The sequence below is a fragment of the Microchirus variegatus genome, assembly GCF_963457635.1.
Source record: "Microchirus variegatus genome assembly, chromosome: 9".
Taxonomy (NCBI): Eukaryota; Metazoa; Chordata; class Actinopteri; order Pleuronectiformes; family Soleidae; genus Microchirus; species Microchirus variegatus.
In genome coordinates, this window is record NC_139810.1 from 24,269,787 (window position 1) to 24,413,965 (window position 144,179).

Here is a 144,179-nt window from a genome sequence, read left to right on the forward strand (position 1 = left end):
TAATTGTCACAGATACCTGATTCAAGATTCAAGAAGTTTATTGTCATGTACGCAGTAAAACACACTTCGCTGTTCTCCCAAGTACCAGCAAAAACAAACTGAACTGAACAAGAATCAGACGCCATGCATTCATATATAAATCCTTGAGTTTTAAGTGATCTGTGCTTGTGCAACAGACTAAGAGGGTGAAGAGACTGAAAAGTTGGAGGTCAATGTCACTCAATGTTCCTCAAACCAACCCTAAATAATGCTGCCAATGTCACAGGGCATGCAGTATATTATGTCAGACTAACATCCACTTTGATGCCAGGACTCAAGGACTTCCAAGCAGAGCATGTCTCAGACAACCACACTGTCTCTGTCCGCTTGCCAGAGGGTTGCCATATCCACGCCAAATTTGAAGATTTTTAGCCATAAAACAGACTGTCCAGCACATGCCTTGTAGATGGAGACTGACAGCAAGAAAATAGAGACTCCAATGTTTACAAATGCCAAAAAATGACTGAAGTCTACTTGGACACTGGTTAATTTAGACATGAGACCATCACATTCATCACTGCACCAAACAAGGCATGGAATCACACGTACAACACACAACAATCACTGCTGCATTCCTCTGTTTATCCCTGAGGCTGTTTGGCTTTCTGACACAGCCTCTGCATCACGCACTTATTCAATTATCCAAAGTTCAAATATGTCAAGTTAATCATCTGTGAAATAGCAAGGAATTTCTTTTGAAAATGCACAGGGATGCTCCGTAGGACAGGGAGAGGTCATATTATCGCCCTCACGTCTTTGGTCCAAACCTCAAGCTGACCATTTTTCTACTCATGGTCACAGACTGATAAGGTCGTGGTTAGAATTGAGCACACTTCACATACATATACTGATGAGACGACTGCAGCTGCAAAGTGAGTGTTACGTGTTTAGATTCATTCAGAAAAAAACAGACAGTGGGGCAAACGTTTAACAGGGTCAGCGTAGGTGCTGCACCGAGAGTCAGCGTTCTCGCCAGAGAGTGGAACCCAACAGATGAATGAAGAGCTTAATCGGCAACAGATGAGCATCATGGTGCTGGTTCACAACAGGGTCTGAGTATCTGAGGCTGATGTGAACAGATCAAATCCATGTGCAGAGAATGTTCTTTTCTGCAAATTTGGGCAGAGGTGGATTTCACACACACACACACACACACACACAAACACACACAACCCTCACAGGAAACATCGATAAAGTAACACAAAACAAAAAAAACTTTTCTTAAAAGCAAACAGACAAAACAACTGTGGGACAAACACTTATGTAAGTACAGTGTGTAGGTAAGTTGTACGTATGAGGAACGACACACACACACACACACACACACATTCTTGTACTTGCTGCATACCGAGGACTGGGTTGCTGACAAAGTGAGGACCAGCATTTCCACTTTATAAATCAACACAAAAAATTTTGGTCCAAAATTTGAAAAACAAATTTGGTCCAAAATTTGAAAAACAAATTTGGTCCAAAATTTGAAAAACAAATTTGGTCCAAAATTTGAAAAACAAATTTGGTCCAAAATTTGTAAAAACAAATTTGGTCCAAAATTTGAAAAAAAAAATTGGTCCAAAATTTGAAAAAAAAAATTTGGTCCAAAATTTGAAAAAGAAAATTGGTCCAAAATTTGGAAAAAATTTGGTCCAAAATTTGGAAAAAATTTGGTCCAAAATTTGAAAAAAAAATTTGGTCCAAAATTTGAAAAAAAAAATTGGTCCAAAATTTGAAAAAAAAATGTGGTCCAAAATTCGAAAAAAAAATGATCCAAAAATTTTGGTCCAAAATTTGACAAAAATGTCATACCATACAATGTCATCCAAAATTTGAGGACCTAAGGAAGTGATTTCAATGAAAACAAAGTGAGGACCGGCCAAAATGTCCTCACTCCGTAAAAATGACCTCACTTTGTTGGTTAAAAACCCTCACTGGTCCTCAGTATGCCACAAGTACAAGAACACACACACACACAGAGAGAGAGAGAGAGAGACAGACATTTTATGCCCTTTAACTCACACTTTTTCCCATAATGGGGCCAAGAATCTGAAGCTGATTGGACCTAAAATAAAATCCAAGTGCAGATCCCACCCATCCTTTTCTTCCAATTGGAGCAGAGGTGGAGCTCACACACACACACACACACATACACACGAAGTGGTTTGTACAGCTATTCTTCTTAGGACGCTGCTTTGACTGCCATTCATGTGGACAGCCTAAACCGTGTCATCCCTCACTTTAACCAGTTAATGTCTAATCCTAACATGAACCTGACCACAATCCAAATCTTGACCCTAAACTTTGCCTCAGAAATGATGCTCTGCCTCATTGGGGCCAGGTATTGGTCTCCACGAGGTCCTGACAGCATCATTGTGTGTGTTAGTAAAGGTTATACCATCAGGTTAAACAGGTTCCTGTGTATGTGGTGTTGTGTGTTTGCAAATGTTTATGTAAAAGGGTCAAACGGTCCTGAGTTAATACAAGAGCACCTCACACACACACACAAGTGTTGGATTTGCATACCTTGTGTGGACACTCATAGACATAATATTTACCCTTACCTCAACCGTAACCAACTGTCCCTCACCCTAAAACCACGTTTTAATCCTCAAAAAGCCCATTAGAAATTGCACGGAGCAGACAAAATGTCAAAAAAGATAGTTTTGCTTGACAATTGAGCCACACACACACACACACACACACCGCCTGCATACTGTAGTTACTTCCACACGAGATCTCCGATGTTCTCGTGTCTTCTGACTTAAGTACTTTCATATGGCATCATTTAGCTTACGTAACGTTTGACATCAGCTCCAACTGGGTCAGTACGTTTTCAGCTCACTTTACAGTTTGTACTGTAAAATCTTATTCTCAAAGATGAACACACCATGTTTGGGATACTGTATGTGGAAAAATCTGGATTCAAATTTGTTTAGTTTAGTGTCCAGTTGCTCTACTCCTGGGATTTACGGCCATATTTTCAAGACCTTTTTCTTTTTATTAAAAAAAAAAAACAAAAAACATCAGAATATCCTAGTTTCCTGGTTTTCTGTCATGCAAAACAACTGCATGTGTTAAGAGAGGTCAATTAAAAATGGATTTCTAACATTTTTTATATGGATCTTTTAAATTGGTCTAATATAAAATCCCCTAGAAAATGCTTAATTTTAATCTGCTACATTTTGTTACTTTGGTACTCGTCTGGATTGAAAATGGAGGGTCTGGTTCCTTGTGTTGTTTTTGTCATACCAGAGGCCAGCGAATGAAACTTAACAGCACAGGGGGGGGGGGACATGTGGAAGTGTGTTGGGTGGGGTGAGGGTTAAACAAGCATCAGATGTGTTCTGCAGCAGCACACATACCAGAGTAAGAGGCACATCTGGCCCCACGTCAAACCACACTTTTCCCTATCTTGCTCCCACTATAGGACAAACTGTACTCAAACTGTCAATGCAACAGAAGTTCACTGATATTGTTTGGCATCATGTGTTATAATTTACCTGTCTTGTATTTTATTTCCATTTATCTTGTTTTTTTTTTCCATAAAGGTATTCAAAATCACATTCATTGTTTTCTTATTGCACTCGTTCAAGAGAGTCCAATTCTTGAGTTTCAGCTTATTAAAGGTACAATATGTAGTATTTATGGGTTTATATAACCCAAAATCCACTTTTTTATACATATTATGTGCTCCTGCATTGTCTAGTCACTGTATAATAGTTGTTGTTTCATTATCGTAGTGTTTCAAAAAGTCATGTAAAATAACATGGTGGCGGGCCGCGGTTGCATAGCCACTGTTAGCAGCGAGACGCCATGTTTCTACCGGAGCCTGTAAGGACAAACGCGAGAGAACAAATCAAGCGTCTCTTTACTCTCTCCACTTCGTCTGCTACGGCCGCGGTAGCTCGCCCTCTCCCTCGCCTCACGAACCTCATCTGCTGACACGGAGAAAGACGACGAGGACGACATTTGACCTGCTGAGGATACCGTAGCGCTCAGGGAAGGGATGGGGTGAGCAGATTTTGTAAATTTCAGCCTCTCCTCTGGATGGCACTATAAACTACTTACTTCACCTTTAAACCTGGTCTAAAAATAAACTTTGCACAAAAAAATAAGGAAATCTGTGTTGTTTCTGTAACAATGTTTCTTGGCAATAAATCTTATATCGTTGTCTTCTCCTTTTCCTTTCGGCTGCTCCCTTCAGGGGTCGCCACAGCGTATAAACCCTGTTCTCTGTATCCTCCTCTCTCACACCAACTACAGGAACTTCATGTCCTCTTTCACTACATCCATAAATCGTCTCTTTGGTCTTCCTCTAGACCTCTTCTAAATCTTACAACGTTGTAAAGCTACATTGACTCTTGTTTGTTTGTCATTTATTGGATTAAATGACATGATGACTTATTTAGCAATTTAGCTTTTATTTACAATATTTGTACGATTAACATTTTACTTATTGTCAATATAGTTCATCTTATCCATTAGAATCTAATGTCGACAGCATCAAATGTTCAACTGTTCATTCCTACATAATGAAGCCAATGCTGGACATTTTCACAGAAGACATCTAACTTTGACGCAGGTGTCAGAAATAACAACAGAGACGGCCCCTGCGTGAATTTGTGAAAATATTAGATGTTTTGTGCCTTTGTACACTAGCGTTCAGAAGTTTGGGGTCACCTATACAACTTTTCCATTAAAAGTCACACTTTTAGATCGATAGAATCGAAAATATAGTTGAGACATTGGCAAGAGTAGAAATAATGTTTTTTTTGTTTTTTTTGCCCAGCAAAACTGTTTTTTGAAAGCTGTGCTAACATAATTGCACAAGGGTTTTCTCATCATCCAATAGCCTTCTAACACGATTAGCAAACACAATGTACCATTAGAACACTGGAGAGATGGTTGCTGGAAATGGGCCTCTATACACCTATGTACATGTTACATTAAAAACCAGACGTTTGCAGCTAGAATAGTCGTTTACCACATTAACAATGTATAGAGTGTATTTCTGATTCATTTAATGTTATATTCATTGGAAAAAAAGGAGCTTTTCCTTCAAAAATTTCTAAGTGACCCCAAACCTTTGAACGGTAATGTAAATGGCAAAGTTAGGCATAATGTTGTTGAAATTCCATTTATATTTCTCAAGAAATTCCAGGTTGTTCGTATGTTTTGTAAAAAAAAAGACATTTCATTAAATGTCAAACAAATGGAAAGGTTTTGTTGTTATGCTATTATTTGACTGGCCCCTGCATTTTAATGAGAGTATTCCATTCTTCTTGTGAGAAAAGTGACAAATTACAATACAAAGAGCTGAAATTTGAGTGGAGGTGAAACCATGATTTATTCATTCGTTCAGTCTCGCCTCAGCCACCTCCACCTGCGGCCCCACTGACCTCAGCACTGTTCACTTCACTTGAAATTCTTATAAAAAAAAGTTGAAACAATGAATGTGTGATATTCAAAGTGAACAGATTACTGTAAAAAGACACTTTTGTAAGTAAATTCTGGCTTAGGGACGAGACATTCAGCTCTGCTCACGAGAAGGAGACACGAGACATGTGCTCTCAAGCTCGAGGCACAAGATAACACTTTAACACTATTTTAAGTGTGTCACGAGTGAGACGGGAGCAACATTGAAACAGTTGCAGCACATTAACAAAGATGAAGCTATAGTGAAGGGCCACAAATAAAAAATAATATTTCAACTCCATCTTTATATGCAACGACAAAATAAAGTTTCACATCATGCGCTTTTGTAATAAGCGCTTGGAGTCAATCAGGCCTGTGAACATGTTCCCGAACGTCCTCATGTGTCTGCATCTGTGTGAACCAGACTAAATATAGCTGCTGTTGGACAAGTACTGTACGAGGGAGGTTGCCAGGTATGTGGAAACATGTCACACACACACACACACAACAGACAGACAGACAGACAGACAGACAGACAGACAGACAGACAGACAGACAGACAGACAGATAGATAGATAGATAGATAGATAGATAGATAGATAGATAGATAGATAGATAGATAGATAGATAGATAGATAGATAGATAGATAGATAGATAGATAGATAGATAGATAGATAATGTGTATTGCTATTGTCTGCCATCTAGTGGCAGAATGTAAACATCACACAACAGGCCTCAGGTAAAGACTAGGAGGTGAGAACTGTGAAAGGTCAAATTAATCGTCAAGAAATACACATTTTTCATTTCTTGGCCATTAACAGTAAATAGAACCTGGAGCATTCATCTCACATTGAATATATTTGGAATAAAACGTTTGAGAGCCACTGTTATGCACTATTTACAAGTCCCATTTAATGTTTACATTCTTTTCAAACATTGTGTGTGTGTGTGTACCTTGTATTTTGTAAAGTACAAAAACCCCATAAACACCTATTTTTGAGAGGGTTAAGACCTGGTTTAAGGGTTAGGGGCTAGGCACTTATCTGTGATGGTTAAGGTTTGTAAGGGGCGAGGGAATACATTGTCTATGGTGTGTCCTCACGAAGACATAATAACAAGTGTGTGTGTGTGTGTGTGTGTGTGTGTGTGTGTGTACACTGCCACATATACAGAAGATAAGCAGCAGTACCGTGAGAGAGAGAGGACGAGAGTAGAGGTTACAGACACAAGCTTTTATTTTGAAAAATAGAAGCAATGGGGGGGCCTGTAAACTCTGGAATTTAATAGCCACACTGCCACCTGCTGGACTAATGTATAATTTGTAGGAAAAGGCATGAAGGTCTGAAGAACTCGTGTCAACCCCCTGAACTCTGTGTGTAAACACAGCAGTGTGTCAGAATTAAATATGAACAGGGTTTTCTATGTCCTCCCGAATCGATATCATCTAGAGTTACATCAAAACAACTATTTTTCCCATTTGTACTTCTCCTTTAACACATTTTACAGTGAAAATGTGCACTTTTATTTCACAGCATTTATCTGTACTTACTTATATATATTTTATTTTTATAAAAAAACAAGCAGTGGTGTTCACATGAAAAGACAAAAAGGTAATATATAACAACATAGTTTGACGTTAGTACAGTTTTATTTGTAATTTGGATGGATTGATGGATGGAATTATTTTCACAACTGTACAACAATGTGTGGTGATTCACTCAAATTTACTAAATATTTTAGATTTTAATTGGCTGTCAAATAATAATTCATGTAATTATGTGATTGGCGGAACACTCTGGAACACTATAACGTCCACCTGGAGGAAGGACACGGTGTTAAATTGTTCAATTGCCTCTGAGTCAATGTCCCAGTTGTGGTGAGTCATTACGAAATATCCTCAAAGTACAATTAGACAGACGTGGAGAGAGAGAGAGAGACTTTCTCTGAGGGGAAACGTGTGTGAACAGGATTTAGTTCACTCGTCAGTGTCTTTCAGAAACGAGACGATGAGTCACAGTTCAGCTGAGCTGTATCTCACCGTCTGCGACAGAGAATCATTACGGCATCAGGTCAGATTTGTTCATGTTGTCGTCATTGTGATTGAGCCGGGTGTCGCAACATTGGTCGGTTAGTTTAGAGTTTACGCCTTACCGTAAGGGTGGGAATCGCAAGGTACGATACGCGATACACGGTCCACGATACCGATAACATCGCGATACATCGCGATATCTCTGTAACCGAAGGAAACCAAATGGTAAAAGTTACAAGTGCAGGATTTCTCTATTTATTCACAACTTAGAGAACAAAGCGCATAAAGTCTTTATATTGAGCGTGGATGGCGCAGCTCTTAATGTAGCTTTGTCCACCATTATCCTGCTCTAAACTCCCAAACTTCCACCTAAGTTTCACTCATGAAATAGTGATGCTGGCAGGGACTGTTTACAGTGCCTTAATTTGTTAAAATATCCATACATGCCCTGATGTATCGATTATCATATTGCACAAGGAAGGACACTGATATATGTATATCGCCAAATCGATATTTTACCTATTTTACCTCAAAGAATGGGCCACGACCCACTGGCAGACTTTGTAGGACTCAGATTTGGCTCTACAGAGTATTCTTTTACCTAATTAATTTAAACATATTAATGTTTTTAATTGTTACATTGAAATAATTTTATTTGGTATACCAGAACTTTGAAGTGGTGTTGACACTGTCCTTGGTCCTCTCACCTCTCTAGTTTCTAGGGAAGGTTAAACCTAATTTATATGTTCAGGTTAAGGAAGCTCTGGATCATATAGGAAGTTTTACAAATATAAGAATAAAAAAAATGGGAATAATATAATTTGATGAATTTAGATAATTTTAATAATTATTTATTTTGTAGCTGTTTAATAACGCTCTTAATAATGACACCATTTGAGCTTTGATTGACCATTACTCTGTGTATTCGTCTGTAGATTCTGGTTGTTTGATTATAACAGGACAAACTGAAAAATACAAAATAAATGAATCTGGCAAAAGTTCAGTTTATAATGATATAAATAAACTGGGAAAAGCCATCCATTATCAACATAGATTACACTGTGGACCTGACCTGTCCAGGACAGATTTCTTGAAAGTGAAACTTGATATGGGAAAGTTTTTTTGTCGATGCTGCACACTCCCTTCTGAGTGAAAGAAAAAGTGACTTCATTTAAAGAGTGAAAATGAAAACTATACCTCACTGTGAAAAGCCCAGGAATCCCAGATGTAGTTGCTGGGAATTTCTAAGATGAGATGAGGCCAGTTCCTCTCGGCAGCCGTCATGTGTTTGGGATTAGACCGGCTCAGGGTTGAAAGATGTGACACTGGTGCGTCTGAAAAATCTTTAGTTCCAACACAGAAATTGAATCCAATCATCACAGAAGATCTCGATGTACCAAATCCAACAGATGACAACTTTGATCAATTAACACCCATCCTTACATCATATATCTGGGGGGTGTGTGTGTGTGTGTGTGTGTGTGTGTGTGTGTGTGTGTGTGTGTGTGTATGTGTGTGTGTGTGTGTGTGTGTGTGTGTGTGTGTGTGTGTGTGTGTGTGTGTTTGGTGGTACAGTATGTGGGGCAGCATTTGTGTCCAAGACAATTTCAGGGCAAATAAAGTAATCTTGAATCTTGAACAATTTTGATATTTACATCAAAGTTTTTTTTTTTTTTCCAACACAATGGTTCATTGATCATCAAAAAGTTTGCTCGTTAACCACATCCGTTACTGAGTAAAAAAAATGTGTTGGCCTAAATTAAAAAAAAATAAAAATAATAATAATAATATAAACTCAGGCACCAGAAACGTCAGAAAGTTAAAGCATTTGTGACCTTTGACCTTTAACTTTTTAACTGATACATTATGTGTTTAGTGCCATATTTTATTTTGTCAGCACTTTAATTTGTAAAGGTTTGCCTTTAACTAAAAACAATTTGTGTACAATTTGTGTCCCCCTTGTGATGTTTTCACGACACAAAAAGTAACTTTTAAATATTAAACCAAGTACTTAAAGGTACAATATGTAGTATTTATGGGTTTATATAACCCAAAATCCACTTTTTTATACATATTATGTGCTCCTGCATTGTCTAGTCGCTGTATAATAGTTTTTGTTTCATTTTCGTAGTGTTTCAAAAAGTCATGTTAAATAACATGACCGCTGACCGCGGTTGCATAGCCACTGTTAGCAGCGAGACGCCATGTTTCTACGGGAGCCTGTAAGGACAAACGCGAGAGAACAAAACAAGCGTCTCTTTACCTCCTCTCTCTCCGCTTCGTCTGCTACGGCCGCGGTAGCTCCGCCCTCTCCCTCGCCTCACGAACCTCATCTGCTGACACGGAGAAAGACGACGAGGACGACATTTGACCAGCTGAGGATACCGTAGCGCTCAGGGAAGGGAGGGGGTGAGCAGAGCAGCAGGTCTTTGTTGTAAATTTCAGCCTCTCCTCTAGATGGCACTATAAACTACTTATTTCCCCTTTAAAAAAAAAAAAAACCAAAAAAAAAACTTTAACTTGAGTACATTTTTGGACCAGTGTACTTTGTACTTCAGTAAAATGTTATCAAAAATAGTGGTACTTTTAGTTTTACGTAGAATATTTCAGATTATTTCTTTCCACCTATGGCAACTTCTCGTTTTAAGAAATAAGGATAATGAGTCATTTCTCTGCATTCTTGGCAACAACAACAACAAAAAAAACATAATGAAGCAACACGTCCTCCCCTTCTCATTTTCTCCCTAACCTCCCGTCCTGCCTGTGTAACGATTGTGAGTCACATCCTCCAAACCCTTGACCTTGTGAGAGAAACGGGCAGCCAGGAGCCTGCAGTTCACTCAGCTTCCAGGAATCCAGTGTGGGATTCCCCCCCCCCCCTCCCCCACTGTGCTCCCTCCTCTCTTTGCCGTCTGCTCTGTTGTTTAACAGGAGGCTTTTCCACATGCCTGTACCTTCAGGTCAGTTTCAGTCACATTGAGTCCAGCGGCGCTGCTGATTGGACAGGAAGGGTTAGAGCCTGTACCTGCCAGGTGGAGGTGAATGCTGCTTCATTACTGGCTGAGAGAGGAGTTAAATGGGAGCAGAGTGGCTCCTCCCACTTCCCAGGCCACACAAAAGCACTGGTGGAAGCAGATGGGGAAATAATATACAAGTAGTAGAGTTCTAAAGCAGACAAGAGGCACAGAGTGAAAGAGCTGAGTCAGTTACAGGTAGGTGGTGTTTCTTCACTTGAAGACGATGTTTGAAACATGAAGCTGCTCTGCTTTGTTTCTTTGAGCTTTGAAACAGAGAACCTTTGTGCTCCTTTGATCCTTTAATATCTGAAATGAAGCGTGCAAGAGCTACTGCTCTTTTTTCCTGCCCTCAGGCTGTGTCACAGGTTGTCTGACTGTGATCCCGAATGTCTTTTTTCTTCCTTTGTTGACTCTGATGCCGCTCTGGAAGAGAAAGCTTTGCATGGACTTGAGGAGTTTTACATGCTGCTTTGTTTGGAATCCAAACCTTGTGACTGAGGTGACTGTCTTGTGTGAAACACAGTCACTGTCATCCTTTCATACGCCACCGGAAAAAGTTGGGAAACTAAGAACAGGGAAGATTAATCGTTAATCGAGTACCAAATAAGGCAAAAGGGTGAAATTGTCTTTTCTGTTGCTTGTACATGACAACATGCTGGGAACTGCTGTTTTTTTTTTACTGTAATGCTTTATACCAAAGATGTGACAATTTAAAATGAACATTAGGTGGAACAAATCATTAATTAATTCCATGAGCCAATCCTCAATTAGTTCTTTTAATTAAGTGTTTTAATGTCAGAAAACTTCTAATCTGTGTTAAACTGATCGTAGGTACCATTTTTGTGATGCTTTGTAGTCTCAGCGATGACTTGGTTCACTGGTTCGTCTACGTTGTCTTTGTTTACTAGCAGGTGCTATAGGTCCGTCTGTTGAATCAAATCATAATTTGCCATTGTGTTCCTCGGGTGGTCATTTAAATGTTGTGCTGTGGATGAGGAACACAGGACGAGCAGGAAGTTGTTGTTCCACCACCTGTAGACAGAGGTGGAAAAAGTACTCAAATATTGTACTCAAGTAAAAGTACCAATACTTTGATGAAATATTACTCAAGTAGAAGTAAAGGTAGTCATCTGAAAATGTACTCCAGTAGAAGTAAAAAGTAGTTCATTTGAAATGTACTTTAAAGGGACACTGTGTAGTATTTATGGGTTTATATAACCCCAAAACCACTTTTTTATACATATTATGTGCTCCTGCATTGTCTAGTCGCTGTATAATAGTTTGTGTTTCATTTTCGTAGTGTTTCAAAAAGTCACGTAAAATAACATGGTCGCGGGCCGCTACTGCATTGCCACGACGCCATGTTTCTACGGGAGCCTGTATAGACAAACACGAGAGAACAAATCGAGCGTCGCTTTAAGGCCACATTATACTTCTCCGACTGCGTATGCGTTATCCGTCTGCGTCACCACGGAGACGCCTCGAGCGCAAGGTTGTTCTGCTTCAGGCTACAGTGAGCAATGGCGTCCGAGAAAGAAGGAGAGAGAAAGACTGTTGTTGTTGAAACAGTAGCCGTTTCTCACTTTTCTGTTTGACGGAACGCAGTTTTAAGATAATTTGAGGCGAGAAATTGGCCATTTAGAGTCTAAACATGTGCCTTGTGTGTTAAGATATGACGTATTTATAGTTTGGCAGCGACGTTGTCGGCGGGGATCAGCTCCGCCTCTGTGGACGCTCGGTGCTCCCTGTGAGCCGGCACAGAGCAGCTTAGCTCGGCCTGTCCTGAGGACCAATCGCAGCTCTTGCCGTCTCCGTTGTCCCTTGACGGAGTGACGGAGAGACGACGCAGAGTCTCTGAGTAACTTACGCAGAGCACTTTACGCAGAAGTATAAATTGGGCTTTACTTGTAGCGGGAGTCCCGCCTCCTCTCTCTCCGCTTCATCTGCTACGGCCGCGGTAGCTCGCCCTCTCCCTCGCCTCAGGAACCTCATCTGCTGACACGGAGAAAGACGACGAGGACGACATTTGACCGGCTGCGGATACCGTAGCGCTCAGGGAAGGGAGGGGGTGAGCAGAGGAGCAGTTCTTTGTTGTAAATTCCAGCCTTTCCTCTAGATGTCACTATAAACTACTTACTTCACCTTTAAGTAAAAGTTACTTAGTCACTTTTGCGTGGGGTGTGAGGGTGCGTCTCTGTACTTGTGTGACCTCGTCAGGACCAGCAACCTGGTCCTATGAGGAGAAACTCATTACTGAGGAACTGGTTTTAATTGTAAGATTTGACTTGTGGGTGAGGTTACAGTTGAGGTGTGGCCCCTTAACTGGTCCTAGTGAGGGTCAGGGTTTGTTGAGGCCGTTCAAAATAAATGGAAGTCGATGCAGAGTCCTGAGAAGAAGTGTGTGTGTTGTGAAAGCGTTCAAAGCAGTGTTTTTGCTGGGGAATGAGTCGTCATGTCTGCCGTTTGTCGCCCTCAGGCTCAGTTGGAGCAGAGTCACACAGCGAGCAGATGGTCAATGGCTGCGTGACGAGCTCTATTGACTTTCTGACTCACACACTGGGGCCGCTCTGTGCCGCCGGTGCAACGCGTTGTCTGGTTAAAATTTATTGATTTGCGCACGAGGTTTTCATCCGACATAAAAAGCCGAACTGACACCTTTTTCATCTAAAGCCCGTTTAACTACGCACACAAAGAGCCGAGTGTGACTTTAACTTAGCAGTGGGAGAGGGAGAAAGGGAGGAGGGGGAGGGAGGGGGGGGGGGTGTCATAAACATTTTTAATGCACAGGAAATGTGTGTTAGCTTCAGCCTGAGTTAAAGCTGCAACACTGCAACAGCAGCAGCACATGTTCTAATTTGCCTCATTTTTGTTTTTATTTGAATAAATATCTTCCCTTTTTTTGTGTGTGTGTCCCTCTCAGAGTCACGTTTGTGGGAAGCTGACGGGGCAGATCGATCGCTCGCTCACACACACACACACACGACAAACATGACCTCCATCGCTCCCTTCAGCCGCAGGCAGTGGGCGTCCCAGTCACTGAGGGTCACCGCCAAGGAGCTGTCCATCGTCTCGGCCCGCGGTCGAAACAACGCCATCGCAGAACGCTTCTCCAAGTAAGTCACTCCTCACCTCGTCTCTCTCTCTCTCTCTCTGTCTCTCTATCTATCTGCCTCTGACCAGAGCTTTAATAATTTACCAGCAGCCACTCAGCAGATCAGTCACTGTCTCCCTTTTCCTCATGTGGCACCTCACCCAGTTTTCTCCTCGTCTCCTGATAAGAAATGAGGTCACGGGCCTTGCAACACTGGCTCACCTCCCCAGCTGTAGGTCTCTTCTTTTATGTAAAAAAAAAAGTGTGCTTATCACACCATCAGCCAACCAACCAGTTACTCCACAATCTCTCTGTCACAGAATAAAACCGTGTTCAATTCTAGGTGGAAGCAAACCACCACCACCACCACCCTAACCCTTCCACCTCTAGCCGCTAAACACAGCGTATCAAGTTACTTATTTGTGAGGGTTATTTCATTTCCTCTCTGGACTTACTCCCTCTGACCACTAGGAGCTAATGCAGCTCTGTGTCTGTGGGTGAGTATTTAAAGTACTTTGTATTTTACTTGAATAAACCTGCACTTGTACTTGTTTCGCTAGGCTTTTTAGTGTTTCCTGAACTGATACTTTAAACAAGCGATATACATCTAACGTGACAAATATTCATATTATATACACATCTTTATACGCATTTATGGGAGGCTTTTTGTGGAGACGATAAAATACAATTCTCATATTCACAGCTTTGACTCAGAAAACGCCTTTAGTGAACTTAGTGTAAACTCCAAATCTAAATGCCAGACTTGCATTCCCTGGTCATCTTCATGTGTGACGATAAACGTATAAAAGTAAAGCTTCTGAACGACCGGATAAAATTGATTAACCTCTTAAATCCCCATTTATCGTGTGGTGATTCCTTTGCAGCTATAAAATACTGCAAAACAATGCACCTTGCCTAAAATACATATAAAATACTTATTTTAAGCCTAGGAAAACCAAACGTTTAATTAAACTCATACAAACATACTTGAGGTTAGCCAGATTCTGTCAATAAACCCTCCTAAATATCACATACTGCACCTTTAATCTGCTGTTAGTTGTGTATGTATATATATATATATATGTATGTATGTATGTAATATAAGTACTGGGGTATTTTTAATTTTTTTAAATAAAGAAGTTTTAAAATGGTCCAGATTGTGTATGAGTTTTGAAGCAGAAATGGACAACACATTAAATCCACTGTGTGGGCTGAAGGTTTTCCGTCCAGATTTACTGTAACGCATGAAATCATCTGATGATTTTCCTGTATGTGTGCGTGTGTGTGTGTGTGTGTGTGTGTGTGTGTGTGTGTTTTCATACTCACTGACGTTATTTTCCATCATTTACCATCTGTCCCACGACGTGTCTCTGTCCTCAGGTATCAGATGGCAGCAGAAGAGGGGAATGCAGAGAAGAAGAAAATGGTACGTGTCATGATTTTTTTATTTTTTTTTTTAGTGTGAAATACTATGTGTGACGGCGTGGTTTCAGAGACAAAAAATGTCATCTAAAGTTTTAAAAAATACAATAAAAATACTTCTATATGTGACATTCGGTCAGATGATTATCATGCTTGATTATCAAAGTAGTTGAAAATAAATGCTAATCAGGAATAAAAATTGCTTTCTTTTACAAGACTGCATCGTGTTCCGTTAATGTTTAAAGAGAGAAATCTAGGTTAAAAAGTACATGTAATCAGTAATTCCTCTTGGAAAGTGTGTGTGTGTGTGTGTGTGTGACACTGTCGCACACAAACAGCTGCTAGTTTTCCAGCCACACCTGTTGATTCTACAGGCAGCACTTTCAGGCTGGGTGGGATTATTTAACAAGCAGTGTCTACACACAAGGTGCGGCCTGAGGGTGTAAGACCCTATTCTTTTTTTTCTTTTTTCTTTTTTTTTTTTTAAATGGTTGGATGTTTAATTCTCCACATGGTCTGTAGAGATAAATGCAAAGGTCAGCAGAAGACTTTTCTGAGATTCTCTTTGCAGCCAGGTAGTTTTATTTCTGGATTATTTTATGTTATTATATTGAAAATTGTTGTTATTCTATCTGTTTAGTCTTCACGAACATAAAGGTTAATTTATAAAAGAATTTAAAAAATTTATGTTTTATTTTGCTGTCCGTCATCTGAAAACAGGCTCTGTCAAGCAATACTTGACCTGACTGAAGGGAGTGTTTGTGTGTATACACCAGCAGTGCATGGGCGGGCGGGGACAAGAAGCATTTATCCCATGAAACTGTACAACTAGCAGGTTTATTTTATTTTTTTGGAACAGTAGAATTCACTTCTGAAACATCCCGTGGGCACTTCTTTGTTTTCGTGATTTCATTCACACTGCACGTCTGTTTGCAGACATTTTGCTTTACTAGCGCAATGTTGCAGTTCCCCTCCATCTGTCTTAAAACAAAACACTTCCTGTGTCGCTGCACGATTCAACATCTAAATATACTGAGACGTATAGAGTCGTGTGGAGCTGATAGACTTGATCAGTAAGGCAAGTATATTGATATTAGCATTAGCACATTTGAACAAGGCATTTCAAAGCAATTACAGTATTTAAAGGTGCCATATGTAAGAATATGGCCAAAAATGGTTACTACATTGAAATTCAAAATACAGAGGTCTTTTAGCTTTCGTTTTCTGACGTAACTGGCAACCCGTGGTTGCGCCGCAGCTGAGACTCTACTGACTGCAATGATTGGTAGACGGCGGTAGGTGGCGCCACATGCCAAAACATGATTTCAAAACAAAAACGTGATTTGCAGTCTGCAAAAGATTTTTTTGAATGCAAATATTTTGTCTGTACTGTTGTTGTTGGTGAGTTCAGTTTGTTATATGAACATTATTCCTGAGTCTCTGTGACATATTAGGAGGATGTAATGGCCAGTTGTTTTAGATTTATTACATAATGCACCTTTAAGAGGTATAATAAAACATAATACAAATATTTAAATGTAAAAAAAACTAAATGTTGCCGTCACGGCTGAGGTGCAGCAGTGATAATGGTTTTAGTTCTGGTTTTGGGGACAGGGAGAGTAAACTCTGACCCACATGACCTTAGTGGTCTGGAGGGTTCATAGTGAGCCAATAGGTCAAGAATGTATTTTAGTCCTAAACCATTCAGTGCTTCATAGACTAACGGCATATAGACTAATGGCAGACAGGAAGTCCAAACTGGAGTCATGTGTTCTACCTTTTTGGTCTCATTGTATGAGTTACTGGGTTGAATTTAATGGACGTTTGTTTATATGTCATTGTAATGCAAGTACTTTCAGTTGTGACGTGTGCTTTAGAGACCATTGATTTGTCAAAATTAGGTTAACATAAATGAGTAGCTCTCCATTGTCCTTTTTTATTTTTTTATTTTTTTTTATTTTTAGCAGAACTTAAGAAGGTATTCCTTTGTTCCAGTCCCATAAACGAACATCTGATATCACAGCAGTCATGTCACTTTTATCAGCGGATAAGCGTTTGACCTGCTTCAGTTACTGTGTGCTTCTTTTGTTGCCCTCTCTCTTTCGCTTTCTCTCCCTTTTACCTTTTTTTTTTTTTTTGGACTAATTTCCTGGACTTCTTTTCCCTCTTTTCCCTCACTGACTGTCTCTGTTTCTGATTTTCTCTTCTCCTTCCCCGCCCCTCACCCCCCCCCCCCCCCCCGTTCCCTCCCCTCTTGTTTCCTTCCCTCTCCGTGTTGTAGGGGATGGGCTAGTTGCTTCATGCAGCTCTGATTCCCTTCTCAAGGCTCTCACATCTGGGACAGCTTGTAGCATTTCCAGCCGGCCAACAGACACACTCTGCAACACACGCAAACGCACACACACACACACACACGCGAACGCACAACGCCAACTGGACAGCCGGGTCATCCGCCTCACTCTCCCTCAGGTTTTTAACTCTCTACTTTTGAAAAGAAGTGTCTTCTTCTTTTGGCTTTGTCTTCCGTTTCCAGCAGATGAAGGTTTTTACAGTTGTGCATGCTGAGCAGCTAACAGCTCTTTGTCTTTTTTTTTTTTCTGCAGTTCTTGTCTTTTCTTCCTGTTGCATGGCTGGAGGGTGTTGTGACTTTGTTTAGAATAAAAAGGGAACTTTTTTTTTTAGTTGAAGTAGTGTGCCGCTGGAGCTGGATAGATTCTTTTGTGTGTGTGTGTTTTTTCTTTAAAGGTGTATCAGGTGGCACACGTCCAACTTTAACAGAACTCTCAGAGGAATGTGAAAGGCTCCATGTATGAGTCACTGCTCCATTAAGTCTAACAGTCATAGTTTTATTAAACTGAGATGATGACGACGTGAGATCATGGTTCATTTCTTCTGTGTGAGAAGACGTGTGACCACAACTGATCTGGTTTGATTCCCTGAACTAATAAAAAAAAAAAAAACTATTCATCATCTACTTTACTCTAATTTAAGTGGTGGTTGATTATGTTCAGATTTACACTGACGATCAGACTGAATGAGCAAATTACAGAGCTCACCCAAGTTCTGATGATTCAACTTTTGGGCTTACTTTTACATCTGTTCGAGAGTGTAGATCTTACATACAGTCATTGCAGTTATGTCTTTACAAATGCCTCAATGTGTCTCGATATTGATCAGAATAATTACAGGGATTTTTTTTTCTTTGTGAGCCGACAACTTGCTGAAACTTCTATTATATAACTTATATTCTTTTAATCGGAAGTTTAAGTTAATCCGTTCACCAGGAAGCAGCTTGACAAATCTGGAACTTTGCTACTTGTCATTATATTTGAACATAATTTCATCAGACACTGGTCCAGATTGGCGGTATTTCTGCAAATGGGACAGTTGGAATTTTTTTTTAACAATAACTACAATGCAGAATAATGCCAGGATCTAAGCCTGTCAGTCAGGAGTGGAGGACATTTTGAGTCTCTGTAATATTAATTAATCTCAAAATGAAATTGCAGCTTGAAATGATGCAAGCAGCATCTTTTGATTGCACTATGATCCTTACAGTAGTAGGAGAAATCTAAAAGTACATGTAATTCCACTTAAAGAACTTGTACTTCACACTATAAAAATGGTCGTCCAATGTCATCAGGCAATGCTCCGTGTTTTAAATCTCTGATGCAGGAAATCTTTAAAATGGAGCCTAACTTAACAAAATGTATGCTGCATTATATGTCAGAAATATCTCAGTGGTTCAGCCCCAGTTAATTCGATCTTTGTTTCCTTTAATCTGCAGGCTGCAGAACCTTTGCCTTCAACTCTGCGTACTGGAAATCTAAGTGTTTTAAAGAAACGCTGGGAACAACAACAACAACAACAACAACAGCAGCAGCAGCTGTCGTCCAGCCATACAGCTCAAACTCAGGAGACCATACCCACCCACCCTCAGACCCACTTCAGGCAAATCTCGGGCCTCAAACCCAGACCCAGGTCACTGATCAAGACCCAGAGTGAGTCGCTGGAATTCACCACTCTCTTGCGGGAGCAGGGCAGCAATCGAGAGACACAGGTTCACTCTGAGATCAGTGGATCCACCTCCAGTCAGCTCCAGGCAGCTCAGCCAGAGGACCGGACCAACATGGAGGCCAGCAGAGAACCAGAGGAGCTGGAGGGAGGAGCAGCAGCAGCAGCAGCAGCAGCTGAAGTGCCTGAATGCGAGAAACCAAGCGTTCCACTCAACAGCCTCAAGATGATGTTTGAGAAGGGAGAGAACCTGACCAACCAGGCAAGTCTTCTTCTTCTTTTTTTAGCCCCAAGTGTTAGTGTGTTTGTCTTCACTTTTCAAAGTTTGTAGTTGTGAAGAAAAGTTAATTGCACTTCTGAGGTATTTTTTATTTGATTATATTCATATTTGGTTTATTCCACAGTCATTTGATAGTTAGAGTAACTAATTATCTGATAACGCTTAACATCACAGTATGGCAATTATTTTTTTAATAGGGAAGTATTATTATGGTAATAGCATCTTATTTCTAATACAATTCCAGCTTGGTAGTAGAGTAGTAACAATATCAATAGTGTGGTAATAAGGAAGTGCTATAACATAAACGCTTCCTAAGTAATATCCATGTAATTAGAATGACTGCCACATTTTCCATTGCTATTAGCAAGCTATTACTTTGTAATTACCTTAGAAATGAGATGTATTGCCACATTATTTCATTCCTATTACAAATTACCCAATTGTTACTGTACGTTAAGTGTTACAGACGAAGATTTGACACTGAAAAAACTGCATCACAAATCAATCAAAAGTTTACATTAATTTGTAAAACTAAAAGACTGTAGGAGGATGCAAGTACAGTTTCCTGATAATAATTTCACTCATCACTTGCAAAATTGGCTTTCGTCACCCGTAACGATAACGGTTTGCGACTCTGCCATGTGCTGTACTTTGTCATCTACTTTCCTCTAAATTGTAACGTGATTTACAAAATTTGACGAGACCTGGAGCTTGTGATCGAGAGTGGCCATTCGATACATTCCTGTCTCGTGGTTGTCTTCAGAGTAGCCTGTAGCTTTAGTTCAACAGAGTCTGCCGTGTTTCTCGGTCGTGTTTCGACAGCAGCTGATAAACCAGCCTGAACATGTGTTTCATGTTGTGAAGAAGGAACTTCTTACAAAAAACAAGAATGATATCCTCCCTGTTCTAACATGGTCCGCTGAGGTTTGTTGCAATCTGCATTCCCACCATTAGATGTCACTAATTTTTACACAGTGGACCTTTAAAGGTGCATTATGCAATAAATCTAAAGCAACTGGCCATAAAATCCTCCTAATATGTCACAGAGACTCCGGAATAATGTTTATATAACAAACTGAACTCACCAACAACAACAGTACAGCCAAAATATTTGCATTAAAAAAATCTTTTGCAAACCGCAAATCATGTTTTGGCATGTGGCGCCACCTACTGCCGTCTACCAATCATTGCAGTCAGAGTCTCAGCTGCCGAGCAACCACGGGTTGCCAGTTACGTCAGAAAACGAAACCTAAAAGACCTCGGTATTTTGAATTTGAATGTACTTAACCGTTTTTTGGCCACATTCTTACATATGGCACCTTTAAGTAAAATCTTGAATCTTAGTCGTTTCAACGAAATGTTCATTTTAGAACATTATAGAAGGCAGATTAACTGCAGGACTGTTGTATTAAACGGCATCAGTTCTTCCTAACAAAGGTCAAAAATAAGAATTGAACAGATCATCCTTTATTTTGGGTGCATTTTGCCTGGATTCTGTAAGGACCCAACTGTCGTACAATGAGCCAAGATTAACGGTCCGGAGAATCGTTGGTTCCACAATTAGATTTATTTTAAGAGGAGATGTATAAAAAGAAAAGGGAGGAAAAAAGAAGACGACTCCTTGTTCTCAAAGTGGTCGGGAACTGTCATGCTGCAGTCACATGATGCAGCCTCACTTCACAATCCTTTATCTCATCACACACACACACACACACACACACACACACACACACACACACACACACACACACACACACACACAGAGTGTGAGCGCTCGCTCTCAGCTGACTTGCATCTCCCCTCAGAGAGCACCAATGACTGGAGGCCTCTGCTTCACGCTCCTCGGGGCAGCTAATTGTTTGTGGACCGTAAAGGTGGAGACGTTGAGCGTCCGGTCATGTATTTCCCCCTGAGGCGTGTGAAATGTAAAGTGCTCGTACTCGAGGTGTGACACGCTAACAACGACCACGCTGTGCTTCCTCCGCACAGAGCGCCCATTTATAACAGACGGGGAACATTACGAGCCATTATGAGGCTTTGAGGAGCATATTACATACTGATGTCACCCAGTTCTGTTGAGTCACAATGGGCTGGACGTGAGCTATTGTAGCCTTTGAAATCAATTCACTTCAGATGTTTGTATTTACTGTTGCTCTTGTATAATGAAGCTGTTGTCTAGTTTAGCATCGTTTAGCTCATTCGCTCACCTCACAGAGTGGGAGTGAAGTGTTGTTTTTGGTGGCTCTGTGTCCGTTTTTGTTTGTGCTTCTGCACTTGCCAATATGACCAACAGAGGCCGCCAGAGGCTTGTTTTGCGTGAATGGCGTAAAGTCTGCCATCTCTGATTGCCTTATTGTTTTGTTTTTTCTGCAGCAGCCGCTGTTTTAAATTACACGTCCAAAACAGCACAAGTACACAGGGTTAATAATACTAATACTAATATTTCCTAAAGAGACCAAAAATTGAGCCAAAACAGGAAATATTAGAGTTAAAGATATAATATGTAACATTTCTGCATGAAATTATCATAAAACGGCAAGTAGTGTAGTGTGCGTACATTACCTGATATCTTCTTCGTCCCTAGAACTTCCAGGACCTCTATGAGTGAGAAAGGAAGAAATCAACTTAGGCAGCTCTAGACTACGTGTGTTTTCTTCATTTTATTGCATGGATTTGTCACTAAAACCTGGCCCACACTACAGGATAATTTGCCAGATTTCAGGCCCCGATCTGGAACTTCTGACAATCACGGACGCATTTTTATGATCAGTCTTCACGATTTCAAATTGTAAGAAATAAACACATTTGATATTTATGACTGAACAGCGATTGGAGGGCGTGAGCAGAACCCTGAAATAACCAATGAGAGCGAGTTGACCACTTTTGTTTACAATCGTAACTTGTACAAGCCGAGTTGATTCCGTCTTCTCATCCGTGACTTCATCCACAGTTTTTTGTGTTTTTTCAGCACATGACACCTATTAACTGACGATGCGGACGAGTCCGCCTCCAAGTCATGTTAAATTAAAACGCAAGTTTCTGTGAGATCCCAGACCTAAAGTAGTTTGATTAATGCCAGGTGTGTGATCCTGCGTCTTGACTCCATCATCTAATCTGTGCTTTCTCCGGATTAAAAACGTGGATCTAACATTGACAGTCAATCTGTGGTCTCCCACATTTTTTTGTAAAATGATATGGCAGCGTTCTGTTCGTTTCTACGTCCACCGTTAGGCCAAAACGGGCAAATGATTGCATCTTGCAGGAGTAAATGCAGAAACAAACCTTGATTTTTAGTTTGTGTTTTTGGAATTTGTGAACTCACTCTTTGTTTTCCAGTCCACTAGTTCCTTAGTTAAACAGCCACTCCTGAAATGTTCCACTCGTCCATTACCATAAACGTTTCTTCTGATGAACAGGAATGTGCTGTCTTTTCTTTTCTGTGAAGTCTTCCAGACAAACAGGCTCAGACATTACCCACTGCCGCCAATCCTGCACTGATGGTGTTCACTATTTTCATAATAGTCAGTCAGAAAAATCCTATGAGAAAGCCTGGGCTATGTTTACTGTTTTTTTTTCAACCTCGGATAGTTTATGTTGAGATTTCAGGAGATCCAGTACAAACAAAGGATTGATTCCTCGCAAGAAAGAAACGTCATGTGGATCCAAAACACGATAATGTGCTGTTCTTGCACTTGTAAGCTCAGCTCTGGCCTCCTGTGTGGGTTTAGTTTTCTAAAAAGTCAGTGATTGCAGGAGTTTAGTGGGATTCGGGGTCATTGAGTGGAGTTTTCTTACCATAAGGAGGAGTTGTTTGAGGGAACCTTTGAGCGGTAATAAAATATCTATGACAGTTCTGCAGACTCTGTTTTTCAGGGACTTGCACAAAAGCCTCCACTGTCGAGCTGAGGCTGAGCCGTCTGCTTGTCTTTGTTGAGCCTCTTTCGATCCTCACAGGGCAGATGATGTAATGGTGGAGAACGGCTGGCTCATGACTGCAGACAGCTGATCTGACCGTCTCCCCTCAGGCTACGATGCTCTGTGTGGACGTATTGAATTAAAAAAAGGACATTAACGTAACTCCTTTGGGATCAATATTCTTAATCCGGCAGGTTATCGAGATCCAAGCTTTGTATCATCATTTGTAGCATTTTTACCATAAGGGTTAGGGTTAGGGTTACCTTTGTCCGTCTTGAATGAATAAATCTCAGTCAAAATTGCCAGAGGATATTCATTTTTGGGAACATTTTTATATTTTCACAGCACTTTTTGGTAAGGTGACATTTTCTGCTGCTAGGAACAAATTAATCAATTCTTTCTTTTTACATAATTAGGAGATTATTGTAACTTTTATTGTAATTTTGTTACTCGGGTTAACTTTTTATAATTGTAGTACATAAACACAGTGGAGTTGTGTTAACATACTGGCCATTAATGGGTTAAAATCTCTAAAATATAATTAAGATTTGATATGGATATTTCAGGCTGAAGTAGTTTTAAAAGACTGACTCATTTAAAGTGAGGTGAAAGGAGAAAAAACAACTTTTTTTACAGCAGTTTTTGGAAAGTTTACATTTTCTGCCTCTAGGAACAAATTAGTCGGGATATTAAAGGAACTTTTAAGGGTTAAAATGTATTTTACAGCAAACCACAATTAATACGGAGACCTGAAATATCTCTAAATGAATGGAAATCAAATCTGTCAATCAGAAGCAGCCCTAATATTAGTGTTCATTTATTATCTGATCTTAGGTGCAACTTTAAATGGTGTGAAATGTTTTCTATTTATTTCCATATAAATGACAATTTACTGGTTTCTTCAAATTTCCCTAAATGGATCAGTCATTAATTATTTAATTAACCCTTTAAGGTATGCGCCAAGAAAAAGCAAAAGAAATACAATTTCTTTGCATTTTTTATTATTTTATTTAATTTACTTATAACAATAACGACAATCAATATTATTTTTTTTTTTAATTAGACCCTACAGTATTTCAGATATAGGCTTCTACCAAACGGTTGAGACGTCTGTTCATAATAAATGATAATGAAGATAAACATTCAGAACAGGTCACATTAAGTGTTAGTGAGTTCCGCTTGTGTGGTCGACCAAATGGTTGAGTAGTACCTTAAAGGGTTGAAGACTGGAATTATTGATAATGACCGATATGCATGATACGTTTGGCCATATACTGTATATCCAGTATATTGTGCCCATTTTGGCTTCCCTGCACTCACACCCAAATGTCTACCATTGTCTAACAAAGACACAAGCCCCCCCCCCCCTCCCTCCATCCTTATCTAAATAATGGGCTTAACCATCCACTTCTCCTCCCTGTGATGGGGAAAACATGAGGCCGACTGAAATTAATGGATACTCTCCCCCCCAGACAACCCACTGCTCCCTCCCTAAACATAATCACACAGCCCAGCCCCACCTTTCCTCCTCCTCCTCCTTCCTGCACCAGCTGCTCCTCCACTATCCTCTACAGGCCCAAAAGACTCCACCCCACATACGCCTGCCGCTTTATTGTGAAGCTGGGGCACCGTGATACAAACACAAAACAAGAAGAGAAAAAAAAAAAAAAGCTCATAAACCACCCCACCCTTCTCTTTTTACCCGTCTGCAACGCCACGGCACACTTTGCTTCCCCTCTTCTCTTGTCATCATCCTCAACTTCATCCGGCCACACCTCCCTTTGAACAGCCCCCCCCCCCCCCGGGAACACCTGCTCCCTGTCGCCTCTTCCCCCTCCCCAAAATAAGAAAAAAAAAAAAAAGAACTCCCCCTCTGGAGACCCTTCCCTGCTCCTCTCCTCTGCTCAGTCTGCTCCTCTCTCTCTAAACTCCTGTTGTCTCCACTGGCCTTCACGTCCGTTTCTTTGGCTCGTCTGCGACTTATTTTTCTTCCTTTCCCACCAGGACGAGGTAACTATGATGTTTTCATTGACACAACCATGCGGTGCTTTTGCTGTGTTGGCCTGTGAACAGGCTCCTGCCTTGACTCGCTCTGTCTCAGTTGGTGTTCACCGTAGCTGAAAGAGGCCTTTTAGGACGACACAGCTGCAAAGGATCTGTAATGAAAACAGCTTCTCAGAGTCCATGGACTAACTTTTATCAGTGGCTCCTTTTTCTTTTCTTTTTCTTTTTTTTTCAGCCCTCAAATGTGTGGATTAACTGCTACAGTTAAACTTAGACATTTCCTGATTACAGTAAACTAAATATCTTTTATCGTTTGTGGACAGGGTGTCATCTTCTGGAGGTTTTGGGTAACACTAAATGATTAATGGAAAAAAAGAAAGTGAGTGAGTGATGGATAATAACCATTATTTGCTGCCCTACTTAGTATTCGACTGTTTTAAAAGAATTCATGCTCAGGATGTAGGCGCCTTCCTCCTCTGTCTTTGTTTTCAGTACTGTCTTGGTGACGTGTGTGTGTGTGTGTGTGTGTGTGTTTGTGGGTGGGGTCATGAGGGGAGGGGGGACTGTGAGTCAATCTGTCAGTCTGAACCGGAGCTTTAATGGTATCAGGACTCGTGGCAGATTCTTTGTCTCAGCCACTGAGCCACAGTCTGGCCTCGTATTCCTTGCTTTCTTGTTTACATCCAACTGACCCCCCCCCCCCACACACACACACCTCCCCCTCCCTGGTCTAATCCACCCTCAGGGATTGATAGATCCCTCATTATGATAATGAAGATGTTTGCTTTTTTTCGTTGTGACTTGTCTGTTATCACCCGGTACTTGGAGTATGAGCGTTCACTCATCACTCACTCATGTTATCGTGTGTGTGTGTGTATTATTTATTTATGATTGCATGATGTTATGTTTAACTCACTCCTGACTCCAGACCTGCCCCTCACGTGAGTTCATCCGTTCAACCCTGGCTCAAAATGATTCAACCAATAATAAAAGGTACAAAGTTAAGTTCAGGGCTGAAACAGTTGTATTTTAAAGTAGATATGTTTTAAGTAAAGCACAAACTGTTAAGAGTAAATCAATCAAACTTGGTAATAATGCATTTTTTTATTTTTTATTATTATTTATTGGGATTTAAATGGGATTTAAGGCCTTGATGTGGCACCTGTGGTGTACAAAACACTTTGGTCTGAACCTGTTACAGCTACATCTTTATCTCAAGTAACCGTTAATGCTGAGATTGACATCTACAGTCTCTGTGTTTGGAGTGATAATGGATGTTTGCAACTGGTTCGAGTCCAAAATGTGATGTTTCTGTTCTACTTATGAGGTACTTTTAGTTCTTTTTGTGGCACAGACCTGAAACCAGGCGATGCAGACCTGCTCAGGTGACCTACACCCTGTTGTAAGATGATGTTCCATCAAAAAATAATCTTGGAGACGTTATTTGAAGGCGGAAATCCTATATTGTCACTATAAAAAAGCATTGCTCTTAAGCCATTTAAAAATAATAATAATAATAAAAAATACTTTCAAGTACATTTTTTACTTTTACAACTGTAAAATTCTGATTTGGTGTAGTTTTACTTTATGTATTATTTATACTCATTTAATGAGAATCCGTCGATGATCTTAAAATTCTACCACTTTGATTTAAATTGCTTTAATGTACATTTTCCTCTTTTCAAAGTAAAGAAGAGAACACGGCAGATGTGGTTTAAAAGGCACCAGAGTATTGTTTTGCCATTCAAAACCATGTTTCCTAATGATAACACATGATTCACTGATGAGCATCGACTTGTCTGTCACTTGTGTAACACCTGCACTCCTTCAGTTGTGAAATCTTCCCCAGCTCTACCTGCTGAGGCCTGCAGACTCTGTTGATGCTCGGCAAGAAAACAACACAAGTCTAAAACAAATAGACACACGTGTCGTAATTGAATTGCCAAATCAGATCTACTGAACGGGCGAGTGACTCGCGGCTCTGGCAGAGTAAAGGCTGGACGGGTACAAGTGTCGGTTGCGTTGTCTGTACATGAATCTGTGACTTCACAACAGATACTAAAGATATGAGATGATACAATTCCTCTTTACAGCTGCTTTCCTCTTAATCACAAACCAACAGATGATCACATCGGCTTATTGTGCATTTAAAAATGTTGCCGTGACTTGTCCGGGCACGGCAGCAAATGCACTTTCCGCATCTTAAACCAACTTCATTTTGTGTGATTGTTTGTTCTTTTAGTTGTTGTTCTTCAGAGATTTAAAATATATATATATATGTACACTTTTTAAGTACATGGACAGAGGGTCTACAAAAAAACAACATGACGGTAAAATGATCAGTTTGTTTTCTGGCCAATGATTGTGGACAGACGGATGCTCGTCTGTCTCAGACTCTGTCTCTCTGAGCACATAAGGGGATTAAAGTTGTTTGGACTGGACACACACACACACACACACATACATACAACCCTTACTTTGTACATCCCTCTATGCTTTGATCATCGTGGTGAACACCAGTGCTTCCTCTCTGTTTGCTCCACTGTCTCAAACATGTGACAACCGTCTGTGTGTGTGTGTGTGTTCTTATGTGCATTTAATGTCTGTTTTGTTGCCTTGTTTGTGCTTATTTTCTCCACCAATAACAGTCAGTGTCTGTTATTTTTGTGTGCAGGTGTCCAGAGAGCAGACGAGCAGAGGAAACGCTGCTAACGCCGCCAGCATGGACCAGCTCCTCGGAGGTACGGCATGTTTTTACTCGACGTATCGGACACGTGTCTCGAGCAGTTCAAACTTTGCTCTGAAGGCACTTTATGTATAGTTAGAGTGGACCTGCTGTCTAACGTGGACCAGATTAAATTATACGAGAGACGTAATGCAATATCAGTCGATACTTTTTCTTCAAAGCTTCTCCTGTCAGCATGATCAATACGTGTATATAAAGTGGAAGGAGGTGCTGACTGTGATGTATCCAGTTTTCATGGCTTCTTTCTCGCGATCAAAAAAAAGCTTGTGATAAACACACAGAGTTCTCCTGATGCTTTCAAACTAATTCATTAATGAACTCAAGTATTTAGCAGCTTAAGAGGCAGAGCTCAACGACTGAATGCTGGATGTAGATTAATGTTAATGCTAATGTTGTTGCTGTTTGACCGCCGGTTGTTGGGCAGATTCACCAACTTTAAAATGTGATTATGTAAATCATCTTCTATATTTATAACACTTAATTTAAAGCAGGGACACATGCTTGATTCTTGCAAGAATAACTTGAGACTTATAGTACTTGAGACCTGAAGGCTAAGACTTGAGACTTGTGACTTGAAGGTGAAGACTTGACTTCCTTGAGACTTGAAGGTGAAGACTAGACTTGAAGGTTAAGACTTGAGACTTGATTGAGACTTGAAGGTGAAGACTTGACTTCCTTGAGACTTGAAGGTGAAGACGAGACTTGAAGGTTAAGACTTGAGACTTGATTGAGACTTGAAGGTGAAGACGAGACTTGAAGGTTAAGACTTGAGACTTGAAGGTTAAGACGAGACTTGAAGGTTAAGACTTGAGACTTGCTTGAGACCTGAAGGTGAAGACTTGACTTCCTTGAGACTTGAAGGTGAAGACGAGACTTGAAGGTGAATACTTGAGACTTGATTGAGACTTGAAGGTGAAGACTTGACTTCCTTGAGACTTGAAGGTGAAGACGAGACTTGAAGGTTAAGACTTGAGACTTGATTGAGACTTGAAGGTGAAGACTTGACTTCCTTGAGACTTGAAGGTGAAGACGAGACTTGAAGGTGAATACTTGAGACTTCCTTGAGACTTGAAGGTGAAGACTAGACTTGAAGGTTAAGACTTGAGACTTGATTGAGACCTGAAGGTGAAGACTTGAGACTTGAAGGTGAAGACGAGACTTGAAGGTTAAGACTTGAGACTTGATTGAGACTTGAAGGTGAAGACGAGACTTGAAGGTTAAGACTTGAGACTTGAAGGTTAAGACGAGACTTGAAGGTTAAGACTTGAGACTTGCTTGAGACTTGAAGGTGAAGTCGAGACTTGAAGGTTAAGACTTGAGACTTGATTGAGACCTGAAGGTGAAGACTTGAGACTTGAAGGTGAAGACGAGACTTGAAGGTTAAGACTTGAGACTTGATTGAGACTTGAAGGTTAAGACTTGAGACTTGATTGAGACTTGAAGGTGAAGACGAGACTTGAAGGTTAAGACTTGAGACTTGAAGGTTAAGACGAGACTTGAAGGTTAAGACTTGAGACTTGCTTGAGACTTGAAGGTGAAGTCGAGACTTGAAGGTTAAGACTTGAGACTTGATTGAGACCTGAAGGTGAAGACTTGAGACTTGAAGGTGAAGACGAGACTTGAAGGTTAAGACTTGAGACTTGAAGGTTAAGACTTGAGACTTGGTTGAGACTTGAAGGTGAAGACAAGACCTGAAGGTGAAGACTTGAGACTTGATTGAGACTTGAAGGTGAAGGCGAGACTTGAAGGTTAAGACTTGAGACTTGATTGAGACTTGAAGGTGAAGACTTGAGACTTGCTTGAGACACGAAGGCTAAGAGATTGAGACTTTGAGTCATGTGATTATTATAAGTCCAGTTTTTGGTCTCCACCATCAATGAAGAGAAATATGTGGCTCCTTAAATGCACCACAGTGTTTAATAGCTGTTTTTGGATACAGTGGAGTCACAAAAATCCAAACAATAAGCTGAGAGACACTAAAAACGGCCTGTGGAGATAAAGTGACTTGAAGAGGAATCTGACGATGAACAACACCCTCTACATACAGCACAGGTTCACTCCTTTCATCCATTTAAACTGCTAAAATATTCATTAGAGCTTCTTTAAGAACAACCATCATCACTTGTATCTACGGGTGTATTAGGAAATGCTGTATTTGTCAAATGATGAGCTCAGATTCATTAATCCTCGACTACGTAAACACGTCTGCACGTCCGGCATTGTTCTCTCATCCCAGACAATGTCCTCCAAAACAAAATGTCCAGCTTTCCTCTGGATGGATTACATCCTTCCCAGGAAAATGAACAGGCTCAGAAGTGACGACACGGGCCGCAGTGAATCCATCATGATAAGCAGACGGAGGAAGCGCAGGAAGAGACAAACTGCTGTTTCCCTTCACTCTGCACACGACTCCTGACCTCATGTTCCCGTCCACAGCCCGCATGACTAACCAGCGACTGCCTGCACTCCGTCTGAACTGGAGTGGGTGGTAGAAAAATTAATAAATCCTGAACAGGAATGGTGTCGTCTTGTGACAAAGAATTTACCAGATGTTCCCGTCAATGAACGCAATAAATATAAACGCTGTAAAAGTGAATTAGTGTTGAAGGGTTACAATGGACAGCTGAGAAAAGGGTATATGTAAAAATACTGCATCAGAGTGTACTTGACAAAATTTGATTGGACTCATTTTAAAATTTTGTGTATCTGTGTGTTTTTATATCAGATGGAAGTCTCGCAGACTCCACTCCTCTCCGGGACCGGATGGCCCTCTACCAAGCAGCAATCTCCAAACAGGATGTCAGCGTAAGCATTCTTAATTATTTAAATGCACAGTATGTAGTTTTTGCTGCTAGGGGCCTCTCTTTCAATCAAAACAATAGTTTGACGTTTGCTGTCCGCCGGGGGGGGGGGTTGTGGATTACAGAATCACATGGATTTAAAGTGTTGGAAACACTTAGGCTGCTGTAAGTGCACTACTCTGAACATTGCTGCAATGCTGCACAAATGTAACATACTATATCTTTAAATGTCTTCATTGTACATCTGACCGTGGAGAGACAACAGGAAATGAAGGGTGAATGAAATGCACTCGCTGAACACGGACGGGAAGTGTGTGAGGCAACTTGCCCCCTAGTTTTTACTGGAGAGCGGACGGTGATTTTGATCAATACAGAGATTATGATTATTTGTTCGGAACTGGGACAAAACGGTTCATTCTTGTCAAAGGAGCGGTAACTAAGAAATGTATTGTATTAAGTCATAAAAATTTTCCACCATACAGTTCTGGCACTACTCGGCATGGCTTGACTATTTGGTTTCATTTGCTTTTCAATAAGTGACAGTACCTTCCAAACAAGCTGAGCCGATACTAAAATATGACGTCGACAGACTGCCGGCCACTGATTGGTCAGATAGTTTTGTCACTGGAGGAGTCATGAGCGCGACGTTCGACACAGGAACCAAACCGAACAACTGTTGATCAGTTAAAAAGACTTACAAATCCTAAAAAACATGCGCTAATCTCCAAGATTTAGCAAATATTTCTAAAATCTCAATATTTTTAGAAAGGAGGAGTATTTAGAGACAGCACTGCTGAAAGTATTTCAACTCAGCGACTCGAGGGGTAAAGTGGGAGGAGGGAGGACAACGCTTTGCAATATTTCTCCTTTGGATGGATTGCAGTACCCTTTTTAAACTCTAGTTGCACGTCTTGCATACAGCCCCTTTAATGTGTTAACCTGGGCATTGACCTCAGGGTGTCAAACCTCTCTGCTATAGTTTTATAAAAAAAAAACTATTTAGAAGACACGTGTCGCGAAGGAAAACACACGAGCTGTGACCATGGAAACAAACTCTTCACAAGTTCTTCAGCTGTGAGAATCGCTGCACATCTTCTGTGGCCCTGGAAGGGTTTTAAAGATAAAAAGGCTTCAAATAATGTCATCACATTGCATTATGGGATTTCTAGGATCCAGATTTGTTTGCATCTTTGATCCATTCAGGGGAATAAACGTCAGGAGGACGCTTCAGTTTGGGCTGTTGTTGTTTAATGACGTTTTTGCCTCCTGGAGTCCTGTTTTATCTTAGGATACAACGCTTTGTCCACATTCAACCTGCTACCTGAGGACGGATTTCCTCATTACATCACATCTGTCTTGCACTAAAGCGTTCAAGGTGACTGCTCTGTGCTTTAGAGTCAGTTTGGTTGATTGGATTTAACCAAGAGTGAGGGCGGCCAAGACGCGGCTCATCAGCCTGATCTAAGCAGAGGGAGACGTCAAAGACGGCTCACGCAGTCATTTTAAAGGCTGGACGTTTTGTCCTGTAAGACGAGGACGGACACTGTTGGCGAAGGTGTTTTTTTTTAAATTATATTTTGTCCCGTAACATCACGTCTCTGTGTTTTCTCTGTCTCTCCAGAATGATCAGCTGGACAGTTTCAGTGGGAAACAGAAGGAGAACGTCCCGCCGTTCGATCTGGACATGGTGAGGAGTCAGACGTCACCTAAACTGTTCTTAAATACGTTTCACAGCCTGACGCCACAATACGTTCAGAGATTTAATTAATGACTCTAATATCTAATCTCTGTTTTCATGTTGCAGAGTCCTGAGTCGGACCCAAACGGCAGGAAAGGTTTTACAACAGAGAGTAACGGTAACTTACTGTCATTATCTTCTTATGATTCCATGATGGGAGTTCTCTCCTGAAATGAGAATGTATCATTAGTGTGCATGTTTAGTTGGAAAAACCTAATTTGTGGTTAAATCCAAGTACCAAGGTTTAAGTTTATAAGCAAACTTTTTTGTTACTTTGTTATTACAGAATGCTAATGACATGGTAATTGTGTGGTAATAACTCTGTTAAAGGGAAGTATTATTATGGTAATACCATCTTATTTTGTTAATCACCAAATATTAGCTTGGAAATTACAATGGAATAGGCAGAGGTGGAAAGTAACGAAATACATTTACTCAAGTTACTGTATTGAATACTTTCCTTGTGTATTTTGTATTTTTTAAGTATAATTTAAAATCAGGATGTTGTGTTTTACTTGAGTACGTATTGACTCAAGTATTGTACTTAGTTACTTTAAAAATCCTATCCGTTACTGAGTAAAAATACAAATTCAGCACAATAAAGACCTTCAGGGGGAAAATATACACCAGAACCAGACGAATGATGATGTGATTAGCACCAGATGACTACTTTTACTTCTACTTGAGTAATATTTCATCAAAGTATTGGTACTTTTACCACCTCTGGGAATAGGTATATGATGTTTGAGGATGAATTTCAACTTCTGATTCCTAAAAAAAATGAATGTGAATGTATTACACTGATTGTAACCTATAGTAATTCTTATTACCAAACTATTTCCTGGATATTATTTTGGAAATAACATAATACTGTAATATTATCGCCTTACCATTAGCACACTCCAGCCATTGTATTACCAAACAAATAAGATGGTATTACCATAAAAGTACCTAGAGAAGGAATCATATTTATTTCTAAACTTCATCCAGGGATAAAAAGTACTCTTGAAAGTTTCTATCCTCGTACATAAGCATATATAACATGAGTGCAGCTCCCTCTAGTGTTCAGAGCATGTCACTGCTGCTTCTAATCCTGGTCACTGTGTGTTATCTGACAGGCTCTGGTCCTGGCACGCCAGCGTACTCTAATCAGAAAGACTCACCTCAGGCTAAGACTCCTAAAGTAAGTCTGCACATGATCCCTTTACTTCACTCACACGTTAATGTTAATGTTTCACACAATTAACCTGTTTTCTTTTCTTGCTTGAAGGGCTTCCGGCCGCCTGCGAGGGAGACCTGCGTGTCCTGTCTGAAGACCGTTTATCCCCTGGAGAGGCTGGTGGCCAACCAGCACGTTTACCACAGCACCTGCTTCCGCTGCTCACACTGCAACACCAAACTCAGGTGAGAGGAGGACGCGAATCTTATCGTCAGGAAAAATGTTGTGGTTTGTATCTTGTACTTTCTTAACCTTGTTTTTGTCTGATTTTTGTCTTGTTTAAAATGCGCACCATGAATAAACTTGACTCGACAGTGGGCAGCTAAGTCTAAATTAAACTTAGTTTAACAAATCGGGTAAATAATTTACGAGAGACTCCTTTGTTGCCTGAGGAGATTCTTCTCCGATCAAATCAGGTTTCAAAAACCATTTCACCCTCTGGGACAAAGGCAGTCGCCATAAGAAACAAATCTCTCTTTCGTCGGCTCAAGCCAGGAGCAGGAATTAATAAATTAACGTCCAATTAACCCTGTTTTTTTTGTTTTTTTTAGGAAGCATACAAGCAAAACCTTAATTGACAAATTCCAATTTTCCAGCTCTCAGATGGTGTTTCTCTGCTGCTACGTATCATAGCAGCTTATCCTTATGTCTTGTTTAAAACATATAACATTTACGCTGCGGTGCACAGTCTGGAAAAGTTAGCAGTAAAAAACAAAAAGAGCAACCGATACATACCACAACATGTAAGTGGAGAAAGGGCAGCCTTGTTGACATCGACTGCATACGTCTGAATCACCTGTGAGGAAATACTATAGTCGTGTTAGTTGGCAACAGGTAAACCAGCAGAGTATTCCAGTCCAAATTAAATGTCTGGCAATATTTCACAGTATTGCACAGGCTACAGACTCTGGCTTTTCTCCAGACGACTTGTTTTATTTAGCGCCTCGTCATATCCTGACAGCCATCGACAAATTAAGTGTTTCAGAAACAAATTATGGACTCCGGCTTTATTGGAATAGATTAAAGTCTTAATGACAACTGTAACAGATGTTATGTAGTGTTCTACATCTGAAAAATAACGCCGTGCGTGTTCAGTGGTCTAAAATGTCTCCTTATTTTCTATCCCTCGCCCAGTTTGGCAAACTACGCCTCCCTGCACAACAACGTCTACTGCAAGCCACACTTCTGCCAGCTCTTCAAAGCCAAGGGCAACTACGACGAGGGTTTCGGCCACCGGCCCCACAAGGAGCTGTGGGAGAGCAAAGGCGAATGCGGCGAGACCTCGCCACAGTCCAACGCTCAGACCCAGAGCCCCGCTCCGGCCTCGGACCTGGAAAGCTCCAGTGTGGAAGACTCTCCACTGGCTAAAGTCAACGTACTGATGGCCACAATGGAGGCTCTAGGACAGGAATCGGAGAAAGCCGAGAGACCCACTGAAACCCGCCGACTGAAGATCTCCTGGCCCCCACGCACAGAGTCGGAGGACGGTGGCAGTGGAGCCACGACGACCACGGATGGGATCTCTCCTGGTAAACCCATCAAAGCCAAGTGGCCTCCGGAGGAAGACTCCCCCTCTCCATCCAACGACGACCACGACAAAGAAATGTCCTGCCTGCGCCGGACCTCCTCCCTGAAGGAGCGCAGCATGCCCTTCACTCTGGCAGCGCAAACCAGAGACGACCCAGCTCACGAGGCCAGGAAACGGAGTCCAACTCCTCCTGTGGACGAACAGCAACTCAGCCCTGAGCCGCCCGGCATGGAGCTGCAGCACAGCGACAGCCAAACTCCCACTGAGGACAGCTGTGTGGACGTCCACACCAGCTCGGGAGAGGAAGAACAGGAGGGAGAGGCGAAGAGCGAAGACATGACGGATCTCCGTGTCCCGCGGGAGGACGAAGACGTTCTGGGAGGAAAAACTGAGCAGGAGGAGGAGGAGGAGGAGGAGATGGAGGAAGAAGATGGAGGCGTGTTGGAGGAGATGCCAACAGAGCCCACAGCCATTTCATCTCCTGAGCCCGAGGTGGAAGCCTGCCACTCGTCCCAGGATGTGGGATTCTGGGACAGTGAGGAAGTGGATGACAAAGAGGAGCAGGAGCAGCAGCAAGAGGAGCAGCAGCAGCAGCAGCAGCAGGAGGAGGAGGAGGATGTGCTGACGGTGGAGGAGATGATTAAACGAAACCGATGCTACGAGGAGGAAGAGGAGGAAGAGGATGTGTAAAGTGAATGATCTGCTCTTGGCCAACAAAGCTGACAGCCATGAACACTTTTTTGCCATTCCTTCATGTTTAGAACATTTTCTACTTCTCTTCTTGAAAGTTGCTGCAGTGTCTAGTGTGAACTCTGAGCTCTTTCTTGTGCCTCTGTGAGTAGTTTTCCCGAGCATTTGAAACCATTCCTACTACAGTTTTTTCAAAACGGACAAATTGTTCCACTCTGATATCATTTGTTTAAAAAAAAAAAAAAGTAGAATATTTAAAATTCTGCCCTGTGTGATGAATATTTTTCCAACAGAAATGTCCGAACCTGTTCTAAACACCAGCGACACGGTCTTATTTCGCCAAGATGTGACAAACTCTCGTCATTAAAAAATAACGGATTTGCATTTGAAAGAAATGCTTAACACTACTCCACTCTGTTACTATTTTTTATCAGTACTGGGTTTGATGGGATACGATTTCTGTAGATAACAAATCTGTCACTGCATTTTCAGTTGCCATGGGGGAAAAAAAACAAAACTGTTTGCATTTTGACAACTTGTAACTGGATCTGAAAAATGTTTTTAAAACCAGGGACCAAATATCTTAAACTGCTACTGTTTAAATAAATTGTTATATACTAAATATGTTGTCAGTGTTATGACTTTATTAGAAATGTGTCTTTGGCTTCACAGGCTAATTTTAGTATCCATCCATGTAAATCATGTTTACATTAAAGGTCCCATATTATGCTTAATCAACTTTTTTAATCATTTAAATCCTTATATTTGGGACTCTGGAGGCTCTATTAGTTGACAAAAGGGTGAAAATGATGATTCACTTATGTTTTTGTGGTCCTCCTCAGTCTTAGTACAGGAGATAAAACACAGGATGTTGACTTTCGCTCTCACTGGGACGTCACAACGCGCTAAATTCATGGAATTGTTGTCTCGTGGAGCTCCGCTTTGTACCTAAAACACGGGAGAGTGCTGGCGAGGGCAACGGCATCTGAAAACCTGAAGTCCGCAAAAAGTTATATTCTTGGCTCCACAGCGCAGCACAGAGTTCTACACAAACTTGCAGCCTCGGAGGATTCATTTGTCCAGTGGATACATGTTATATATGATGGCAATGTGCCTGCTAGAGCCTGCAAATGATCACTTTTCCAAATGCGAACTACTGTAAGCTCCCAGTACCTCTGTGGCTGATGTCATTTCACTTTTTTTTTAAGGTGGACCTAAAGAGATACTACTAAACGGAGCGTTCTGAACAGGGCTGTTGTGGCCGTCGTGCTTCATTCTTATGGTATTTTGACCCTACAGCACCTTCCTGAGGGCAATTTAATTATTGCTCCTGTGCTCGATATATAAACGTCCCGGCTGATTCTGCCGTCTACCAGTGATTTTACTGGCCACATTCACATTTCAGTTTTTCGTTTCGTTTCGCATACCATGTGCACATAATGAAAATTCAACACTTTCAACAAGGCCACAACTGGCATTCAGGTATTCTGTCTTAAATTAAATGAAGCTTATGTCATGAAATAAAAAACAATTCTTTGTTGACTGTGAAACCTTGAGAACAATTAAACCATTGGTTCCCAAAGTGCGGCCCGGGGGCCAATGGCGGCCCACAGAAACATTTCTGGCGGCCCGCAATGAATTACAGTTGATAGTTTTAATCCAGGAGGTACTAAGCTTGTGAAATGTTTATTGGACATTACTGGATACAGACCAATAAGTGTAAACTGTACAACTGCAATCTGAAAATTATTATAAATGGGATTTCTTTCTGTTTTTTTTTCCTTTGGCGGCCCTCAGTCCAAAGTTGGGTCCCTAAATTGGCCCTCAGATATCAAAACTTTGAGAACCCCTGAATTAAACATTCCTAAATATGTCAAATCCTGAACCACTTCAATGAAAAAGCCACAATTCTCACATTAACAACACAAGCATTCACTTCAAGATGGCTTTGATTGACAGTCCTGCGAGGATTAAAATACTGCTGTGAGGATAAAAAATTCAGCTGATTTAAACCTTTGGCTCATCTGGGGCAGTCGTATTTGTTTCATTCCACAAGTCAAACTAAGTATTTCACTTTTAGAACTTTTTTTTTCAGAACATTTGAGTTCAGCCGTCATTAACACCACTTGAAAGTCGACATAAATGCCTGAAACCACACACCATGCTCAGATCTGTGTGAACTTTTGTACATTTGAAAAATCAAACCATATTTCACAACAATCACAACCAACTGATACGACTTTCAGACCAAATTTGCGTCGACAAAATCAAAACGCCGCACACACCTTTTGTTACATTTCTGAAACATTTATTGGTGATCAAACATACTAAAGGAGGCTTTCATAGTGCAACATCAACAAGGCGAGGGATCATTATTACTAGTTACTACAGGACTGAGTAAGTTTAGAGATGCTACAAAGATTTTAAACTGATTTTGCTCAATTTGGTTGAAAGGTGGAAAACTTCTGTAAACTGAGATTCATAGTAAACTTAAATATAAGTGACTTAAATACCCTGAACTTAGATGTGGCTTAAATATCCACATCAGTGTCACATTATTATCTTTGCACAGTCTAGCTTAATTTTTTTTTTTTACAGTTTCAGGCTTGAGCAGCCTTGAATGCAAGTCTCTTATGCAGCCCTGCAGGAGAACAACAACAACAGACGGATGTACACATCTTCACATGCCCATCGATGGCTCTGAAACGAACGCACAACAAAACGGCTACGAACGAAAACATACGTACAACCTCCAGCAGATATGTGATTTAATATAGTTAAACCCTGTGTCGTAACTTTACAGCGTGTTATGTCTCTAGCGTGTAGAAATGGTGCGGTTTGTCTGTCAACATGCCAGAAACGATACAAAAACCTGCCGTTTGCACCTCACTGGTAGGTACAGAGGAATGTGCATTCAAGTTATACACAGCTGCTGCGTCTGATGATGATGATAATGATGTAAAGGACAGAGGGGGTGAAAAAAGTGATTTGGTTAAAGTTTTGGTTAACAGATACATTATAATATTGGTGATATCATTCCCTTTAACACAAGAAAAGAGAAAATCATTTATCAGAATTATTTGGGTGGAAACCAGCTCCCACGAACACAACAAACCTGACAGTATTTTGTCATTCCCCTACTGTACACACAGAGTGCTTTCCGCCCCGAGGCCTGTGTCATGAAGGAGAATCAACTGAAGTCCGACCTATTTAACCACACCCACCACCTGTAACCGTTGTTTACCCATCCAGTAGACTTTAGAGTCGGTTTAACCGCACCAAACACCTGTGATCCTGGGTAACCGTCATTAACCGACCCAGTAACGTTTATTAAAGACTACAACCAAATCTCCACATGAATAACTGGCCACTGATTTGCATTATGGGTAATGTAGGCACCAGGATTTGACAAAAAGAACTAAAGGTTATGGCTGTACAGCAAGAATATTTTTGCATTATCATAATTAAATCTTTTTTCTTTCTTTCTTTTTTTACACAAGTTTACACGAGAAAATCGAGGCGGTCAGCTATTCACATTCATCCTCATATACATGTAAATAAATAATGTAGATTATATTCATACATATACACATGTATACATAAAATGTATGAAGAATTACTTTTTTATATACATATATACTTTTTGAAAACTAAATTTCAGGGCTGGAGAGAAGCAGACATGGTGCATTCATGATTTCTAAATCAGGACCAAAACTGCTCAAAATTCTCAGGACTTTTGCATTATGTTTTCAGAAAAAGAAATCAAATACAAGAAAATTCAGCAAATGCCACACAGATTTGATTTGTTCTTATATTTGCTTGGAACACGAGTTTAAAAACCGTAGTGAGCGCAGAAGTGGAGCGAGAGGAGCACCGATTATGATGTGAGATTACGGCTAAGAGGTGAGTGAGATGTGATTCTCAGAAGCTAGAAAAAGGGGCGCAGACTCATTCTATTAATATGTACAGGAATATTCTAGAGCTGCACATCACTTTTTTTTGTTCCTGTTCACACAAACACACAGTGAGTGATGAGTGAACACTGGGAACAGCTGATGTCAAGTGTCTTTCTCATCGACACTGACAGAAAAAAAAAAAAAAAAAAAACAGAGACTGAACCACGACCTTGTGACAACGTCCTGAGGTAGAATGAACAGATATGAAAGCAGAAATGTTGTACTCATGACTCATCAGTCTGTGGGTGATAATCAATTTCTCCTGTGTGTTAAAACACATGTGGAAATTAACGATTTGACAGAAACTGAACAAAAATTGACTCAAATATTGATAAATGGTCCATTGTTTCAGTCATTTTTCAACATAAATCATTCCTCAATTGAACTTAAATAATGAATAATGCTCCTACAATAACACCAAAACGTCCCCGTGTGTTGTTTGTAACGACTGTAACGTCCATGTTTGGATTGTGAAGGAGTGATGAGTGTGTTTCCCACGGATTTGATTTGCCAGTAATCAGACTGCTTTGACCTGGTTTTGCTCCATTTATCATCGGTGAGACGTTTGATTGACCGTGATTAAAAGTGAGCCAGCTTTGTGATTCTATAAAACCTGAGTTAAACTGAAAGATATCTGGACAACCTCACTGTTCTCTCTTTATGAAACAGGCCTTTGCTGCTGCTGTGTATGCTGGATAAAACGCAAACAGTGCAGAGCACTGGTGGACACACATTCACATTTTCTTTTTTTTGCAAAACCTCAGCAAATAATTATCATTGTCTTTATATAAATCAAACAAAAAAAAAACATCCAGCAGTTAATTCTATGTGACATACGGTAGCACAAAGAGGAGATTTTTCTCTGACTGTAAGAGCAACACATTATTTTATAACTTAATGAAAAATAGAACATTTAAATGGAAAGTAATCCTTCACGTAGAGGAGAAACATGCACCTGCACAGATCGAGAAGGAAGTGTCAAAATAAAAGCATAGCACATCACAGTATGATGCAATCCAATTCAAATGGCCCTGACAGCTGCGTGTGAGGTTTGCAAAGGTACATTTTACTTTCAGAGTTTATTAAACACAATGGTTTTTTTTTATGTCTCTAATTTGTTCATTTACAATGGATTGTATTATACTGGACTGTGTGCAAGCCTTCCTTCTCAAGTCTGCCGGGGGCCTCTACTCCGTGTTGACAATTTGCAAATACTTTGATGTGGAGGATTACGTAAAATGTGAATAATTCTGCTTTTGTGTTTTGAATCGAAGGAAACGAAACCTGCTCATTTAACCTGGAACCAACGTAAAACTAAGGCTTCGTTCAGATTACCTAACCACACTGTTCAAATCTGATTGAAGTGGTTCATATGTGCACAAATACCTCTTTGTAACAGAACATGTAATGTGACCACTCAGTTTTGAAGCGGGAGATATGATAAGACATATTTGTATTTATCCTCTTGGGGAAATTCAGGAATGGAAGCTATTGCAGCAAATTTAAGGATGAGATTTAGCTCTCGAGGTCACTCTCCTACAGTGTCCTATGTGCTGGTCAAAGACAACAATGCTCCGCATGTGCATATAGGCAAAACAAAAATGCACTGATTCTGTTATAACTGTTCTCACTCATGTCATATCAAGATATTCATCTATCTAGGATAACATACTGAAGTGACATGAGCTTATTTGATCGGAATTGACGATCAAATTTCAGTGTCCAGGTCTGAAAAGTTCAGATCTTGAATCACATCAAAAAAAAAATAATCTAATATGAGTCACTCCAGCCTGGTAATGTGAATGTAGCCTATTAAAATACTCACAAAACTATTATCCACTCTGAGGAGTTGTCTGGTCTGATGCTGCTCAGGAACAGAATTTAAAGTCTGTTGTGATTACCAAATTTCTAGTAATCCTCTGCAACAGTCAGAGCCAAGATGAACCGACTAAAAACGATCCGCTGTTCACTTCCAGCCGGCTCGAGGAGAGCAGCGAGCGAGGCGGGGCAACAGCAGGTCCCTGATTACTCACAGGAGGGCAGCCTCACCCCAAGAGAGCACCCAGGGAGAGAGACGGAGGGAGAGAAAGAGCGAGAAAGAGAGGGCGGGAGGATCTAATGCCAACAAGCTCTGACTCGGCACAGCTGTTGGCCTCACTCTGCTTTGCTTGGGGTCGTGACAAACAAAATAAAAGAAGCGTGCCAGACCTCATGAGGAGGATTTAACAGCTCAGTGTGTCAGAGACGTGCTGAACGCAGGAAGAGGTTAGATGAGAGGACGATTGCAGTGCAGATTGCATAGAGTTAAGTTAAATATCTCCCAGGAGACATCTACTCCCTGTACTTTGCACAGTGCACACCACGCAGGATCCCTTACTGCTACTTTACAACCAGGAGGTGGATTTGGTTGTGTTTCTGTTTGTGATTGTGAAATGTACAAGTCTTATAAATAAAAGCTGGGGCAGTGGAGACGGCGGCGATGTGCATGTGTGAGTGCTGCTGAACTGAGTGTGTTCTGGCGAGTGTTAGCAGCATGCTAGGCTACCGTGGGTGAGCTCTACAGCGCAGCCAGCTGGTCATCATCACAGGTCTGGTCCAGAATCTTAGGTCATCCGCTGAGGGGATGCAAATCCACCTTCACCTTCTCACCACTGCTCAGCATCCCAATAGTAGGGTAGAGGCCACCGGGAGGTACAGTCATCTCCCTCCGACCCATCAGCTTCCCATTCCTTGTGAAGAACACCTGCAGGGCCACAGGAGGGAGACAGTGGGTTAGAACGACATGAGCACAACCTCTTCAGTGACGATAAATCTCTCGATGGAGAGCAAACGACAAAGAGTCATAAAAAAAAAAGTATTTCATAATAGCTGATACTTATACAAACTTCATTTCAGAGAACACGGTGTACCTCAGTGAGAAAATGTTGTGAAACAAATAGGTGACAGTGTAACGTCTGTCTTCTTGTGAGAAAAAAAAAAAAGTTAATGTTTACAGAACATGTCTCTACTAAATCAGAGAGTGATCAAACATTATCCAGCTGTTCTCAAAAGAACATGAACAAGCATTTCAATGCCAATACCGAGGGCTTCTTTCCAAGCCTGAAAACAAATACCAACACACAAAAAACAAGCTCGTGAAGTACTGTGAAGTGTGTGTCTTCGATAAATCAGACTGAGTCACAGATCAAACATTTACTGTGTACCACCCACTCTAAAAAGAAAGGCTTAACGGCTATTCAATTACAGATGAAGGAGTGAGTGAAACTGCAACTGGCATCATGAGTTCGAACAGCACAGGCGGTGTGGCGCGCGCACACACGCACGCACACAGGGCAACCCCGAACGCCCTCAGACACGTGCAGTTGTGTCCACAAAGGCGTCTGTAATGTTGAGGAGCAGTGCACTGAGGGTAATGTGTCCTGCTGAATAAATATTGACAAATCCCTGGATTATAATTCTGACTATTCTATTCTCAACCGCTTGGGTTTGAGTACTGTGTGCGCACACACCCGCCAACTGAACCAGTTGGCCACTGCTTGCAAAACTGCAGAGATTGACAAATTTACCCAGCATCCATAAGTTAAGTTAAAGTCAAAATCACAACATTAACTGTAGAGTTGGGTAACAGTGTAGAATTTATGCTAAAAATGGATAAAGTACAGCACAGTGATCTGCAACAAATGCGGTGATGGTAGTCTTGAGATGTAAACATCACCTTACGTGCAAGTGTGGACTAAAACCTGTGGATGGCAGTAGAGGTCAATTGATATGATACAGTGCATATCTCAAACATGTACATTAGCCTTAAAGGTTAATCATTTTGTGGAGGACATGATCACGATTCAAAATAACCGTGTATCTATCGTTTTGTAGGCTCTGTATCATTAGAAATACCCAGTCCTGGGTCTTACGGACACTGACTGTAAGGTAAATTTGGGACCAATCAGAATCCTCCTAGAGTTTATTATGAGAGGAAAAACATTCTACACCTTACAGCAAGTTGTGGTGTCGATTGGGTGTGTGTGAGGCATATATATACCAGAGTATATAATGCCTCCCGCAAGAGCCATTTTACAGAAGAATATGAAAGTATTCATTATGAAACAGGTCTTGGAGGTTTCTGCTCGTATAAGTCATGTGAAATAATTGCAGTAATCCTGCTGTGTACCGCCCAAAAAGGGAAGTTTTAATATGCGTTAACTGTGCCCAGTGGAGTTTTTGAATGCAAGTAAGGCATAATGTTTTTACAGGTGGATCTCTGTTTGGTTGTTCTTGTGCAACAACAACACACACATACACACACATATGAAAAGAGGCACTTTTCCAGTGATCGACAGATGGCGGAAATGTGCCAAGACACATAGAAAATTAGTAAAGGAGAAGAGGTCGCAGGTACACATGGGAAAAAGAAAAAATGTGTGCATTGACGTTAGCAGCACTTTAACTGTGGCTCAGCCTTAATAATCAATATGCAGAAAATCCATCATATTATTTTGTTACAGTGTCTTGTAAGCGTCTGCTGAATTTATGAATATATCAAGCTCAGGAGTTTGACACTTCTGTTGTTTCCAGATACGTGTGTATTATGTTACAGTACAGTATAATATATGTGGGTAAAAGAAATCTAAAATGTTTCAATAAGATTGTTATCGACTACCAACTTTGTGGTACGGAACTCTTCGTGTGACACTCTCCACTTGAATGAGTGTTTAATAGTTTGAGATTAAAGCGACAAAGACATTAGAGTCAGCAAGATATTCACTCTTAAAAACATTGTCACACTAAAAGCGTGCATTTGATAAGATGACAGATGAGCACAGGTGTTTTATTTTGCCACTGTTGATAATAAATCCCCTTGGAAATCAAAAATAACCTGAGCTATGTGAACAAGTATCATTTCATAATACTTATACTAGTCAATATGGTCCTGTTCACTGCTGCAACTCTATTTGTCTTCAAAATCAAACACTAAAACCTTTCTTTCAGACTTTTGGTTGCATATTTGTATTATTAAAAAGGGAGAGGGGGTATATATATGTGTATGTGCAAGATTCTGTTTTATTTTCATGTTTCTTTTTAGATTGTACTGTAAAGCACAGTGAGTTGACCGGTGCGTGTGTGAACAGTGCTGTATGAAGACAGCTGACCTGACTTGACTTTAAGATGCAGTGTAAAAGCAGGATGGAAGAATGTGTCCATATGTGGCTTAAAGGCTCACACTTAGAATGATGCAATGTTTTCCGATGAAGAATTCCTTCACAAAAAAAGCCAAAGACTAACTGGTGGAGACCAAATCTTAATTATGGTATGCGAACATAAAATATATACAGTAATGTTGCACTATGTCGGTCTGCCCAAAGTGGTCATGCATGCTATAACATTTACATTTATGTGCAGGAACAATCAACAGAGGGTGAGTATTCCTCACCGTGACCCTCCTTCCCTCCTGTCCTTGCTCTACTTCTTCCCCATCTTCCTCCTCCTCCTCTTCGTCATCCTCCTCTTCTTCTTCTTTAAGGTACAGAATGTTCTGGACGCTTGCTTGACCTTGACGGACCTGCAGCCTATCCCAGTCGTCCATGTCACCTGAGGACAAAAAACAGAGCGCAGGGTGTTTGAGAAAAGGCGTTCAAGAGAGCATGGCCCAGAAGTGATAATAAAATTCCAGGCCAGGTCATACAGAGCAGAGTCAACGCAGTAAAACATGTTCATTAAAGCCACAAAATGGGATGTGTTGTGCTGTTAGAGGGCCCTAATACGGTACTATTACGTCAGTTACCGTCATGTGCTGTCTGTGAATTTAAACTGAACAATGCTTATGAACTGTTATGAGATGTTTGCTAAATTAGAAACTGATGTACTGGAACCACGCAAGAGCAGGAAAGTTTATATTTGTCTCTCATGGAAAGGAAGGGGGTTAAGAATTTAATCTTAAAGTGACTGCTCAGTTTACTGTGCGGGGGACTTTGGTCGATATCCAGTTTCTTTCCAAAACAATGAACCTCTGCAAAGACCCAATGAAACCACAACAACATGACGAACATGTCCACCACTTGATGACAATGAGTGACAACGTTATTCTTCCACCTGAGCACTCTCCGTCCAAGATGTAGTCCCGTGGGAACATGATGCCGCAGCCCATGATGTCCCCTTTGAAACAGCGGGGACCAAATGCATCGCCAACTCCGCTGCCATGAAAGATCTTCCCATCATCTGTGTGAGAGGAGTGAGACATAAGTGCAGTGATTTATTAATATCACTTCAGTGTGCAATTGAGCATGTTCATCTGTGAGTCGAGAGCAATTAAATACCTGTTTGCCAATCACATCAGCCAAAGTATGATGAAGAACCAGTAGGGATGACATGGCCCAAGTCCAGCATAATTTAGAAAATCCTCCCTTTTCACCTTTAATCTAGACTCCTCCAGTCTTCACCCCCACGGCACCTATCTAATCTCCTGCCCTGCTACACGACCTTGAAACTACAGTCTTCATACACAGTTCTGCCAAACCATCATCCACATCAGCCAGTACAGGTCAAGTGACAAGGCTTTCAACATGGCCTTATGAAACACTCTCACTAGCTAGGGCTGGGGAATAATTCAATAACATATATTGCGAAACTATTTTCTTCAATATCAATATAACAAACACACTTGTGTGCAAACACTCTTTGAGACACAAGACCTTATTGTTTCCTCAGATTTTTAATTACTATCTGTTACGATCTACAGTCAAAGGTGCTTCATTCATCCAAGTTAATGTTACTAGTAATTATTGTTATTAACATCTTTCTCAAAACCTCAAAAATATTTTCTAATGACATAATGAATTTGATTAATGTGACCTGGACTAGGTGGTGTCATAAAATGATTCATTTATTATCATTATTCATGACTAATTCCTTCACTGCCTATTTGCTGCAGGACCGATGCCAATTTCACAAAATCTGCAACATGCAAGCTGCGACTTGCAAAGCAACGAGTCTGAGTTTGACATGTTCAGCTAATTAAAAGAAAAAAGAAAAAAAAAATTCAGTACCCATGAGAGGATTGGAGAGGACTCCCACTTAAACCTGTCGGCAAGTGAGGTTCATTTGTTTAAAAGCACGTTGGCACTAATTGCGACCTGAATGCCAGAAATTCTCGCAAATGACTTTTGAGAAACAGATCAGTGAAAGGGCTGATTTAAAGTGCACATAAAAGGACTGAGCAGCCTTCTGTAGCTTGATCTACTGTCACAACAATCTCACTTTCGGATGAAAGTGGAGCTGTTTAACACTTTTTTTCAGGAGACTGTGGTGTAAATGATGTCCTGTTATTTCTCTCATTGAAATCAAGCAGCAAGACAACTGATTTGTTTACCACATTGTCCAACATGTGTACATGCAGTGTCGCACTAACATACAGGACATCCTGACATTCCAGTCAGATGATGATGATGATGATGATGATGATGATATGTAAAGGTGTAAGCAGCCTTTGTGAAAACATTTCTCAACCTAAGAAAGACATCTACAGTATCCAAAGGAAATCATCAAAACAACACATATTACAGTCACATGAGACAACAATGGAAAAAGAAAAACATCGCAGAGGTAGCCTGCAGATGAGCTCCCTTCAAGCAAAGCGGCGTGGCTGCTACTGGTAAATATTTATGGAGTTGTCATGGGACCCGTCCCTGGCTCAGGATACTGTTTAAACAATCTCTATCTGAGAACCGGGAGAGAGATGGAGACACTGTATCATTACGGCTCCCATGCGGGCCCTTGTCGCAACACCACACACTGGGCAAACAGTGGAGCCACGCCACCACAGGCGCAGCATGGCTAAAAATAGCAAAGCCAGGTCTCTGGACAGTGACATGGTCAGACGCTGGAGGTGGGCTGGACTGTGGAAGCACAGGTTTGAGCCTATACGGATGGAGCCGGTTGACCAAGACATGAAAAGTAAAGGCTGGGGGTTGGAGAGATGTTCACTAGAGCAACAAGCCACTGAAGCAGTTTTAATATTTACTCACAACTCACAATTAACTGACTCTCTTAAAAGAGTAAGCTTTTAATTAAGCTTGAAACATGCCTTTCACTGTGACTTTTAATTGCAAGTTGTCTCTAAACATACCTTAACTTACTGTCAAATAAGAATATATTAGTGTCCTGTATATTTAATACATAATTATAATTAAATTGTATACATTTTAAACAAAAATATGTGGTTTTGTTTCTGCTCTGATTTTATATTTCACAGTAATTTAAGTATCTCTCTCAAACCTAAAGAAAACATTGTGGGTTTAAAAATACATTCTTGTAATTTACTATTGGATTTCCATACATTTAGAAACTCACAAGACTACATTTAACAAGAAATGGATGCAACAGGTTCAGGTTCAGTAAACAGCACATGGTAGTTGGTTATATTACAAGTTAATTCACTCCATGAAGGAACATCCTGCTCGAGTTTATCTCCAATTTCCATAGCACAGAGTGAGTATTTGTCCTCCCCCACACCTCCCTTGATGCCAAGTGGTAACCAGAAAGGCTATAGGCATTTTTTACCATTATTGGTGACAAGGTCAAGGATGGAACTGCTGACCTCCCACTCCAGAGGTGACCACTCTAACCACGAGACAATCTGGGTGGCAGATGCCTACATAACTGGACTTCACTGGTATTGGTCAAATTGTGTGCCTTGAACCCACTTCCTCGTGAATGCTGGTTTGTTCTTTTTTATAAGGCTCCCCAAAGAGACCCAGAAGGCTTTAAACTGTTTAAACAACATTATCCTATGTTATCTGAATTTAGCTATGGTGTCCAATATGACAAACTCTTCAACCCAATGTGCACATTTTACACAGCAATATTACGGGAGTTTGTTCAGCACCTTTGTCTATGTCGTTGAAGATTCCATGAAAGTGATGACCTCACTTTTAATGAAAGAAACTTTTCTTCACATGACAGATTTTCATCAAATCAAAGACTTAGAAAAGAACAGATAGGGAATGCAAGTAAGTTAGCGTCTGAACTCAAGTTCTATATCTGCCGTTGATACAGGTTAATGCTGTGAACATTCTTGTGCCACATTCTGGTTTGTTAAATGTTAAAGATTCATGTATGTGGAAGAACTATATAAAACAGACAACACAAAAATTATTTGTAGTATTGAATTAATAATGTTGTGCATGGTAAATGGTTAAACAATCCTGTCTGAGTCAGTTTTAGCAGAATTGATTTTGGCAGGCAGCTGTGTGCGGCTATTTTTGTTTCTGAGCATACAATAATATCTTCAGTTTCTTTTTTAAGTGTTCATTGGTACTAAAAAAGGGTGGAAATCGATATGCAGGAAACAGGCTCAATTTGGAGCAAGGATGGGGTAGAAAAAGTTAAAATTTGTTTTGGAGACGAGAGACTTTAAAATTAGCTTGGAGGTGTTGACCAGGATCTGGCTCCGAGGCTAGTGATGGAACAAGCAACCTGTTGACGGCGATCATGTAGAAAAGATAGCAGCGAGGCAGTTGTCTGTAAGTACAACAGTGACTGTGAGTGCCACCAGGTGCTGGTTTTAAGGTTCATCAAGAGGGTGAAAATTGGATCTGATCTGAGAGTTTGGAGCTGGGCCCACAGGAGGAGAGGGCAGGACGCTCTGTGGCTCCTGAGCAGCTAAGAGAATCTGGCCGAGGACCGAGACCAGCTGGGAATAAGAAAAGAGGTTTTCTCGTAATGTGAGAGTTTGTCTGGAAAAGACTGGGCTTCCCTGCCCAGGGAACAATGACTTCACAGACTCCTAAAACATTAAAAAAAATTATAACACAATATTTGCATTCTTCTTTGATTTCAAACCCATATGTGAGACTGCACAAGTTCCATCTGCATCTGCTAAGTGTTGACCTGTTGATATATTACATACATTATAATGTACTTTGCTTCCAAGGCTACTTAGCCACTGAGGCCCGAGCTATTACATACACAAACAATACACTCAAACAGACTGTAGTTAGTCCCACTTCAGAATGAAGTGCAGTAGAATGAGCTTTAGTTCAATCAACTTCTCCTGACTATTTTTTTCTCTTGCTTCCGTCACTCAAACACACACAAACTTGTTTTTGTATCTTAGTGAAGACAAATCATTGACATAATGCATTTCCCAGTCCCTTACCCTTACCATAACCATCACAACTAAGTGCCAAACCTTAACCCTAACCCTAACCCTAAACCCAATGCCAACCCTAACCCTAAGAACAGATCTCGACCCTGAAAAGGCCCTTTAAAGTTGGGTGGCCCAGACAAAATGTCCTCACAAGGTCAAAATGTCTCCACAAAGATAGGTTTGTGTATTTTTTGACCTCAAAAAGATCTACAGTCAGACTTGTTAAAACATGCTTCTCTTGGTGAAAATCTAATCAGTTCATTCTCAAGTCCAACTAAATATTTAAACCTGTTTAATTAACTAAATGCAATATGGTTCAGTGGTAAAGTTGCTTTTCAACCGGAAGGTTGAGAGTTCGATTCCTGGCTCCGCCAGTCTACATACTAATGTGTCCCTGCACAAGACACATTCCTGACAGCTGTGCTAGCAGCATGTAAAAGGGTATGGTATGATGTATGATAGGAAAGAAAAATGCTGCGCTGTATGAATATGTGAGTGAATGGGCACTATATACTGTAAATACAGGCATTATTTCAAGTTAAGAATTTGATTTGAAAACAATCAATTGTTCTTCTCAATAAAATTCTTTAGATAATAAATATCCAAATCCATCAATACCTAAGGATTCTTTACCTGATTCCTTTAGGTATGTGGTGGCAGCCACAGCATGGACACACATGGCCTTTGTTCTGGCTGTAAAGCACTTCTCCATGAGTCTCTTTGTGCCTTCAAGTGTTGCAGCAACAGTATCATCAAAATTCATTTTTGTCCCATTAGGTAAGATGATATTATCACTCTGTAGAACATTGAATAATTGTTTTTGCAGAACTTGAGCTGGAATCAGATTAGACCCTGTCAGAGAAATACTGTACAACACAGAAGTTAGACTGAGAACTATTATCTTGGGTTGGGTTGGTGGTGAGTGATGGATGGTGGCACTGGTGGTAGGGCACAACCTTCAGCTGCGGGTGTTGAGTCATAGCACGTGTAATTCACTGATGGGGGGGAGGGGGGTTAGAGGGTTAATGAAGCTTGCTGAGGCGCACTCAATGGTTGAATGGCTATTTGCTCCTGATAGGGCCCGCGCGACCTACAGGGGCCCACAATGCCTCGGTCCATTAACTTGTGGAGCCAACGTGAGCCAACGCTCGGAATGGAGGTCCACACTGGGCCAGCACCCAATATAAACATTGGTGGTAAAACCAGTCAACTCTCAAACTATACAAGCTACACAAATGAGCAGTGATAGGGTTGGCAGTTATATGTGTATATAACTGAAATACATCTGGAGTAAAATAACAACCTTACAAGCAATACACATTACATGTGATCCAGGTCTATACTGGTCGCGTGCCCAGAACAATGCACCATGAATAAAGGTGACAGAAAAAGAACTCATGCAAGATATTAATAAAATAATCATGATGTAATTTACGTACATGCCTTAAGACTATGTGATATATATAACTAACCGACAGAACTAATTTAAAGCCACCGTTTACCTGAAAGGCAGTGACCAAATCACTGCAGGAAAAATCAGGAACAGCATTAGGTCATAACGCTAATATGCATTTCAGCACTCTATATAACGTGAAGATCTGCCAAGAATATCCATGCAGATATTTTTCCTTTTAGATATTGAGGTTAAATACAAAAACTAACCATAAAGGTCAATAAACAGTGCTACCACGTGTCAAAGAAGCACTTTTCGCAGCATTCTTGGCTCACACCAAACAGGAAAACCACAGTTACAATGCTAAAGTCATTCGTTCTTAAAGCAATTTCTGCTGTGGTTGTATGGCCTTGTGTATATAATACTGTGTATACATTACATTTTTTTTTATCATCCTGTCAAAGAGTGTCTGCATTTAATTATTGAGGCTCCTCAGCTGTTCATTGAAAATCTCAGATGAATGGAGTGGCAAGGGTATGAAGAGGAGGCCCTGGCTGTTGATTTTAAGTAGCTGGATCAGAGCCCGCACATTAACCCAAGCACGGGCAGGCAAACCTCATATACAGAGCGTGGAAAACCACATGCATCATTTTAGTCTCTAACAAATAAGATTAATGGGAGCTGTGCTGGGGCGTGCACATTCTGTGGTGTCCAGCACACGGCAGCCAAACCAGGCAGACCGCAGTGCTAGAACTCTGGGACTGGCATGGTGAGCCCCCATGAATGACTGGTCTCGGCTGTCACTCAGCAATGAGCCATCATCATCCACAGACCCCAGCAGGACCCACAGTATCAACTGTTATTATTATCAACATATAAGAAATGAGCAAGGGGTTTAGGACTATCAAGATCAACTCAAAAAATGAATGGAATGTGAGAGTTTGGATAGCTGATTTGGAGGTCAAATGGAAAAAAAGGTGTATAACGAAGCATCCTCTAGAAATCAAATCATATGTACTTCCTGGTGGAAAATGACATTTTGTAGCGTGTGAATCATTCAGAAATAGTCGCTGAAATCCCTGAGAAGGCGATGAACATTGGGATGCTTCAAACCAAAATAATGCTGATAAAAGGCAGCAAGCTCCTAACTGCTCTGCTCAGATAAGGACTGACAGGATCTGGACTATGACAGTGGATTGTCAGACAAAGACTTGGCTGCTTATGGCAGCTTGGCATGATGTAATAACAACCACCTACCTACTGTAGCTGCCGCTGTTCTCACATCATGACAGCAGTGTTTGCAAGATAATCTCTTAGCACTGATAAGGAAGGATGCTGAGGCCTGGAATGGTAGCTGTAGGGGTTTTGTGCAGATGCCTGTTCAGATAATTCTCACAGGCTTGTGGTCACAAACAAGCAAGACTGAATATGTGTGTGGATGCATACGGAGATAAAGATATTTCTGACTAAACTTGTTTTTTTGTCTTGTTTTTTTTTTTTTTTCAGCACTTGGAGAGATATTTAGATCGCCAAACTTCCACAGAACAAGAGGGATGGAGATATAATCCTTTTCCCTTTTCTGATGCTGTCAGCGTCTGTTTATCTTGTTTCTTTTGATCTGTCTGCAAGCCTCCATGATCTCTGTCTCTGAGCGAGGCACCGTCACATAGAGCCGAGGCGGTGCTCTGTGATGTTTACATCCTAAAGCAGGAGATAGATGCTTTAGAGGAAGCATACATATTTTTGCGCCATTCCGGTCAGGTAAAATCACATTCATATTGGGGATTGCGTCCTCACAAGACAACCTGAACTGTCCACAGGAGGTGAGCTAGCTCCTAATACAGGGCTTCTCTATTAAGGCTTATTTCAGCACTGTGCTTGTTTAGCTCACTATCTGGCCACACTCTTCGCCTTTTAGCTTTGCTAACAATTAATTGTTAGCAGGTTAGCACCTAGCTAACAAAGAAACATGCAATACAAGGAAGTCCAAGTATTGTCAATGCCTGAGAGCCTGGGTTAAGGTCACATTATACTTCTCCGACTGCATAATGCGTTATCCGACTGCGTAACCGCGGAGACCACTCGAGCCTTCATACTTCTCCGTCGTGGTGACGGATACGCACTGCATCGGTCAGTAGGGGTCACCACGCAAGGTTGTTGTGCTTCTGGCTACAGTGAGCAATGGCGTCTGAGAAAGAAAGACTGTTGTTGTTGTTGCAGCTGAATAACATTGAAACAGTGGCTGTTTCTCACTTTTCTGTGTCACGAAATGCAGTTTTAAGATAATTTGAGGCGAGAAAGTAGCCATTTAGAGTCTAAACATCTGCTTTGTGTATTAAGATATAACGTATTTATAGTTCGGCAGCGACGTCGTCAGCGGTGATCAGCTCCACCTCTGTGGACGCTCGGTGCACATTGCGAGCCGGCACAGAGCAGCTTCGCTCGGCCTGTCCTGAGGACCAATCACAGTCCTTGCCGTCTCTGTTGTGCCTTGACAGAGTGACGGACACTTAAAAAATATTTCGTGCAGCCGGAGACGACGCTGAGACTCTCCGAGAGGCTCTCCGTCGACGCAGAGGGCTCTGCGTAACCTACGTAGAGCACTTTACGCAGGAGTATAAATTAGGCTTTACCTTTACCCTGATATAGCAGAGTACTGTGCGTACCGTCGCCGCAGAACAGGACGGTCATGCGGCAACCAAACAGACCAAATGCTCCCCATTAAGTAAAGACTAAAAAGAGGAGAGAAAAGAGGAACAGGGCTGAAATCTCACCTGCATGGTAGGCGACTGATCCTCTACTCCATCCTGGGTGTCTGTTCCTGGGGTAGTCCTGCACAAACATGAATGGATGCACACATCACAAAAATGTAGTTTCATAGGGATCAATGTGGTTAATGTCCTGACGTAGAAGGACTCAAAAACTTATTTAGGTTAATTCACTTATTTCACGTGGTGTGTCTCACTGATGTGATGTGTGTGCATTTGTGCTTTACAGGGGAGAGCTTCAAACACATAGTAATGGGTAGTCATGATCCATGAGTGACAAATGCATACAATAAATAGCAAATACAAAAGAAAATACACCAGCTAATCCAATAGCCTCCTCTTTCAAAACAATGGAAGTCTGCTGATAAATGTGACCGTTTCACATTGCAAATGCTCTATATGGATGTGAGGCTGTGTCCTGTCAAGTGGAGAGTAAGTTTATGTTTGTGCAATAAGCATTTCTGAAAGTGATGTATTTTCCATATTAATGACTCATTAATTATTTATATATATGTATTTACTGTACATAGTGCAGAGCAGAGTCACCACAAAAAGGCGGTGCGGACACACAGTAACCTCTGTTATGGGAGGAAAATGTGGCTATGCTTCAGGCCTCACATTGCTCTTGAGATGCTCCTCAACTTCATGGTGCATTTCTTGCACGTTTGTCCTTGCATAGAGAAAACCATCCTTTATTTTATTTAAATGACAAATATCAGCCTGAAGCAGCAACAGCGTTTTACAGGCCTCCATGGCTTATTGACACTTCTATACACAACTCGGCTGAACACAGTGATTTCTATGCATCCATCTTAATGATAAACTAAGTGTACTGTTTCCAAATTCACTGTATAAGAACCACAGTGGTTTTAGTCAGGCAGCCATTATATACATCCATTTTAATGGCAGCGAGGACCCCACATCGTTCATTGTCTTTTTGTGCTCTTTATCTGTCTGCACAGAACTGACGTCTTTCCCCAGGTCTAAGGATGCCAACAGAAATAACTAGAAGGCTAAATTATCGTATAAGATCAGATCATGAGTCATAGGTAATTGAGAGAGATTGTTATCTTTCTTCTTGCTGCACCTCAGTTAATGTAGAAATACAATAATGAATAAACAAGAGAGGAAGGATGATGATGAGAGACATGACATTATGCCTATCTATCATCTCTCATTAAACTACTTCTAAATGATTTCAGGTAAACTTTCACTGCTGCATTTATTTTTAGTTAGTATTAACAGGAAAAAAAATGCAACCACAAGGCCCTTCATTTCAGTCTCCTCTTAAGTCAAATAAATCTGACATATGACCACTATGACGTCCAAAAAAGACAAAAGTCTGCCTTTCGCAACTCACTGTGAAGGAAAATGTGTTTTTATCCAAACAAAAGCACAGCCACTGATGACTGATGCAATCCATTACTCATAAGCAAAATAAGGCAAATTAAATTATTACTGTTAGCACCTGTGTGGAGAAGAGAAATGAGTAATGGGGACACAGCAGACAGCAGCCAGGTCAAGCGAGGCAGCATTTGAGGTCAGTGAAACATCAGTGATCATCTCTGACAACTCCACTGGGGACTGCGGAACAGGAAATAGAGATAGATGGATTGGAGGGAATGAGAGAGCAGGAGGAGGACAGAGTGAGACATCAGCAAAGGAAGACAGAGAGACATGAAGGAATGCAGCTACTGCTCCAAGCTCGAGACCCCTTGTTTCGCCAAGTCTGCTCCTCTTTCCCTGAGTCTCCACCACAAGCCTGAGGATTCCTCTGGCTGACTGGCATGTGGGCTTCACCTCCATGAGGAGAAGAGTGATTTCTGCATGTTTGTTTGGTCCCTGATTGATGATCAACAGACTCAGATCTGATCAGTGATTTGGAGGAACTTGCTGAAAAAGGAAAACACTAGCAACAAATAAGAAAAGGAAAAAAAAAAAGATTGGATTTATAGTGCTTTAATGTGAAACACAGACTTATGTCTGATAAATGGATCAACTCTTACATGCAGGTTTCATAACTGTATTGTTAGTGAGTGCTGTGTCCATCATCTGTGATTCAAAATATATACTCAATATGATATATCTATTTATTCATGCATGAATATGGTTCATTCTCTATACACCAATGACAGTTTTACAGTTTTGTATTATATGAATACTACATATCAGTGAGTAGTATTTTGGGGGTTATATTGACAGAAATTGAATTAACAAATGATAACAATGTAGTACAAGTGCCATATAATACTTGCTTTATTATTTCCATAGAATTAAAATAATCCTTTTTTTTTAATAATAAAGTCACAGGCCACTAGTCCCCGCAATTATGACACGCCGTGTTTCTAGGAGGAGCCCGTTGCAGGCAAACCATACGAGGATTACGCGTTACTTGCAGTGGACATTCCACCTCCACCAATGAAGAAGACGAAAGTAAATCACGCAACAGAGGTTGAAGTTGTAGTGCAAATAGCGCTGGGACATGTTGGATTTGGGACATTTTTAGCGTGTATTTATTGTGTTGCTAAAGAAAGCCTACGTCCGCAAAGACAATTAAAAAAATGATGCCAGAAAACGTGTTTGCGATAGATAATGGCAGAAAACAAGAGTAAACATCAGTGTTGCGTTTCCAAGTGGAATCACTGATGAGGTTTACAAACAGACGGTGACGTCACATCTCGTCTGCTGAACAGGTAATTTCACATATTTATCTCAATGTTATTTGTAGTTTGATGCTCGCAATAAGAACACAGGGCAGTGTTTGTGTTGGTATTTCATGGGTATATGCACATTCAATGCACATAACATGAACCACTTCAACTCTGTATGAATGGAAACATTGTGAATTCCTCTAATTTTTTTACCCTGACATAATCACATTAATGATTTTGAAAGCATACATTGTAAGTTACATTGTAAGTTTTTCGACCTAGTCTTGTCGTCCAGGATCTTTGTTTATATGGGGGATCAGACCCTTTAGCAGGTAACACATAGCTACTAAAATGGGGGAGGAGGAGGTGAGTTTGCTTCCCACTTTGTGCTCAGGTGGGTGAGAACACCCCTCCATCTGAACATGAAACACAATGTGTTCAACTGTGGCTATAGCTCTAATTTTTTGAATATCCCTATTGCTGTGATCATATATCAGATATGGAACCATCAGTTGAACATTTACAATTCTTTTGGAAGTCAGCAGAGGCATGACAGGCAGCATATAGCATGTACTTCTTTCTTCAATTTAACTTGACACTGTTGTTGCTACACCTGCAAGTTATGTGGGGCAACACGGATTTGCTGTTTAATAGCAACCCATGAAGAGGAGAAGTACACTATGCCAAGTAGTATTAATCATGGATGTCAAAGCACCAAAAAAAGCAGCAAACTGACAGTCTAAAAATAAGATCGTAACAAGATTTGTTCTGTGGGACTTGGACAGCTTACTCATGATAAAAGAAACATTCCAGACTATTGTGGTTTGGAAATTACAACAGCTGCTGTGATTCTTAGCGGCGGCTCCAGACATTCACACTCTCTGTTCTCTATCAATGCGAAACGAGTTTTAGAGGGAGAACATCATGCTAACCAGCTGGTCCATTCATATACACTTATTAAAACGGGTCAATACAAAGTTTGTGTGCAAAGACTATCAGTGAAATTCCAAGCTACTTCTTAGAACAACAATGAGGTGTCCAGGGCATGGAAGAGCAAGAGCAAAAGCTTGCAATATCAGATCTGCAGCTGCCACAACGATGTCATCAGAGCAGCCTGCATTTTCACACTGAGGCAGAATAAACAAGCCTGTGAGAATACCAAGCTGAAAGGTGCGGGCTAAGAGGAAAACCATGTGGAAGCAGATAACCATCATCTTCAGCAGCTATCAATGTGGCATATTGCAGATCCGTCTAAAAATATAACTTCAAATTTGCCACAGATGTGTGTGTGTGTGAGTGAGTGTTGGTTTGTAAGGAGGGAAAGTAGGGTGGTTTCTGTTTGTACGTGCCCACACAACCTCACCTATAGGGGTTGGGCAAAGACGGTGTAGGGAACTAATGCAGGTCTGTTTGTATAACCTTGTGTCATCAGGCTAAAACCTCTCACTCCACACACGATAACAGCAACCGTCTGACATTAGCTGATGATCTGACTGCAGTGAGGAAAACAACAGCCCATCTATGTGTATGTGTTCAGGCAAGTTTGTCACTTTATACGGATGCAAGTGCTCTCTATACAAACAGATCAAACTGATACAATGCAAAGTTTGTTCTGTTATTGAGCGGGTGGCAACTTAGGCACTCGTATTTTGATTCTGTATTTTGCCGTTCGTAACTTTTGGTGATTTATTTTGTTGTTGTCGTTGATCGTATTATTCTAGCCTCCGTTTGGTCTTCACAAACAGAAACAAGGTAATCAGAGTTCAGTTGACAGACCGCATTCACGCAACAAGCCTCTGGCGGCCTCTGCTGGTCATATTGGCAAGTGCAAGTGTGGAAGCACAAACAAACAAACAGACAGACAAACACACAGCCACCAAAAACAAGACTTCGCTCCCACTCTACGGGGTGAAGTGACAATATAATATTATTTGCATGCTGCATCTTCATCTGAAAACAGGTTCTGTCATGCAATGCCTGAATTGAATGAGGGAGTGTTTGCGTGTATACAGCAGCGCTGCAGAGGCAGGTCAGGGAAAGAAGCATTTATCTCGACAAAGTGCTAAACAAATAATTTTTTTGAGCAGTGGAATTCACTTCTTAAACTTTCTATGGGCAATTATTGGTGTTTACCAACCTGCTTGCAACCATTGCACTAGCACAATGCTATTGCCTCTGTCTGTTTCAACATACATTTTATCACTTCCTGTTCGTAGCGCAGGAATGTCATCCGGCAACGTGTCCGGCTGTTATCCTGAGAAACACAGAGTCAAGTGGAGCTGATGTGTCAATGATAGGCATTGTCTGAATGTTTATGTCAATGGTTTGAATCCCATAGACATTTGGTCATGTTTAAAAGTTACATACTATACCATTAACTCCCTTTGTTATCAAAAGACTGTTCCTGTCACACTAACTCCCCTGCTTCAGAGTTAGTTCTGTTCAGTGGCCAAAGAGCCAAGAGACTAACAATCTACATTCAGGACTCTCTAAGAGGCTGTCATTAAACACAGGGATGCTTTAAAGTAAATGCCACTACCGACAAGTTTATTTGTCATAGTATTGGATTTTTATAAGAAACTACAAAGATTAGCTGACAATTAAGGACCTGAAAACATATTAACTATTTACTTCAATACTTATCAGAATTGTCAATTCATTTAATTGTTAATTGTTGATTAATGTCCTGTTCATTTCATGACCTAAAATACCTTTTTTTTTGCTGTACTCTCCAAGCTCTGCACCTTCCAAATCAGAGGCCTTGGCACAGTGATCTTAACATCTTTTGTTTTAAACTACATTTAACACTTAGAATAAACAGGTTCACAGGAGCAACACAAAAAAAATGTAGGAATAACTGCTGCATCACAGGAGGAAGAGGAAGAAAGCTGTTCCCGGGACTTGGTCCCAGGGTAAACAAGGACAGAGGAAACACTCTAGAAACATTCCAGACACTGGTGCACTTATGTTTCTTGTTTCTGTGTAAGAGTGCATACCGTTGTATGAACCACATATTTCTTTATTTTTCAAACATAATAACTACGGCACCTAGATATACTACATGTTTCCATCCAACTCCTATAGATGTGATCTTTATGGAGGTTTTTTTTTGTTTAGTTTTTTCAGTACATGAGGGTTTTTGTTGCATTTTGTTTTTTAAATTTATTTTAAGTAGCTTTATTTTCCATCTCCCGACTTTCTTCTACCTTACTACTCCCCACGCGCACGCACACACACGCTCACACAGACACACACACACAGACACACACACAGACACACAAAAATCTATCCCGCAACACGTTTACACCTCATAACTACAGTTAGATCTCTCTCTTTGTCCCGCAGCCTAGCAACAAATTTGTGTACTGGATCAAAAAAAAACAATATACCAACATACCAAGCATATGCATGCTGTACATTTAAAAAGACTGTTATCTTCAGAGGAATGACAGAACAGAGGAAAGCCAGTGGTCCTGTCAGGTCTAGACAGTGGGGTCAAAACAGCCATGAGATTACAATCCTACAACAACACTCAGTTTTAAATCCATTCAAACATATCAAGCAGTTTGGCATCTTTGAAAACATCCAATAGTCATGGGGAACAAGACTAAAGTCTGCTTCAACATTTGCAGCTCTGGTGGATGGTGACCTGTATGATTGTCTGTGAATTACTTACATGTCTGGGGATGACTAAGTGAAATGTTATATCATGCAGAACATGAATGAACCAAATAGAAATTAGAATTGGTGATGTCTGATCCAGCCTGGTCTCTGCTTCACCAGAGTTCACCATTGCTTTCATCAGTCTTAATGATCAAATGGATTTACTTTGCTTTTTTTTTTTTTTTTCTAAATTGCTCTGCAGTGGTGGGCTGCTATAAATAATTATTCAAAAAATGTATAATGTAAATGTATTTAAGCAGACAAAGAGAACTTTGTAGCGTACACATGTAAGTATGCAATTATGTAACCAAAACAAGGAAGAGAAAAGCATTCCGCAGCGGTCTCTCGCCAATTCACAAATCAACTGAAGAGTGATAGAAAAAGAGATGAAACAAGAGTGAAGTTTAGTATAATATAGTACAGCATAACTTCTGTGACAGAGCTAAAGCACTTGTCTAGACAGAGATCCCTTTATGAAAGCAATAAAAAGGAGACCTAATTACACTGCAGACTGGGTTAGCTGGAAAAACGCTACAGTTTTCTGTTAGCTCTACTTAATTTTGTTTGAGTTTTTGGAGCTGATGACTAAAGGCCACTGATGTTGATAGATTTTCAATGTAGTGAGTCCCCGGACCCACTGGTGCTGATTTGTATGGGTTTCAAGGAAATCCAAAGGGTCCCCAATAAAATTATTGTTTTTTTGAGAAATTGTATTGTTAAACTCCGGTTTGATGCTGGTAACCCATGCTGAATTTGGGGCTTAATAATATATATATATATAATTAATATTATTCATTGTCTTCTGCTTTATCCTCCACGTGAGGGAAGCTGGCTCATCATCAGGCAAAAGGGAGGGCGATAATGTTATTACTGGGCTGTGCCTGAAGGTGCTAGGAAGCTAATGCTATCTACTTAACTCCACTTTGGCAAAGTCCTCTCTGGACTTTTTCGTATTATCGTAAAGGCTGCATGCGCTGTGAGTGTAGGCAGGGGGATCAGCTGTCAGTGTGTGTGTGTGTATGTGTGTGAGAGAGAGAGAGCAGAGAGACGATACAAAGGTGAAAGATTATGTTTTTAAATCGCGCAAAAAAAAGAATGGCTCTCTTCCACTATACAGTTCCGGCACGTCACGACTCTACTCAGTTTGGTATCATTATCCATTTCTAAAAATCCTCAATGTGGGCGGAGTCATCATAAGACAGAATCGTTCAGTATGTCCTGCATGACCGCCTGGCGGAAGGGGTTGTAATGTGGCTCGCCGTTCACAATAACCGCTTTCAGCAGTGCGGACGCTAAATTCACCAGTATCAGCTCAGGTTGTTTGGAACCTCACCAGAAGTGGTACCAGGTATTGTCTCTAATGGAAAAGCACAAAAAACATAGGGTGCCGAGTCGAGCCGTGCTGGAACTGTGTCGTGAAAAAGTGCCAATAGGCATAAAGATCACCTCTATTACATACACACACACATACACAAATCAAAGGGATCCCTCATAACAGAACCAAGACAGAACTTGGACCATAAAGTTCCAAAAACTTTTATAACTTTTTTTTTTTTTTTATCTTGTGTGCACAATATGTGTACTTTTATGAAAGTGTATGTGTGTACATGCGTTACGCGATGTCAGCTCTGGCGGCTCAGCAGTTAGTCCACCTTGTATCGCGTGTAACGGGCCAAATGAGGTGCGTCAGTTAAAAAAATAAAGTCCAAAAAACACAATTGTCAAGATATCTCCGCAACGAATGCAGTTAGAAGTACAATATCAAGTTTATATTGACCATAAAATTATTACCATTATGTGACATCATAGGATGAGTGACATGTTGCCTATATCTCCATAGGAATATGGATGCACCTTGTATAAAAAATGGCAATGTTGGATGATTACAGTACACACACACACTAACACACACACACACACACACACACACAGAGCATGTCATATCATTTTAAAAATAAATGTTTACGGTGCAATTATCTGCAAGAAATAGGAATAAAGTTGGTATGAAGGAAGAGAGATTTGTTAATGTAGGAAAAGTGAGTTTCAATTTGAACCTGTAGTCAGAAACACAACAAATGGAGACTCAGAGAAAGAGAGACAGAGACAGGAATTATCTGGCAGTCTGCAGGGTATTAATGAGTGGATCTGTGTTTCTATTCAGGCCTGCTTGCAAACCTACAACTGCTGTTGAGTAAACAGTCATTACCCAAGGCCTTCAATTTGGTGCTTTATCACCTCTCCTGGACTGGGCTTAATATCTTTATAATGAAAACCAGATGGAGAGAAAAGTAGTGGAGAAAAAAAAGCAAGGACAGGGGAACTCTGAGGAGGTAATGGGACTGGAGTTATCACCACTCAGTTTCTTTCTCACCCATGGGAGCACCATATGTGTTTGTTTAACTGAGAGGATTTGTGTGCATATGTACTTTTATACAGCACTATGTACCACCATTAGATTTGTTGTTTTAGCAAAGCTCTAATGGCCACAGTATAATTATTTTTCAATCAGTCAATTGGAACATATCCCGTAAATGTATGCAGTTTTTAAATAAAAAAAATAAAATAAAAATCAGTTTTACCTTCTACAGGTTAAAGTATTTAGTCTGACCTACCCTTACACTTGAACAATAGCACCTAATTAATGTCACGGGTAACTACTGTTACATGTCGACCAATATCCGCTGTGGAAAATAGGTCTATTACGCCACGTTCTTCAAGACATCCTCGAGCATTACATACACGTTGTACGAGTTAAACTAATTGACAAGTTTGGATTGAAAAGTTGGTTCGAAATTAACGAACGCCAATGATCACAGAATTTGACAGACATAAAAACAACACAGCTGGTGGTGCCCAGAGACTTACTGTACACAGTACTGCACATCAGCGCAGACTCCAGTTAGTACTTGAGTCGATAGAATGTGCATACGACTATGATTATAGAATCATATGTGCATACTGTATGATTTTATTATGCTTAAAAGACTGCAGAAAATGGACTTATGCTTGTGTCTGTATCCTTTCCAACATGGGGTTATTACAGCAAGTTAAACTGATAGGACAAGACTTTGCTTGAATGTGTTTTTTTTTTTAAACAAGTTTTCAAATGCTAATAAACTAATTTAATCTTGAGCTTATCACGTCTTTGACCTGTGCACACCCTATGCCACTTTGTGACTGTCATAATCACAACGACTAGAGCTGAATCGATTACTAAATTAATCTATTGTTTTAGCTCCTTAAATGTGAATATTTTTATTTGTTTCTTTGCTCCACATAACAAAGAAATCATTAAAACTGAATCATTTTGGTTTGTGGGCAAAGCAAACATTCGAGAACATCGTCATTTCCAGGTTTGACAAACACTGTTTTTTTTTTAAAACATTTTCTGACATTTTATGGACCAAACGATTAATCGAAAGAATAATCGACAGATTACGAAAAATAATCGTTAGTTGCAGCTCTAAACTGGAAACATAATATCACATGAGCGCCAGCTGGATGAGCTGCTGTCCATTTCTACATTTACAAGTGACTAGAAACATCAGAGCATTCAAATGTTCAGTGTTGTAAAAGCCTCATAGTGACAACATGACAGGCTCTCGCAGCATATCCTCAAGCAAAACAAAGTCTCAGATTTCAAGACAGAGAGAGAGCGAGATATCCTCCAAAGGTTTAAAACTTAAGAGCCATTGCCACAAATATTTGATCCTCAGACAAACACAGATGAACACTAATCACAACACCAGTTTATTGGCAGACGGTAGGATGGCGGACATCACCATAAACAAAGATAATGTGATTAGCATGAACGATGTATTATTCCTGGCTGTCTCAAAGTAGATGTCAACGGACTCGCATAATTCAACAACCTTGACAAGACAATCAACATTCAGGTTTCAATAACTTACTTCTTTTGTTTGGGGTTTGAAAACAAGTATTTTGGATACCAGGTGTAAACATGTTCGTGTGGATGGAGCCTGAGGCCTTGTTTTGATTGTACAGATTCTTTGTGTATCTAGATTTTAGTCAGGTAGTTTTAGTTTGTCTGGACAACAAAAACACACATCTGTGACTGTGTCTGAGAGTGAGAGAGTGAGAGAGACGGTGTGTTTGTGTGTGAGTGAGTGAATGAGTGAGTGTTTGTTTGTATGTGTTTGTGCATGTGAGCGAGTGAGTTAGTGAGTGTGTTTGTGTGTTAGCAAGTGTGTGAGTGTGTGTGTGCGTTCTTGTGTTCGTGAGTGTGTGTTTGTGTATTTGTATTTTGTGGGTGGGTGGGTGGGCGTGTCTGTGTGTTAGTGGATGAGAGTGACTTTGAGTGAGTGAGTTTGTGAGTGTGTATGAGCGAGTACATGCGAGTGTGTGAGTGAGTGAGTGAGTGAGTGAGTGAGTGAGTGAGTGAGTGAGTGAGTGAGAGGGCTTGAGAGTTACTGTGTTTGTGTATAATATTGATAGCCTTTTAGCACACAATTCATAATTGTATGAATTAGACACGTTAATTTCTCAGAAAATGCACCCCAAGACAACAGAAGACAAGGAATATTTTTTAAAAAAAAAATGCATATTAAATATTGGAAAAAATATCAGTGTATTTTTTCCTGAATCCTTTAGCTCTGACTCATACTGTTCACTTCTACATGACAACTTGACAAGGCAATTGTTAAGAGAGAAAGATGATACAAGCTTAATTTGTCTTGTACTCGTGTATGAAAGCCACACCACAAATATGGGTAGATTGTCACCAAAGCAATCCATGCAGAACGGTTGGCTATGTCTGGATACGCAAATCTGATTTGATCACTTGCAACAGTCTGGACAGTCTGCCTGAAAGGATCTGATATGAGAAAAATGATCCTGATTTCGCCTGCAGTATGAACGTAGCCAGAGTATATTTCTTCTGTTCAGCCAATTCTTTCTGTATTCATGTAAAGCCCTCTTTGTCTACTTCTCTTCAGTGCCCTGTGTGTCCCTTTGTTTCTGCATTATATAATCTGCCTCCAATACCTTGAAATATGTTGTACAAGTTTCATCATTTACTTTTGTTATTAAAAGGAGCAGTTTTGAACCTGGGAGAGTCAGTGCTGGCAGCTCTTCGCATGCCTTGGCTTTGGCAGTCACTTATATTTCACACTCAAAACACTTTGGAGGTTAAACTGACACGGTGCAAAAAACTCACTAATCATACTGTCAAAGGCAGTTGGTCAGAAGAATAAAATAAGTTAAAATTGTAATTCAAATAGTTATATAAGAGAAAGGACATTCATACAAGCTGAATCCTGTTCTAATAAGCTGATGAGCTAATGAGGAAGATTCAGTAAAACTGGTGCAATGTCCTGTGAGCGACTGTTACGTTACATCCTTGCAGCAGCGGATTGAAATGTTGACCTCTTTTCACTCTTGGCATCTCTTGCTGTTTATTATTTGCAGTCAGTCCCATAACAGCTACAGGTTTGTCTGTTTTACTCTTCAAAGCAGATAAACATAGTAATAGTCACTAGCAGAGCTGCAGCGTTAAATGGGAACCGTATGTGCATTCTTTGGAAAAAGAAATGAGGGCTCAAATGAGAGGTGTAAAAATTTCTCTAATTGTATTTTCCTCTTGGAAGTGTTTCATGTACCCAAAGCAGATTCATTAGATCCAAAGAGAATGGCTAAGCTGCTGGAAAAAAGGGAAGGACCCTTTTAACCTTTATCTAACCAGTAAGGTCCAATTGAGATTGAAATCTGTTTTCGAGGAAGACCTGGCCAAGACAGGACACAGAAAAGGGGAGTCTGAATTTAAAAAGAACTACAATCAATCACATTCCAATAATTGAGGCTTCATATCCAGGCAAGTTAAAAACAGCCTCTTGTGCAGTCTACTTCTACTTCCTTCATTTAAAAATGTTCAATTAAATTGATTAAGTAAATTTCAAGTCCCCCTGTAATGTATTCCATGCCGCAGGTGCAGAGTACATAAAAGCATGTTTTCCAACAGGAATTTGGGACCAAAAGCAAAAACAAAAATAAGAACACAGAGACTGACGTCCAGTACTTTTCTACATGCATGGCAGCAGGCCCAGAGCTGTCTAATATATAAAGGTGTGCCAATGTGAGAATCTAAAGAACAGAAGGCTTATAAAAGTCTGTGCCCAATAAACAGGCTTTACTGACGTAGCTTCTCATCAAATTGTCTCCATACAATGTGATTAGCACACATGTGGGGAATCCTACCTTAATAAGTATAGGAGCAGTGCTACTCTTCCACAATATTCCCACCACAGGGCCTGAGAAACATGTGTGCACATAATAGTCTGCTTATTCCCAATTCAGGTCAACTTTTGTCAAAGGTTCCCATAATTAGTATATTATTAGCAACTACTTGTTGAAATGAGAGAAGCAGAAGAAATAAATGAGTAATAAAGCAAACTGCAAGAAACAGCCTTATAGGAAATAATCTTATTTATGAACTACATATCCCATAGGCACATTCAGCTAGATTATATGACTACATGGATATATGACAAGGTGGAAAAATATATGGGGAAATGGGCCAAATAAAAACAAAATTGTGTGTAGGTGCATGTGAAGTTGTCAAAAGTTGCTCTTTTCTTAGAAAGCTCACCCTTCTTGCCAAACCCAGCGCAATATAGCACTTCTCGCCAGCATCAACGATCTCCACTTCATAATAGTGACAGCGGGTGGTCAGTGGCTGACGGGCCTGGGCCAAACCCACGTCCATGATGCTCTTTCCTTTGCCAACGTACTCCAAGAGCTGAGAAAGGCAATAAACAGAGGGAGTCAGAGGTTATGATGCAATACACACAAAGAAAAACAACTGATTCAACACAAATATGTTAGACAAAATATTAATGGAGATCAGTATCAAATGCTGTTGGTTAAGAGTCCGTTAATAAAAAAAAAAATAAAAAAAAAACCTGGAGTATCTCAAACAAAGTCACTGTCATATTACCTTTCACATCATGTGTCACAAGCCATTAGGGGGAATGAACAAGAAGTGAAGGTTTATAAGTAGTCCTGCTGGAATTTTAGACTTAATTTGACAATTCATTTTTCACATTTTGTGGTTAAAAAACAATCCATGGCACTAAATATTTCCCTAGCTCTAACTTTTTTTTTTTTTTTTTTTAATTAGAGCAAAATTTTCTAAATCTGAACAGGCACCTGCACCTCTGGCAGCAAGTTGAAGCAAAAACAAATGTGTGCTGCGATGCCGTCATTATCATTTAGCTTAAAACAACACTGTGCAACACCATGAACACTGGGGGTTTAAATGATCCGGGTTGAAACGGATCATTTAAAACAAAATCTGTACCGTTCAGTACACACGTCACGGTTTGGGGCACGTGTGTCCCGTTCATTACATCCATGCCAACTAAAAAAAAAGTAGGGTAGTGAGATGTAAAACGGATTAAGTATAACTGGGCCTCACGCCTTGCGCCAGTAACCCAGTGAAGTTTTTTCTCTTTTTTTTTTACATTTGGTACAAGGTGGAGGCGTGAAGTGTTGAGTGCTGAGAGTCAGTTGTAGAAATGGCGAGAAAAGACACAGGAGGAGGGCCGGCGATAGAGGATGTGGCAGCAGCATTGTTTCGTTATCCTGTGTGGGAGCATTTCTGATTTAAAGCGGAACTAGACCGGAAGTTCCAATTAACGCTGTTTTTTTGGTGTGTTTATGCGCCATTACCTCGTTTATGAAGCCCTGAAGGTTCGAAACAAACAGTTCAGCCACTGCTGAGAACGCTGTGTTGTATAGTAATCTCAGGCTCAGCGAGATCTCTGAAAAAACCTGTTCTGGTTACGAAAACATAATTTCTCTTAAACAGCGGATCCTCCTGCTCCGGGCACTAGTCCGGGCACATCTGGTTGCATACATTGTACCGCAGAAGAAGAAGAACGTCCATTGTGGAGGTGTCTCACTTGCGACAGTGTCTTCTGACTCTGGGTCAAAGGCGTAAAAGGGACTGCGGCGGGGAGTTGTGATAAAGTCATTTTTAAACGTTGTCAAAACAATGCTCATTTACAGCAACTAGGAGGTTTTTGACCATAAAAACAAGTTAATGTATGTAAGTAGACCTCCATAACTAACATATATGTGCCATAGGACCACTCTGACCGCTTTAATATTACCCATGATGACGGTGGTATAAATAGTGGTGGATAAAACGGCAACTGTCTGCAAGTACTGTGCAACACATGTTGCTTACGGTAGCGGCAACACTTCAAATATATGTTCATTCTACAGAGAAATCACCCTAGTGTGACAATTGCCAGCACAAAGAGGAGAGAGATGACATTCTTTTAAGATTTGACAGAACAGTTTTCATTCTTACCTAGAAAGGCAAAGCAGTTGTTAACCTGCCGAATAAATGAAAAGCATGTTTAAATGCAGCAATGTCTCCCATTTTGCTGTGAAAAAAATCTCACATCACTTTGATTTTAGATTGTTACAATGATGTGTCTAATCAAGCTGCCTCTTTCTTTCAGTTTCTGCATGATTGCATGACATAAAAAAAAAAAAAAAAAAAAACAGCGGCAGTGAAAATGCAGGTCTTTGTAAGGTGGAAAGACTAGACAGAGACAAAAGAGGTCACAGCAGATCAAGCTTGGGCAGGATCCGAAGAGGTGAGCGACTTAGCCATGCAACTTGCTTTTGCAAGTGTGCCCTAAGTGAGTGGGCACTATGATAGATTGACACTTCCAAATCCAGTCAACACTCACTGAACCGCCCATGGTGACTATTCTGCAAGTATGAACAACCCACTTAGGACGCCGTGTATGCTACCTGATGATAATGTAATTACTTTCTCTTCTATTTTCATCTTAAGCATCTAAACAGGTGTAGATGGGTGGGTACAGGTGAGTGGGCAGCTAGGCAACCACAAAGCCTTTAGGCTGAACAATGTTTCCATGCCATGTAAGTCTATGTGTGCGAATGTGTGAGCATGTGCACAATGAAGAATACGCCCCCGCCTTGAAAGGCTAGGATGACAGACAAGGTGGGGGTGGACAAAATTACTTCTGTTATTAAGCCTTTGTGTTTGTGTGCGAGTGTGGCTGTAACAAAGTCTGGGTGTGCTAAGTTTCACTAGCCAGATACCTGAAGGACACACCTGGTGGGAATAGCTATTCAACATCTGCGTGTCAAGTTATTGCCATTTTCCTTTTTTTGTTATTCTCGGTTGCCTAGCGAGCCATCAAACTGACAATTAGAAGAAGTTAATGTGGTGAAAAACTTTCATTTGAGGCGTTAATCTTGACGATACATCAAACTGAAAAGCATTTTTTTGTGGCTGCATATTGAATCAATTCCGGTAACCTCACTGAAAAATAGCCCCAACACTTACGTTTAAAAGACTCACTTTTACTGCAGCAGCTTTGTGACAATAATGAGCTGAGCTATGTTTTTAGATTGTATTAAACAAGGTTACATTAAATTGGTTAATAATTGTACAACAAAACTGAAATCTCAACATTCCTGGCTGTGTCCAACAGCTGACTTGTCATTGCTGCAGATAAAATAATGACGACAAGAAAAAGAAATGCAATTAAAAACAGTGGAACAACTTGAAACTGTGGCAAGAACGTGCGTTTGCCGCTCCCGCCCAAGTGCATGTGCACCTTGCATGTGATAACGTGGGCGATTAAAAACATTAATCTGGTCTAATGATGAAAACTGCCGCAGGGTTCTTTGATGGAGACAAACCGTTCATCTGACTGTTCATTATGATGTTCGTTCTACCTGGAGCCTTTCATGAACTTAATTTGTCTGACGTCAGAGCAGACAGACACCATGAGATGATTCCACCATATCTACAGCAACTCATAGAGAGTCTTTGATAGAACAGGACTTAAACACGCATGCCTGTGGCGACAATTACATAATTCCATCAGCATGTAGATGTCAGTCTGGTTGCATTAAGCGGCACAAATTTCAACAGAAACGAAAAGGCTGTGAGTAATGTGAAATTTGGGTGGTGTCATAGCCACCGATTTCAAGAGCAACAACCTGCAATTGTAGGTTTTTCATCACAAAGCAGAGTGCCAGCGTTACTGTTATAGTAGCTCATTAAAAGGAGAAATTGCTACACATTTTTCATTGCAATGCAAACACAGAGCTTTCAGCTGTCTGAATAGCTGCCACTGTTTCAAACGGTACTGTTAATTGTCTCCTAAACCACCTGCACCTTCATGTCTGGAGAAAAAGTTTCCCTTTTATAAGAGTAAAGAGTTTCAGTTTGATGTACACTCAGTCACACCTTTTTTTTCTTGCTTCTTGCTGCTGAGTAATGGAAGATGAGAGAGAGACACAAGAGGGTAGAAAAGGAGACGTAGCCTTGAGCGAAACATGTCTCACTGCGAGAGCCGACGATGACTCTCTTTCCTCTCTTTCTCCTCTGCATTCTTGCTCCTGTAATTCTGAGTGAGGGAGAATGGTGATGGTGGTGTGCAAGGCCATGTTTTGTTGAGCTGCTGCCTGGGAAACAGATGTAACACCCAAAGAGTGGTCCTGCCAGCTTCCTGTCACACCTAAGGGAAGTACTTAAAGAAAGGTAAAAACTGAAATAAAAGGACCTCTACTTTAGATATCTTGCAATATTTAGTTTTTGTTTTCAACACTGTCTGTGCTAATGATGCAGCCTTTGAACTGCATCATTAACGGAGTGTTGAAGGGTTTCAGCATTCGATGAAAGGTATACTATTACCTCCCAGCGTAAAATACTCTCCCAGCATCTTCTAGTACTTTTTTTCCACTGTCTGTTCACTTGTGGTCCTCATAAAAGTATTTTATAGTATTCACTTTTATTTCATCTCCTGGCCTTATACCTTTTTTTCTTCACCATTACATCTTAACTCAATAAATCATTACAACTTTTTGTGCTCAAAAGCTTAAATATGGACATAAAACTGTGACAGATCTGGGCCAAACGTGCCACTTTAATTTGGAAAATATATGAGTGGGTCTTTGCCTTGGAACACAAGTTGTGATTTTTTTTGCTGCAATTTATCTCTTACTTGGGCTCGATGCCATATAGTAGCTAAATCTGTCAATCCGGCGCTGTTTTATGCACAGAACCAAAATTAATAATCTTAATAGTCTGAAAATCACCATAATATCATTGCAGCAGCTATTAGTACAGCTACCCAGTCATCACTGCTTTTAGAGAGTGTGTTTTAATGTTGGCATGCATCCAATTAGGCTGAACACTATTGGATTTACCTTTAAGAAACATGCCATGACTTTTGTACATATGTACAACTGACCCATCTACCCAAACTCATCAATTTAGAGCACACGGAGAGAGACCCAAGACAACAGGACTTTGCATATTCTAGAACAGATAAAATCAGTGATGTACGTTTAGATGCAGAAAAAGCCTGCTTATTTTTGTATAAGGTTATGGGAAAATTCAACTTTCAAGATGTAAATGCATATGGATGCAGATTGGAGTAAAAATCTGTGACACTATTGTCAGTTAGAGACCCCCAGTCAGAGATGTTCAGTTAAGCCATCCTGAGGATGGACTATGTTCATACAACTCAGGAATGTGGCCAAATGTGTCCTCAAAACCATCTCCAAATGTGTTTTTTGTGATCGTATCTGAGGATGCATTAGGTGCTGTTCAGACTTGTACTTAGCCAGATCTGGCTGTGATCGGAACACTGAGGAGAGATCTTAATACCAGGTCTGCACAGGGTCTTTGTGAACACTTTTGTGTAATTTCAAAAAAACTTACTGATTATTAAGCTTCAAAAATGTTATTTTTCAAAGATGTAAGGAGTCATGTAATATTACGATCACCTTCAGAGGGTGGCACATTGCCTCAGAACTAAATATAAATCAATGATATGACAATAATAAACAACCTGCAATTACCAACGTGAGGTGTAGTTCAGGAAGGAAATATTTACTCTATCACCCCATGAAGAGCCGCTTCTCATTGTTGCATGCTTGTGCATGTGCGAATCGGTTTGACCTCCTCGCATAACCTCAACCAAGTGTTGATTGCTAATGTCTCTGTTGACAAAAAAAAGAAAAGAATGTGAAAGAAAGTGTTGTCAAATCAGAACACTCAGTCCGTGCACACACAACTAGTTCACACAGACCACCATGGAAAATGGAAAACACAGACCCCAACAGACCTTTGGGTACAAATCGACGTAGAAAGCTAATCCACACCAAAGCCACGTCTAATGCTTTGAGTCAGGTTTTCATTTTGGACGTCTCTTTGTTCTTAGTACAGCTTCCCCCAGGGTAACGGTTGTCCAGTCTCTAGTCCAGTCATCACCACAGAATGTAACTCCCACCCACCATACCACAGCCGGTATGGCAGGAGACATACGATGGCCATTGTCTGCTGTCCTCCAGACGTTGTCAATTAGAAACTGTTAAATATTGGGTTCAAAAAAGAGAATCTTGAACATTGAAAGCTTTCATGGATCTGTGAAGTGCACTGTCAGTTATTTAAGTTTCTCCAGTCTCCACATAGGATTTCTGAATGCCAACCAGAATGGCCATTGCATTCTTGGTCACCTCTCTTGTCAGGGCCCTTCTGCTCTGAATGCTTAGTCCTAGGAAGAGTTCTGGTCTGCAAGTCTTCTATTTAAGCATTACAGAGGCCAGTGTGGATCACAGGAACCTTTATTGGAATTTGAGACGGTGAAATATAATATTATATAAAACTGAAGGAAAATCAGAAAAAAGTTTAAGGGTCTGAATGCTCTTTGCAGGTTTAAATATCAATCGTCCTGAGAGATTTCCATTGAAACCTGTGAGAACAGTGAACCACATTATTGGCCTTCACTGACACCTCATCACTCACGGGCCAAGCATAGTTTTTCATCACCTTTTAATACATTCCATGTATTATGACCATTACCACCGCTTAGAAAATGTTGCCCAGATTAATCTTGGGTAGAGGTGAGAGAACAAATTCAGCTACACTTTATGGTTCCAAAGAACTGCATCTTAGTGTTGTTGAGGTATATGTTTTCGACAGAGTTTGTCTGTCTGTTAGCAACATAACTTGAAAAGTCACTAACGGATTTGGATGAAATTCAGGAAATGTCCGCAATGGGACTAGGAACAAGTGATTAAATGTTGGGTGTGATACGTGTGTGGGGGGGGGGCTGAGATGCCTTGGTGGAGGTCTGCGCTCTCCGACTGCTTTTTTGAAGAAAGAGTGTTTGCGAACAAAATGTGCTGTCAAACGACATTAATAACTGGATTCAACAAGAAAGTCTTCGAAATATAACCACACGTGTTTACCAACAGACACATTGAAAGAGCAGCTTAAGGTGTAGTTTCTCACCTCTGAGGATGTCCAAAGTTAGGATGAGATAGCATTAACAGTATCTGTCAATCATCACAAAGCTTGGAAAAAATAGACAGGACAATAACAAATAGTGCTAGTATAGGTCATACAGTCCACGTGGAATAAAATCATTTTCTGAAAATAATCACAAAGTATCCCCAATTGTGGCTGCAAGGTATAATTCTCCTGCTCTCTTCCAGCTACATTAATAACATAACTGCCTTCAGTGAAAACTTTGTATATTCCCAAAGACACACACATGCAATTCTCCACCTCCAGAGAAATTGCACTTACCACAAGCTGTGTGCAACAAAGCTGAAAACAAATGAGTTGCATCAGTGAAAGCCTCAAAGAGTGTTTATAAAACTATCAAAACCCAGTGAAACACTGAATTGGAATCTTAGGGAAGGAGAGTGGAGGAGACTGAAAAATGAAAAGAACAATACATAAGTGAATAACAGTAGAGCAGTGTCATCTTCTGGTGACAAATACCAACAGCTACAGTGCAGATGATAATAAAGAAGGGCTTCTGAATTGAAAATGTACTTAAATTGATGTTTTGCAGGATTGCACCCGACCAAAGACTATGCTATGCCGTCGGCAAAACAGAGACAGACGTATCTTCTCAAACATATTCGGCCATGTCTGGGCTATAGTACTAACAAAGAGACCACTATAACTGTGATAGATCTACTTGGGCTACAAGCCTCCGAAAACAGGGAAGATTGTTGAGATTGAATATAATGTTAAGGAAGTCGTAAAAAAAAGACTTCAATAACACATTTAGCAAAGCAATCACACTTCACCACAATCACCACTTTGTATGAATGATAGCATTGCACAACTGCAGACTCCCAATTAGCTGAAGAGACAGGCAAAACAATATCATTGAAGTGAAGTTATGTATGCAGCCTTCTGTTACACAGAAAGTGAATAAACAAGAACTAAAATGTTAAGTAATCGCAAACCCTGTCCACTTGATATTATTTACTTGTATTGACCCAAAAGAATGAAGCCAAACCGTCTGAAAAGCATAAATGTTTGTCCACATTAACTATGATAAAAGAGATTTCACTCATTTCGTTGGACACACCACATCGCAAGGTCCAGCCCTTTAAATCTGTCCACAATTGACTGACTGCAACACCACTGACTGACAGGCCATGTGTTGGACTCTTACCATTGGCTGATGCCTTATGTCATCAGAAAGTATGACTCATTTCTGCTGGCCACTTTGATACACTCAATATCAGGAGTTTCTTGAGTTCTGTCCATATGAATGTAATCTGAATGTATGAATGAATGTAAACTTGTCTGCTTTTATTTTTAGATAAGTTCAAGTGCTCTTCTATACCTTAATGTAAGCAAAAGTGTGTCTTGAGCTGAAGTGGTGATATCAAAGGGTGAACCAAGATGCTGATCTACAAATCAGAAACAAAATCAATTGTCATCTTTTTCTTTTAACTCTCTGTCAACTATAAATCAAATTTCACATTGGTCTTCTTGTGAAACAGAGGTCTACTCCTTCTCAGTCAGCGTCCGCTTGAGCCATCTCACCCTCCTCAGAGTGATATATTTCTCGATTCCTCTTTTCTCACGATGTTTAGGTCAGAGAGCTGGAGCCAACCATGGAAGTGCCACTAGTAAACCCTTAGAGGTTGCAAACACAGCAACTACTGTAAATGAGACAGTTGTGAACTTTCATCCTAGTGTCATTTTAAAATTCATGGCTATTGTTCCCAAAGGAAGGAAGGAAGCAGGCAGCTTTCAGGGGTGTTGGTTGCAGCTAGTTCTGGCAGCTGCTATAGATAAGTCCAATAAGAGAGCAATGATGATTAGTGAAAGCTTGCAACTGAAACTTGAAACTGAGGCAGAAGAGGAGAGGCAGCAATGTCATAAAGTGAAAAAAAAAAACAGTTTTAATCTCTGCATGGAGAGAAGTGGTTGAAAGAAGGGGAGGGAGAGAACGCTAGATGTGGGCTGTGAAGGAGTGCCACTATACTTAAAAACTGATAACTGCAGACTCGAGAGGTTGTCCACTTGTCGACTCACTAATCTGCAGCTGAGGGGATTAACTTGGTGGGCACAGCAACTGCTGCGACAACAAGGGGGCACGGGATTGGAGACCTGTTTTCATACCGACACGCACGTACACAATGGAAAGCCAGCCAAATGTGTCCTCTCTAAAGAAAAACAACAGCGCAATAGCATGAGAGTGAAAAGGATCATAATTCATGTGGATTACTATGGAACATGTTTTGTTTGCTGAAGACAAATAAATCCCTCAATGCAAACGTGATCTTACAGCACTGAAAAAGTCAGACTATTGGAGAAAGAACAATATATTTATTGGAGTTAAACAAAAGCCTTGCTCTTGAAAACGGATTAATCAACCCATTTGTCAGAGTAGCACAGGGGGAAAAGCTGCTGCTTTATTTGTTGAGGTCAGGTGACCAAAATTATTTTTCTTTACTGATAAAGAGTGAAGAGTGTGTGTGTAGTGTCCTACAAAGAACAGCTGTGCAAACCTGTGTGTGTGTATGTATGTATGAATAGGTGAATAATCACCTCAGGGGTTACACATGGACAAAGACATTCAAGAGGATGACATATTTCTGTATGCATGATTTTGTCTGAAACTCGACTACAATTATTCAATCCTCTCTGAAAATCATCGCACAAGCCCCAAGTGGTGTCTCACAAGTTGCGACTCCTTTCAAAAGGTCCTGACCTCTAATACAAGAACCACTTGTTTTAAAGTTGTTTAGTACTTATTTAACTATCAACCAAAAATTGCATTATGATGTTTCATCTTGGCTGTCATAGAAACTGCTCTCAGAAAGTTAAAGTCAAATAAAAATCTTTGAAGATCACTTTCAGGGAGCATACAGTTTTTCACTCTTGTGGTTCAGATTTCATGTTCGTCTTACTTTCTTATGCTGCACTCGTGTTGCTTTTAGCTTTTAAATCACTTGAGTGCAGCTCTTCATTGTTTCCGTTTGAAAGGAAAGCCGAGTTGTCTGTCAGTAATAGCAGTGAAGAGGTGACAATGCAAGTGAAGATGAATCAAAAATTGCTTCTTGCCAAAAAATCAGCTTGTTCTTTTGCATATATTCAAAGGTACACTGAAAATGACAAATGATTGTGCAGAAATTAAATTAAATTCATGTACACTACCGTTCAAAAGTTTGGGCTCACCTATACAATTTTTCCAAGTTTTCCATTAAAAGTCACACTTTTATTCATCAAAAGAGTTGCAAAATGAATTGAAAATATAGTCAAGACATTGACAAGATTAGAAATAATGATTTTTATTCAAAATAATATGTTTGCCCTTTCGTCAAAGAACCAGCAAAACTGTTTTCAGCTGTGCTAATATCATTGCACAAGAGTTTTCAAGGGTTTTCTAATCATCCAATAGCCTTCTAACGCCATTAGCAAACCAGACGTTTGCAGCTAGAACAGTCGTTTACCACATTAACAATGTATAGAGTGTATTTCTGATTCATTTAATGTCATAATCATTGAAAAAAGTGTTTTTTCTTCAAAAATAGGGACATTTCTAAGTGACGCCACACTTATGAACGGTAGTGTATGCTCTCCAGGTTGTGGATACAGTATATGTGTCTCCTTGACAAAAATGAAATGAGAATTTCGTCTCACCAACTGCATCGGATTAAGAAAGACATTTGTCTATTGCGTATAAATGTTTTCAGCATTTAGAATCTCACCCTTTCAATACACACAGAGATGGTAAATTGAATGGTGCTATTTGCAAGGATATTGGGCCCAAGGACACTTTGACATGCAGACCAGAGGAGTTGTGGATCAAACCGATTTGTGGGTGACCCGCTCTACTTCCTGAGCCAAAACCACTCCTGAGATGAGAGGTTACAGAACTGATGAACATGTTTACGTTGAACAGAGCCGAAGGGGAAATATTTCACAAGGTACATATGATGATTACGGACAAACATCTCGGATCAGATACCCACTTATCTGCAAAAGGAGTGGCCACCCACCTCCCAAACGTTTATGTAAACAATTCACAAAGGTGACGGCTTGGCAGCAGACAAGTCACGACCATCGCTAATTTGCTTCGTACATTCTGCGGCTTTGCACTTCTCAGTACTGCCTCATCAAAAGCATACCAGTCAGAAAAGTCATTCATCTTCCAGCAATTTTTTCCGTCACCCTGTTTTTTTCCCCCTCTCTTAACAATCAGTAAGGACAGCTATCATCCGGAACGGTGATTATCCACACTTATCAAATAGCAACCTGTAAAAACTTCTGCAATGTTTTGACCAAATGTTTGCAGCGTGCTGCAGGGTGAAACACACTACTGAAGAGCCAGTGGCGTAATTCGTCTGTGGCAACTTAACCATAGATTAGTAAGTCGTCGGAAAAGCACCACAACTGGAAATATCTGTTTCAAGCTGCATGTGTGCAAAAAGAAGGAAAACGTTTCCATGCCCGTTAAAATATACACCTTACAACTACTCTGTTGAAATCCATAGGAGTTTTGTTGAGATGGAGCGAACAGGAGACAGAGGAAAGAATTGAGGAAACAAGGACAAGAGGGGATAAGGATAAGAGAGAGGAAAGGAAGCAATAATCAATGAGATGAGGAGAGATAAGAAGAAACAGGTAAAAAGAGGGGAGATAATGTGGAGAGATCAACAAAAACACCAGAGAGGAGAGGAGAGGGACACTTGGAAAACTTGAGGCAAACCAATACAGTTTCAGCCTTGGTTAAAACCACTCAATGAAGTGAATTAGGAGTCAAAACCAACACATAAATTAAGTGTGACCACCTTGTGGCTGACATAATGTTCTGCTCTCAAAGCCTAATCTTACCTCATTCTAATCCATCTCCTAAAAGATTTCTAGCCTTGAAAACAAACCTCTCCTTTCCCTTTACCGCTCCTCCTATAATTTCAATTCATCTGCCACATTTCCCTTTTCTTTCACTTTTTTGCTCTCGAGACTTTCTCTGTCATTACAGGAAGCAGCTACTGTTGCCACTTTGTCCCACAGGATTCTCTGTGTTTAAGGGTGAACTTGTCAGAACTTGACATCATCATCACTGAGTATTATCTCCCTCACAATGTTGACCACACCACATCGCAGGAGGCTAATGGTTGCTTGCTCATTAGATTTTTCTCTTTTTTTATCTAAAAAAAAAAAGGGAGGGTGAAAAGAACCCAAAAAGGAGAGAGAAAGAAATCACTGTTGGACTGTTGAAATGACTGAGCAGCCGAGAGCCCCAGCTGTGAAAACCTCTAACCACATAAGAAAGAGTAAAAGATTCCTTAGAGTCCCCTTACTCCACTTATTGAATTTTTAAAACCTGGTGGACTGCCAGGCACTTGGCTCTAGCAACACATTTCATGCCATTGCCACTCATTGGTCCAGAAAAACAGAAAAGAGAAAGACAGAAAAAAAGAGAGCAAGACTGCTGAATGAATCATCCTTCTCACCCACAGCAATCTGCTTTCAGAGTAGATGATGGCCTCTGTACTGTATGTTTGTGTGTGACAGATGTTTGTGTATGACTGCGGAAAGACACTTTTATCACATAACCACATATGGGACCCACACACAGCCTGGCCTTCATCTCTCCTGTGTTGACAAGAGACCAGCCTGTAGTCTTGTGGTTACTTTTTGAAGTTGATGAAGGGGGTGGGGGGGGTATTGGAAGCTCACACCTCAACAAAGAACAAAGATGTTTTAGTTCACTACTGTAAAGTAGCAGGAAACAGGAATACAGTACTATGATACATCTGTTGACAAGGTTTCTGACAATGAACTCCATTCAAGTGGTTGATACATGCTTCTTGAATCATAGTTTAGTCTGTGTCTGAGAAAACAGCCTTGAATCATAACTCTGCCAAATATTAGTCATTATTAACCACTGTGTGACAATTCAATTTGGCCTGAAGTAAAAATGGAAAAAGATGTGTGCCATTTTAAGAAAGTGACTAATTTACCATGCAAAAGGCATGGATATGGGGACGGTAATGTTCTCGTGTCAGCCTGTTGGTCGACCACTTAGTGCAGGCTGAAATCTCTTAGCCACTGGAGTGAATAGATCAGCATGAAATTTAGCAAAGGCAGTCACCTTTTTACAAAAATGATGAAGCCTAATAATATCTGTGATCACATGAAAGTTCCTCTTGTTAAGGGCTTGGGTGAAACATCAGTGATTGAAGGATGGAAAGAGAATATGAGCTAACATGTTAAACTAACACGGTAGAAATCACTTCACCTCACTTTTGGAGCAAATGCACTTCCACTTCCACTAACTCAGTAGGTGCACAGGAATGATAAATAAAACTTGTCTTCATGAACAACTGCTAACGAAGTATAGTTTAAATTAGTCGGAAAAAAGTCAGATGCTTTTGAGTCCCAGTCCCCCCACACTTTAGCCTGAGAGAATATGCAGTTCTTTTAAATAAAAAAAAACTGACAACTCAACAACATACCCGCATATTTCAAACCCTGCCTGAACAGCTATTCCTTTGTTGAAACAATATTAGTTTTATTTTTGTGTTTGCATGCATGAGTAATGTATAAGAATGTCTTCCAGAATAGACTGTGTGTAATTAACGATAGCCAGGTTTTTGTTCTGCCTTTCAGTGTGCTGTTCAAGACTAACTTTTGAATTCTAATGTGGTCAGAGAACACATTGTATTGATTAGTTCTGACAGAATGTAAACTGGCACTGTATTTACAGACAGAGAACAAATAAGATTATAGATGTGGTGCAATCTGGTGTAGAGTCAATGGAAGAAATCTGCAAGAAAAGGCACTACAGCAGGAGAATTATGGACATCAAATTTGCTCAGAAAAAGGCAACGCTTTGCTTTACCATTTTCTAAAAGTACAGAAGCAGGAGGTAATTACAGTGAACAGACAAATAAAAACCTTGCAGTGTGTAATGCAATGCAACACATTAGTCCTGTTACCTGTAATAACTGTGTCAAAGAGGATTTAACACTGCTGTCATGTTAGATGCTGAAGTTTGTGGTGCTGTTGTATTTATCAGGTTGATGTTTTTGCTGATGTGTTGAGGAATTGTATAAAGCGCAAATTCCAACCTTATGTACTGTAAAACAACACCGCACAAACGACAGCCTGGAAATACACAAGGAAAAGGAGACGTATAGATGAAGTTGTCACAAAAATAGAAGGTTGTATTTTCCTGAAGTCTGTTATATAAATATAGTGCACTATAACTATCACTATCAGATGCAGGCAGAAAAAGTCACCATGTTGATGAAACACCAAACGTAGCAGGAAAAGAATGGCGGAGATCAAGACTACAAATTATAACGGCAATTAACATGATTACAATGTAGCAACCATTGCGTAAACAAAAGCTGGCAGGAGTGTGATTCAGTGAGATTTATATGTAGAATTAGAATGTGTAGATTAAAAAAAAATGTGTTTATCAAACTGTTGTGTAATCCAATGCTATGATGTGGCTGAAAGGCAACAGACTCCACGTCCTCACTGATAGTCGGTTGTTAATCTTGTTTTTGAACCCGGTGTCTACAAAACTCACCGCTATCTGCAAAAAGCACTCCTTAGGTGACCCAAATCCAGTTATGGCAAGATGATACAGCAACATGGACAAAGTAACTCAAATTCAAATTAGTGTGTCTGGAGCATTCCCTGAAGCATTAAGTACAGCTGTCAACAAAGAGGGATTTGCAAAAGAACAGGCAGTTGAATGATCTCGTAAGACTACAAAACAAATACAGGGAACTGGCAATAACCATGCAAAAGTAAAAAGTAAAGAGAAGCCCCAATATAATCTGCCTCATTCAAAAGACCTATGCTAAAAAAAACATACCATACATGTAGTATTTCTTCTGTTTGTGTTCACATACCTTTTCCCAGTATTAAGCAACCATGCAATTGTGTTTACGCTTCTGAAAATTGCACCAGAGTGATTAGAAAAATATTGAGAAAAGAACCATCTTATATCTACTATAATTGATCTCAATCCCAAAATCACTATCTGGAGACTTGGAGTAAAACAGATCTGGGAAATTCCTGCGATTTGTTGGCAGTTTTATTTTGTAGCGGAATTTCGTGCTGTGTATAAATAGACTCCACGGTCTTGATTCCCATTGTGTAAAGTTTGAAACAGTAATGCATGAAATAGACCATAACTTGTACACATTGGCTGGTACATGAAATCTTATCATAACTGCTTTGTTGGTTTCGAGATTATGATCTGTGCGATGTGACAAAATAGGTCAATTACTTCAAAAATATGTGTTAGATTAATGAATTCAGTGCCTTTTAAGAATCTACAGGAACCCTGATACATGCATGGAATTTGCAGCACAAACAAACATGGAGGTAAATGAATGTGATAGAGACCCAGGTGATTCCATACCTCATATTCAATAAGCAAAATCTTCTTCTTACCATGCCTCTAACTCTGACGTCATACAGCCGACCCCAGTCATCTTCGTGGCTGTCAACCATCATCATACTATCATCCTCCTCCAGGAACCACTCAGCCTGCAGATCGATCTTCACCTCCTCCCCCATAGAGTGCATCCCAACAGCAGGGAACAGCCCTTCCGCCAGCACAGGGACCTCCACTGAACCCACCTGGACAGAAAAGGAATGAAGGAAAACAGTGAGGGAAGAAAAACAAACAGACAGAGATGACAACACAACATTGAAACACCTACCTCTTTGCCATTTTTGGTGAAAAAGACTGTCGTAAAGCCCGCTTCAGTATTTTCTGAGTGCATTCCACAGCCAATGCGGTCACCCCGAGCACACTTTGGTCCAAACTGCTGCCCCACAGGGTTACCATTGTATAACCTAAGAGAAAAGAAGAAGAAAAAATATTCTGCTGTTGACAAACAACTCTGTTTTGGGAGAACAAGCTGTGCACGGAGTGAAGGACCATATTAAAGAAAATAAAGAACAAAAATCATTGAAACCTTGTTGTCAGAGCACTAGGACTACTGACTTTTTGACTCACAGAAATTGCTTTACATGTTTACCACTTTATAGTCTCCTTTAATGACAAAGTAAAAAACTAAAAAATGTAAACACACATTGAGGTATATAATTACAGCAACTGTTATGGCCTGCTAATGTACAACACATCTGTCTAATGTTGCAGTGGTGTGTGTGGCTATCAACAGACTGAAATATGAACAGCACAGGCATCTGCAGCGTACCACAGATATAAATCAAGTGACATTAGCACACTGTTAAACTGCTTAGCACCCAGTTTAGGTTTGGTAAGTATTTCAGGCATGTAGACACCTTTATTTCTGAATAATTTCATGTTTTGTTTTGTTTTTCAAAGTTAACCAAAACCGTTTTTGTTGTTGTGGATGTTGTTACTCTGCCTCTGTTTGGTTTTCATGAACGGAATTCATGTAACATTATTTGTATGCTGGGTCCTACGTCTGAAAAACATGATTATCAGAACAGACTGTGGGAGAATTTGTGTTTATACAGCATCAGGGCAAGGGCGAGTGTGCTCAGGAAACGAACAACAAGAGTCTTCTCAAGAGTTTACTCCATGGATGTTTGAGAAGAACTGGATAGAGCACCACTCTGGCTTGCAGTGGCCACTCATGCAGCCTGAATATTCCAATTGACCACAATAATAAAAGAGACGCCTGTAAAACAGTTCAATTCTAGTCATGGACATAGGTATTTATAGATCTTTAAATTCAATATTTTTACATCATGGAGTTTCATGTTTGTAAAACGCTCCTAAAAGACAAAAAAAAAAGCCCAGACAGATCATATTAGAAAAAGCAGGTATTGGGTATTTATTGATCACCCATTTGTATTAACTACCTGCTGTATCAGATTAATTGAGGAGAGAGTTTGGATGTCAACATCCTGTGGTTGAGAAGAGAAGGAGGCCTGACATATTGAAGTTTACAAATTCAGTCCCGGATATGACAGTGTGGACCGTGGAGCTGCGGTCACTTCACCATTGATTCCCGGGGAGGCCGGTTGTCTTATCCTCACTATTGGTGAATAAAGTTATTGATAAATGTGATAAACACATTAATGAGACAAACATGTTGAGTTCAAGAATGTGGAGTTGTAAAATTACTTTTAATACATTGTTATTATAGTCAGCAGGTTTTCTGACCCTGCTATACTGAGAAACAGAGAGTTGAGTGGAGCTGATTAATCAGCATTGTGTGAACACATCTGACAATTATTTTATTGTGCAATGGAGGGCAAATGGTGCTTTTTAACAATTGTAGTTATAACGATAACATATTAATGTACAATTTATAAAGATTGATGCAATGTGCATTGTTTTGTTTTTATGCAGCAGTTTTTATTGCTTCTTTTATTGCTTTAATTATATTATGTTTTTATTAATGCCTTCATTGTATTATGAGGGCATTCATATGCACAGCATGAGTCCAAGACAAATGTCCCTATGGGACAATAAAGTTTGTATTGATTGATTTCCATATTTGAATGCAATAAACGGAATTTAAACAGTGCAGTTTTAATTAATCAAATACTTTATAATGTATACTTTGACAAATTATGACAAATGATAAAAGTCAAAGCAAAGCAAAGATTCACTGGCACAAATTACTTTGTTTTATTTAATGTGTCAGATAAAACTAGAAATCTGAGGAAGCCACTTGAGAAATTGTGGTGCATACTGCATTATTCAATATTTTCTGCTACAAACTGGCATACGATTAATCTAAAATAAATAAGCAAATAAATCTAAGATGAAAACAATCTTAAGTTGAAGCCAAGCAAACAATACTGAATTAATGCCTTTGAGGTTCAGAGCCATTATTCCTCTCTCTCGAGAGAGTATTTTACGCTGGTGAAAATTACTAAGAAAAAGTAAGAACTAAGGAGAATTATATACAGAATTACTGTTGCGGTTATATGTGGATGCAGCAGCAACAGGCCACAATCCATTTTCCCAAACCATGCAAGAAACCAATGCTCAAATGTAGTGTATAGATGACTGTGGTTTGACTTACTTGCCGTTGTCAGCGTGGAAAGCTACAGAATATGGCAGCCAGCCAGGCTGGTGGTCCAGCCTGTAGAATTTCGGCACCAGGCCCACAGCAATGGTTCCCCTCACCCCTGTGTCCACTATTGTCACCTACACACACACACATGCAAACTGTAAATACGACTGTGGCATCAGTTAGTTTAATTTGTAAATGGAGCAGGTCTTCAAAACAGAAGCTTCATATTTTATTATGAGCGTTTCCTATTATTTAAAAAAAAAAATCACAAATCATAGTAAATGGCGGTAATATTTTTAGTCGTATGACACGTTTCATTCTTCCACACTACAGGGACGCAGGCAGGAAATAGAAGGCAACACAACAAAGCATGTGAAATAGGACTGGGTGATTCTGGATGAGACGAGGAGCTTGTGCACAAAAAGAGGATCTACTTCTGCGGCTAGACTTGGTTGGGGTATGAAAACGTCTGAAATTGACCACAAAACCATACTTTGCAAAATTATACCATGGTCTGGTCCCCACAGTCGACTTTAACAGCACTGACATGTGCAATTACCTACACATGAGATTTTGGTCGTAGTGCACAGCACTGCTTCTTACAGTGTTGACATATTCTGATGGTAACATCACCACCAACAATTTCAATATCTGTCAATACCACAGTTCAAGCGGTTTTACAGAGGCCGCGATAAAACACAGGACAATATTAATGCTGCACATCCACTATTCTTTTTTTTACCTTTGCACTATCAACACCCAGTACAAAACACTTCCTCAATGTTCCTGCTCAGAAGTCTTACAGACGCCTTGATTACAATTACCACTTTCTCTTTGTATGCCTTTGCCAACCAGTCAAGTTCCAGTTCACATCCATGTCTGTCCAGCCTCACTATTATATGTTGAAAAGAGTGTAGTGTTTTATCATAATTTTCGTTAGGTATGGTTTGACTACCTTAGTATTTCAGGAATAAGAATTAGCAGTGTGATATTTTTCAGCTATAACAACATTAGCAAGGAAAAATATACAGCTGCAAAACCAGAGCTCGTACAGCAACAGAGGACAACCTCAACAATCACCTCCTACCCTCAAATAGAATGCAAGCTCTCCAGTTGAGCCCAAGTACAAAACACAGACTGCAGAACTAGGCAAAGGGGAATAACAACCCATGACTTGATATTCTGGTGTGCTTGTACGTCTACCCTTCTTTTGTTAATGACCTCTCATAGTCATTTCTCACCCCACAGATTATCTTCTGTATCTGTCCTCAGGTGTCCTTCCGCCCTTCCAATTTAGGAAGGAAATAAGAAGTTTAATTTCCTATTTGGGTTTAGTTTCCACAGGAAGTTTCCTATTGAATAGTAAAACTAAATTACTTGTGTTTTTCTGACTTCAAATACTAGGACAGATTCCTTTCCAATTTCCCAGTTAAGGGATAATAAATTATACAGTGCCTTTGCTTTGATAGAGAAGTAAATTATTTTCTTTGGCTGGTTACAAGTAACACACCTAAACTGTTTACATACCGTGGATATCCAAATAAAGCGAGCAAAAACATGTCACACTACGTATATTAGGAAAGAACAGGAATGTGCTCACAGATGAGCTGTTCAGTAATGTTGACATTCATTTTTCAAACAAATCTATTTGTTAAAAAAAAAAAAAGGTAGAACACTGCAGATGTTCAGCTCAGCTTGAAGAAGGCTGATGACGAAACTGGAGAAAGTGCAGGAGTTCTGACAACAAACGTGAAATGGATTCCTTGTGAAAGCAGTACTAGGGAGAAACATGAGGACAGCAGTGACGCATATGTCGACAGAAGCCTGACCTTTATAAGAATAAATGCTCCCAAATTTTCGAGATATCTGGGAAAATGAGAGCATGTGCGTCACAGAGTAGAGAAAAATGTTGCTTGAAACTCCTCTTGTTTAAATGTCAGAGAGACCTATGAGGCTCCAAATGTGATTCTCATTTAAATATAACCATTGTTATCTTAACAACTTGCATGCTCAGGCAGCAGAGAGAAAGGGATCTGGAGGTCAGATGAGACTTTGACATCACATTTAGAAGAAATGTCACATCTGGCAGAAATCAGGGACTCCTCATTGCCATTATGAAAATGTCAAAGTACATGCCAGCTATTTCAGGGTCTTAGTGAAACAGATCAGAAATGTTTCAACACATGTCCGAAATGGCCCTTCTTATCGGACAGAGAAGAACACTTGAAAATATTAGAGAAAGAAGTAAATTACTTTCATTCAACGTTGATGTAGCTACAGGACTGATGCTGCATGGACCTGTCTGTGTCTATTTGCAGCCAAGCAGAATGACGTCGGTTCACTGGATAACGTATGGCCTAATGTTTCCTCCTGACGCCTAAAAGCCAAGACATGCAGTCTCTTGACTGCACGTCACAAGTTGACATGCAACAACTACAAATAAGCTGGCTCATAAATAACAAATCTCACACTGAACTCTTGCAACTTTCTTGTGGAAAATGTTCAAGATAATGTTTTTCTTTCTCTACACTATAATGAGAACTATTGAATCAGCTGGATACATGCAGTAGAACATGTAAGCTTTGCTCAAACAAATGTCCATTGCGCTCCTTCTGCCAGTCTGCTGAAAAACACTGTGAGTGAGACTAATCTCTGTGCTCAGAGATACCACCTAACCCATACCCTAGCCCTCATTCCAATGGAGCTAAGACATTTTTGAGGTAGTGGTTTTGCACTGGTGAACTGGGACTGTGGGGGGCACTGAGAATTTAATATGAAGTTGAGAAAATTGTCAGCAATTGGATTCCAGGGGAAAAATTACTGGATGGATGGAAAAGCAATCTTGGGCACAACCAGAGATGATGGTATGTGGGCCTATCATAATGCGAATAACAAAGTTAGAGATAGCCGTTTGTAACGACCACGTCAACAATAATGCACAAAAACAATGTTAGGTCTGGCAAAATTCAAGTTAGAATAACAGAGTCAAATGCTAATTCACAGCATCAATGTGCCTTACCTCGAAATAGCAATTTCCCTTTGCTAGAGGATGGCCAGCCACATAGCAACCCACCTCTTCAGAGTTCCCTTGGTAACTAAAGAAAAAATTCACAGGTTAATAATAGGTGACTTCTAACAGGTTCAACTGCTGTATGCACAATCAGAAAATGGTTTAAATTCAAAACCACTTCATCTTTAGTCGAAGGATTGTCAAAAATATCCATGTAATTACACGCACCAAATATGTTCAACAGAAAACCCAAAAATGTTGTAGGCATTAAGGAAAGCTCATGAAGAACTGTTCTAATACAACAACATGCACATAATGACTCACTATTACTGTTTAACATACAATGCTCACTCACATAATAAAAGCTGTTGTTTAGTTAGGGGAAGGAGAAGTGAAGATATGCAAGGACAAACATGTCACAGTAGCTAAGAGCACAAGTTGATAAAGACTGAATTGCTTTTAGTTGCTTGGCTTTCAATGCTCGGCTTTCAATGCTCTGATATTGTCCAAGGCATCACACCGTTATGACTTACAGGGACACATGAATTGAAGAGAAGTAGTTTCACAATTATTAGTGAGTCAACTGCGATAAAGATCATGTCACACGTCGATTCATTGATTCTACAATTAGTTACATACAGCCATGGGGGTAGAATATTGTTTATATTTTTTTTAGAATTTTAGCAGCACAGCGATGTTTAATGACAGATTACATGTTATAAAACTGATAATCAAAACATGTCATGGCTTTTCATTTGATCAGTTTGTTGATAATATTAATTATGAACATGGTGATATAATGGGCACAATGTCCTCCTCTCAATACAAATCCTAAATAAGAGAGAAAATTTGACAGTATGTAATAATTCCACTTATGGTGGTGATTATTAAAAAAACAAAAAAGCAAGCAATGAGTCTGGACAGAAACCAACAAAAAAGAAAACTTAACTTAACTCAATCAAGGTTTGATTCCCCCCAGACTGACCTGAGTGTGTCTCCTTCCTTCTGCAACCTCATGAATCGCTCTTGTGGGGGGCGTCCATCGCCAATATCTCTCATTCGACGCCTTAGATTCAGGGCTCTTTGGTGTAGTACACTGATGTCATCCATCTGCATGAAGAAAATTTTTTTTTCAATTATAATTTAGCTGTACAACCAGTACTGTTGGTATGTAAGCTGAAGAAAATTCCCTGGAAGAAGGGTGAAAAGACCACATGTGACAACAAACCATGGATCTGACTATGCATTGTGTACATTCAGACATAGGGGTGGCTCAAAACATCAATTTGGCATTTCGTCATCCTCCTACTTCTTGCATTACAAATAAACTATACATTAATAGATGCCCCATCTATGTTAAATACATAGACGTAATGCACTGTTCTATATGTTGAGAATAAACAGAGAAATCCTGCAGTTTTATCTTTTCACAGACATTTTGTTTTCTTCACTTGGACAGATATTGTGATGTATCGCTACGCTGTCTTGCAATATATTGATTATCACAGAATCCTTGTATCATGATATTACTGGTATCATGGACCATGTATCGTGTGGGGTATCCTGTGATTCCCACCCCTTCTTCAAATATTCAGTCAACCATCAGCAATAACCATGTTAAGATGAGCTTTGATGCTTCAGAAAATAGATAGATTGAATCTGTGGCCTCGTGTTTAAATGTTAACCGTTTTGGGGAGGTAATGTATAGGTCAATAAACGAATCTGATTTTAATGAAACAAACTCCCCCTTGAAACACTGCGTAGTCCCCTCAGTCAGGCCTGAATGTCCTCTGTAAACAAGACGCACACCATACTGACTTACACATTCGACTGATTCTCTTTTAATGACTGCTTCCAACAATTCGTTTTTAATGACTGCAATGGATGAATTAGTGTAACATAAGAGGAGAAAGATGTGAGCATGGAAAGTGGGCGTGCCAATGTTTACATACTACAGCTAAGGCGGTCAAGGTTCAGAAGCTAGCAAGTCAAAACCTACGGTGCTAACAGTCAATGCTAGCTAAAATGGCACGGACGTGGAAACAGCCGACTGTCACCGCTTCAGTTGACACGACGTGCCGCTTAACTTTAATTAAACAACGTTTGTTGTCTTTAATTGTGACGAGGGGTCAGTTGAGTTGCCGAGTTCGACATGGGTCGGCATCAATAGCGGCTAGTGTGATAGCTTCCTTTGCCTGAAGCTGAGGTTCGGTGCTTAACAGCGGGAGAGAGGTCGTTTCAGAAAGTGTCGGAGAGAACAACTCTATTAGCTGAGTAATCCGCTTACCTGTTATGTAGCCGGCAAATAAGACAGACACCCACTTGAGTCATCAGTCCGTTAGCGCCACATCAAACTTTACAAACTAGGGTTCGGCGCGTTCTTGTGACGTCACACCCTCGTTCACGGCTTAGCCAATCACAGCGAGGCTAAAGAAATGGCGACAGGAATTGAGTGTGTGCGGGTGTGTGTGTGCGCGCGCGAGAGAAACTCCTTTAGGATGTTTTCAGGTATAAACATTGACTTTTTCAGGAGCACTCGTCCTTTTTGGAAATAAATCCTGGCCCTAATGAGACAGAAGCTAATTTCTGAGTTATTGGTTAAAGTAAGAGGTAAGCTGCTGTCATTAATCAGTTATGGCAGATTAAGTTCAGGGGTTGCCAGCAGTAATTTTTTTGGGTTGTTGTTTTTTTTAATTATATTTGAATGAGGTTTCATTATCAACACTGGCACACTGGTGTAAATATTCAGGTCATTTACATGAGTAAAGGTGTTTTTAATCATGTAAAGTGTTATAGTATATGTCAATATAACATACTTGTACAGTGGGATTGTAGTGTATGATAATATAATTACAAAGTATATCGGTGAAATGAATTGTCACTGGTTTATTATTGGTAATGTTTGATTGATTTATTATTTTTAAGCAAGTCTGAATGTGTAAGCAGCATTTTGTGTGTTTTGTTTTGGCCTGCGGAGCTGATTATTTTTTATAAATTTGATTGATTGTTTGGTTTGTATAAACACCTGTCCATACCTCAAAAGCGTTTTAAAAAATAGTTGTCCATTTATTACTTGTATATTCTGTTTGGTCGCTTATTGCGTTTTCAAGCATCATTTTATTACTTCTTAGCTGTTTGCATGTTTTGTGTGCACTTGTACAGTAGAGACTGCATTCCCCTCTATAATGTAATGGAATAATATTATACAGTCATTTGGCTTGATGACTTGAATAAATATACTTCATTTTGTTGGGAATGTCTCCAAACAGGTTAATGGAGGACTGTGGTTGCAACGTTAAAAGCAGCAGTGGCAGCAGTGAGTCTGGGTGAAGCATCTGTGATAGACGTGAGCCGAGGGAAGCAGAGAGGAGGAACAAACTGAGGAGGAAATCGTGTGGCGGCCCCGGAGGAGAAGAGATGAATAATCCAGGACAGTGTGGAAAAGAGAGCCCCCGTTGGTCTGGCGTGAGTCTTGGAACATTCTCCCGACGTGGAAACAGACGAGTGCTGCAGCTCACGAGCTCATGGGAACAGGAGACGGCAGGTGATTTCTGTCCTCGTTGCCAAGATTAATCAGAACAAAACCCTGCTGATGGCGAGGCAGGGTTTTGGCCTCATGTAGCATTGAGTTCCACCACAAACAGGCCACTGGGTATGTTTGTGTCCTCTGTCATGAAGCAGGTGACCCAGTGCAAGGCAAACTGCTCACACACTGCACTATTTATTTTTTTTGTTTCTATTTACACCACATACATTACAATTAGCAGTTATAGTATGTATCATTTTTTGTGGTGATTATTTTATTTGTCAAACGTTTTACTCTATAAAACATCAGAAAACTAGAAAAAGAAAGCTTATCAAGATACCACAGAGCACATGCAGACATGGACTCTTGATAAGAGGGGAATTCATTCCTCAGCACTTAACCAGTCATCTTGATGTAGGGGAGACCAGGGATAGTTGTCACATACAAGCGTAAGGTATTGGCTTGAAATAGGTATGCCTTTCATTTTCGCAAGGTAATGTAACAAGAAGTAATTCACCATCAAAGACAGTCATACACAGTGACACATTGCCGGGTTGGTTCTCCCTATATATTTTAATGGATTTTCAGTGAAAAAAAAAGTTGTTTAAAAACATGTAACCTTTAACCAAATTCATTTTGATATGAATATCATTACTCAGTGGTTCCCTTCTACTTCCAACAGGCCATTTCCACCGGAAATAGTCAATGGAATTCACCTTGGGGAAAACAAAGTAGAGGGGGGGTTATTGTTTTCAGTTGCAGACACTGCACACAGGCAACGATAACAAGGGTTCACCTCTCGCCTGAGGTGAACCAGGCGTTGTTTAGTTTGTGTGCAGTGGTTACGCCAGTCCTAAACAGCAATATCTCATTGGGCCCAAATGTGTGTGTTTCAACATGACCTTCTCCAGGGTTGTTGAAAAACATACCAACATTGTCCCTGTCGAAAGCTCGTGGCGCATGTCAAGCTTGTGGCTTCTTGGTTGTCGGATGGCGAGAGAAGGGTGGTGTTTGAGGAAGCCACTAAACCACCCCACACTGCCTCGACTAGACTCACTCCAGGGCTTGGGAATTGTGACTTTCTGTGCCGCTGCAAACCGGTGTGCACTGACTTCTGTGGGTGTAAAATTGTGGTAAAATGTCCGAGTGCTTCTCTCGGTCATTACTGAAAAGTTGACGATTTTTGAAAAAGCCAACTCGCACTGATGGTGTGGTAGCCCCGCCATCTCTGTTGTCAGTGGACATTTTATGGGCTCTGAAGATAATATGCTGGCTACTTTCACCTGCCAAACCGCAAAGAGCCTAACATCAGGTGGTGTGCTGTTTGTCTTTCTGTTGAAACTCCTGATCGTTCTGCCAACAAAAAACACAAAACATCATTCCTACATATCCACAGATTTAAAAAAAAAAAAATTCTCAAATTGTAGGGGTTGGCAGTGAGACAACCATCCCCCAACAAACCTCCTGACAAACATTTCAAGCGAGATGCCTTCTTATCTTCTAACCTCAATGTTTTGTGTGCGTTGCACAAAAGCAAGAAAGATGCCAGGCCAATTGTTTGAAATCCACATCATTTCATTGCGCCCTCTAGTGTGACCACCACGGTCTCCCTTACTTTCACAGACATCAATGTCCATCAAATTTCATATCTACATTTGCACACCTTGCAATTAAAACAGCTGATTACAATGAATTATGACAAGAAAAAAACAGACTCGCACTGAAGAAATACACCAGGTTACACATACAACAATGCAGACATGACAGTTTCATCATATCTCTCCCTCTGTTTGTGTGTGTGTGTGTGTGTGTGTGTGTGTGTGTGTGTGTGTGTGTGTGTGTGTGTGTGTGTGTGTGTGTGTGTGTGTGTGTGTGTGTGTGTGTGTGTGTGTGTGTGTGTGTGTGTGTGTGATGTACAGAAAATCTCAACTGGCTGAGTGGAGCGCTGGATTGCATTATTAGCAGTCTGGCTCTGGGTGTTCATCATGCATTCCTGCAAAAGTAAGTCCCTCCTTCGCCTCCTAATTATCCAGATGATCCCGTCTTGCAATTCAAACGACTGGTGAGCAATCGTCTCCACTGCCTCACACTTCAACGTGTGATGTGGTCCACGATGTCCAGCAATATCTGCTCGCTGCTGAATGTATGTAACCTAGAAGCTGACTCGCTTATTAAAGCCTGGATTAGCCCCACTGACTCAGCAGTGATTTGACTGAGCTGAGGCACCGTTGATACATGAATGATTGTTATATTAGTATGTTACACTCGTGTTTGAGAGTATACTGACATTTCTGGACGGATTTAATATGAACCCAACTCGTTACTTCAGTATTTTAGAAGTATAACTCGGCTATATATAGCATTAGGAATATTCTCTGTTCTCTGTCATAACCTCCTACTGAATTCAAAGCGGGGGGGGGGGGGGTAGACACACAGCTGTGCATTTGTTGCAGTGAATGACACTGCAGTGCTGATGCTGACAGAGACACATATACATTTGTTTTTTGTTACCATGGTAAATTGAAAGACACAAAGGTCTTTGGCTGTGGAAAGAAAGTGCAAATATCTGCCCATGACAAATACACTTGATGTGTGAATAAGTGTAGGAGCAAGGGCTGGACATATGTGTGAGTATATGACAGAAAAAAGGTGGGGAAAATTTGATAATTTCTGAAAGGAAAATAATCCACCCCCCACTTGTTCTTTCTCTCCCTGCCATTTCTCTCTCCCTCTCTCTCTCTCTCTCTCTCTCTCTCTATGTCCCAGCCCCTGAAGGTGTCATAACTGTGCTCTCTCTCTCTCCCTCTCTCTCTCCTCCCTCCCTCCCTCCCTCTCTCTCTTTCTCTCTCCCCCCTCTCTCGCTCACTCTCTATCACCGCCTTTCAGATCTTTAAAAGCCGGTGCTTTGCCGTGTCTCTCTCGATCTCCATTTGTCTCCTCTGGCACTGCAGGGGACTCACCCGGCAAAGCACCAAGGAAGGCTATACTGTATAGAAAACGGACAGAAGACTGAAGGAAGGGGAGAGAGAGGGAGAGAGTGAAAGAGAGAAATATACATCCAGAAATAGCATCAGCCACATTTAACTGACAGAGAGTGACAGTGTGAAGAACCTGAGACCTGGACAGAAAATGCCTATTCTTTCTAACTTAACAACCATTGTTTTGTTGCTGATTGCCCACTGCGGATCATGGAGTGGGGCAAGTCGATTGGGGCCCTTCAAGGTCTGTCCTTCCTGCAGGGATCCACTGGGGGCAGGTCGGCCGCCCAGGGACCATAATGTTGCAGGGAGCACGACAGTGTTGGCCCAGGGAGAACCCTGTGGTGTGTACACACTGAGCTGTGCCAAAGGGCTCCGCTGTGTTCCCCCACCAAGGGAACACAGCCCCCTCCAGGCTCTGTTGCAGGGTCGGGGCATTTGCGCCAAGCCTAGCAGGACTAGTCCCACTGAGAGGCCCCCTCCCACAGGTAAGATACTGTATATACACACACACACACACATGCATGAAATCATAACTGCACATATACATGCATGCATGCACCTATAGATGCATGGAGACAGCAGGTAGCCTTGAAATGTACAATGGATTTGTTGAGAATATCACTGCACATCATTATGAATAATATAATGTTATAATATTCAAAGTGTGCCTCCTTTTTATATCTGTGGATTGCATGTGATGCTGTGTCACCCACCAACAGAAAGAAAGAGCAGTTGGTGTGTGACATTTAAGCCTGTGTGCATTTTGTGCACCAAAGATGAATTTGCAAATCCACCACTGATCTGCAGTGGCTCCAGTGTCACTGTGATTTAAAGAATAGTAATAATAAAATAAAATAAATACATATTTTGTCTTTATGGTCCTTTGAAATGATGGAAAATCCCTAAAAAGAGTGGATATTTCTGACCAGTGTTCATGGAGCAACAGTGTTGAAGTAAAGATGCATATACTTTCATTTATGCAGTAATTTATTCTTTCATTCATCCATTGGCAATATATTGACGAGAGGGTGGGTGACAATGCTCTGTCCTATAAGTCATACACTCTGTGGAGAATTTAAAATGAATGTGAAACTGTCACAGTGTCACCTACATCCTGGTCAAGCCGCTTTCCATTGCAGTGATCCCCATCTACTGTTCAAATGGAGATACTGCGATTAACTATTGAGAAAGGACATTTACAAAAGAAGAAATTGAGTCTCTCAACAGTCACTCCCAGATTGAGCTCATCTGCATGGCTGCTTAGCATGTCTTGTGCAAAAAAAAAAGAACATGCAAGGCTGTGAAACATTGTCTAAATATTCTATTGCAAAGTGTGACATTGGATGTGGTTTGATGTTAATGGCTTAGATTTTTTTTTTTTTTTTTTAATATCACCCTCTCATACCGCTGTGTCATCTCCTCTCAGGTCCACACCCCTCACACAGCGATGACATTGAAAAAGTAAGTTCATTGTCTTAATTTAATAATGAAAATGTAGTATTTAATACATTAAAGTATTCAATCATACCCTGAATGGAATGCATGAAGCAATTGTATACATCAAATATAATGGAAACGGTTGTATGTTGAGCTGCATAGCGTGATAGAGTGTCATGGATCCTCAGCTGTTTTGGGTGTTGCAGTGGCATGTACATACACTGCTCTAAACCCATGCATTATGGTGCATGATGTGTGTGCTGCTATGCGGCAGAACTAATTGAGCATGATGTGAATCTGGAAAGTTTCAAGTCTTCTGCTGCAGCCACAGATTTTTTTTTTTTTCCACTTTGCATGCCGGCTGATTTGCAGCATTTAAACTAAAGTGTATATTTTAACAGACGATGATCAAGGTGTCCGCGTTCAATTTTTTTTACGCAAAGTGACACAAAGACGCAGCCACTTCATTCAGTGACCTGAACAGCCAAAGCATTGTATAACAATATGGTTATATAATGTTATGACATCTGATTTATATAAATAAGCCTAATCCCTGCTTCTTGCTCGATTGCTGCATCACCGTGGCTCATCTTTTGTGAACCACACTGACACTGTTCTGTGATCAGAGAGGATCAAACATATAGATGAAGACAGGTCCTCCATCTTTGCCCCTGGTGACGTTTGAGGTCACACTCTACATTGCTGTTTTCAGGCTCCTTGTCGCAAGCTGCTCAATAGCGTCCTGAGGGGTCTCGAGCTGACGATCTTCCAGTCTGACCGTGACATCTATATACCCAACTGTGACACTCATGGCTTCTACAGGAAAAAGCAGGTAGAGTATTTACACCTGGATCATCATGAGACATACAACTGGTACTTTGTTGGCTGCGTTCTTGTGAAAATGTGTATTTGACTGGTGCCAGTGTATAGTTTCTGAGTGTCAGCTGCACACCACTGCGGACTTATGTTCTGCTGAGAATAACTGTCACTTCGCTCTCTCTCGCGCGCGCGCTCTCTCTCTCTGAGCCTCTCAGCTGTGGGCACAGAGAATCAGTACTGCGCTATGATGACATATCATTTTCTCTCTCTTCCTCTCTCACTACCATTCCCACTCAATCTCCGCCCTCCTTTCCCTTTTCAAAATCCCCCTCTCTGTCTTTTAATCTTGCACAGTGCCGCTCCTCCAAGGGCATGCAGCGTGGCCATTGCTGGTGCGTGGATGAGCTCGGCATGCCCGTGCCCACACGTGCCAGCGAGGATGGTACTTTCCAATGCGATGGGGAGTGAGAGATGAGTCTGTCCTATTGCTCTGAGCCTGGAGGAAGAGGAGAAGGAGGAGGAGGAGGAGGAGGTGGTGGTGGAGCAGCAGGAGCACAGGTAGAGGGGGTGGTTTTAGCTTGTGCTTGACACTGCCTAGACAGGAGATAGCAGGGACAAACCACTTCCTATAGAAAATCCACACCAGTTATCGATCATGTCCTCAAGACACACACACTCTCACAGTCACAGCAACAATAATATCTGCCTGAATGTTCAACAGTTGCAGCAACGTCCTCTGCGTCGTCCAGTGACATGCTGCATGCTCACATTAATGCTCCGTGAACTGCCTCAGTGATCCAAACGGTGTTTCTCAGAATGATCTCTATATTCCCTGGCTCTTGTCCTGGCTTTCTGGTAGATTTTCATTTTTCGTTTTTACTTTTAGGATAGCTGACACTGCCTGTGTTTGTTCTGATCTCAGTGGGCTCAAATACTGTTACGCAGGTGATGTGACACAACAGTTTGAAAAATGTGTCTCCCTCACCGTCCTCTCTCCTTCTCTCCAAAGATTCACTGATATCAACGTACCTAATTGACAGGATATTTCTTTAATAGTAATTTATTTTTGAGTATGTATTTCCATCAAATACTGCTTGAATCTTACAGTATCTTATATATATATGTGTGTAAAGTCAGAAAACATAGTCATGAGAACATGATCCTGGATGCTTCTGTTCATTTTATTTGTCAAAATGGTGTTCTGACTGCTTATTAGTTGATTGGTTGTACATATGTTGGAATTTTGTGGTCGACTGTGTGTTCTGAAGTGGCAGACAAAAAGCTTACGGCTGTTACCCTTTTCAAAAAAGTTGTAAGGCATATTTTTATACACGTCAATATAATATTTTATATATGAATTGTTGGTTTATTTAATGAACTACAGTACAATGCCATGTATTTTTATATTGTCAGCAGTTTCTTATTTAAAGACAGAGATTATTTTATTTCATGTTAGGGGAAGTGTTGCACTTCAGAGGCACCTTTATGGCAAAACTTCACATTCATCAGAGCTCTATAAACTGCTGTACATCTTATGGTTATATCTCATGTTTTTAATTTTCTTTTAATTTATGTTTTGTTTATTTGAGAATTGAGAATGTCCATGTTACTAATGTGTTTTATTTTGGCACATCATACTATAAATTCAGATTTTAATGGTGGGTGAAAAAAAAAAAAAAGATCAAATTTGTTATTGTTATTATAGTATGTCTTTCCCAGGTCCTTGCAAAAGTCATGAAATTGTGTGCTATTAAAGTGTGATTAGAATTTATCTATTTCTGACCAATCTTGTTGTGCCAATGTGTGTGTGCCGTGATGATGGGTCCGTGCACAAAGGACCTTAAGATTTGCAAATATGAAAATAAAACATAATGATATTAAAATGGAGAAGAATAAAACATATATTAATATAAAAGCAGATGTTGAGTGTGTTCTTTCAATGACAATAAAGTGTTGATAAAGTAGAATGTTTGTGATCATGCTGTTGTTACTGAGGTCACTGAGAAGCATAAATGCGAGATTGAAATCCTGTTTTCTAAGCATGCCTTGTGCTAAGTTAATCAGTGTAATAATAGACAAAAATACATCACAAATCCAAAAAGTGGGAGCGTAACTGAGGGCAACACTATCTGATTATTTTACTTTATACCTCTAGTCCACTTCATTTTAGAAAGAAACATATACTTGTTAAAGAAATGTCATAATTATGAGCTTTGGAACTACAAAGTGCATTTGCACATAATGCTTTTACTCAAGTAAGATTTTGAATGCAGTACTTTTATTGTAATTCTCAAGCAAATCAATATACAAATAGCATAGTAAGTCAACTCGGGTGCTGTATGCTGGGTTTCTGGGGAAATGACCTGGATTAGTTCAACAGCAAACCAGACTGCTGCTACACATCATGTCGTCCATTTAAGGATAAAAAGGTGGGTCAGTGAAATGGATGCCAGAATCCTATTTGCAGAACAAGGTATGGTGTGACTGGGGGCTGGATGATGACGATGATGATGATGATGATGATAAAGAAGAATTATAATAAACACAGGTGAGCGGAAAATACTCTGGGACCTGTGTGTTTGTGCCCTGATATACTGATCTGAAGATGTGAAGATGACTGGTTTCAGTTGTGTTGGTTGGTTTCAGGCTTTATGTTCATATCCATTTACTGTGACTTCGATGACAACCCCCTCTGTATTCACAATAATCTTTTGCTTGCAGTGCTACCGAAATTACACATTAGAGCACATTAGAAGCATGCTGCTTTTCTGCCATTACTTGGCACATAGAGGATAATTCTCTGCCTCGTCTTCACAATGGGACATGCCTGTTTCCAAGGCAACAGCATAGAATATCCCATTTGTCCATGCATGGTATGAAATGAAGGCCTGGTAGAAAATGAAGCATGATCCTCTGTAGAAACACACCAACACATGTCCTACTTCTCTGTCAGAGGTGCTTGTGTGTGTGCTATTCTTTAAGGTGCTTTTCTTTGCATTGAGCAGAAAATCCAACTACGCAATTATGATGTGAGTAAAATATCAAGAGTGGTGGATGCACAGACCAGAATGACTCCCTGTAAAATATAGTTGTTGTTTTCTTTTTCTTTTTTTTTTGGAGCTTGACCCAGTAAAGGCACCTCAAGCAAAGTCCAATAGCCTCATGTAAGTGCATTATCTTACCTGACCTTACCCTTTATTGACAAAGCTGCAAAATACACAAGCATATTTGCAGTTCTTCTCAGAAGACTCCACCGAAAGCTTGATGTTCACACTTTATTTTGGGATCTCTCTGCCACCTAGAGGTTAAACATCTCTTTGGACATACAGTACATATTGCAAGCTGTTGTTTCACACACCTTCATGTACATAGCACAGTACCAGCAAAAGAAGTATATAGCGGAGCACATAATTACAACAACCCTGCATGCTTTAAATCAGAAAATAAGTTATCAAATGTCTATTCTTTCTGTCTTCCACTTTCACTTGCCATTACCAGTGTCACCAGTCACTGCCCATCAATGGTGGCTCAAGCCCAAAGACTCAAAAGCAGTAACTCCACAGGTCCTGCATTCAGAGACTTCTATGTTATCAGAAAACATCTGATTCAAGTTACATTATTTGTACTGATACACTGTATGGATTTTTATTTTCTCATGAATTAACATGTAGTATGAAACATTTATGGTTGCAGCCACATGGAGAGCCAAATTCCCCAGCTACATTAAACCAAGAGGAGCTTAGAAAAGATGCATAATATTTCCAATCCTCTTTTAAAACCTCACATTTATCATATGACCCTTTGATGGACTCAGCCCTCACATGCCATTGTCTGACTTGGACCTTGAACTCCAAACAGAGGGATCACTTTTCTGGCACTGCAGTAATATAAATGTTAGGTTTTATGATTTCAATTTTAAGTGCAAACTGCTTTTTTAACGATGGCCCCACAGTGTTTTGTGTAATGTGATTCATTTTATGTTTGTGGCACTTCATTCGTTACCTATTTTTATTTGCTAATGTTTGTTACAGGGTTTTTATTTTTTTTATTTATTTTTTTTTAAATCAGTGTTTTCCTGTTGATGGATGGACGGAAGTTTTAGTATTTTGTTCAATACAATCCCTGTGTGCATGTGGGCACACATTTTCCCCCCCAGATTGGGGATTAGGGTAACTGTCTACCACTTTATCCTACACACGACAGTCGCTGGAGCTGCTGGGATTGGTCCAAAGAGATGAACAATAATTCACTCTCACACTACGATCAGGGGTCATTTTACTTCTGGGGCCACATACAGCACAGTTCGACCTCAAGTTGGCCGGAGCAGTAAACTAATAGCATAATAACCTGTAAACAACAAGATCTCCAAATGTTTCCCTTTGTTTTACATTACATGAAAACAAATTAAGAACAACCTCAAATTTCCTGAGAAAAATAAGCACAATTTCAACAATATTAAGCCTAAGTTTACCATTTACACATGTGCATCACAACCTACATTTAGTCACAGGTGTCAGAAACCAAAGAATATAGTATTTCACATTATGATGACGAATTCATCCTGCAGCCGGATTAGACCCTCTGGTGCGCTGGTTCTGACCCTCAGGCCTACATTTGACCCCTGATTTAGAGTGTCCAGTTAACCTCTACATGTTATTGGACAGTGGGAAGACTCTCGTGTGAAGGATAAAGCAGTGGGAAATGGATGAATGTCTAAATGTACATTTGAATACTGTGACTGTATCACAAACTTAAGAGGACAACGCTTATTGGTTTGGACACCAGTGTAGAGACGTGACATTTCCGACTGGGAATTATTACTTGAACGCACCCTGAACCTGCTATGCACCACCCACCCAGGGTCATCTGATGCATAAGCGTTGTTTTGATTGGTCTCTGGGAGCTGTCAATCATAAACTCACCACGTGGTTTATAAAAATACGGATGGGCTCGAGGGGTTTGCGGTAGACTGTCAGTGGAGTCATGGAGTCAGCGTTGTTAATCAGTGATTCCGCGCAGTAGTTTAAACGTTGATTTGGAGTCGGTGTTTAACAGGCGACCTTTGGTTGTCAGCACAGTGTCGGTGTGAGAGACAAGGAGGAAGAAGAAAAGCTTAGCTGGGTAACGGCGGCTTTCAGGAGTAAAGCGCCACCGCTTTCACCAGCGCTCCGAGCAGGGGACGAAGAGAGCTTCTCCACGGCCATGGCTGCCCTCGGTAACTCGGGCGCCACCTCCAGTCCTATGGTGATACTGGCCCCTAAGACCAAAACGAAGAAGAAACACTTCGTGCAGCAGAAGGTGAAAGTGTTTCGGGCCAGCGACCCGGTTCAGAGTGTCTTTATGTGGGGCGTCAACCACTCGGTGAGTCGGCGAGCTAACGTCACCAGCCGTACGTGTGTCATCAGCTAGCTTAGCTTTGTTAGCAGGTGCGCTAGTAGCAGCATGTCGACACTGAAACCAGGTCCTGTGACCTTTCAGGTTCTATAGATTAGACCGAACATCCGAGCAAAGTGATACACTGTCCGAGGGTTGTAAGCCAAGACGACATCCTAAACCGCAGGTGGTTTCTCGTAACCTGTTTATGTTGACATAGTAGATTAACTGATTAGTCGATCCACAGGAAATCAGCAACTGTTAATCTAGGGTCTACTCCCTTGGATGGTAACCCATATAGGTCAAAGCTGATTATTATTATTGTTATGATAGATGTCTGTGTTACAGACTAACTTTTGCTCTTGAGTGAAAATTAAAGAAACCAATAAATACTTTTTGTTTGTGGAAAGGGAACCAGAAAAACAAACATTTCACACATCTGGGGCAAAGCATCAAAAGTGGTTGCATGTGTCTTATCTCAAAGTGTGTTTGTACAATGCATAAGCATTATGTTGATATATATTGAACCTCTGCTATATTATTTCAATAGAAGAAAGTTTACTGTTGCTCACCCCTAGTCATATATAGTTTAATATAATAATGCCACAAATGCACAATGTTGCAATGGATGTATTTTTTATTCTCAAATATTACTTTCAGTGTATGCTATTCTGTCTTTCAGTGTACAGTACATGTGGTCTGAGTGCTTCAACATGCATTTCCTAAAAGGAAACATAAGATATTTGACAAAGTCTTGAAAAATCTTGCATTAATTATTACACAAGTAGCCCTCTGAGTTAAATCTAGCCATGCAAACTTCCTCTGCTAGCACAAACAAAAAAAACCTGATCAAAAATGATGGGATTGCTTACATGTATTTTGTTAATATCTAGTAAAACGTTTAACAACTGTAATGCACTGGGCAGCAGCTGTTAAAATACAGTAGGTGATCATTTAAATTCAAACTGCTGATTTCGCTTATCAAGTCACTGAATCTGGGGTCTAAGAATGCAGCATAACACGTTTAACATCATCTCACTTAACTTTCAGGTATATGAATGAGTAACACTAGACCTCAGAATACCTGAGCAGTGTACCACTATTGTAATGAGGTTTACAACAACTGTAAGCTGTAATGTAAAGAGTTTTTCTTTGCCATAGTCATTCGTGAAGGGTTTGGATAATACATTCACCTTCACCATGAGACTAGAAAAAGTTTTGGTATTAATTAATTTGCAGGTTTTTGAGAGTTCTACTTCTCTTACCACATTTATGCTTAAAACATGGCTTTATTTAGTTCGCTAGTCAGACACTGCAGCTCTCAGATCATTGAAGGCAATATTCAGTAGTCACAGCTCTGTAAGTCACAGTTTTGCAGGCTGTTCATTTGTTGTGTTTTAGTAACTACATTTTTTTTTTTTCTGCAGATCAATGATCTCAACCAGGTGCCTGCTCCTGTCATGCTCCTGCCTGATGATTTCAAGGCCAACACCAAGATCAAAGTTAACAACCACCTCTTCAACAAGTAATAACAATAGATAACTTCATAAATACTCTGGGGTTGAAATGTAAATAAATGACTGTTTAAAGGCCTGTGATCAAGAAGTTCCATCAAGGACTTTTTGATGGAAATCAGTGAGTGTTAGTGCTTGTTATATTACAGTCTGAAGTCTCTGAGCTGTCTGGATGCTTTGAATTTTTTAATACAAGAGAATGAAAGATCTGTTTGTTTCTGTGCGTGCACAGAAAATGTCCCATCTGCCAACTCCCTCTCACTTTCCCGCTTTCTCTCCCTGTGCAGAGAAAATCTTCCGGGACATTTCAAGTTTAAAGAATACTGTCCTCAGGTCTTCCGAAATCTAAGGGAAAGGTTTGGTATTGAGGATCTGGACTATCAGGTGTGTGACGCGACCTCTCGTACTTGCAGTGTGTAGTGTTAAGGGAGGGTTAATGGCAGAAATTGAATAACCTACCCATTACTGTGTTTGTATATGTGTTCGTATCTTAAGAATAAGCCTTTTGTATGTAATTTAGGCTAGGGCTTTGCTTTACAGACCTGATGTTTCGACAGCAGCCTGAACAGATAAACCTGGCATATATGCTGCTAGTTACAAATATGTGTTATTAGCAAATGTCTGCCAAAATAGTTTTGTTTTGGTTTCTTAGTGTTGCATGATGGGATTGAGTAATGTCAGGTACTGAAGGTCTATGTGAAGGACTGCGTCTTCAAGAGCTGGAGTAGTAGTAGTAGAGTAATATTCTGAATATGTAGATGTTTATATGCTTATCTGTGTGTTTTTGATCTTGCAATTCCCAGGTGTCATTGACTCGCAGTCCCCCACTGAGGAGTGTAAATGACCAGGGAGAGGGTCTGCTCCTCAACTCCTATGACCGAACTCTAATCATCAAGCAAATCTCCAGTGAGGATGTTGCCGACATGCACAGCATCCTTTCTGAGTATCACCAGGTGAGGACATTTTTCTGAGAGGAAAATACAAAAACTATTGGTTTATTGTGCCAGTTTGTCGCTCATTTCCTTCCCCTACTCTGTCTGTGGGACCTAGCCTCAAACTCATTGGTTCCCACATAGGATGTCAAACATTACAAATACACAAAATACATTTTGGGAGTAAGTCACAGTTATGATTGTTAGATAGTGAAGTTGAAAATGGGGCTATAAAGAAACTCTTTGAATCTGAAGTCTCTCTCCTCTGTCCCATGCCCCATATGTCTCCATAATTTCTGCCAGTCATTCATTTATTTTAGTTTGATGACATCCAGGCATGATCCACACACTTGCCTCTTTTATATAGCGTTTACTTCATTGAACTGCACCTAAAGATTCACATCTGTAAGATGGTTTGTATGTATTTGGATGTGAAAGAAAATAGATTTCTTTTTGCCACAGCACCTATATGACATATTTTTAGATAAAGCACGTGGCCACGAGCAGCAGAAGGTTTGCAGTGAGTCAGAAGACTGGTACATATTGAACTTGAAGACGATCTGTCCTAGATGCTGGATGTGGCATTAAGCTGCCTCTGAACCTGAATGCTGGCCTGAATGCTGCGTCATAAATGTTACCTGGAGTCCCAGTCAACACAGACAACAGAGCAAATGTCCTCCTACATAGTTGTTACGTATATTCAAATGTTCATGTAAATAGTACAGTGCAGTTCTAGTAACGACATATTTTTTCACCTCCGATTTGTTTGTTTGTTTGTTTTTAATTTCACTATTGCTGCCCAGACTAGTTTGAGTGTTCGCCCTTGTATGCATTTCGGAGTCAAGCGGGCAGCCATGGCCGTGGAGAAGCGGGTACTAAGTTGCTGCCGCCACAGGCTAAACATGAGTAAAAACTGCTGCTGTGAGCTCTTACTGGAATGCGCCGCCTGAGGTTAAACAGCCTACATAAAACTGAGAGGGAGATGAGGAAAATGGAAGCTCTGTACCAGTGTGCGTGTGTGTTTTTGTGTTTAAGTTGGCCCTGAATGAACTCACTGTTATCAAGCGTGTGCATTGGAACTCACACTTCCCTCATTGATCACGTTTGCAGGTTGTTCATCCGATTTAGGTTCAGTTTGAGTGGTGTATGTTTGCCATCTTTGGCTAAACCTTAAAATTGAGATGTTGTACAAAGAATGTGTCGCCCAGACTCTGTGTCTTCTCTGTTAAACTCTTTATTATGATTGTGCTTTTGGCCTTTAATCTTTATTTGGATGCATTTGCAACTTCCATGCGGAAGTTGAAAGATTCAATGTGGAACCTCTATTGCACCCTGTTGACCTTTAGTAATTATCACAACTCTAGGGTCCTGATTTGACCTAGTTTTTCTCCCCTACCTCTCCCCAATCATTGTGTTAAAATTGGCATCCAGATTCACAGCTTCCAGGTGGGCAGTTAAGAGTGAACAGATGTTGCACTGAAGTGTAAAGCCTTGAGGATGTATTTTGAGAAACGCTAACATTTATAAAACCTTTATTCTATTTCACAAAGTTAGTTGCAAGTTGTTAAGTTTCCCTCAAGTTTCCCCTTAACTGCATACTGGGAAGTGAATCTGGAGGCCAACCTCGGCGTCATTACAGACTCCACTCAATAATGGATATCTATCTATAAATATCTACATCTATAAACAGGTAGACCGCTGCATTGAGGACACCATTTATTATTTTGTTCACTTGTGTGTCCCTGCTGTCTCTGTGTTTAGTGAAGAGCTGTCACTGTTGGACTCTGATCGATTATGTTTTGGTAAAAATGCCAAACATTTTCTGGTTCTGTGTTATATCTGTTTGTCAGGTTAAACCAGACACAGAAATTAACTGGAGGAGTTTGAATAGAGGATCTATCTCATCCATATCTACTGTAAATTAACAGTAACATTTTGACAAGGTCACCTTAGGTCCTGGAAAGCTTTTCATAAATCAAACAGACCGAACATAAGTTTAACAAATTCTGCCGCCGCTCTTTCTGTGCACCCATGTTCTTCTGCAATCTATGTTGTTTTCTTTGATGGGTCTAAGATGATTTTTTTTTTATCATCCTGTCCATCCAGTGTGTATCAGCTTATGCTAAATGAGGACATTTGAAGCAAGAGTCTGTTAACTGATGTAAACCTAACCTAGTTTTGGTTTACATCCAAAGTTATCACTGGTTGTTACCAGATGATGCTGTTTTGTTGCATATTTGTATTTTTTAATCTTTTAGACAACAACAATCCACACATTGATAATTCTTATTCTGGCTCTCTCCCTGCAGCACATAGTGAAGTGTCATGGCAGCACGCTGCTGCCACAGTTCCTGGGTATGTACCGGGTGAGCGTGGACAGTGAGGAGACCTACTTAATCGTCATGAGGAACATGTTCAGCCACAGACTGGTGGTACACAGGAAGTACGACCTGAAGGTGAGGAGGAACTAAAATGCACCAACAACTTCAACTTCACCAAAAAATGTGGAAGTCATTTAGATTGCGATTTGGCGCCGGTGCATCCAACTGTTTTACATGAAGACACTGACATTCTTTGTGTTGGTCTTTCAGCCATATTTATCATATCAATCTTCATGTTTAGAAATGTTACCTTTTTGTAAATATTTACTTTCTCGCAGGGCTCTCTGGTGGATCGTGAAGCAAGTGACAAAGAAAGGGTGAATTGAAGAATCTTGCCGACCATCCATTTTATTATTAGCCGTCTCCTCTTTATCACACACGTCCCCCTAACTATGGATTTCTGTTCAAGGGTAAAGAGCTCCCTACCTTCAAGGACATGGACTTCAGGAACAACATGCAGAAAGTTTACGTGACTGAGGAGCAGAAGGAGAAGTTCATGGAGAAACTAAACCGAGATGTGGAAGTGGGTGACCTGCATGTTTGAATGTGACACGCTCCTGTTATTGCAAACATCTACCACATGGAGGCACCAATTGCCCATTAGACACCAGTGTGTTACCATAGATGATAACATTTACTTCTCAGGAGGTGGATTAAACTGTAAAACAGTGATAAAATTATAAAACTTATATTCAGACAGTTTGTTGGACATAAATGGACATTTTTCGAATGTTTTAGGCGTTTCCCTGCTCAAACACACTCTTACTCTTGTAATATAATTAATAGGTATGATTTAACACACAGTAAATTAAATCAAATGACACAAGATATTACTAACTAACTTGTTTTGTGAATCAATGTGATTTGATTCTCCCCTCCCTGAGTAAATCATTAACACCCTTCTCCCTTCCTCCTCAGTTTCTGGTGAAGCTGAAGATCATGGACTACAGCCTGCTGCTCGGTATCCACGATGTGGGCCGAGCTGAACGGGAAGAGGAGGAGGGCGAAGTGGTTTCCAATGAGGAAGAACAGGAAGCAGAGAACGGCATGGCCGTAGGCCCGACAGTGGGATCTTACGGCACCTCTCCAGAGGGAATCGCTGGGTACATGTCATGCTGCAAACCTCTGGGGCCCGGAGAGTTTGACCCCTATGTGGATGTGTACGCGATGAGGAGCTGCACAGGTGAGTACTTAAAAAAAGATAAATTTTTGATCACCTGATTGTTACAATACCTACAATAACATTTTCCTGTTCTTTGTATGCTGGGTTCGATCAAATACGTCACATGTCTGATTCAGCAAACCACTTGTTGAATGCCACCTGTTCGCATTTCAGTGAGTGTGCAAATTAGCATAAATTATGCCCCACTGTTACCACCTGGGACTACACTCTCAGCACCATATGACTGGAAGTGTTCATTTATGAAATCAAGGAGGGGGGGGGGGCGACATCATCAGAATGACATCAAAGTGATTCTTGCCTTTTTAATAGGAGAGAGATTCTGTTGGTGTTGATATGGAGCTGCTGTCTGTCATGAGCCACAGTTCTGAAGCGTAAATTAATTTATCCAGAGAGAATCTGGAATTTTGAAAATACAGTAGTTTGCATGACAACAGCTGACCCCACCTATTAGCCACCAGGAGATGGCTGCAAACCTCAGCATAACAGAGCTGTGTAATGCCCTTTAACTGGTTTATTAACACATTTGGAATCATAATTTTACTAGCAATAAACATAATTGCTTAAATATACAATCTATTAGTGAAAATTGTAATATTGGCAGACGCATTTCATGTGACTTGTACAACAGCACCAAGAGAAAATTCTTAACTCATTCACTGCCAGCCATTTTCAGAGCAGAGTCCCGTACTGCCAGCCGTTTTCAAGCATTTTGACCCATCTTTCGAGACCCGCAGCGCATTGTGTTGTAAACATTGAAAGTACCAAAAGAAAGAATGGACTTTCTTCTTTCATCTGGAAAATTTGTTTCTACCTTTTTCCGTTCTTTAGTAATAGGCATTAGAAAATAGGCTGATTTCACCAAAAACTGAGGAAAATGCTTATCATCGATTGGCTCCGGTTCCTTCGGTCACGCGCGTCACCTTCTCTCTACTGCGCATGTCGGTTGCAGGAAGCGCTATTGTGAGCAACACAACAACATGTCTTATTTTGCTGTTGGTTGCACTAATCGTTTTAACAAACAAGACAAAAGCATGAAGTCTGGAACGAGCAAATGATAAAAGAAGCAAGAATTTGCCGTATCGGTTAACGTTACGTTAATTTTTGGCATCAGGAAACAAGCTAACATGAATTAATTAATTATTACTATGTATAACAATGTTAAAAAACAATGTTTGAGAGCAACAGCGTAATTAAACTCAGGTTTAAGTCACACTAGTGTAGCTTAGATGCTAATGTACTCCGGTTGTTTTGCTAGTTGTGTAGAACTTTCCAGCAGGTATGGAGTTTTTCATCTGTAACTGATCATCAGAACCTGTATGCTTTGTCGGTTTACAACGTATTAAGTTGTGTGTAGTTTGTGGAGCTGTAGGAAGGTCAAATCTGGACAAGTTGTGCTGCTAATAATGTAACCGTTCACTTTCGTAAGCATTCAGAGTTGTGTAGGACTTCAAGTTCTCCTTGGAATAAAGACTCTGAATGTCAATCGGGTACGAGTGGATATCGGGCCACTGCAGACGGGGCCACTTTGTCTCGCCATTAATCCACTCACCGGCGCCTAAAGAATATGTGTCATCAAGCTGAATCCCATTCACCAAGGTGAATTTCCAAGCATAACTTGCTTTATCATTAGGCGACATGCTAGCGTAGTACGAGGAAAACATCTCCTTTTTTTTTTTTTAAGCTGTCTGAATTTGTACATGAGAGCCGGCTAACTTCACCACAACACTGCTACTTAAACGCTGAGTGGTGCCCTTCTTCAACCGTGCTGTGCGCGCATCCGCAATGTTTGTAAACAACCAAGAGCCCTATACTGATCGCTCATCCAAAAACAGTGCTGCCACCTACATGGTCAATTTGTCATTACACTTACTGTTTACAGGTTTGATATTGAAGGACAAGCTCCGCCAGAGTGTCTTTTTTTTATATGAGACCCGACACTGCTCTCGTCAGTGCATGTCCAGTAAAATAACCCTGATTGTTCTCTACCTTTCATCTCAGGGGCGCCTCAGAGGGAGGTCTATTTCATGGGTCTGATTGATGTACTTACTCAGTACGACACCAAGAAGAAAGCTGCTCATGCAGCAAAAACTGTCAAACACGGGGTGAGTAGAAAGTGAAAGAGGTGGACGGATGCCGGCGTCTGTTCAAAGCTTCAGTCGTACCTGTACACAGAGGGCGAGTGTTTGATGTTTACTCTCATCTCATGAACATGAACATGTGTGTAGAATCTGTTTGTGACCTCTGTGTGTCTGTCTTTTTCTTTCTCTCTCATAGGCTGGTGCTGAAATCTCTACAGTCCATCCAGAGCAGTATGCCAAACGGTTTCGTGACTTCATTTCAAACAGTTTCGCATAACGCTGCCACAAATCTGATCCAACTGTGAGCTAAGAAGTCAATCTCGTCATTGACCCCCAAAAAAAAACATGTGCACACACAGATTATTTAAATTTGATCTGAGGGGTGTGTGTGCAAAATTTGCGTTGCAGCAATATAATGTACTACTTCTGATGCATATATTTATTTTTAAGATTGAAGACTCATTTCTTATATACATATTAAGCACTAATTGCTGATATAACTCTGGAGCATTAGAATACTTGGACTCAAAGTGCTGTTGATCAGTGTTCATTCTGTTCGGCCACATCAGTAAGGGTTCAAATGTCGTCGTGTTTCTTATCTTTCTTATCTCTTTGCTCTGGTTCTCCAGATTTGAACCAAACTTAAATGAAACATTTGGAAACGCAGCTCGTTATTCGCTCGGCTCTTGAGAAGATTGAATTCACACTAGGTGCACTACATTCCTGTTGAATATAAAAGTACATCGAACCAGGACAGCATGGACTTAGTTTAGCAAAAAAAACTCTGGAAACTGCTAGCGTGGGTGCCGATTTCATCGGTCGATTTATTTTTGGTCCATAAAATGTTAAAATTTGTTATATGGAGCAACGAAACCAGAAAATGTTCACATTTAAGAAGCTGAAAATCACAGAGCTTGTTTTAATTATTTAATAAAAGACATACAAACTGATAAATTCATTCATTAGCAAAATAGTTGGTGATTAATTGAATAATTGGTTACTAATTGACAGGCATCTTTGCTTGAAATGCCCATCCTCACCTCACTGAGTCATTTTTCACATTTCAGTTTTTGTACCCATTACATAAATAATATATAACATGTTGAGTGAATATTAAAGGTGGCTGGCTGTATCCGCCCGTTTCCAGTCTTTATGCTAAACTAACCATCTGCTGTCTTCTGAAATATGAGACGAGGGTGAGATCTCTGGGTCCGCTACGTCGTGGAGAGTTATTATTTTTCTCCCACACATTCTTCCTGTTCCATATCATATCTTGATGCTTATATAACCCCCCCTTTGCCTGCTTAAGCCTTACTCGGGCGGTAGTCGTTTTACATGGGGGGGTGGAATAATGTAATTTTACCACAGGACATCGAATATAAATGGTCTAGTCGCACGGGATATGAAATCTCAGTGAAACTAATGGGCCCGATCTCGGAGTCGATGTTACGACTAGTTTTGTGCACTCCCATGGCGGGTTATACCACGGACAAGCCACATAGTCTGTCACCCTAGTGAAAACGCACATCAACATAGCGTTTGCATGCTTAAAAATCTGGGAAACTACATATAAACAGGAGATGACTGAATATTTATGCATGTATTTACTACTGGTCTATTCACACGGGATTGGTATTACCTGGGGTCCTTTTTCCGGACCTTTTTAACCCCAGAAAAAAAGTCGCCGAAATCTTAACTGACATCGTCCGATAATGATTACTGATATGGCACATTAGGATGGGACTAAAATCACCGTAAAGCTCTAGGAATAATTACTTTATCCCACCTCCACATGTAAAACTAATCCCGTCCAAAATGGAGCTTTAGTCAAATTCTGCGTGTTGTGTAGGTAGCTGCTAATATATCCTCGAGCCACAACCACAAATGAAGAGTATTGGGCTGCAGAGGTGTGGTGAACTCACCGTGTCCTGATTCCACAAGCCTTTTTTTTTTTTTTTTTGAAGTTGTACAACAGAGAGCAGAAGAGCACAGTTCATATCAAATCTCTGCCCTCACTTTGGAGGCTGACGCATCACTACACCTTCAAGAGTAGCTCGGCTACAAACACTTGGAGTTATTTTCTAGTGTGACCCTGCTGTTGCCAATAAAATGTCAAACAGTTTCTTTAAGTGGTAGAATAATTTGTAATGGAGAAGGGTAGTCTAGAGAAAGTGTACTTGTCTAGTATGTTTTTATTTATCTACTGAAGCAGGCCAATGTTTAGTGCCAAATGTGAGGGATCAAAGCAGGGTTTGCACTTGGAACACAGTTAAATGGACTCCGGTGATAGAAACAGTTTGAATGGCCCAAATGCTGTTTTCTATGGAAGAGCATTGCATTCATTTGAAAAGTAACAAAAAAATAAATTTTTCAGAGTTTTTTTTTTTTCAGGTTTCCTGAGTAATTTTTTCTCGTTTTTATTCTGAAATATCGCGATACTTCGAACTCTCGCGAGAACCTCCAACCTGCTAGTGGCTCCCATGGAACTATGGTGATTCCCGCCCGCACATGCGTGCCCCGTCAACTATCAACTGTACTGGGTCAATTAATACCATCTATGTGACTTAAACCCAGATCAAAGTCAAACTTAAATAAACTAAGCAAGCCGTCCATGTTGTTGCCGTTCAGTCGAGCTCGCAACAAAGGAATTAATGCATTTATTGTTTCAAATGCTCTCGAAAACTCAGAAAAAAAGACCTTTTCAAGTGAATGCAATGGGCTTCCATAGTTTTCCACCAAAGTTTCTCATTTCTAAGATAATGTGCAAAATGGCCTTGTCAAAGAGTGAATGTGTGACATTTAAATAGAAAGCATATCTGCCACAGAGACCGTGATCACTGAACTAAAACCTTTCCTTTTACTCACAGAGCTGAACCTGCATAAATGAAAGGACCACATGTCCATCCACACGTAATTCAACTTCCAAACACTTGTCACTCATCAAAACACTCATCATTGTGCTCTCTTCTGAACACAGCATAGTTATGTGTGAGAGTTTGGGATAATATGTGCTACTGTGAATCACCGTCATAGGATAAGACTAAGAGGAAAAACAAAACAAAACATGGAAATATAACTAGGAGCAGTTAACTGTGTGTGATGATTGTGTGATTACAGGGTATTTTGTTCAAGTATTTAAACTTCAACGCTACATTTTACTACTTAGTGCAGCCTGCGTTAACACGGAGAGAGATGACGTTTTCGAAAACACCGTCGCGGTGACACTGTGCATTATGACTCCTCTACCAAGTGATTGCACAAGTTGAACTTTTGCAAATCAGCTTTTGGACCAAAATATATTTTCTGAAGAATTTCTGACACAGTGTTTGACTCTTTATTTTTGTGAGTTTCTGCATGTGAACGTGTTGAAAATATTCAATCTGTCGTTTATGAAACGCTGTACGTGGCTGCCATGAAATGGTTTATTAGGAGAGACTTCTCCTTCTTGTATCGCATTTGTTTTATCACTAAAATATCTCGAGAACTGTTGCGAAAGAGGAAGATGACGGGAAGAGTTTTCATAACTGCGGATTGAAGGATTGCTAAAAAAAAAAGATTGGTTGTCATTAAAGGTGCATTATGTAATAAATCTAAATTAACTGGCCATTAAATCCTCTTAATATGTCACAGAGACTCAGGAATAATGTTCATATAACAAACTGAACTCACCAACAACAACAGTACAGCCAAAATATTTGCATTAAAAAAATATTTTGCAGACTGATAATCATGTTTACGTTTTGAAATCATGTTTTTGGCATGTGGCGCCACCTACCGCCGTCTACCAATCATTGCAGTCAGTAGAGTCTCAGCTGCCGAGCAACCACGGGTTGCCAGTTATGTCAGAAAACGCAACCTAAAAGACCTCTGTATTTTGAATTTGGATGAAGTAACCGTTTTTGGCCACATTCTTACATATGGCACCTTTAAGTAGTCAGGATTTTGGCATTGTTCCTCTCTGTCATAAACTCCTGGTCGGATAAAAATGGTCAGACGCGCTCATTTCAGTGTGCTGATGTGTATGTAGAGCTGCTTTAGAAAATCTGCCATCATGGATTTGCCCAAGGTTGTAAAGCAAAAGCCAGAGGGAGGTACAGGGAGGTAGTACTCTCTAAGATCAATTGATTTACAATCTGCTTTAACAGGTGAAACATAATATATGTATTTTATTGATGGCTGCCTCGAGGTCACCTTTCAGCATTAAAACAGTAAATAGAACAAAAACACCGGCATAAGAATGAAAAGTACAAGCACAGCAGTAATGAAGTGAGAATACGATTTGCTCACTGTTTTCCTTCTGACTTTGGTGGTCTTGACAATACCTTGTGTTGCAAATGAACTTCATACACTTTCTGTCATCGTTGAATTTGACCAGTACTCGGTCGTTCGGTTGTGCTTCGCGGGTCAGAACAACAGGGACTCCGTTGGTATCGTTAAGATAACAACGTTGGTTGGGGTCAGGGACTGCTTTTTGTCTCTGCCTTTCGAGAGAACATGTGTTTCTGCTGACTTATTCCTTCCTGTTTCATCAGAAGAGGCAGAATCTGCTGACTGGTTCCTACTTGTTTGATGAGACACCGAGGGGGACTTGAACAATAGGACTGGGACAGGATGAGCAGTGAGGCAGAAGGAGGTTAGAAGGCTACAATCTGCTGACGGCGAGGCAGAAGGAACACCTTGGCAGATCTCGTTCGTCGGTGTGATTCAGGGCCGACACAAAATGTCCCTGCAATGTGTACTCCACACTTTCATGCCCGAGCTTCCACAACAGGATCTGCTTTGAGGGGCCATTGTGTTTATTTATTTATTTATTTATTCACAATCACATTTGGCTTGAGAAAAAGAAATCAACAGAAGGTACTCGAAGTAACTCCTGCCAAGGCTGCCACCTTATGAGGATGACCAAAACCAAATGATGTTCTTCTTTGGTCATAGCATACAGTATTGCTGCGTTCCAGAGCCCATCCAAACCAGTCGGACGTGGGACTTGTCCTACCTCCAACTAGAAAAAAAGTGCACTAGAATGCCTGTCGAAGTGGGACCTCCTACTAGCGAAGGAGAATAATGGCGGCGCCCATGGAGTCGCATGAATAGGCTATAAACTTTACTTTTCTGCGTGTAGAGTTGTTTTAGACACAGCAATTTTATCACAACTTGTTTTTCATGTTATGGCGTGAAATTATGTCGTTGTTGTTATCCGTTAGCATGAAGATATGTAGGGCTACGGTAAAAGTATACTCATGACGTTATATGTATGGCTTTTACATATACGGCTCGCTTGTTTATGTAAGTAGACTGAATTGCTGAGTCAAAATACCTCTTCAAACATAAATCTAAAGCGCCGCGATCGTCCATGTTTTCTAACACTCGACTTCAATTGCTGGAACGCTTTGAAGTAGGAGCTACTACAATTCAGGTAGGATAAGTCCCACATCCCATTTGTTTTTATGGGCTCTGGAACGCAGCATTAGTCCCCAATGATGTCATCAAAAACTCTTACTTTTTGAGCTCTGCTGCCCACAGATAAACATACTCGGGCAAAAACGGAAACCTCCTTTGAGGAGGGAATAAGTCACTGAGGCTTTGGAGGGCCTTTCTGCACACAGTTTACATGTTCCCCCGTGCGTGCATGGTTTTCTTCAGGTTCTCTGTTTTCCTCCCACAGTCCAAAAACATGCAATATGAGGATTAGGTCAATCGGACGTTCTCAATTGACTCTAGTTGTGAGTGGATGGTTGTTTGTCTCTATGTGGCCCTGTGATGGACTGGTGGCTTTACCAGGGTGTACCGCACCTGCCAATCTCAGTGACCCTTATGTGGAGGATAAAGTGGTAGATGATGGATGGATGGATGGATGTAAATCACACAGGCTGGTCTCAGCATTTTTGAAGCTGTTGATCCACTGGGATTTTCATGCACAACCATCTCTAGAGTTCACAAACAAAGGTCAGTAAGACGGGAAAAGAAGCAGTTCCCTGGTTAAAAGTGCCTTTTTGGTGCCAGATGTCAGAAGACAATGGTTGGCGAGGCTGGTTTGAAATGATACAAAGGCAGAAGTATAACGGTGTCTCAAATAACTTCTCTGTACAACCAAGGTAAACTAGAGAGACCGTCTTGAAATCCACAACATAATCAAGTAAACGTGCTACAACAACAGAAGACCACAGTGGCTGCCACTTCTGCCAATATGTTGTGAGTCTTGAGTCACATCATGTACCTATTAAATTGACCACTGAGTTTAATACAGAATCAAAACATGTGGCCATAAGTTCCATCAGATTCTTCTGCATTCCATATGTAAATAGGTACAATATATGTGCTTTTATTGAATTAGCTGATGTCTTCACTTCCAAAACGACGGCCCTTGCAGAGACACGACAGTTTACAGTCACCACCCGTAAAGACACGTGTGAAGCTGAACTGCGGCTCGTATTTTCATCGCTGGAACATTGTGACGACGAGGATGTGAGCGTAAACCTTTAGGTTAAAGAGCCCCTTTCCTCGGTGAGGTTGATTTCCCACCCACCTCTACATTCTGCCCTCTTAACATCACTCACCGTGCCTCACAGCACAGGGGAGCGGAGGCAGCTTCCTGGCATTTTTCCTGTGCCGTCTCGCTAACCAAATGTACAGGATCCTGCAATGAAGCGATAGATCGTCGAGGAAACTCGCCGCTAACTGAGTCGGTGCAAACCGGATGATGCTGGAACATTTGTAAAGTTTCCATTTCGTGTTGGAACCATTTCATTTGTCAGCGAAAATGGGGGTGAGTTCAGTACAGAATCATGCACACAGAGTCTCTATTCTGCTCTGTAAGTGAGACGGTCACAGAAAGCAAGATTCCGCTTTAAATGACTTCTTCGTGAGTTGAGTGATACATAAAATCAACAGAGAAAATACATGATGTAGCATTTGTGTATATTTTTGTAAAATAGCCACGTAACAATTATTCAACCCCTATATAATGTTGTTTTCAGAGCAGTCTGACAGCTCTTGTGGAGTTGAAACCATATTAAGACTTTGGGAACTCAGGTAATGATCCTTCATTTGCTTCAGCTGTGATGCCTACATAAAACCCCACCCACGAATGTATTCAAGGTGAGTTTTGATCATAGGGAAGACAAAGGAGCTTATACAAAAGCTGAGAGAGGAGAGATTATTTCATGGAACCTGAAGGGCTTCGGGTAGAAGAAGATTTCCAAAAAATGTAATAGTCCAAGAGACACGATTGGTAGCATTATAAGGAAGTTCAAGACATTGGCTGTGGAAGAAAGCCCAGCATTTCATCAAGGGCCCTCACGAACTTAGTCAGAACAACTAAGAAACCTGTTGGTACAAGTGCAACAGTGGCAACTACAAGATGTGCGCTTTATAAACAAGGACTTCATGACACACTCCACAAGGAACATCAGATCTCGACCAGAATATGCCAGGAGCAATTTGGATAAAACTACAGAGCTTTGGGAGACAGTTCTGTGGACTGATGAAACCAAACTGGAACCGTTTGGACACATGGACCAGCGATACTCTATGTCTGGACTGCGAAAGGCCAGGCTTATGACCAGAAGAATATCATCCCCGCGGTCAAGCACGGAGGTGAGTTATTGATGATGATGTACGGCTGTTTTTCTGGTAATCTTGATCGTGTATGTACCTGGCATCAGATTCCCAGAAATACCAGGCCATTTTTTAAAGAGGAACGCGATTGCTTTCTGTTCACAAACTGAATCTTTGTGATCATTGGACTTTCCAAAAGATCCTGGAATGGCCTGCTCAGTCACCAGATTTAAGTTAAATTGAAGCTTTTTCGCATGGAGAATGGGAGTGGTGTAAAAAGCTTGTCAGTACGTACAGAAACTGTTATAAAAGAATGTACAAAAGCTAAAGGGTGAGCCACAAAGTACTGAAGCTGGGGGTTGAATAATACTGCACGTGTGTTAAAAGAGTTACATTTTAACTCTCATATATCGATCATTTTTTGTTGATTAATACGTTTTTTGGTCATTATCTTTCATCCACGTCACTGTAATGTATTTTTAGGTGAGGAGGTTGAATCATTCTGATTGCAACTGTATATTTATATTTATCAGCCTCCATCACTTTGTTACAAACCCCAGTTTGGAAATCACTGGTCTAGAGGTTAAGGAAGGTTGCAGGATTGCATCCACCAGTGTGTCATGGTTTTTGTTTTGCCTGATGGTGTGCTGTAAGGCCTACGTTATTTACGGTATTATTAATTCTATTGTTGTGTAAAGCATTACGAGGATTTTTCTGAGGAACAAAGAGAGTGCAGTTTTTTTTTGTGGCGGGTCCTCTTCCATGTCGCAATCGACGTGTTTTTTCTACTACAAATCTTTGCTCTAGGAGAGGAGCGTTATCACTGTAGTTTCTACTACTTGGTTTTGAAATCAATTTAAATTCCTTGAGCTCACATCCCTGAACATTTATGCCACTCCCAGCACTCACTGAGGATGTCCTGTTGAGAGAAATGGGGAGGGCACGATCTCCTCACGCCCGCTCGATTGCTCACAAAGTCCTCAACACACAAGCTTGTAGGAGTCTTCTTTTACGTCTGCAGTTCTTCACACGCGCTCAAAACTCTCAAGAGGACAACGAGGCCTCAGACGGGACCTGCCTCCACCTTCAGCTCCATCGCCTTCATCAACACAACGAGGTATGATTTAGTCAAACCTTTAGAGATTTTGGAATTCTGTTTCTGCCTTTTAATGTGAAGAGAAATTGGGGGAATTGCCAGCTACTGTGTAGTAGTATTGCATTAAGAAGTTTTACAAAGCCTTTATATATATATATATATATATATATGTGTGTATATGTATCAAGGGATTACTTTTAAAGTTAAATCAGCCTTAAATCACAGCACCTCATAATGAAACATTTATCATTTCTGGAGTTGTCAGTTTTGCAACACTTTCTCAATAACTTGAACCAGTCGCCAGCATGTCTGCCACCCTTTTCCTGTTTTGGTTATGCAACATCTGAAAACATAAGCAGATAAACCACAAAGTAAATCTATATACTGATCAGATACGTAACGCTTTTCCTCTCCTTTTCACTGCAGACCATGAGCCTTCACGAGCACAACCACACAGACTTCCTAAACGGCACGCCGTGGTTCGTCTACGAGTGCACCATCGAGCTGGACGCTAATTACAGGCGCATCGCCCTCTTCTTGCTCTACCTGTTCATCTTCATGGTGGGCCTGCTGGAGAACGCCCTGGTCATCTGGGTGAACTGGCGTCGACGGCATTCCGCCAACGGGGTCCTCTTCTGTGTCATCAACATGAGCCTCTCGGACCTGATGGTGATCGTGATCCAGCCGTTCTTCATGATGGAGGTGACCATGAACCAGGTGTGGCTGTGGGGCCGCTTCCTCTGCAAGGTCACACATCTCATCTACATGATCAACTTCTACAGCAGCACCTTCTTCCTGGCCTTCATGACCATGGAGCGCTATCTGTCCCTGACCAGACCTTCATCTCCAGCCCTGTTCCCTGTGACGGGCCGGCAGCGTTGGCTGCTCTGCGGAGGCCTGTGGGTGTTTTCTCTTTTCCTGGCTCTGATGGAGAACGTCCACGTGGATCTCCTGGAGTGGGATGAACCTGGCTGTTACATGATGCCAGAACACCACTACGTCGAATGGTATGTGTGCGTGACTTTCATTTGCATGATCTTCCAGTTTGTGCTCCCCGCCACCGTCATCGTCACGTGTAACGTGCTCATCGCCCGGGCGGTTCAAACGGCTCCGGACGTGCAGGGCCGTCGAGACGTGTGGCTGGTGCACGTCTACTCCCTGGTGTTTGTCATGTGCTGGCTGCCATACCACCTGGTCATGCTGCTGATGAACATAGACGACCTTTACCCCCTCATATTCAGCTGCAACACCGTGGAAGGCCTCTACTTCTCTTATAGCATATTACAGTGCCTGACTCTTTTCCACTGCATTGCCAATCCCATCCTCTACAACTTCATGAGCAAGAGCTTTCGCAACAACCTCATCAACACGGTGGTGACCTACATACCCAAAGACGGGACTGTGGACCAGGTGGCAGGAGTAAACCAGCCCAATTCTCCTAACGGAGGTGGTACAGAGCCAGGGAAGCAGCGCAAGATAAGTAATGCCAGTACAAGCCAGTCTGATGTTGGATAATAAAGAAGAAAATGAGATAAGAATAGAGAAAGCTTCAGGAGGAAGACACTTTCTAAAGGGAAGATTTGACCGAACTGAATTACATACTAGTGCTTCGGAAAACAACGAGGCAAATGTTGTTGTGCAATCTATCTTCTCACTGGTCGTAAGCTCATTGTGCTGCATGTTATGCAACAGGGGAGCTCACCACCACAACACCTTCCTCTCATAATCCTTTTCCTGTTTTCTTTCCATGTATCTGATCACCGTTTGAAACAGAGGAAGGCAGGAAATGTTCTTCTCAAAACTCATCTCCCACAGGAAAACATGGCAGCCTCTGAAATGTGATGGCACAGGGAAAAGAGCACTGCCACACAAGGAATGTGTGTAAGCAAATCTGCTGCCTGTGCATCCTCATATTCTTACTTACTAACATTTATGCAAATGTGAAATGTAACTTAAATAGGCCAGAGTCTAATTTCAGAGTCTTTGTGTTGTGTTAAAATGCAATTAAACTCCCTCAAACACTACTTTTGTCCATCTGAGAAGGAAAAATGTGAGTTGAGTCTTGTACTGTTTTGTTAAAACAGAACAATAAAAAAAAAAAAAGCTCAGGAACATGCATGTGTGGAAGCTCCGTGTGTTTATTTTTTACTGAGTTTGCTCTTCTTGCACTCTCCGTTCCACATTCCAAATTACATTAACTTCCATTTCTCTTCCCATCTGGAATGTGCCACATTCAACATTTTAAAAGATAAGAAGGCAGAAAGAGGAAAAGGGGGCCCATCAGTCCATAAACGGCACAATGGCAGGAAGAGACCAGGCGTTTAGAAAAGGACAAAGGTCACATGACCCCCAGAAGCAAGGTTAACAATACCACACAGATTTCTGCAGGTTTATCACTGAACATTTTGATGACGGATAAGTTTTACAGGACAGAGTAAAAGTAAAAAAAAAATATGTGTGTGTGAGTCTCCCTTAAGTCGTTTATTTAAAATAAATACGTAATTGAACGGTCATAAATATGAGGTAAGACACCGGTGACAATGGCAATAATTGAAGTGTTTCTACGGCACATGTGAAATTACACATGCTCCCAACAAGTGAATACAGTGTGTGTGTGTGTGTGTGTGTGTGTGTGTGTGTGACTGAAAGGCATTTTCATGAAGCATCAAAAAAACAACAAATGCAAAACTCAATTAAATGCACCGATTCATGTGGCCAGTTGAAACATCTGTGTGTAGAAAAAAAAACTGTGACTTCAAATATAGGACAATCCTTTCTGTGCTACATTGATGCGTTACTTGACAATTGGTTAATTCATTAGTCATCGATCACAGACTTAAAAAAAAAAAAATTATATATATATATATCCTTTAATCCTGTTAAAAGTTATAGAGATACAGATTTGTTTGGGGAGAATAAAAGCACAACAGTCAACCACTGCCACCAAGTGGCTTCATAAAACCTTCAAACCGGTTTGTCTCAGTGAGGAGCATCTGAGAGATAATACACTACTCACAAAAAGTTATGGATATTCGACAAGAATATCCCCATGAAAAGTTCATGCTACCGTGATATTCTAGCATGAAAGCAGGGCATTTAAGTAGAAGGATGCAATGTTAATTTCTTCATCTCAAACAAGAGCTAACAACAGTGGTGGCAACACCACAACAAAACATCTCAATGTCTCAAAAACTTGATCAATTTTTTGGTGTTGTCATCATGATGAAGAGGACTGTTTGAATTCAATAACAATTGAACCACTAGATCAGACAGTTGATGTGATTTCTGCGGTTAATCACCTTTTTAGAAAAGTACTGAAACATTGAACAATTGGACATGTGCATTCAAAAAGTTTAGAGAAGGTTAACTTAAGTTCACCTCTTGTAAAGGTTATACTGCATTTTAGGTGCATTCTGAAAATGAATCCAAAAGCCAAACATCCCTAACTGTTTGTGAGTAGTGTGTGTGCAGCATGTTCTAAAAGTCTATAGCAACCATAATTTAAACAACACGTTTGATCGTCGATAAAAATCATTTCATTTATGTAACAAAAACTCTCTGGTTTCAGCCTGTAAAATGAATTTTCTATCGTCATGAACTCCATTATTTTGCCTCTTGGTTGATTGAAACAAGCCAGTGACAGACATTGTTTTACAAAATCACTGATGTTAGCATCTAAACAATTATGAAAGTCATTGTTAGACACAACCCCAGTTCATTATAGTGTGTGTACTTGCTCGCCCGTGCAGGCTTAGGGTCATAGAGCGAGGGAGTGGATGAGGTAATGACTCCTGGTTGACTCTGAGCTGATCAAGTGTCCACAGTGGACAGCGGTTCTTTTGAGTGATCGTTGTACATGAAGGTCTGCTCGATGTTGAAGTCCGGCGGCAGGTGGTCCTTGTGGAGCTCCATATGTGACGACACCAGCTTCAGCGTGGAGAAGTAAAGGCCGCAGACGGTGCAGCGGTACATGAGCGCGCCGGCGTGCGTCTTCAGGTGGCAAATCATGGTGGAGCGGCCTCTGAAGAACCGCAGACAGACTTTGCACTGGTAGGGTTTTTCCCCGGTGTGGATGCGAAGGTGATAGGTGAACTCCCCCGAGTGGGCGAATCGTTTGCCGCAGTAGCGGCAACGGTAACGGACCCCTGCTGCTCCAGCTGGCCCCTCCTGCCCTGTGCTCTCACTGGAAAAACCCCCAGAGGACAAGCTGTGTCCTGACCCCTGAAAGAACTTATCTGGTACACTGAAGCCCATTCCCAGACCCAAACCCAGGTTGCTTATTTTTATGAGGCCACTTACATCCCTTGGGGATGAGGAGCTGGAAGATGGAGGACACTCTAGAGACTGGTCAGCTTTTCGTTTGCCAAACCAGCCCTGGCCCCCGACACCTCCTCCACTCCCCAGAGACTCATTGGTGTGCAGGCTGAGGTGGTATTGAAAGGCAGATGATGAGCGGAAAGTCTGTGGGCAAAGGAAGCAATGCAACTCTTCCAGGCCTGCCATACCTCCTCCCCCAACTCCATCTGCCTCAACTCTGTAAGTCCTCAGTGCCAACTGCTCCCTCTCCTTAGCTGCTGCCTCCTCAGCATGAACAGTCATATGTCTGTCCAGGAGGGGGCGTTCCACAAAGCAGCGGGCGCAATGTGGGCAAGTGAAAACAGGCAAAGAGAGGTGGGTGAGGGTGTGCCACAGCAGGGAGCACAGGGAGAGCTGGGGGAGGTGACACACTCCACAGCTCAGGCTCTGAGGACACACATGGTTCAGCAGGTGGTCTTTGACAGTCTGGAGGGAAGTGAGAAAGAAACATGTCAGCATATATTCCACGCTCCCAATTTCAGTCTGTGGTGTGTTCAGGTGGTGTCAGTTGAAATCACTTCTCTCACTATACAAATATTTGTCTTTTTGAAGTCTTACCAGCTTTTCTAAACTGCGGTTATATGAGGTACTGACATCACCATGCAAGCTTGCTGATGCACTGCTGTTGTCAGGAACTAGCCTGAGCTATGGACGCTTGACCTCACTGAAGACATGAATGCCACTGAACAAAAGCTAACTGCTAACTGCTTGAGTCTACCATACAGAATGTCAGCACTGACTGTGTCACTGTCCACCAACCTGAAAGTCCTTGCTGAGGGTTTTGGTGCACACGGCACACTGCAGCTCGGAGCCAACGCCCTGGCTGCTGTTGGTGAGCGCTGCCTGTGGTATGGTGTAACTGGAGGATGAGTGGTGGTGGTGCCGCAGCAGTTTGTTTTGGCTGCAGAACTGCTGGTGACACATGTCACAGGTGAAGAGCTGCACTCCAACGTGGGAGAGCGCGTGGGTGACAGCAGCAGCATGGTCCATGCAGGAGGCCCCACACACCCTGCAAAGACCCGTCTCTGTCAGATGGGTCTCGGCATGTCTTCTAATGGCAGCTGGGTCTGCTGGGAGAGGCACTGCACAGGCTTTACATGACAGTGTGGCTCCCGTGACCTGGAAAAGTGAACAATGTTATTTCTACTGTGATGATGAATGAGTGCATTAAATGCTTTTTGCACTCCACAATATACAAGTAAAAAAAATATCCAAACAATATCTTTTTTTTTTTTTTAAACCTCAAGGCAAAAACTATACAATCTCCATACTGATGATAACATTATAAACACAATGCTTTGGTCGTTCATGAGGCAGAAGTCAAACACTGGCACTGGGAAATAAAACAATGACAACTTATTGCAATGTAATTTTCTCCAATAACAATACAACAGTTTTAACAGCCGTCAAACACAAACATTACCTGACTGCTCGAGCTCCCGCCATTTCCATTCTCCACATAAACCAGGTCGTCTTCATCGTCCTCTTCATCTCCGTCCTCAATGAAGTTCTCATCGTCGCTCAGCTCGATGATCTCACCTGCCAGCTGTCCCCACTGCTCCTCCTCTGTTCCCTCCACTGCTCCGTTACTTTGCAACTCCTCCCTCTCCTCATTTTCTCCCCCCGCCGCCTCTCGAAACATCAACCCACTGTCCCTCTGCATGTCTACCACTCCGCCTTCCACTGCCCCGACCTGCAGGCTGCACAGTGGCTCTCCTAAAGAGGATGTCGGCGTGCAGGTCTCAGCTATGAGCTGGGCTGAAGAGTTGGGGAAGGAGCAGGAGACTGTAGGAGCAGGTTCACTGCTTTGAGGCACAGAGCCACTGACAAGGACCACTCGGCCCTCTTCCTCACAGCTGCCTCCTACCTCGTCCTCCTCCTCTTCCAGCCCCTGCTCAGTCTTCAGTTGAGGCAGCACACTGTTGTTCTGACAGGACTGACTTCTGGTTATAAGATGTCCGTCTGGTAGCTGATGATCTGATGCCATTCGTCCATAGCCAATATGTGACTGGACATCTTCTGACTTCAGGTTCAGAGTCAGAGCGTCAGAGTGAGTTTCGTGGCCCGCTCTGACTGTCCTGGCTGTGAAGGGGGGTGAGGAAGCGGCAGCAGGAGTCGGGGCAGCAGATAGACCAGCTGATGAAGACAGAGATGAGCAGGAGGCAGCCGATGAACACACTGAGGACGCAGATACAGAAGCTGTGTTGACAATAGCTACTGCTGATGCAGCAGTTACCATGCTTGAGTCCAGCGTGACGTCTCCAGGGCTGCTGGATTTACAGTTTGCAGTGACAGAAGCTTGCAGGTCAGGGAAGATGGCGTGACAAGCCCTCACCAGTTCACCGACACCCAGCCTCTCAGCCAGCTCATAGAGTACCCCGACGTCAATGAGATCAGTCAGGATTTCCCCCGTGTAGACAAACGTCAGGACCTTCTCAAAGTTGGTCGGTGAGATAAACTCCAGTGAGAAGGCAGTGGTGGAAGAGGACGGAGCTCGGGTGAACAGGTTCTGGAAGTACGACCCGGCGCATGCCAGCACGGCTCGGTGTGCTGCGAATGTGCGGTTCCCAACTTGTAGGAACACATCGCAGTAGCGACGTGATTGGCGGCAGCAGTTGAGCTCAGCGAGGAGGCTGGCGGCGTGGCCAGGACCCTGCAGCCGGATCCTCATCCCTGCTGCACTACAGAGACAAGAACAGACAGGCCGATGTTAAAACTAAGCCAGGAATCTTTGTGAAGTCAGAGACTTGGCTGTAAATTGAAACATCCCCATTATGAGAACTACAAAATCTATCTAATACTGTGTGGACACCATCTGTCCACTTCTCTGATCTTTACAATGGCTTCTCGTATGTCAAAGAGTTGTTGTCTTATAATGCGTGCATACACTTCCTCACTAATTCATAAACAGACTATTTATTTATTTATAGCTTTTTATATTTATATTCTCTCGTTTTATTCTATTTGAATAATAATGTGCAAATTCCTGACACCATCACTGATTGTACTCTAGGAGCCTTTCGTGAAAAAACAAATAGATAAAAATTAAAATATTGGTCTGAATGTTGAATACTTACACGGACACACAGCCAGTGTTGTGCTTTGGTTGGATACAGTGAATTGAAGGGTGTCGGTGTTTTGTTGTCAGACAGCTACATCACTGTTTTAACTGCTGCCTGTATTTCACACACTCGTACATGATTTTACACGTATTTTAACCGTCCCCCCACTAAATGTAGCTGTCGCTAGTTTCTTACCCATGAAGAGACGCCGGTAGACGGTGAATTTCTTTAGTTTCTCCGATGGTTTATGGAGAAAATCCTACAAATACCACGATTTTACAGTCAACAGCCTCTTCTTTTCTCTTTCCGTCGCATTTTGTTGACGTGTGTCAACACAGCAAGTGGCGCGGTCGCCCCCTACAGTCTGTACGAGTCACTGCAGCGAAAATGATCCAAAGACATAAGAAACATGAGGTAGGAAAACCTCATTATTATGCATTCTTAATGTTAAAAATGTGCTGAGTGATTGATAATACTCATGACACACATGATATGAAATCAAATAGACATAGTATTTGTGCTGTTATGAAATCCACGATTACATTGACAGTTTATGGTATGATTGTAAAAAAATAAAATAATAATAATTAAGGCTGAGTACCATTTAGCTTTCCCAGTTTCAGTTCTCATCAATATATTGATTGATTATTATATTCATTTTACAAACTCATTATCTTAAAGCTCCAATGCATAAAATTGAGTGAGAATTAGTGACATCTAATGGTGAGTCTGCAGAGTGCAACAAATGAGGGACTCGTCCAGTCACGGCTCCCTTCCCCCCAAGCACATTAGAGAAAGTATGGTGCCCATTGCATACTAGAAATCATGTAAACACTCTTTAACAACTTTCTCTGCTCTGTTTCTTCCCATTTTGTCTTTAATTGAGTGGCTTAATGTGAGTGAAGCCATTCTTCATTTGCATAGTACACTCACACCAGTATGGGGGTGCCGTTTGTATTTATGCTGAATAATAATAACTGCAACATTTTGTCACATATCTATCTATCTATCTATATCTATCTATCTATCTATCTATCTATCTATCTATCTATCTATCTATCTATCTATCTATCTATCTATCTATCTATCTATCTATCTATCTATCTATCTATCTATCTATCTATCTATCTATCTATCTATCTATCTATCTATCTATCTATCTATCTATCTATCTATCTATGCTAGCTAGCTATGTAGTTATATGCTAGCTAGCTCTGTAGTTATAGTTAACTATCTATGCTAGCTAGGTAGTTATAGTTAACTATCTATCTATCTATCTATCTATCTATCTATCTATCTATCTATCTATCTATCTATCTATCTATCTATCTATCTATCTATCTATCTATCTATCTATCTATCTATCTATCTGTTTTTAGTACCTGCTCTGGAACTAAAAGACGTGCTAGTATTCTGACAAAATAAAACAACAGTTTCTTCAGATAACGCCATTTCTTTTTTTCTGAAGTTTTATTTTATTCCAGTAACATTTGTTTTAGCTCATGAGGGATTCACACAACCCACAAAGTGTCACATTTTACAATGACACCTGCAGCCGCTTCATACTTCACTGTAAACTCATGGAATAGACCGACACGACAGTAATATGAGTATGAATTGTGTATCCTTATGGCTATCCCAAATGACACTATCCACAAATAGCCACATGTTATAGGAAAATCATTTTTCACTGGTATTATGTTTGTATGACATGTTGGAGAATAAGAAATTATAAAAGACAATGAAAAAAAAAAACCAAACCAGACATTTTTTCAAAACTACCTGTAAGAAATCATTTACAAAACTGAGTCTGATTCTTCAGTTGTGTCGTCGTTACAGAGTTCACATTGAGTTTGTAGTATAGGTACATTTACAGTATAATAAAACACCATATCTTTGACCTGTGAGAGTAACACTGACACATTTCATATTCCAAACCATTCATGTTTCTAGACTAAGCAGAAATATCTCAGCTGGTTTGTTTATTATATATAAACTGAGGTTTATACTGCTGCAACAGGCACACATAACTAAGAACATGACATACTGTAGGTTTATGTTTTATTTGTAAAGCCAAAGGAAAACATACGCTGTTTTGGTCCAGTCACAGCAAATTTGAATAAGAGCACCACCTTTTTTGGTGTAATCTTTCCTTCTCACAGTAGCGACCAAAATGTCATCCAGCACAGTTCACTCGAATTAAAACTTTTTTTTCTTCGTCGTAGTAGCAGGATTATTGCACTTCTTCTGGAGGAAGTGAAACCGAAGCAGAGCGAGTGTCTGCTCGCGAAAATTACAGAGGATGGCTACAAAGTTCTACTTGAGTCATTTTGAAATGAGGTCAACAACAACAACACAGTATTTCAGCAATATATCTGTCATCAACAAATCGAATGAATATTGCTTTTAAGGTGTTTGATATGTTGTTCATTCTTCAGAAGCATTTTTTTTTTTTTTTTTAATCCTTAAAACTATGATATAGTCCTGTCATTTTTACTATAATACATCCATGTCCATAGTCTGCTCTGCCTGTATCCCACAGGTTACTACATTTTCACTGCCAGCCCTTTGTGTGGTAGCATCTTCAGTCCCCGCTACGACACCCGCTTCCTGGAGCTGGTCCGGCCCAGGCTGGTGGTGCTGGAGCGGCGGGAGAGGACGGGAGTGGCAGTGGTGGGGGACGCCTCGTTGGAACAGCCGTGCTGCAGCAAAATATCAGCGCAGCCTTTGCTCCCGTTCTTTCTGGAAATCATCATGGCGGTCTGGCCTTGGCTATCTTTCGCTTTCACATCGATCCCATACTGCAGAGAGACAGATAGAGGGGAGAACATCATATTTGCTGTGTTGGCATGTATACATTAAATATGGATTGTCGGCACACAGCAGTGAAATGTAAACAAGATCTACTGAGTAGCGTTGGAGGTTAAATGCACAGTATGTAATGTCTGCTGTGGGGGTCTCGCAATCAGAACAACAGCAAAAGACCTAGTTTGATAGCATTGGGATGCAGCAAGGGGTCATGGTACACTTCCGCGTGGTATCCTACTTCACCATTGGGTGGCAGTGCAAGTCTGGATGCAGGGAATAGGACGCAAGAAGAAGAGAACAGTGCTACAGCTCCCTCGGACACGTCTGGTTTGAGCAGCTCACAGCTTGAAAGGTCCATCAGGCACGGGAGTCAGCTGGTCCGAGGATCGCCAGGTTGGTGACTACTTCTTCTGTTGTCTAAATGTTTTTTTCTGCTTGGTGAGCGGGGCTTAATACTCCACCTAACGGTGGGGCGCATGCACAATGCTTTGGTCAAAATACCTTCAAAGGATGAGGCAGTTCAATCACCCTGCCAAAACAGCCCTGTTCATAAAATCCTCCCAATACGTCACAGACTCAGGAATAATATTCATAAAACAAACTGAACTCACCAACAACAACAGTACAGCCAAAATATTTGCATTAAAAAAAATCTTTTGCAGACTGCAAATCATGTTTTGGCATGTGGCGCAGTCTCAGAGTCTCAGCTGCCAAACAACCACGGGTTGCCAGTTACGTCAGAAAACGAAACCCAAAAGACCTCGGTATTTTGAATTTGAATGTAGTAACCGTTTTTTGCCACATTTTTACATATGGCACCTTTAAATGCAAATGAGACACAGGAAACTACGTCAGCGTCACTGAGGCTCCGGCAGCTAACAGCAGTTAGCATTTGCCGACTCTAGCAGACACATTGTCGTCATATATAAAATGTTTCCACTGGACACGTAAATCCTCTGAGGCTGGAAATTTGTGTAGAACTCTGTGCTGCACCGTTCAGACAAGAATAGAACAATTCGCCGATTTGCGCTCTTCCGGGATGCTATTGACCTCGCCTGCACTCTCGCCTTTTTTTAGGGACAAAGTGACAAAGGGACAAACAATTCCAGGAATGTGTCATTGTGACATAGCAATGAGTACGAAAATCAACATAGCGTGTTTTATCTCAGGACCACAAAAAACATGACTTAATCATCTTTTTTCACACTTTGCCTACTCATAGGGCCTCCAGAGTATTAAATATAAGAATTAAAATGATTAAAGTTGATTTGGTATTAATGTCCCCTTTAAGGGGCAGTATTGATCAGAGAGGAAAAACCCACCCAAATGAGCAGCTGGGTCATGACGACATCTCCCAGCTGACAAGCAGCGTGCAGGGCCGAGCGAGGCAGCGACGTCGGCCCGGCCAGAGGAGCGTTGATCTGTTCCTTGGTGCTGTGAGCGAGCAGGAGCAGCAGTCTGGGCAGATCCCGCTCAGTCACTGAAGACAGCAGCCACACCGGCATGCTGTCCTCGAGCTGCTGGGTCCCCGAGGCCGACAGAAGAGGTGCTACAAATGCCCGCAGCTCGTACTTTGCGCAAATCCAGGATTCTCTTTCCTCACTGTTGAACAGAGACATAGACAGAGGAGATCTGGTCATGCAAGGAAATACACATTCACACATTGAATTCAACCAGAGGTGCAGCTTGGGAACAGGCAAGACAGGCAACTGCTTGGGGCCCCCGAGCTGATAGGGGGCCCCTGACACTCGGAGCCTGAGGGCTGTTTTTACTGAAATGTGCAGTGACCAGTCGCCTCCCTGTCCCCCTTAAAAAACAATGGGCGATTTGCAATGACATCTCAGGAGGAAACCTCCTTAAAGAGGCCCCACCTCACTTTAACCTGTGTGAAGTTATCGTTCTGCAAATTGGAAAATGAAGAGGATTATTTACAGTGTAATGCAGTATCTTTTTTACTAAGTTTATATAGTTTTTTTTTAAAGCTATTTACAGTATTTTATTGTTCTTTACATTTATATTTTCACATACTTTTTAATTACACGGTTTTTACATGTTATTTAATTTATTTCGAGAAAAAAAAAAAAATTGAACTCACATTTTTCATTGGTGTCAGATTATTTGTAACATAATGGTGATGAATATATTAGTATGGCTATTTCTTGCAATAATTAAGTGGCCAGCTTCTGAAACAAAAATATTGTTTCATGAATATATTTTATGCTTTATTTTTTTGGATAAGGTGGAACCCACCGTGTTGCATGAGGCGTGGGTTTGGTCCTGCCCTGTGTGCAGCTCTCCCAGATGCTGTTGGCCATGTGGTTGCCAATGGCGGCCAGGACTTGTGTGAGCTCTCCCGGCCAGTCGTCCAAGTCCAGCGAGCGCACGCGAGACAAGTGAGTCCCCAGTTTCCGATGGATCCCAGAGCACTCGATGCAGATCAGCGCGCCGAGATTGAGACTGGCCCAGGTGGGATCTGCGGAGCCAAGAGAAGAGAGACCGTATGTCCAAAAAAACCCCACGCTACTACTGAGTTGATATGAACTGTGTGTAAAGTGTGACACCACCAAAGGCTGTGGATGATTCACGCAAAGCAGAATAAACCTCTTTAAGAACTCACTCTGTGCTTCACAGTCCACACACAGACTGTTGCCTTTGGCGTTACGGATGGCTTGAAGCGCCATAGCCTCGCTCTGACTGCTCCGACGTGCCTGACCAATCACAGAGACACACATAAACACATTTGAATGCTTTATAACTGCCACAATCAAAAAAATACGCCCCATTCTTTCCTCGTTGAATAGTGAAAACGTAGTGTCAACTTGTATGTGTCATTTATTGTGACAGGAAATAGAGCAATTGAATTATAACAGTTACAATGATAAATGGTCTATAAAAATGGACGTAGTCTAGATGTTGTGAAGCCCAGGAAGTAGTTACTATGAAAAGATGAACCTACTTCACTTCCTCAGTAAACGTCAGTGATCTTAGTCACTGGTTTCAGGTCAACAGGACGTGATGTCAGCTTTGTGAAATGTTGTCATGACGCTAGTGAAATCACAACAGGGAGTTTTTTTTTTTTTTTATATTTTAAGATCTATGGTGTTTTGTTGGTGTCCAGTGATTTAGATTTGAAGGTTATTGCTTGAGTTTGTGTCTCAGGCTACATTGTCACGGATGTGTAGTGATACATCTGCTCTCTCACCAAATCTTCACCTTCAAAACACACAGAACATCTGCTTGAGACAATAAGTCGTATATTTTTGAAAGCAGTCTAGTCGTGACAGAAACAGCACTTGCGTTTCCTCTTCTTACAGAGCATCGTTTCATCGCTTTTGTCTGAGAATATAGAACTTTTATTGTGAAGAATGTCACTTTTGTCAGTGCCAAATGTGGGTATGAGGTGAGGACATTTACACTGGAAACACTATAAATCACAGTGAACAGTGAATGGCACGTATGCTATCAATTCACACCAATGGGAATGATTGGTTGTGTTTAATGCAAGTGCTACAAACAACAGATTTGATTCTAGACAACTTTGTTTATGGCTTTCGGGACATGAAGAGGATTTAAACAAGTCAGAGAATGAGTGTTTCAGAAACCAATGATGGATAACAGTTTTAAATGTCACATAATTTTTTTTTTTTTTAATTAAAAATGTAATTAAATAATCATGCCAATAGAACTAGCACACTCTGTTTATTAAGTCTGTGCATGTTTTTGCAAAAACCTCAGCCTTTTTTATTGACTGTGCAGTGTTTCCATCAGTCAGGTTTACAGGTCAAATATCTAATGAAACACTGTGGGAGCAGAGAACAGAGTAGATTGTACGTTCTGTTATGATGCCCTCTGTTTGCTTCAGCGTCTCAGAAATAATCAAAATTTTGTGATCGGCTGTGATCTGCTCCTGGACTCCTATCACTCGTCATTACAGCGGAATAACAACAAACCTTGTTTCTGCCGCTCTCGCAGGACTGAAGACTTGCCAGGATTTGGCTCTCGATGGCCGACACCCACGAGTCCCTCTCCTCCTGACTCTGAGCCTCAAAGTGCCAAGTCTGCCCAGTGAACGACACCACGATGAAGTCTGAGTTCTCCTCCTCTGCAAGGGTTAGGAAAAGGACACGCACAGACTCAGATTTGTACTGGAGGGTGAGTTATTTACACTACCGTTCAAAAGATTGGGCTCACCTTTACCATTTTGTTGTGTTTTCCATTAGAAATCACACTTTTATTCATCAAAAGAGTTGCAAAATGAATTGAATATATAGTCAAGACATTGACAAGATTAGAAACGATGATTTTTATTCCAACTAATAATTTTGCCCTTCAAACTCGATGACCAGCAAAACTGCACAAGGGTTTTCAAGGGTTTTCTAATCATCCAATAGCCTCTAACGCCATTAGCAAACACAATGTACCATTAGAACACTGGAAATGGGCCTCTATACACCTATGTACATATATTTCATTAAAAACCAGACGTTTGCAGCTAGAATATAATCGTTTACCACATGTATTTCTGATTCATTTAATGTTATATTCATTGAAAAAAAGTCTTTATCCTTCAAAAATAAGGACATTTCTAAGTAAGCCCACACTTTTGAACGGTAGAATACATGCATTGTGTCCATTATCAACGTAAAGTCGGTGAAATAAGTGAAAAAAACATGACGCACAACAGCAATTTCACGGTGGGTGAGAGCAAAATAATGTTGTTATGATGAAAATAATTCAAATGGACAACTGAGGCATGGGATGGAGGTATGAACTTGTCAGGCACAGACAGAGAAGAGGAAAACACACAGAGGGAAGACACTGTCGGTAAATAAATATGCACAAGCAGATTTGGCCCCCGTCGCTTGTCACTTGTTACCTGTCTTATTAATGTTTCTCAAGCTACCAAAGCTCTTTAATTTCCACATTTTACGCTTGGCTGCAGAGCAAGAGATAAGCACAGGAGAGGGAGAAGGGAAAAAAGACAGACAGAGAGAGACAAAGTGCAAATGTTAGGAAGTTAAGAATTATCTAGAGGAAGACAGACATGTGTCGCTAAAACCACATTCTGACACGAAGAAAGAGGAAGAAGATTTTTTTTTAAAAAGTGTCTGAAAAATATTTAATCAATTTTTATTTTCAGTTGTAAAGTGTCCACACTTTATTTTGTATTATCTTATCCATTAACTAGCTGTGCATGTGTGTATTGTCACCAAAATAAAGCAGATTCCTTTATCTAGCACTAGCAGAAAGAGATATATTTAACAGTTTCTGGTAAAAAACAAAACAAAAAGACATTACCTTCAGCCTGTCCGACGGCTGCATCCCCTTTCTGATTCATGCTCTTCTTCCTCCTGTTCTTCTTCCTGTCGCTCATGGGGGATGACTGACTGGGATCCTTTCCAGCAAAAGGACCGGCTGTCCCTTCAAGGGCATCTGACATTTGGTGCAGACATAATTAATCATACATGGCAGCAGCGATCACAGTCAAAAAGTTGTTGGTCCTGTGCTACACGTACCGACACTTTGTGCTTTGGTGGACAGTGAGGACGGGCAGCGCTGAATTCCTCTCTCTCCACCTTGAGGGGACAAACCCCCGGTGCGATCCTCGACCACTGACAGGGTGGCTGGACACAACTGAGGAACTGAGGGAGAGGAAAGTTCGAACACTGTTTCATACTTACATGACTTTATCTCAGTGACCATGACGTTAGTTATTGTAGTTGCATACCCTGGAGAAATGTGCTTTACTTATACTGTAAATGTTTGTGTTCAAACCTGGTATTGATTAGTCATAATAATACACACATACAGACGTGCCTGACCCTATAATAATCCCCCAAAATATGATTACCCTTCCAAAGAAACAAAAGGAAAAAAATGAAGAATAACCATAAAAGTACACATACACACATAAGTTAATTTAAAGCTGCATTATGTAATAAATCTAAAGCAACTGGCCATAAAATCCTGCTAATATCACAGAGGAATAATGTTCATATAACATACTTAACTCACCAACAACAACAGTACAGCCTAAATATTTGCATTAAAGAAAATATTTTGCAGATTGCAAATCATGTTTATGTTTTTGAAATCATGTTTTGGCATGTGGCGCCACCTACCGCCGTCTACCAATCACTGCAGTCAGTAGAGTCTCAGCTGCCGAGCAACCACGGGTTGCCAGTTACCAGTAAACACCTCGGTATTTTGAATTTGAATGTAGTAACCGTTTTTGGCCACATTCTTACATATGGCACCTTTAAAGTATGTACATGTGTACGTGCATATATTAAAGTATCCATGAAAATGAGTGCCAACCACCTCCAAATGTGGTTTCTGTGATCACATCTGATGAAGGATTCGGGACAGATTAGTAGCATTCAGATCTGTACTGAGTACAATCTGATCGTATCACTCAGAGAAGATGTCATAATCATGATTTAAAGATTAGGAAACGGTTTTGGCTGATGCTGTCAGGGTTTACGACGTCTACCGTGTTTAATGAGCAGATTTGCCTGTGCATTATTATATGTGTTGAATAGAAGATGGGATGGAGTTGCCCCCCGATTAATAAAAATGTAATTTGAAATAATGTTTGTTTATATTCTAAAAAGGCCCAGAACTAACAATGAAGTATTGCCTGTGTAGCCAAAGCCTCATCTACCGTGCCACTGTATTCCTAAAAACTATTAAAAACACACCAACGCACACTGGACATGAACACACTGCAGGTTAATGTGAGTCAAATTCACTGTCTGACCTCTTTACTCCGCAGACAGACAATCTTACCTTGCTATAATGTAATTGCTTTATTACATGCAAAGTTTGTAATTGTGATTTTTTTTTTGGTGGCTTAGGTGCCAGGGTTTCAGTGTCTCAGTTAGGACCCAATGTTTTCAGGGCTTTTGTTGCGTAACCTTTATTGTCTTGTTTATCTTACCTGTACCGATGCCATCGGCAGCTGGAGGCTCCTTACTCAGTCCATTAACTCCAGGTACAGAACTCGGGGGAACTGGTGAGGGACCAGCAGGGACCACGGCTCTCGGAGGACGTTTCCCGGGAACTTTCACCGTCACGCGAAGCAAGTCGATTTCTTTCCCGTGGCTATTCTGTGTGTAGTCCTACAATGCAACAAAACATCATGTTAGAAATGTTCACCAGGGACAACAATGATCTTTTGTGAGGAGGAAAGCTTTGCCATCATTTCAGAGATGATGAAGCATTTCTCTTACACATTAAAAGCTGAATCCATAACATACCTACATCAATTCATTAATTCATTCATTCAGTGTCTACCTCTTTATCCTCCCCACGAGGGTCAGCGTATACCTAAGACAGGTTTCCAGCCTTTCTTTTTAGGTTTGGTCATTTTAAATGAACATTTGCTTGTTATATATAATAAACACATTGAATTCTCAGGGGCAAAACAATACAAATCTGTAGTCTTGTTGGTTTGGGTGTTAGTGGCCAGGATCACTCCAGCCGGAGACCCTAATACCGGTCCCCAGCCAGCAGGCTGGAAACCCCTGGTCCAAATATTCTGGTTTCACACAACATGGAGTGCGTTTACATGGACAATAAAGAAACGATTACTGGCAATGATCGGGTAACTGGAATAAACCGTTTAAGGTGTATACATGTCTCTAAGAAATCAGATTATTGACAGAAACCCAGGTGTTTTAAACAGGTTTTTCAAAAACCGGTAACGGCAATAAACCAATAATGAATATCGGTTTATTCCGTTTACATGAGCACTTGAATAACCAGATAACTACAAAAAACAGATAATAATCGTTTTTTTAGTGTGCATGTAAACACACTCATGGAGTGAGTAAACTAATAGTTTAGTCGATCTGTCTCTATACTGCACTCTGTCTAACTTGCTTGTTTTAAGTACAATGTGACAAATAATCATCTTAGTTAACAAAAGTATTTTAAATCATGTATATTATTATATATCATTAGTGATATTGCACAGGGGTGCAGTCTTTGTAAGAAGCGCCTGAGCTACTTAGCCAGACGTGCTGACATAAACTGTCAAAGTTGTTTTTTAAACTTTTGGTTTTGGTTTTGGCGATAGGGAAAAAGAAACTATCTCAACCACAATCTAACATTAAATTTGAAACAACAGTTTCTAATCAATAGTTTAAGGAAACATAATGAGTGTAAACATGTTAAACCAGTGAATGTTTTTTCAAGGTTTAAACGCAATCATAGGGTGTTTTAGGACAAATGTGTGTTTGTGAAAGCACTGATGCTGAGTGTAAAGCTAAAAAGCCGCACAGTGAAAACTTGTGTCCGGTTGCTGATGCTTCACTGTGTTTTTACTGCTGTATCGATTAGTGCTGCGGTGTTCTCTTACATTGGAACTGGAGTGGTAAGACAGTGCGCCGTTGTTGGAGAGGGTGACATATTTCTTCTTCCACTCTTTGTTCAGAGAGCTACCACTTCTCTTCCACAGGATACCCTGTTGAAAGACAAAAGCCCAAGGTCAGCGTACAAACGACTCCAAATGAATCTGCCTAAATTTAGATTCACACAAAGAGAGGCGATGTCTTCAAAGTGTAGCAGCACAACATAGAGAGAAATGGCTGAAAGCACTTGCACAACATTAATATAACCCTCTAGAGAAATGCTAAAAAGGATGAAACAAGGGTTTTTTATTTATACCGCTTATATAAGATCAAATAAATAGACAAGTGCCTTTTTGTTCCCACCTTCTAGCTGAAGAGGGAATCGGCCTGTTCTATTCTGCTGCAGGCTTGAAAATGCACACTTCAGTGAGTGATCAGTGTTTGAAAGCAACTACTACTATCTCCAAACGACACCCAGGTTTAGCAGCCACTAAATCTCACACGTGTTACGTAAAAATGAACCAGAACCTGTTTGATGGGAACGCCTCGCGCGGCGCTCAGGTCTCCTTTAGCGTCACCAGATTTCTTATCCGTGTCCCGGTTCTGAAACAAAAATACGACACAATGTGTTTTTACAGGAGCAGAAGACGTCGGCAAAGACGGGTCAGAGAGGGAGCTGAGAATGATGTGAGATGATGACACGATGAAGCAAAAGGGTCGGGCGACGTGATCGACCGTCGCCGACCAACTGACCTTGAAGAGCGAGGGTCGTCTGGGGATGTTCTTCAGCGCACGTGAGTTAACGCTGCCTCCCCCCTCTCCCTGTGCAACCCGCAGCTCTCTGTGACCGACCACAGGCGTGGAGGGGAGGGAGTAGGCGTAGCCGCAACTGAGGCCATTACTGGCCTGAGAGGGGGTGGACGGGCAGCCAAGAGGTCAAGAGGTCATGGATGCAGCGGGGAGGGGGGGAGACGGGAATGGAGGCATGATGGAGATGAAATGAGTCAAACATAGGGCTGAGTATTGAAAACATGTTTTTGGACCTCAATACGGATTCCTGAACAATACTTTCACAGCGGTGCTACATGATTATTCACTGACACTGATGAGATTACTCTTTAGGTATCAACCGCCAAAATATCAAATAACAACACATATTCAATATTACGGAGGAAGTTTGATACCCGATACCACTAAAGTGTTGAAGTTCCATACCCAGCCCTGATCACACAGTGGGAATACATTTAGAAAAAGTGGGTGAGGGGGCGAATGTGATAAATGTGGAGCTGAGATGGATGATGAAGAGCCTTGGCTGATGATGATGATGATGATATTTGAAATGAAGTCAGTTTTCTGTTTGCATAAAGTCTTGGCATGGTTTTCCTTGGAGTGCATTTTCCGATTTTATTTTGGTGACAGACTATAAATAGTGCGACTGAAGCCTGCGGAGGTCAGAAGAAACGCTCGTGCGAAGTTAATTTTGATGAAAACACCTGCATAGCAACAACAAAAACGCTTTCATCCGAGTCCTATTTTTAACCAGGTCTTATGTAATATCTGTCTGGACTGAACACAATAACAACTACTGATTGTAGTAACGTTAAGCACTATCATTTCCATGCATTTCTTAAACTGTTGGCCCGTGATGAGTAAGAATATCAGAGCTATGGTCGACACTGTCAGTCTTAACATAAAGTGCCAAACACTTTTCATATACAGATGTGGTACAAGGCTTTCCTCAGTATTTCCAACTGTGACAGTTTAACGCAGTGCTTCAGTGTTGACTTTAGAGCCAGATAAAGCTCTTCAAGTAGTGAACCCTATTCATAATTTATCGACACTTGTTCTTCTTTGAGTTGCCTGCTGGTTTATACTCATCTAGATTCATGAGGACACATTATTTCTTAATGCACTTTATTAATGTGGAAGCTTTGCAGATGAAGATTTTTAAAAGTGAGTATTAAGTGACTATATACAGCTGTCTTTAAAGTTGTAAATGAAGTCTTTGGATTTTGTTTGCAAAGATATATTATGCACAAGTTCTACATGTTCAGGCTGTTGACTTCAATCATAACCCAGAGACTGTGAGGAGTTAGGGTGTGGTGTGTGGTACCTGGCCCGGGAGCGACGCCGATCCAGGTGTGGAGCCTCCAGAGTGACTGGGAGAGTTAGGAAGAGACTTGCAGGCCTGCAGCGCCACCTGCTTCCTCTGAGTTACAATCTTCTGGGCAGCTGAAAAAAAATCACACAGCCGTTCGTCCACACGAAGGTTTCACCAAGCTTTTATGACACCAGCGACCGCTCGACTGTAAATCAGGCCCCCCGCCGCCCCCTTGTGCTTTGTCGCGTTAACTCACCTTCAGAAAACACTCGATCCACGTTGAACCCATAGGTGGCGCAGGTCTCGTAAAACAGCGAGTGGCGCACGTCGATGCACAGCTGTCTGGCTCGCTGGTCCTCAATCACGCGAGGGTTGGTGCTACTGATTTTATCTGTAGCAAAATGGATCAGTGATTAGAACTCTTTCTAAATTCCTGTAAATATTATATTTCAGGTGATCTAATGCGTCCTTTACTCGGCTCATCAAGTTAAGTTCTTCACATACTGCACTGAATCGCAAATGTCTTGTGAGTCAAATTCTTTCTTCTAAATACAAGTTTAAACTCACCATAAACCAGATAAGGTAAGTGTCTTTAAGTGCAGAATTTCTGCACTTAAAGACACTTACTAGCAGATTACTATACATTAGCTTCCATGCTAAATGTTTTCTATAATACTCTACCGTTCAAAAGTTTGGGGACACTTAGAAATATCCTTATTTTTTGAAGGAAAAGCACTTTTTTTCCTCAATGAATGTAACATTAAATGAATCAGAAATACACTCTATACGTTGTTAATGTGGTAAACGACTATTCTAGCTGCAAACGTCTGGTTTTTAATGGAATATGTACAGTACACTCTTAGAAATAAAAGTGCTAAGTAGAATATATCAGGTTCTTCTGCCTGTCCTCATAGGAGAACCCTTTTTGGCTCCAGGTAGAACCTTTTTATAAAGGTTCCACCAAGAACCCTTTTTAAACCCTTTATTCAGGAAAGGGGTTTTAAAGGGTTCTCTGGATCAAAATGGTTCTTACTGGAACCATTAGTGTTACCAAGAACCCCAGAAGCAAATGGTTCCAGGTAGAACCTCAGCCCCTGTAGAACGACCCTTTTGGAACCCTTATTTCTAACAGTGTAGGTGTATAGAGGCCCATTTCCAGCAACCATATCTCCAGCGTTCTAATGGTACATTGTGTTTGTTAATCGCGTTAGAAGGCTATTGGATGATTAGAAAACCCTTGAAAACACTTGTGCAATGATTTTAGCACAGCTGAAAACAGTGTAGCTGGTTCTTTGACCAAAGGTAAAAATCATTATTTCTAATCTTGTCAATGTCTTGACTATTCATTTTGCGACTGTTTTGAGGAAAACACACAAAAAAATTGTTTAGGGTGACCCCAAACTTTTGAACGGTAGTGTATATGGGAGTCATGTTCTGACCTTGGGTGCCAACCACTATGACCGGGATGTCTGTGCGGAACGCAATGAGCTGACTGTAGAGCTGGTACAGATCCTGGAAACTGGCCTCGTTCTCCAGACTGAAGACCAGAATCACTGCGTCGACCCAGCTGCTGAACTGTAGAGGAAGGAGCGAGGTGGAGAAGAGGCAGACGTTAGCTCCCCGCGCACGAGGTGTGATGGCTGCACAGATTTACATATTAATACAAACAGAGCACCTGTGCATCAGGTGGTCCAGCTTCCTCCCTGATCAGTAACAGATGACTCTGTCCGTCCACCAGCACTTCCTTTTTATACCTGCCCCCTGACAAGGGCAGAGACAACGACAGAACGGTTAGACGGTGAGCTGTGACTGATGAAGAATGAAGCCATATCACACACCACAGATGACGCCTCTGAAATATAGATTACGCTTCTTACCGTCCGACTTCTCCAGTGCAACATAACTGCCTGTAATGTATTTGTTGACCAGTGCTGACTTCCCGCTTTTCACGCTTCCCAAAATGCCCTAAGAGATGCAGGAGGTAAATGCAGGGTCAGCACACTGCGTGATCACAGTACAGTGCATCAAATATTCCACTCTGACTGAATTCAAGCGCTGATGACTATTAGACCATAAAAAGGCACATTTATAGTCTTTTATACTTGTGTAAAAGTAAGAAAAAACACCCTACAAATTTCTCTTATTCAAGGTAATAATTGTGTTTTTAGCTTCAGCCTCTTAACTGTCTCCTCTGACTGTTTGAGTGCTAAATTCAGATTAGATTCAGATCATTCAGGCCACACAAAGGAGAAGCTACACAACAAGAAGAGCCGTCATGTTAAAAAGTGAAATATGTGCATGTATGAGTCATTAATATTCACATGAATGAATTTGTGGACATCTGTAAGAGGAACGGAAAGTCCGTGTTTACATTTTATTTCACTGTACAAGCTTGTGTGTCGTGTTTAGTTCAAACTATCACAGTGAGTAAAAGTTCTCTAGCTTTTTTAAAAGGAGTGTAGAATAATAGAATATATAATAGTAAAATTCTAGTCACTTGTGTGTGTGTGTGTGTGTTTTTGAAGGTCCAGTGTGTAACATTTAGGAAGGTTTATAGGCAGAATTAAATATAATATCCATAAGCATGTGTGTATAAGTGTATTACAGCTTTTAATTAAGAACTAATTTGTTTTCATTTGTGTTCTTTAGGGAAGAGCCTTGTTTTACAGAGGAGCAACTGGACTTGAAGTTTCTCTTAAAGGTCCAGTTACTCCCGAATCAGCGATGACCTGGATGAATGAGAAAGTACACAGACGGCATCCTCTCTGGTATGTGAAGGCCACTATATTTCCCCAATGTGTTTGGGAAAGTTAGAGGACTCCTGAAAGCAATTCTTACACATTGGAACTTGGAATTGGAAAAAAACTACTTTCCATAACTGTAATAATTTGTCCGTCTTTAAACAGCATCTCTGATGAAATGCTACAACATGTGAAAAAGGTGTGCAGGTTCAGGCGTGAACTGCAGTGAACTGATTTAGCCTCACCAGTCTCAGCTCAGGGATGGATCTGCTCAGCGTCCACTCCTGACTGTTGGCAATATTTACTGGAAAGACACAGACAGACAGAGACCGTCAGGGAGGCAGAGATGCACATAGACATTCATCATTTCGCGGATGTTCAGTAAAAAAAATAGCCTCTTCATTATGGCCTCTGCAGGAGAGCGACGTAGCACACGCGTGGCCTCGGCGGCGGTCGTCTTAATGAACATAACCTTTCCGTCACGATGGGGCAACCTCACAAGGTGCAGCCACTCATTATCCACTTTGCTCCCCACTGACGAGCAGCCGTGTGTCTGGGGCTCGGGGGAGTTTCAGAGTCTGGAGATTAAGGCTCCTCCTCTCAGACGGAGCCTGGTAAAAGCCCAAGCTGAGTTTTACTCACCTAGTTTTTCTCAAATGATTGACGCTTATATCATTAAGATTGTGTTATATGATACGAATTCAGCACAGAAGGCCCTATAGTTGGTTGACTTAACATCAGACTCCATCAAATACAGAAAAAAAAGATCTGTCCTGGGGCCTTTATTAGTTTCTGACTCACACACATTTAGACTTTTTGATATCTAATGTGAAATCTAATGTAATAGTGATTCACTTCCTTTCTCTGCGCCTCCTCTGACTTGGTTTGGAGCCTCCCTGGGGAGACCCACCTCCCACCGAGCGATTCAGTTCTGCCACGTGAACGATGTCTGTGGGTTTGAATAACAACTCCCCTCTGAACTGAAACAAGCTGCAGCTAATGACTCGTGCAGAATATTCCTGCAGTACTTATGAAGGTGTTTTCTGCTTCTTCTGTTTGTTTTATGTCAGTTAGTTCATGAACTGTGTAAGTAAAACCCCAATGCTGGTCACTTTATAGTTGTTACATGTCACGAATAAACACTCATTTTGGAGTTGTTATAGTTCAACAGTGAACTGAGATACATTTGATAATGTGCCGGTTGGACAACTGTGAATGTTGTCGCCCTCACACACACACACACACACACACACACACACACACACACACACACACACACACACACACACACACACACACACACACACACACACAGTGGATGGGTTGGGTCACACACACAGCTGTGGCCTCGTCAGTGCCCCCAGTGTGTGACGCTCACACCCAGCTGCAGCTTCAGAGAGATGAGAACAGAGGGAAAGAGATCAGAGACAAATCCTGCACTCAGTGGCCAGATTATTAGGTACAACCAGGAACACAATCAAACATAACAGTCATGTAATGTACCCGCCTTGCTGAAGGTCAATGTTTTTTTCTTCATTTTAACGATTTCACACCTGTCCAGGATGCACCCCGCCTTTCGGCCCCCGTGCGACCCTCATGTGGAGGATAAAGCGGCTGAAGGTGAGCGAGTGAGCGGGTGAGAGTAAATGATTTCACAGAAGCGCTGAAGACACTAATCATTTTGGAGGATTCAGTTTGCGATGCTGACATCTCGTCCACCTTCACTCGCGGTGGATGGATAGCAACGTTACGCAGGTGTTTGGTCGTAAATAACAGCAACAGTGGACACACTGGAATCCTGACCTAATGGATATAAGACCGATCACCGAAAGTTAGAGAGACAGCGAGAGACGCCTGTTTTCTCCGCAATCTGTCCAGCAGTTTTCACTAAAGCTATGAAAATGAACTCAGTAAAGACACAAGTGAAATGTGAGGGACAGCTGATGAGATGTTTCAGAGCAGAGGAAACCAACACTGCCATCTCTGAAGGCACAGTCCATCACAGGGCCACATAATATAGAGCAG

At 40.9% G+C, this 144,179-nt stretch overlaps 7 protein-coding genes across 7 annotated transcripts in view; 4 read left to right on the forward strand and 3 right to left on the reverse strand.

The window, feature by feature from the left end:
• Positions 1-10,585: 10,585 nt before the first annotated feature.
• lima1a (LIM domain and actin binding 1a) lies at positions 10,586-36,534 on the forward strand. Its single transcript, XM_083894923.1, has 11 exons — positions 10,586-10,690; positions 13,416-13,608; positions 14,967-15,012; positions 18,796-19,284; positions 27,896-27,962; positions 30,693-30,772; positions 32,390-32,455; positions 32,573-32,624; positions 33,625-33,689; positions 33,777-33,910; positions 34,860-36,534. Exons 2-11 carry the CDS (start codon positions 13,484-13,486, stop codon positions 35,941-35,943), a joined length of 2,208 nt encoding a protein of 735 aa, XP_083751049.1. The 5' UTR covers positions 10,586-10,690; positions 13,416-13,483; the 3' UTR covers positions 35,944-36,534.
• Positions 36,535-42,507: 5,973 nt separating this feature from the next.
• spryd3 (SPRY domain containing 3) lies at positions 42,508-88,965 on the reverse strand (the record flags this gene model as incomplete). Its single annotated transcript, XM_083894926.1, has 10 exons — positions 42,508-42,642; positions 45,328-45,485; positions 45,987-46,112; positions 54,208-54,265; positions 67,120-67,269; positions 82,273-82,461; positions 82,545-82,680; positions 84,855-84,979; positions 87,865-87,940; positions 88,841-88,965. 10 exons carry the CDS (start codon positions 88,963-88,965, stop codon positions 42,508-42,510), a joined length of 1,278 nt encoding a protein of 425 aa, XP_083751052.1.
• A 5,530-nt stretch (positions 88,966-94,495) lies between these two features.
• On the forward strand, positions 94,496-97,097 carry igfbp6b (insulin-like growth factor binding protein 6b). Its single transcript, XM_083894929.1, has 4 exons — positions 94,496-94,847; positions 95,789-95,823; positions 96,512-96,631; positions 96,973-97,097. Exons 1-4 carry the CDS (start codon positions 94,511-94,513, stop codon positions 97,084-97,086), a joined length of 606 nt encoding a protein of 201 aa, XP_083751055.1. The 5' UTR covers positions 94,496-94,510; the 3' UTR covers positions 97,087-97,097.
• A 4,528-nt stretch (positions 97,098-101,625) lies between these two features.
• On the forward strand, positions 101,626-111,201 carry pip4k2ca (phosphatidylinositol-5-phosphate 4-kinase, type II, gamma a). Its single transcript, XM_083894925.1, has 10 exons — positions 101,626-101,979; positions 103,419-103,516; positions 103,793-103,889; positions 104,309-104,458; positions 106,747-106,893; positions 107,097-107,135; positions 107,228-107,341; positions 107,737-108,001; positions 110,000-110,103; positions 110,276-111,201. The coding sequence occupies exons 1-10, from the start codon at positions 101,821-101,823 to the stop codon at positions 110,354-110,356; spliced, it is 1,254 nt and encodes a 417-aa protein (XP_083751051.1). The 5' UTR covers positions 101,626-101,820; the 3' UTR covers positions 110,357-111,201.
• Positions 111,202-119,161: 7,960 nt separating this feature from the next.
• On the forward strand, positions 119,162-120,312 carry ackr5 (atypical chemokine receptor 5; the record flags this gene model as incomplete). The annotated part of the gene is made up of 1 exon (XM_083894928.1): positions 119,162-120,312. The coding sequence occupies one exon, from the start codon at positions 119,162-119,164 to the stop codon at positions 120,245-120,247; it is 1,086 nt and encodes a 361-aa protein (XP_083751054.1). The 3' UTR covers positions 120,248-120,312.
• Positions 120,313-122,542: 2,230 nt separating this feature from the next.
• zbtb39 (zinc finger and BTB domain containing 39) lies at positions 122,543-125,759 on the reverse strand (the record flags this gene model as incomplete). The annotated part of the gene is made up of 3 exons (XM_083894530.1): positions 122,543-123,514; positions 123,848-124,207; positions 124,512-125,759. 3 exons carry the CDS (start codon positions 125,757-125,759, stop codon positions 122,543-122,545), a joined length of 2,580 nt encoding a protein of 859 aa, XP_083750656.1.
• A 2,985-nt stretch (positions 125,760-128,744) lies between these two features.
• Positions 128,745-144,179, reverse strand: part of agap2 (ArfGAP with GTPase domain, ankyrin repeat and PH domain 2) — a gene marked incomplete at its 3' end in the record, with an annotated part of 19,267 nt that continues 3,832 nt past the window's right edge. The window contains exons 2-19 of the mRNA XM_083895129.1: positions 142,400-142,458; positions 141,291-141,378; positions 141,089-141,174; positions 140,853-140,988; positions 139,670-139,804; positions 139,426-139,544; positions 138,066-138,218; positions 137,841-137,915; positions 137,321-137,425; positions 135,899-136,079; positions 134,475-134,600; positions 134,257-134,391; positions 133,835-133,894; positions 132,909-133,060; positions 131,576-131,666; positions 131,209-131,431; positions 130,281-130,560; positions 128,745-128,951 (exon numbers count right to left, since the gene is read on the reverse strand). Coding sequence (XP_083751255.1) covers positions 128,745-128,951; positions 130,281-130,560; positions 131,209-131,431; positions 131,576-131,666; positions 132,909-133,060; positions 133,835-133,894; positions 134,257-134,391; positions 134,475-134,600; positions 135,899-136,079; positions 137,321-137,425; positions 137,841-137,915; positions 138,066-138,218; positions 139,426-139,544; positions 139,670-139,804; positions 140,853-140,988; positions 141,089-141,174; positions 141,291-141,378; positions 142,400-142,458 — 2,411 coding nt within the window. The remainder of the gene's footprint in view (positions 128,952-130,280; positions 130,561-131,208; positions 131,432-131,575; positions 131,667-132,908; positions 133,061-133,834; positions 133,895-134,256; positions 134,392-134,474; positions 134,601-135,898; positions 136,080-137,320; positions 137,426-137,840; positions 137,916-138,065; positions 138,219-139,425; positions 139,545-139,669; positions 139,805-140,852; positions 140,989-141,088; positions 141,175-141,290; positions 141,379-142,399; positions 142,459-144,179) is intronic.

Excerpts from the sequence above, each read along its gene's own strand:
- lima1a (XM_083894923.1), top strand. The coding sequence starts at position 13,484 with ATGACCTCCATCGCTCCCTTCAGCCGCAGGCAGTGGGCGTCCCAGTCA. Across the intron at positions 19,285-27,895 it reads GAGAGAACCTGACCAACCAG|GTGTCCAGAGAGCAGACGAG; the intron begins GCAAGTCTTCTT and ends TTTTGTGTGCAG. Across the intron at positions 32,625-33,624 it reads TTTTACAACAGAGAGTAACG|GCTCTGGTCCTGGCACGCCA; the intron begins GTAACTTACTGT and ends GTTATCTGACAG.
- igfbp6b (XM_083894929.1), top strand. The coding sequence starts at position 94,511 with ATGCCTATTCTTTCTAACTTAACAACCATTGTTTTGTTGCTGATTGCC. Across the intron at positions 94,848-95,788 it reads TGAGAGGCCCCCTCCCACAG|GTCCACACCCCTCACACAGC; the intron begins GTAAGATACTGT and ends ATCTCCTCTCAG. Across the intron at positions 95,824-96,511 it reads ACAGCGATGACATTGAAAAA|GCTCCTTGTCGCAAGCTGCT; the intron begins GTAAGTTCATTG and ends TGCTGTTTTCAG.
- pip4k2ca (XM_083894925.1), top strand. The coding sequence starts at position 101,821 with ATGGCTGCCCTCGGTAACTCGGGCGCCACCTCCAGTCCTATGGTGATA. Across the intron at positions 107,136-107,227 it reads AAGCAAGTGACAAAGAAAGG|GGTAAAGAGCTCCCTACCTT; the intron begins GTGAATTGAAGA and ends TTTCTGTTCAAG. Across the intron at positions 107,342-107,736 it reads AACTAAACCGAGATGTGGAA|TTTCTGGTGAAGCTGAAGAT; the intron begins GTGGGTGACCTG and ends CTTCCTCCTCAG.